The sequence below is a fragment of the Physcomitrium patens genome, chromosome 1 (assembly GCF_059467195.1).
Source record: "Physcomitrium patens ecotype Gransden chromosome 1, ASM5946719v1, whole genome shotgun sequence".
Classification (NCBI taxonomy): Eukaryota; Viridiplantae; Streptophyta; class Bryopsida; order Funariales; family Funariaceae; genus Physcomitrium; species Physcomitrium patens.
In genome coordinates this window covers 24,100,745-24,244,923 of record NC_143410.1, presented here as the reverse complement: position 1 = coordinate 24,244,923, position 144,179 = coordinate 24,100,745, and the positions used below count along the sequence as shown (strand labels likewise).

General features: G+C 32.7%; 8 protein-coding genes and 1 long non-coding RNA gene across 26 annotated transcripts; 4 read left to right on the top strand and 5 right to left on the bottom strand.

The window, feature by feature from the left end:
• The first annotated feature begins 36,182 nt into the window (after positions 1-36,182).
• On the top strand, positions 36,183-44,939 carry LOC112289691 (E3 ubiquitin-protein ligase RKP). 8 transcript variants are annotated; one of them, XR_016505508.1, is made up of 15 exons: positions 36,219-36,356; positions 36,975-37,069; positions 37,313-39,232; positions 39,718-40,019; positions 40,188-40,734; positions 40,857-41,020; positions 41,136-41,274; positions 41,459-41,542; positions 41,686-41,970; positions 42,154-42,294; positions 42,632-42,831; positions 43,008-43,212; positions 43,377-43,515; positions 43,646-44,072; positions 44,589-44,939. XR_016505508.1 is itself a non-coding variant. In XM_090254277.1 (13 exons), the coding sequence occupies exons 2-13, from the start codon at positions 37,619-37,621 to the stop codon at positions 43,858-43,860; spliced, it is 4,035 nt and encodes a 1,344-aa protein (XP_090110403.1). In that variant the 5' UTR covers positions 36,183-36,324; positions 37,313-37,618; the 3' UTR covers positions 43,861-44,939. The 8 variants fall into 8 exon arrangements, 4 of the variants coding, with proteins under 4 accessions (XP_090110403.1, XP_090110396.1, XP_024390937.2 ...); XR_002971965.3 differs by lacking the exon at positions 36,975-37,069 and having other exon boundaries at positions 36,214-36,356; XR_002971955.3 differs by lacking the exon at positions 36,975-37,069 and having other exon boundaries at positions 36,214-36,356; positions 43,646-44,227.
• Positions 44,940-53,441: 8,502 nt separating this feature from the next.
• LOC112291019 (guard cell S-type anion channel SLAC1) lies at positions 53,442-57,411 on the bottom strand. Of its 3 annotated transcripts, XM_090254262.1 has the most exons (4): positions 57,121-57,411; positions 56,453-56,535; positions 54,659-56,233; positions 53,442-54,533 (listed from the first exon to the last, which is right to left on the bottom strand). In XM_090254262.1, exons 3-4 carry the CDS (start codon positions 56,155-56,157, stop codon positions 54,053-54,055), a joined length of 1,980 nt encoding a protein of 659 aa, XP_090110388.1. In that variant the 5' UTR covers positions 56,158-56,233; positions 56,453-56,535; positions 57,121-57,411; the 3' UTR covers positions 53,442-54,052. The 3 variants fall into 3 exon arrangements, with proteins under 3 accessions (XP_090110388.1, XP_024393713.1, XP_073393488.1); XM_024537945.3 differs by lacking the exon at positions 56,453-56,535; XM_073537387.2 differs by lacking the exon at positions 57,121-57,411 and having other exon boundaries at positions 56,453-56,540.
• A 16,387-nt stretch (positions 57,412-73,798) lies between these two features.
• Positions 73,799-77,296, bottom strand: LOC112292433 (putative lysophospholipase BODYGUARD 4). 3 transcript variants are annotated; one of them, XM_024540920.3, is made up of 7 exons: positions 76,685-77,213; positions 76,293-76,537; positions 75,659-76,169; positions 75,137-75,377; positions 74,824-74,950; positions 74,432-74,643; positions 73,799-74,175 (listed from the first exon to the last, which is right to left on the bottom strand). In XM_024540920.3, the coding sequence occupies exons 2-7, from the start codon at positions 76,335-76,337 to the stop codon at positions 73,860-73,862; spliced, it is 1,452 nt and encodes a 483-aa protein (XP_024396688.1). In that variant the 5' UTR covers positions 76,338-76,537; positions 76,685-77,213; the 3' UTR covers positions 73,799-73,859. The 3 variants fall into 3 exon arrangements, with proteins under 3 accessions (XP_024396688.1, XP_090110377.1, XP_024396678.1); XM_090254251.1 differs by having other exon boundaries at positions 75,659-76,537; positions 76,685-77,220; XM_024540910.3 differs by having other exon boundaries at positions 75,659-77,296.
• A 7,410-nt stretch (positions 77,297-84,706) lies between these two features.
• On the top strand, positions 84,707-88,587 carry LOC112282058 (ABC transporter F family member 1). Its single transcript, XM_024519220.3, has 6 exons — positions 84,707-84,787; positions 85,386-85,668; positions 85,992-86,065; positions 86,211-86,421; positions 86,555-86,789; positions 86,912-88,587. Exons 2-6 carry the CDS (start codon positions 85,447-85,449, stop codon positions 87,961-87,963), a joined length of 1,794 nt encoding a protein of 597 aa, XP_024374988.1. The 5' UTR covers positions 84,707-84,787; positions 85,386-85,446; the 3' UTR covers positions 87,964-88,587.
• Positions 88,588-88,984: 397 nt separating this feature from the next.
• On the bottom strand, positions 88,985-90,670 carry LOC112282075 (uncharacterized). Of its 2 annotated transcripts, XM_090254247.1 has the most exons (3): positions 90,531-90,670; positions 90,021-90,098; positions 88,985-89,136 (listed from the first exon to the last, which is right to left on the bottom strand). In XM_090254247.1, exons 1-3 carry the CDS (start codon positions 90,553-90,555, stop codon positions 88,985-88,987), a joined length of 255 nt encoding a protein of 84 aa, XP_090110373.1. In that variant the 5' UTR covers positions 90,556-90,670. The 2 variants fall into 2 exon arrangements, with proteins under 2 accessions (XP_090110373.1, XP_024375034.1); XM_024519266.3 differs by lacking the exon at positions 88,985-89,136 and having other exon boundaries at positions 89,670-90,098.
• LOC112282055 (uncharacterized) lies at positions 90,503-101,749 on the bottom strand. Of its 3 annotated transcripts, none has more exons than XM_090254239.1 (23): positions 101,464-101,749; positions 99,363-100,734; positions 98,840-99,169; positions 98,376-98,495; positions 98,010-98,229; positions 97,261-97,436; positions 97,034-97,113; positions 96,788-96,919; positions 96,494-96,610; positions 96,104-96,196; positions 95,724-95,801; positions 95,319-95,375; positions 94,646-95,108; positions 94,234-94,289; positions 94,003-94,082; positions 93,780-93,862; positions 93,479-93,558; positions 93,107-93,183; positions 92,890-92,935; positions 91,317-92,750; positions 91,167-91,208; positions 90,942-91,034; positions 90,503-90,856 (listed from the first exon to the last, which is right to left on the bottom strand). In XM_090254239.1, exons 2-23 carry the CDS (start codon positions 100,513-100,515, stop codon positions 90,758-90,760), a joined length of 5,109 nt encoding a protein of 1,702 aa, XP_090110365.1. In that variant the 5' UTR covers positions 100,516-100,734; positions 101,464-101,749; the 3' UTR covers positions 90,503-90,757. The 3 variants fall into 3 exon arrangements, with proteins under 3 accessions (XP_090110365.1, XP_090110363.1, XP_090110364.1); XM_090254237.1 differs by having other exon boundaries at positions 90,503-90,837; XM_090254238.1 differs by lacking the exon at positions 101,464-101,749 and having other exon boundaries at positions 90,503-90,837; positions 99,366-100,662.
• Positions 101,750-109,923: 8,174 nt separating this feature from the next.
• LOC149989953 (uncharacterized) lies at positions 109,924-112,816 on the top strand. 4 transcript variants are annotated; one of them, XR_016505480.1, is made up of 5 exons: positions 109,924-110,265; positions 110,433-111,736; positions 111,846-111,876; positions 112,001-112,138; positions 112,470-112,816. It is a non-coding gene; the product is annotated as an uncharacterized LOC149989953 (long non-coding RNA). The 4 variants fall into 4 exon arrangements; XR_016505477.1 differs by having other exon boundaries at positions 109,924-110,606; positions 110,796-111,736; XR_016505482.1 differs by having other exon boundaries at positions 109,924-110,884; positions 111,102-111,736.
• LOC112282067 (uncharacterized) lies at positions 112,217-114,026 on the top strand. The gene is made up of 2 exons (XM_024519254.3): positions 112,217-113,184; positions 113,273-114,026. The coding sequence occupies exons 1-2, from the start codon at positions 112,774-112,776 to the stop codon at positions 113,468-113,470; spliced, it is 609 nt and encodes a 202-aa protein (XP_024375022.1). The 5' UTR covers positions 112,217-112,773; the 3' UTR covers positions 113,471-114,026.
• Positions 114,027-115,895: 1,869 nt separating this feature from the next.
• Positions 115,896-118,810, bottom strand: LOC112280250 (uncharacterized). The gene is made up of 8 exons (XM_024515541.3): positions 118,230-118,810; positions 117,976-118,062; positions 117,652-117,872; positions 117,359-117,544; positions 117,199-117,265; positions 116,819-116,950; positions 116,652-116,693; positions 115,896-116,474 (listed from the first exon to the last, which is right to left on the bottom strand). The coding sequence occupies exons 1-8, from the start codon at positions 118,647-118,649 to the stop codon at positions 116,394-116,396; spliced, it is 1,236 nt and encodes a 411-aa protein (XP_024371309.1). The 5' UTR covers positions 118,650-118,810; the 3' UTR covers positions 115,896-116,393.
• Positions 118,811-144,179: the final 25,369 nt, after the last annotated feature.

The following is a 144,179-nucleotide window of genomic DNA, read 5'->3' as shown; positions in this document are numbered from 1 at the left end:
AATTTTATTAAAACCTGATCTCCATTTCTTCCTATACATGTTTATATTATTTAATTTTCCAATCTACTTTATTTGTCTTATTTATGGTCCTACAAAGTAAGTAGAAGTCTATTTTATAAAAAGACAATATTAGGACTTTTTAGTTTTATTATCTTCTTGACTGTTATTTATATTTTTTAGATAATTTTTTATAATATTTTAAAATAGAATATTCTATAATATAATATTCTCTTTTCTCTTTCATTCATTAATCATGTTACATCATAATAGTGGTTACCAACTAAGATCAAAATCAGATTCTAAAACACAAAATTGAAAACCTATACCATTTTCAGGGTTCATTTATCAATTGAAGAGTGGGTCTTAAGAGCAAATTAGAAAAGAGATTCTTAAGAGTTGGTTTCATATTATTTGGATTAATATTAAAGTTTTGATGGAGTTTAAAAATTATTGATGTACTTAGTAGGTTTAGATTTTGAAAAATAAAGATACATTTACACATTTGAAGGATTTTCTAAGTATTGTAGCATATGTATTAGTAAAAATTTGGCAATTTTTTGTTGTGCTTGTTAAAAATATTTGTGAGAAATTTGGCAATACTTATTAATTTGATTGAAACAAAAATTGGTAAGAAAAATTTAGACTTAAATATCTATACACAACTCAAATTTTAGAAAAATTTAATGATTTTTCATAGAGAAATCTTTGATAAAATATCAACATTCAAATCAGAGAAGGAAGATAGCCAACAATTGACAGATTTTAGAAGCTTTTCTTGCCATTAGTATGTAGGATCTTATTTAAATATTTTGCGCTTGTTGTTAACTTAGTTTTTGTATAATTTGTGAATTTTGAGTCAAAATCAACTATTTAAGCTTTAGTTATAAAACTTTTAATTTATTGTTGGATTTATTAATTTTTTTTAAAATTTTAATAATTGATTAAAAATTAATTAGAATTGATTTAGGATTTAGAATTTGATTATGTTTTTTTTTTTAAGATTTGATTTAGGATTTGATTAGGATTTAGAATTAACTAGGATTTAATCAAGTTTTATCTAGGATTTAATTAGGATTTTTTTAGGATTTGATTTAGGATTTGGTTAGAATTTAGGATTTTTTAAAGATTTTATCAAGATTTAGATAAGATTTTATTAGAATTTCATTTGGATTTGATTTAAGGTTTGATTATGATTGATTCAAAATTTTATTAGGATTTATTGAAGAATATATTAGAGTTTGATAAGGATTCAAATAGAATATCTATTTTTTATATTTTTTAATTATTTTTATATTATATATATATATATATATCATTAAAATAAATTTATTATTTTTTTATGTTTTTTTAATAAATTCTTAATATTTATTTAAAATTCAATTAAAGATTGATTAATATTGTTATAATTTAATTGGAATTTGGTTAGGATTCTATTCGATTTGTTAGGATCATCTTCTTGAAAGTTCTATTTTTCCTTTCACAACTAAGTGTCTAGTGCATTCTCAAGCAGACTTCACAAAATACAATATTGTGTTAAATGATAACAATGCCAAGAAATTATGTAATTGAAAAAACAAGTATAAGTAGATCAATCTTATAGATGAATTCAAAAATTATTTCTACTATAAGCCTAAAGATACCAAAGTTTAGTATGTCAAAGATGTTTGATTGAATAAAATTAATATTTTAACTATTTTTATAAACATTTAATCTCTTTTAAAATTTCTAATTCTTTATAAAGTCCTCATGCAATCACTTAAGAAAGAATATATATATATATATATATATATATATATATATATATATATATATATATATATATATATATATATCGACTTCTATTTAGATTTGTTTTTAATTTGTATCTTTAATGGAAAAAGATTCACAACTTTGATAAAATTTAAACTTATTCTATTAAAGAATTTATAGCTATAAATAAAATATTTAATAAATTAAAAAAAACTTAATTCTAGATTTTGCAACAAATATTAAATTTAGCTACTATTTACATTGCAAAATTTCATAACTTGCTTGCAACGTGGATTAAAAAAATAAAGTTATCATTAATAATTTTTATATAATTTAAAAGATAATTTCAAAGATTACATGTTGATAATTTTGTAAAAAAAAGAAAAGTTATTAAAAAGAACTATCACTAAAGAAATTAAGTATAACAAATGACTCTTTAAAAAACTCCTACAATAAAGATTTAATTGGAGAGGAATAAAACAATGATTAACAATATTTTCTAAGTTCTTTGAAATTTATTTTTTAAAGCCAAAAATTCTGCAAAATAATATAATATAATTAAAAATATATATATCCAAATTTTTTTTAAATATTTATCTTTATATTGTAAAAAAAATAATTATGAAGAATAAATTTGTTGCAATAAATTAATTAGATTCACAGCAAAGAATTGAGCTTAAATATAAATAATATTAAAATATAAAAATATCTAATTGCATTAAGGACTTTGCAATCAAAAAAACTTTAAACTTCAACCATCAAATATGATTCTCATACTACTATAAGATTTTCAATCTTATTTTAAACTTCATATATATTTTACAACTTCAAATCTTTATTTTTCAACTCAACTATTTTTATATACCAAAGATTTAATATTTTTAGAGATAAAGTTTTAAAATCACAACAAAAATTGATATTATTGAAGAACATTTGACCAAATTTAATAGAAGTTGTAAATAGGTAAGTACATAGATATATAAATGCTATCAAATAAAGCAATGACTTGAAAGTAGTCTTAAGAGATCAACTATCTAATATAATTTTCAAAATCATTTAATATATTTTAAATCCAATAGTACTTAACATCATTTAGTTTAAGTTACATGATTCTAATATTGATAGAAAATTACAAAAGTTTATTTTAATTTGTAGTCCAAATGACGATAAAACATCTTGGTCTTTATTTTTTGGAATTAAAATGATTATCTAAGATATATATATATATATATATATAATTATTTAATAATTTATTATATTTATATTTATATATTATTTTAAAATTATTTATTTATTTAAATAAAAATTAGAAAAGAATATAAAAATAATACAAGAATTATTAAGACAACTATAAGAAGAATAAGATTGATTTATTTTAAAAATATTAATCTAATGATTGAAAAAATGATCTTTAAGAAAGATTTCAACCACCATTTAGGCAATTTATAATTTATTGTCAAAAAATTTAATTTTTAAAAAAGAATATAAGAATAAAAATCTTATAAATAATTTTGTTTAATATTTGAAATTTCTTACAAGTACACCAATTTTGTTTTATAAAGATGATAGAAAGATCCTTTATAATATATATACAGATTATTGTAAAATTTTAAAAATGACTATCAAAAATTGATATTCTTTGTTTTTAATATTAAAGCTCTTTAAATAAGTAAGTGAAGTTAAGATCATATAAAGATAGATTAAAGAAGAGCCTAAAATTTAGTATACATAAAAGAATGAGATGAATAAAAGACTACATTTTGGACCAGATATGACCATTTTGAATATAATGTCAGTCATTTTTTATAAATAAATATTTTAGATAGTTGATAATAATTAATAAATAATATTATTCATTAATATATATATATATATATATATATATATTCTTATTTAGATAATATTCTTATTTTTTCTAAGTATATAAAAAAATAAAATAAACATGTTTATCTTGTACTATGTAAATTTAGAGATGTAAGATTTTTTTGCTAAGATTGAAATATGTATATTTTAAAAAATCATCTAGAAATTTTAAAATATATTTCTTTAATTTATAGTTTATAAATGAATTCTAAAATATTGAAATTATTATATATTTTAAAAAATTGTAAAAAAATTGTACAATATTTAAATATTTTTGGAATTTAAAAATAAATATTATATATTTATTAAGAACTTTTCTCAAGTTTTTTCTTTACTTACACAATTAACTTCTAAATATAAGTTAGATTTGAATAAAATACAAAAAATATTTGAAGGTTTAAAGATATTTTTTAGATTAATTCCTATTTTAAGTTATAATTTTTTTTTATTAAAACTAATGCATTAGACTTTGCAATAATTAAATTTCATTATAAATATATATATAGATAAAAATTATATTCTATTATTTTTTATTCCAGAATTTTTTTGGAAATTTAGATTAATTATAAAATTTACAACATAGAACTTCTTTCTAACATGGATTCATTTTATAAGTAGCTTTATTATCAAAAGAAATTTTAGATAATTATAGTTTATACCAATCACAAGAATCTTAAGTATTTTATGTAAACATGTACCTTAAATTGTTGTTAAGCTTATTGGAGTATATCTTTGTTGTAATTTGTAATCTGTGTCATATATTGTTTTCTTTTTTAAAAAAAATCTTGTCAAAGGTCTTATTTAAATGTCTTTACTTGTATCCAAACTAAGAAGATGTAGTATAAGATAAACAAAAAAATATTCTTTTAAAACCAAAGCAACTATACCTTTGAACCATCAAGTCAACAACTCTAATCAACATATATTTTTTATCATGAATTTTATTCACAAACTCTCTTAATTTTTGTATAAAAAGTAACATTTATCACCATTCTAATATATATATATATATATATATATATATATATATATATATATGAAAGATAATTTTAGATTTTAAATGATCAAACATGAATATGTGGACTACAAGCATAAAATAACTTTAAAAAAAATATATTTTGGATATGAAAAAACTTCAAAACTTATTTTTAAATATTTATTACAACTTAAAATGTGAAAAGATCTAAAATTTTTTGTTGAATCTAATAACACTTATTTTCAACCAAAGATTCTATATTATTGATTATATAAGCTTATACAATCCCTAAATATTATAAAGAAATCTTTATCATTTATTTTAATAGAATTTATTATAGATCTTTCAATTTTAAAGTCTTATAATTCTATTTTTGTGATAGTAAATTTTCTAATTAAAAGACTTATCTTATATTATGATAAAAAATTAATATTTATGACAACTAAATTCTTTTAAGATAATATTTTATTACTACCATAGACTTTTAAGTAAAATTATGTAAGCTAAAATATTCTAGTTCACAACAAGTGAATTACTATGTATTTTTTTAAAATTATAGCTATTATTCAAATCATAATCAATTCACTCTTATTCCTCTTAATTCATCCAAATAATCAAGCAAATCCTCTACTACTAATTCATACTTATAATGATAAATTACTATAAAAAATTTATATCTTATGACTTTTTTTATTTAATTATTAATTATTTTTTTATTTAATTATAATTCTTTTTTTAACATATAAATTTTTATCCATGCTTAAAATATTCATCCAATCATTTTTTTTCTAATAGATATTTTATCCAATTTATTCTAATTTCAATCCTAACCTAATTCATCAAAATCTATTCTAAATCATCTTATTGTAACATCATCTATCTTCAACATCTCATCAAGTATAGAAGTCTTGATCCCCAAATTACCTTGAGGCAATTAGGCAATGAAGTGATTCTTCTCTTCTCATAGTTCTTATTGTCAATTGATTAGTTCTACAAGCCATATAAGGAAGTGAAATCAATAGAAAAACCAATTCGAAAAACCTAGTCTCTTCCTCACTATCATGTCCAATTTCACAAGCCACTCTTAATAGAAGCTTTTTTCTTTGAAGTTGAAATTTGAGCATAATATTGACAAAGCATTGGAAGTGTAATCTTAAATCCTATTTTTTGAATTATAGAAGGAATATCTTGCTTATGGTTTTTTCAATAATTATTCTTAGAACTATGATTTAAAAATACATCTATTTTTATGTTAAGGTCAAAAGACTTGATATGCAATGCAATATGTTTTTGTAATATTAATTCTTTACACAAAAAATTTAGAAAGGAATATCTAGAAAAATAAACCAAAATGAATTAAAACTTGAAACAACATCATGACATAGCTGTTAATAATAGAAGAATGTCGCTCCAATGCAATGTAAGAGAGAATACAAAATCACCATGCCACAAGAATCAAAAAGCCAAAAAGAACCAACTAGACAATAGAAGCAACATCAGAACAGTGTGACAAGCTTGGCTCAATTGGAACAACTTCTACTTAAATGTCACGGACAAAGAAATACAGGCTCGAGATCTAACAAGAAATTCAAGAAGAATTGGCAAGAACTAGATTAATCAGATGAATATAAGAATAATACCAGAGAAGTGAGCTAGAGCTCCAAGAGATGTGTTGTCGAGACTGAAGAACTCTTCAACCTCGATTCCAATATATACTCCTATTTAGGAAGCTTCTCAAGTAACTTCCATCAACTAAGAAGCTTTTAGAAGGTTCCAAAGATTTACTTCTAGAAGGTTCTAGAAACTTGTTTCTAGAAGGTTCTAAGGACTATGTCCCTAACACTTCTACAAGGTTCCAGAGACTTACTTCTAGAAGGTTTTAGAAACTTGTCTCTAGAAGGTTCTAAAGACTATGTCCCTAACATCATTCCCTCCTTTAGCTTCGAGGTCTCTGAGAAGTAATGTTGTTGTTAATCAGTACCAATGCAAGAAAATGAAGATTTATCACATAACATCTGCTATGAACTCCAACTGTTGTTCACGAGGTAAGTGGTTCATTGGCCCTTGAAGCCAATGGTAGTGGCTCACGCCTTCGACTTCTGACCAAGCATGAACTATCGTGTCCTCATTGTAAAATTCTCTTGTAAACAAGCCTTTTGACTGACCATCGTAAGCAGTCTCAAATTCAAATACAATCACCAATGATCAGTTACTCGGTATTCTCCGTCGTCATCGTGGTGTAGGCGGTTCTTCATCTCGGGGTTGCCTTCGTGAGCTAGTTGATTTAGATAATCTGACTGGCATAGTATCTATCTCTTGGCTATCCATATCAGAAGACCAAACTATGGCTACTGAAAAAATTCTATTTTATCTCGAAGAAAATAACTACATCAACTACGAATTTTGGTGGTGCTCTCCCCCTTTCTTATATTCTTAGGTGAGCAAGCTTCAGAAAGAAGCTATCGTCGAACCAGCTTAGATTTATGAGGATGTTGTTGATGAAACTCCTGTACCTTTTGTGACACAATGGTGAGATTTTTAGCTGGCTCCCACGTTCGTTCATTAATGTCGTAGCCGCACCAATAAACAAGATACTCCAACTTACTCCACCTTCGCCGTGAATTCAGTACCTTTTCAACCTCGTATTCCTCGTGGTTCTCGATCTCAATACTAGGTGATGGACATTGCACTCTTCTAGAAAAAGACGACTCTTGATAAGGCTCCAATAGAGAAACATGAAAGACTAGATGTACTTTCATAGAAGCCGATAATTCCAAACGGTATGCCATTGGATTGATTTGCTTCTAGATGATAAATGGTCCCAATCTTTGATAGTCCAACTTATCACATGGTCGCTAGGTCTTGATATTCCATCCAAGAAGCCATGCTTTATCTCCAATTTTGAAAGTAGGTGCTTGATTCCAAAATGTATCTGCAGATGCCTTGTAGGATTCTTAAGTGGATTGTAATTGAAGCTTCAATGTAGTTTGAAGCTCTGATAGTTGCTTCGCAAATCCTTCAGCTGCTAGATTGTTATTTGTTGATGGACTTAATAAATCAAGCTTCGGATGATATCCATAGTTGAAAAAGAATGGTGTGTATTGAGTCGATGCATGGATGGTGTTGTTATATGCAAACTCGGCTAGCGGCAAATATGTGGTCCAATCGTCTTGCTGATAGTTGATGTTGCATCGTAAGTATTGTTACAAGACTTAGTTCACCGGTTCCATTTGGCCGTCAGTTTGAGGATGAAAAGCGGAAGAAAGCTTGATATCCATCCTCAGTATCTCAAAAAGAGAACTCCAAAACTTTGATACGAACTGGGTTCCTCGATCTGATACGATATCATCTGATAGTCCATGATATCGATACACATTATCGAGAAAGAGCCTTGTTGTGACTTCACTGGACGATGTCTTTTTGTAAGGGACAAAGTGCACCATCTTTGTAAGCTGATCTACCACGACAAAGATGCTGTCAAATGAGTTCGATGATGGCAGGTCCGTGATGAAGTCCATGGAAACTGAAGACCATGGTCGACGTGGAATCGACAATGGCTGTAGGAGTCCATAAGAGCGAAGCCGAGGATTCTTGGATATTGAATAGATGTCGCAAGAGAGGACAAAATCTTTCACATTCTTTCACATTTGGGGCCACCAAAAATCTCGAGAAATAAGCTCCAAGGTCTTGTTGAATCCAAAATGTCCCGTAGTTGGAAAATTGTGGCGAGATTGAAGAACTCAGAGTCGTGCTGGTCCTTTTGGAATATACAATTGCTCTTCAAAGTATAAAAGATCTCCCTCCACCTTGAACTTGTCGTCATTGGCACGCTGCTTGATATCAATGGCTATTGAATCTTCAATGGTCATGGTACGTATCTGATTCAGGAAGTCAACATCAATTGACACAATAGTAGCGCAAAGCCAAAATTACTCTAGCTTCAACGACGTCGTACATTGTTGATCAAACGCTGCTTCTCTAGGCTTTGGTATAAAATACGATCTCCTTGATAATGCATCAGATAGTCCATGCTACTTTCCAGCTCAATAAGTGATAACAAAATCGAACCTAAATAGCGACATACTCTACCCAGCTTGACGTCGATTTAGAACTCGAGCTGACATGAAATACTCCAAATTCTTGTGATCTGTGTATACGGTCACTGGGTCTGCAGCTTCTTCAAGAAAGTAATGCCATTCTTGGAAAGAATCCACTATAGCAAGAAGTTCCTTATTGTGGATCTCATACATGATTTCAGCACTAGAGAACTTTCGAAAATAGAATGCAACCGGATGGAGCTTCTTGTCTTCTCCCATTTGTGAAAGTACAGCTTCCAAAGCAAAATCCAAAGCATCAGTTTCTAAATAAAAGGCCTTTATAAAGTTTGGATGTATCAACATTGGAGCCGTAGTAAATGCCGTCTTCAAGTCTTGAAACGCCTTCTTCGCTAGAGGTCCTCATTTCAGCTTATCCTTGCATGTCAACCGGGTGAAAGGAGCAATAACTTGAGAGTAATTCTTGATGAAGATCCGATAGAAGTTGGCAAAACCAAGAAAGCATTGTACGTCTCTAACCGTCTTTGGAACCTCTCAGGACACGATTGCTTCCACCTTCTTGGGGACCATCTTAAGGCCTTCCGTAGTCGCAACGAACCCCCAAAATTCCATCTCTATTTGGTGAAATAAATACTTCTCTAACTTGACATATAGTCCTCGCTCGCGTAGTTTCTCCTAGACAAAACGAACGTGCTTTTTATGCTCTTCCTCGTTTTTGGAGAACATCAGAATATCATCCAAATAGATGACAACAAAATCATCAAGGTGCTCTTGGAAAATGTCATTCATCATATATTGAAAGACCGCTGGAGTACTGGTAAGACCAAAGGGCATGACATTATATTCAAAATGGCCATACCTTGTACGAAACGCTGTCTTTTACTCATCTCCTCCCTTGATTCGTACGAGGTTGTAAGCTCCCATTAGATCAATTTTTGTAAAGATCCTTGCACGTCCAAGTTGTTCTAAGAGACCAGAAATCAGGGGAACGGGTAACGATTCTTCTTTGTTACCTTGTTGAGGCCTCGATAGTCCACGCACATCCGCAACGAGCCATCTTTCTTCTTCATAAATAAGATGGGTGCTCCAGCTAACAATTTTGAATGACGGATGAATTTCTTGGCTAGATTCTCATTGATGTACTTCCGCAACTCCACCAACTTCGTCTGCGATAGATTGTAGATTGGGCCAAAAGGCGGTTGTGCTCCTTCCTGCAAGTCTATGGCGCAATCATATGGTCAGTGTTCCAGTAGCATGTCGGCATTCTTCTTTTGAAACACGTCTTTAAAATCCTTATATTACTTAGGTATACTTACTGTCAAGATCTTCTCCCCAATAGTTGGAGCCGCATAAATGACAAACGGTGTACCTTCATTAGACGATCTTATAAACGCTCTTGCTCCAATGAATAAGGATTTTTCTATTTCGGGTTTTTTACTAGGCTTGCTTTGGGGTAGTTTTGTAAGAAAGGTCATCTTCCGCAACCTCCAATCTATGAATGGGTTATGCTTTTCCAACTAGGAAAGACCAAGAATAATAGGATTTGATAGGATTCTAATAATATTGAAAATAATATGACTATTATGGCCCTTAAACGTCACTTCTATAGGTTCTGATTCTTGGATGACACTACCAGACAATAAAGGTCGCCCATCTATGACCTCAACGTGAACAGGTTTGGATTTTTGTACCAAAGGGATCTTATGACGCTTCGCAAATTCTTCGTCTAAGAAACAAGCAGATGCTCCTGAATCTAATAATGCTAAGGTTCTCAGTTTCTGAGGGCCAATAAATAAAGGGATTGTAAAGCAAAGGGCAGGTTGAGCAGAAAGAAAGGAACCTCGTTGTTGTTGCAATATTTCACTGTCCAACCGCACGGTTCTTATTGTGGCTGGGCATCCTCGTTTTCCTAAACAAATGCATCCTTGGTCCTGACAATGCGTCGATTTTACTTCTTGGGGCAATTTCCAACTTTGTGGCCTTCTTCACCGCAATAGAAGCATAGACCTTCCTCAATACATCGCTTTTTTTCTTCTAGAGTTAGGGATTTGATACGTACCGCATCAATTTGCATGTCTTCTACCTCTGAATGTGAATTCATGCTGCTTGTCGACATAATTGGAGTGTGGTGAACTGTATGTTGTCTTGAACGTTAGTCTTGATGGTGTTGGAATAGGCGGTTATCGCACTTCACAGCTTGGCTAATAGCTTTGTTGAGCGTTTGTAGATCAGAAAGAGTTAACAATAAATCCTTCACATCGTCTCTTAAATCCCAATAGAATTGACTCATCAACGCTTCTTCGTCCCAATTGATGTTGCATGTTAATTGCCTGAAGTCCGATGCATAGACTGATGTAGAGCGCATTTCTTATCGTAGTGATTGGATCTTTGTTTTAGTCCATCGAACCTTGTCGTGTTCACCAAATGCTTCCGCAAACGCCTCCAAAAAGGTTTCAAATTTGTTTAAAATGGACGATCATTTCTCAAACAAAGGAGCAAACCATAATAGAGCTTGCCTTATAAGTAAGGTTCCAACAAGCCCAATACGTGACTCCTCCGTTGGATAGCGTTTGGGCTGTAAAACTATTATCAACCTGATTTGGTTGACAAATCATTGAAACTTAGAACACTTACCATCAAACTTGTCTAGAAGGCTAACTCGGGCTCCTTATGTTGTAGAACCAGCAGTACATGTCGAACGTGAGGCAAAGTTGCTTCTCCAAGTACAGAAGTTTGAGGCTGGTGCAACCTAGATTGTGCCATCCTAGATGCTCCATCATTATGAAGCCTTGTGACCACTCTTTCAATCTCTGCAGTTCTTTGTGATAACGTAGCGAGGACATTCATGATAGATTCCAACTTGGACTCCGAACTTTTCGTCATACTAATGTCTTGGCCTCCGACCATTCTAAGAGAAGGACAAAAATGACTCTATAAGAAGACAATATTGGTTTAGAGGAGGATACTCCACAACCTCTAAAATGCCTTAAGAGCTTCAAGAAAAGGGGTAATCCACTCTCTCCAAGAAGAATAAGACTCCAATATTGTAACAAAAGAAGTATCAGTTTAGAGGAGGGTAATCCACAACCTCTAAAATGCTAGTACACTTCCAAGTAGAGGGATAATCCACACTCTAATGATCCACACAGAAATACATAATCCACACAGAAATACAGGCTTGAGATCTAACAAGAAGTTCAAGAAGAACTAGGAAGAACTAGATTAATCAGATGAATACAAGAACAACACTAGAGAGGTGAGCTAGAGCTCCAAGAGATGTGTTGTCAAGACTGAAGAACTCTTCAGCCTCGATTTCAATATATACTCTTATTTAGGAAGCTTCTCAAGCAACTTCTACCAACTAGGAAGCTTCTAGAAGGTTCTAACTAATGTTCAATAAATTTTATAACTTCTCCAATTAGGAACTAAATAAATCCCATCTAGTAGGTGATTTATTTATAATCTTGTGAATTGATTATAAAACATTTCTTCTTCCTTCTTACCAAAAGGAACTTATATTGTCTAACTAGTTAAATTCACATCCATACTACCCACCACAACAATACAAGCCACTTAAACAATTCAAAAAACCACACTTGAAAGAGAATTTTTTTATATGATTTTATTTTATTATTATGTATTTTTTATTTTTTATTTTATTTAGTAATAAAAATCATCCAAGGTTAAAATTCATCCAAGAAAAGCTCTCATTTACAAATAAATTTTCATCCAAGAATGATTTTTCATCTACAAATGAGAATTCATCCACACTTAACCAACCTTCATCTATAATTTTTCATCCAATTTAACCTAACTTCCTTCACATATTTAATTGTTTTGTCAATCACAAATTTTTAGAACTCCATCTCAAAGTCAAAAATTCACTTTGCTAGAAAAGGCTAGATTCAATCTAAATTTATAATTCAAAACCTGTGAGGTGCAACTCCTTTCGGAATGCTTCGAGCTCCTCTCATAATTTCCCACTGAGCTCCCATACTGTCGAACCCTGGTGACAGAAGATGCTCCTAAGCACCACCGTGGAACTTTTGTGATGATGCGACGATAAGCAACAGCTGAATTGGTGGCTCAATAACTTGATTCTGCCTGCCTAATTCTAATTCCAATCTTCCTTCTAAATCCTAGTTCTAATTGAAGGACAATCATCTCGACAAGTCAGCCATCGTCAACCACACTACACCTCTAACCCTTAAGGTCGTTACTAGAGAGAGCCTCCGCAGCCTAATTCACATGCTGAAATTATACCGAAATGATGAATAGCTGCAACAAGCAATTGATACAGGTTGGAAAATTTGTATCGAATTTACTGCCACCTTCATCATATATTATTCGGATTCCAAGTACTGCAGCTAGTAACACTCCAACCCAGATCGAACACCACCCGATGATGTCTAGATTATTGCCTGGCCGACCTTGACAGAGAACGCCTACTTTAAGGCTTGCTCGGATCCGAAGACGAACAACCAGCACGAGATTTTAAACGAGATGGACAGCACCCACGTCGAGAGCCTCCACAGGGATCAACACCTCGCAAGCTTCAGTTCAAGTAGATTCGTTTACAACTTCAGCCGCTCCAATAACCCGCTGCATCCTTTTGCAAACCGCCAGCAAGAGAAATAAAGGTCTTGCCAACTGTAACTGCATTGCCCATGGACAAGAGTTTTTGGGCTCTAGCAATAGAATGTCGTAAGAACAAAGCACAGAAACTCCAATTGCCGCGCCCAATTACGCGAAAGAGAGAAGTGAACAGAGCCGATGATGTCGAGGCTCTTGACGTTAATTCACCAAGCTTGATGTCGACGTGTTGCCATTTTGTAACAACACTAGACCACCGCCTTTAAGCCAGTTGGGAGATCTATATCTTTTGCATGCCACTACAAGACTCACAATCTTGCAACTTCCAATAAGACCGGCAGCCGCCTTGCCAATGATGCTGCTTACGACAAACAAATTTGCCAGACCTCGCCGAAGATCTACCTCTGCACCACAGAAGGTAAGTGGCAACTTGTAGCAAGAACTACCACGGCTTCGACTCCAACCTGCCCGCCTAGATTTGACGATCGGATGGAACTACAACCCCCACCGCAGTAGCCGAAATAATGACGATCGAAGCCCTTGCTCCTAACCGCAACATGAACACAATTTGAGTCGCACCCCGCTGCTCAACGAGCTGCCAGCAACACCAGTTTCTACACCGCAGTGATAAGAAAACACAACAACAAGGTTTCTGCACCGCAGTGAAGAGGGGAAAAACACCGCAGATAGTGGAACTTGGCACTTTGCAACACCAACAAACAGAAACGCTAAGAGTTTGATCGAGCGAGGGACCCTAACGCCAGCTGCTCCGACAGTGGCGGGATCCCCAATTCCCCGATCAGTATTCTGGTTGAAAACCCCGATTGATATCTCGTTTCCAAAACTGGTGCTGCACCAAGTTCGTAGTACCCAGATCGTATCCAAGCTATATTGGTATTAGATCGCATTCAGTATTCAATATTATATTTTGTACATATTTGTTTCCCATCTAATACATCGTAGCTCTACTATATTATACTATTTTGTATCATATTGGTTCTATATCAACACCATATCTCATACATATTTAGACTATATTCATCTGTATTTTGACTATATTCGGACCATATCTAGACCTTCTCTAGACCATATACATATCCTACAATACTAGAATCTCAAATATTCTAAATTCTGTCAAGATGCTCTTGAGATGCTAAAAGATACTAATTTGATGCTTTTGTTTTATCATCTTTATTTAATACTTGACAATTGACACTCTTATTGTATTCTTTTGTTCTAGAACACAAATCTAGTGAATGCTTTATCCTTGGATCAAGGGAAAAATAATAGCACCTCGAGCAAGTGCCTTCCTTCTCGAATTGCATCGTAGTAAGGAAACTCAAATACGAGCTACCACTGCTAATGCAAAATACAAAAATTACAAAAACTCAAGAACTAAGAGGTAATGTAGTCAATAAAGTACACATCAATTAACAAGGGAGGCCTTTCAATATTGCTGCAACAACCGCCAGAGAGTACTAGTGTTGCAAAAGAGCACCAACTCCTACCACAAGATACCAAAAAATAAGGCTACACCTCCATTGCACCTAATCAAAAAAGAACACGCTCTCTAGACACAACAAAACAACACATAGAACTCCATGACACTTGAACCGCAACAATCCTAATACACGCTTGCTGAAACACTACACGCCAAGAAAATTGAAGTCTCTCATAACAAAAAAGACACAAAGAAGGAGGAATGCCGCTGGTCTGAGCACTCTATCAGACTCCAATAGCTCTTCTCCGAAATTTTTGAAAAGGTAAGTTTTTTCTTTTTCTTTTTCTTTTTCTATTCAATAATTCCATTCTATTGTATCTGTAAAAAACTATTATTTTATTTTTTTTCTTTTTTTCTTTTTGGATTGTTTTGGATTTAAGATTTTTTCTTGATTTCTATCTAATAAAAAATTAATGAAAATAAATTACACTTATTAGGTTATAATTTAATATTAGCTAAATTTTTTTAAAAAATCATCTTTGAAATTGGTATCAAGAACTTCTACCATAGATTGTAATTTGCACTAGTATTTCTAACTTTTCTAATTGTCTAAGAATTCTTCTACTTACTCACAAAACGTGAAATATAAAGCACAATAAGTATATTTTTTGTACTAAATATTCAAGTGAGTCAATTCCATGACTCACAGATTATATCTAATTGTTGGTCTTAGTTTATATCAATTTTGTTAGACAACGCTTTTCAACATATCAAAGATTATTATTAAATTTATTTAGTATTTTATCTTCAAATTGATGGTCAAACAAAATATGTGAATGAAATATTAGAGTAACATTTACAATTCACAATCACTACAACCAAGATAATTAGATATATTTTATTATTAATTTTAAAGATATATAAAACAATACAATATATTTTGTTAATAATTTTTTTTCTTTATAATTATTATTATTTATAATTTATAATTTTAGGTTTTTTTTCAAATTAATATTTTAATTATAAAATATTTTAAATTAGAAGTAAATAATTTTATATAAAAATAAAGATAAATTATAATTACTTTATTATAATATTAAAACCTATTGAACTTGTAATAGATTAAATTATCAAAGGCTTAGTCTATTTATTGTTTAAAATCAGATTAATTTACTTGCATATCAATCAAAATTACTATAGTCAATGAAAACTTATATTGTATACTATGTCTTTCTTATGGAGCCTCATAGGAGAAATAAGTTTATAACTAACTTGTAAAACTTCTTTATAAATATCAAGAACTGACAATCAACCAATTTATCTAAAGAGTTATCATTTGTATAATTAACAAACCAAATATTTTAGTTTTATCAATTAAAAAAATGTTGCAATTATAATGTAGATCCTTAAAAGAGACATTTTTTTTCTTAAATAGATAATGAGATTCAAAATGTTTCGTACCATAAGCTTCAAAGAATCTCTTGATGCTAAGTATTATTATTAGAGATAGATATAACACTTGATAGAATACAAAACATGTAGATGGAAGATAGGTATGAAGACCTCAACAATGATTAATTAAATAGGTAGTCTTCTTATCTTTATATAGAATGCTATTAATATTTGAAGAAACCTACCAACTATGTTTGTGCAAATCTATTTGCCAAAACTTAGACTTCATCAACTCATAAAGTAATTTGATACCTCCTTATAGAACTTATTGCATGAAAGAAAAAATAATATAACGAATGAAAATATTACTATAGTAAATACAAGTAAAATAAAAATAGATATAAATAAATAAAAAATAAATATTGGCTATATATTGGCTTTGCTAATTGACCACTTGTTTTGGTAACCACATTTTTTTTAGTAGCTATTATATATAAAGACAAAGGTGAAGCCATCTTCACTCTTATCAACATATTTTTAAAATTTTAATCTTAGTTTAAGACTTCCTAGTATCTTTGTATGTGACAATAGCCTTTTTAGTTTCTTTCTAAAATATATCTATATTAAATTTTTCTTTAAATAGTATAAGAATATATTATATCATCAAGGTTTTTTTTTAATTTATGTCATTGGTATTTATTACTATGATACGTATATTACTATATTTAAAATATAATATTTTATTTTTATAATTTTTAAAGTTTAAACCAAATCTTAAGCTTTATTTGAATCTTTTTATGTAGTTCTTATATTAAGTAAATTAGATAAAAGATAAACACAATAAGCTCTAATTATAATTAAATTCTTGAAATTAAAGAAATTATTGACTATATAATGTGGCTGATTATAAACCAAAGTTGATTTTACGAAGGTTGATTAAAAAAAGGATTATTTGTATATTAAATAGAAAAAATAAAAAGATATATTTAAAAAAATCTATTATATTTTTAAATACATATGTAATAAAAATACTTCTTCTTTGAAATCAAATATATATATATATATATATATATATATATATATATATATATATATATATTTATTTATTTATTTATTGATGAATATGTACCAAAATTTTAATAAAAAAGATAAATCTTTATAGTATTATCATCAATACAAGTTCTTTGATAATTTATAATTTATTTTATAAGTTACTAAAAATAAAATTTTATTGTTCCAAATAAATAAATAAAATTATTTTTTTTAAATATAAAATAATAAATACATTTTTAAAAATATTTTTAATAACATTACATCAAAAAAATTATAATTGAATAAGCAAAAAATAATTTTCAATTTTATTCATTTGTATATAATTTTTTTTCTAATAAGTAGATATAATGGCCTTTGAAAATTCATAAATTATTTTTTTTTTTCTATTTTCTTCTTAACTTGCTTAAGAAAAAATGTGGGATTTTATTTATAATAATAATAAAGTTTTTTGATATATAGTTATAAGTATTTTGTAATTTAGTAAATTTTTATATATGATATTAAAAAATATGTTAATATATGTTTCTAAAGAATCACTAAATTAATTTTGTGTAATAATTTTTTGAAATTGTACAACCTTAATCTACATATGTTTAACCCTAGTTGCTTATCTTTAAGAATAAAGGTATATGCAACAAAAACACTTGGATATAAAATCATAAATTTGATAGAAAAGTAAATAGTTTGTTACAATATGCTTCAATTGTTCTTTAAATATCATGGATTGCACCAATATTTTTTTAAAAAAAATTAAGAAAATAAACTTTTAAAAGCTTTTTTAAAAAATATAAATGTATAATATATTAAATCTATCAACATACATTGTTCTAAAATACTGCAAAAAATTATACAAGCAAAAAATTCAGCCATAAATAGTATTTAAAAGGTAAAGTTGGTAAAAATATTTTTAAAAATGATATATATTTTCAACTATGCAATTAATTTATAATATTTGAAAATAAGCTTATATAGATTAAAATAAAGATGTTTCATCAAAAAATTAAAAGTTGAGTAATGAAATTAAAAAAAAACAAATAAATAAGTATCTAATTGAATTATTATAATAAAATAAATTATTTGAATAAAATTGGAATAACATTTTATCAATAATAAATTTTTTCTTTTGATTTTTTAATTAATTTATGTAAAAAAGTCTAAAACAATTACATTGATTTTAAATCCATCAATCACTTCATAAAAGCAAAGAAAAAACATAAAAATAAAAAAGACAAAGTTTAAATAAATTTTAGATAAATCAAATTTATATATCAATAAGTTAAATTTTTTAAAAAATAAAATAATATAAAATAAAAACTATTCAAATGGTGTAACTTGTGAAATATCATGGCCTTAATAGAACCAATCTTAAAGCTCAAATTTGAGAGAATCTAACCAATATTAATATTTGTTATTATGTTAAATATGTGTTGTTGTAACATATGTAGATATTTATCAATACAAGCAAAAACAAACCATAAGCAAAAAAGAGATAGAACCAAAGTTGATGATTATTTTTGTGAGATGTAGTGGTTGTAGAAGTATGAAATATAATTATACATTTCTTTGTTATGAGATTTGTGTAGTAAATTTGATGGTAAGTATGTGTTTTATTATTGTTACTCACACAACATTGCTCTAAAAGACAAGTGCACTACATTTATTTTAGTAGTAGTAGAGATAGATAATCCTATATCAAAGGCATGATCTTAGAGAATTAAAAGTTCAATACACTCTTGTATTACTTAAAAAGACTGAAAATCACTCAAAGATGGTATAATATGAAATTATAATGATTATTATCAAATACAAGAAGATTAAAAAAATCTTCAAATAAGACTAAAGACTAAAAAGGCATTCATAAGAATGAAGAAGGCTTCATTTTTGCCTCTATATATACTATCTAATTAATAGCTATATAGTGATGTTTTACACGACCCCAAAACATGTCCAATTTATAAGACATATGATTTAACTTGCAAAAAATGTTTTCTATATATATGCCACATCATTAATTTGTACCACAAGCTATCTACATATTCAACACATGGCTAACTTGTTGGCCAAGTTTTTAACCTATCAATCAATTATAAACACGTATAAGATCAAATACACTTCTATGAAGCATCTAAGAAGCTTCATCAGAAGATAATATTAAATCTATCTATATTTATTTTCTATATAGTACTTCTTATCTAAATAAATATTTATGTACATGATATTATAATTTCTTCTAGAGACAAGTTTTATAAGGAGTATTCATTATATATTGAAGAAATCTAAGATACAAAAAATTATGTTTGCCACATACTTTGAACTTTGTTCCCTTTAAAAGTAGTTGATAGTTTTTTTCAGCCACTAATAATGTTCCATACTATGAAAGAAAGACCATCCTCTTATTTGATCATTGTTAAAGTTTTCATAACTTCTTTCAAATAAAACATTTAAAACACCATCAAAAATTGTTCTTACTTCCAATAAAACCACCAATGATTGAGAGTCTCTTTCAAAATCATAATATTGAATGTGTTATTTTTGCCATCTATCCATGAAAAAACATGTTGTTTTTGAGGATCTTCATTGACTCTAATAGATGTAATTGATAAACAACAATATTGATTTATTTTTTTATAAAAAATGGTCAAAGCCTAAAACAATCAAACTTGTCACAAGGGTAAAAAGTATTAATATTATAACAAAGTAACCATAGCTAATTGTTAATATAGAATTGAAGTTGCTCCTTGCAATAGGCATCCACATTAGTCTTTTGTCATTTTGAACTTCTTTTAATTGTGCCTTTATTGTTACATGTAGCTCAAATGAATAATTTGTCAAAAAATTTGTTACAATATAATTAATTTTTGAAAAATAAAAAGCATCAAGTTGTGGATGATAAATATAATTAGAAAAAAAGATATTTGTTGCATAGAAGATTGTATCTTATTATTATAATCAAACCCTATTATGGTAAAAGAATTGTCTAATCACCTTATTGATAGTTGATGATATATTTTAAATATTGCTCTAAAATTTAATTTAAGTATTCTATTTATCCATTAATTTAAAGATAAAAATCTAAAATAGCTTTATATCTATATTTAGAATCTTAAAAAGTATTTTCTAAAATCTTGAAATAAATTGAGTCTTTTTATTCAATATAGAATCTTTGAATAATCCATAATAGCAATAGATGAGCAATAGATAGATTATAGCAATATCTTACTACTAGAAAGTCGTGATGAGTTTGAAAAACATGTAATTGTATTTTATCTTTTGAAATATATAATAATCTCTTAGAATAGAATAGATTATTTTAAAAATAAACTTAGACATATCATAATATTTAGTAGGTTTTTTTTTCATAAATAAAAAGGTCAAAAGACACTCAATTGAACTTATTTGGAAAAAATTGAATCAATAATAAATATTATTTTTATATAGGTTTTTTTTATTGAATTAATCAAGAAGTTTTAAAATCAAAGGTAGAAGATATATATTCTTGATGGTGATCTTATTGAATCCTTTGTAGTTGCATACATCTACAAAGACTCGTCTCTTTTTTTTTTTTTTTTTTTTTTTTTTTTTTCACAAATAAAATAGAACCTCCTACTAGAGATATAAAATGGAATATGAAGTTCTTAGCTAAGTTTTTGTTAATGTATTCTTTGAGTGCATCCAATTTTTTTTGTAATAAGCTATAAATTGGTCAAAAAGGTAATTAAGCTTCTACTTGAAGATTGATGGAATAGTCACAAGAATGATATTATAGAAGAATAATAACATTTTTTTTTTCAAAAATAACTTCATAATCTTGATAGTAATTTGGAATACTACTTCGAGTCTTTTTTTTAATAAAAATAGGTGTGGTATATATATGAAAAGCTTAACATTTTTTTTACAATATGCATGAAAGTTTTTGCACCTACGAATAAAAATTTGATTATATTGAATTCATGGATTTTTACTTGATGTCACGAACATATGCACGTAAGCTAGTAATTACATGTATGAATAGGTAGAAGTAAATAAAAGTAGAAAAAATTAAATTAATTCTATAATATTTGGTATAAAAGCTTCTTAAAAGCTTTATAGATGCTGCTTTGATTTTATAGGTGTCTTTAATTGATTTTTTGGATTAAAAACGTGGTCAACGAGTTGGCCATGTGCCACACATGTTGTTAACTTGAAGACCAAGCTAATTATATGGCCCACACATAGAAAAGCTTGCCTTGTAAGTCAAGGCATGTATCCTACAAAGTCAATACATATTAGAGGTCATATATAACATCGTCATATAGACCGTGGATAGATAGTATATATAGAAACAAGAGTGAAGCCTTCTTACTTTTGTCATCTCCTTTCTTGCTTCTAGTCTAGTTTCAAGGCTCTCTATTTTTCTTATCTTTTGGCAATAGCCATTCCAATTTCTTTCTAAATATACATATTGAGTTATTTCTATTTTTTCATCTTTCTTTGAGAGAAGTCTCACTTGTTTATTTATCTTTGTTAAGTTCTTATCCTTGACAAATTGACAAGAATACACTTACAATATCAGAGCTTTGTCTAATCTTGATTAAGAGTAGATTACCCCTTTCTCTTCATAAGATATAAGTGTATTAGAAGTTGCGGATTACCTTCTTCTAAACTGATATTGTCCTTAGTAATTTCTTTGTTTTCAAGTCCTCTCTTTTATTTGTCTTCAGCAATATTAGACATCTTCTCTTTTTTAAGTGTTATCATGGCATAACTTGCTGAAATGAAGAGAGTAATGGCACAAATGCAAGAGCAATTGAGGGAGTTAATGCTTGTGATGCATCAATTCAATTTACCACTACTAGAAGCAACAAGATTGGTAAGAAGTGAAGATATAGAAATGATTGGAGCTGCTTCAACATTGGCACCAAATCATGTCCCTTCTCCTAGGGTAGAATGCCCTTTCACTATTAGAGAACCTAGAATTGTCCTATCCAAGAAGTTTGATGGTACCAGATCAAAGTTTAGAGGATTTATCAATCAAGTACAACTTGTGATTGAACTTCAACCCCAAAGCTATCCAACTCTAGGATTGCAAGTTAGATTCATTGGTACTCTTCTTTCAGGTTCAACATTATCATGATTTTCATCTTTTCTTAAATGACAAGATTCAATATTGGATAATCTGGAGGTTTTTTTAGCAGAGTTTCAATCAATGTATGGAGAACATGATGCAATTCGTGTTGCAACCAATAAGATCTATATTTTGTGACAAGGCAATGGATTAGTAATATTGTATGCTTCACAATTTTGACAACTTGCAACTAATATCAAGTAGAATGATGCTGCACTTATTAGCCAATTTCTCTTAGGATTACAATATGAGGTAAAAAAATTAATGTTCAACTTACCTGATTCTTAAATATTGAATCAAGCAATTGACTTTGCTGTGAAGTGCGACAATTGTCTTTTTGAATTTCGATCTAAGAACCATACAAGTCGACCTTAACATTACTATAATTCAATGGTAACACCATCATCTCTTCAATACATACATTTGGAAGTAGAAGATATGCAAATTGATGAGGTATGTTTCAATTCTCTTACTGAGCAAGAAAAGACTTATTATTGTCAGGAAGGATTATGCTTATATTATGGAAAACCTAAGCATACTATTCAATATTGTTCAAAGAAGTGACGCAACCATAAAATGAAGAGTACAGCTATCAAAGAAGAAAGTATGTCAGAAAACGAGTTTGTCCAACTACAATAGGGACCATGTGGCCGGAACCTTATACAACACGTAGTGAAGGTCTTATTCTCTCTTGAGAATCTTCTCTTTGTTTTACGATAAATATTATTCTAGGACCTAAACATCACAAAGCCTCTACCTTGTTAGATTCAGGAGCCTCAGCATATTTTTTAGATGAAGGATTTGCTAATAGATATAACATATTTTTAGTGAAGAAAACTAAACCTATTCATGTAGAAGTCATAGATAATCGTTCATTGTCTTCAGGAGATGTTACTCATGAAACCCTTCTTATAGAAGTAGCAACTAATGGTCATAGTAGCTTTGTAATATTTAATATCATTAGATCTCTCTCTAATCCATTTATTTCACGTTTATCATGGCTAAAAAAATATAACCCTAAAATAGATTGGACTTCTCATAGACTTGACTTTTTTGAAAGTATAACTAAAAGCATAGTTAATCAAGTAGAAAGTCATAAGTCTAGTACAATTAAACATGTATTTGTAGATGCAAGAGCTTTCTTGCATGCTACAAAAGAAGGATCACCTTGTGTCATTTATGCCACACATGTTTCTATTGGTGGAAAGACTTCAAGTCACATTCCAAGCCAATATCAAGATTTTTAAGATATAATTGAGAAGAAAAATGCGGATACTCTTCCAAAACATCATTGCTATGATTGCTCAATTGACCTTCAAGAAGATACACAACTGCCATTTGGACTAATCTACAATTTATCACAAAATGAGTTGGCTAAAATCAAAGAATATATTGAAGAAAATCTAGCCAAGAACTTCATATGCCATTTCAAATCTTCAGCAGGAGCTCCAATTTTATTAATGAAGAAAAAAAGATCGATCATTACAGATATATGTCTCTTATCAAGGACTCAATAAAATCACCATCAAAAATAGGTACCCGCTACTTTTGATTTTTGGACTCCTTGATCAATTAAATCAAGCTAAGATCTATATAAAAATAAATCTACAAAAAGCATACAATCTAGTATGCATTAAAGAAGGAGATGAATGGAAGATTGCGTTTCAAACAAGGTATGGACATTTTGAATACAATGTCATGCCTTGTAGACTTACAAGTGCACCAGTAGCATTTCAACATTTATTGAATAATGTCTTTCGAGAGTTTTTAGATGATTTTGTTGTTTGTTATCTAGATGACATTTTAATATGTTCTAAAAATACAAAAGAACATGAACTTCATGTTTGTTGTGTGTTACAAAAACTAAGAGATGCGGGACTCTATGCCAAGATAAAAAAGTGTGTATTTCATACTACTCAAGTCAACTTCTTAGGATACATCATTTCAAATGATGGACTTATGATGGATCTTAAGAAAATTCAAAATATTATGGATTGGAAGATCTCAAAAATGATAAGAGATGTCTAATGCTTTTTGAAATTTACCAACTACTACCGGATCTTCATCAAAGACTTCTCTCAAGTTGTAGCTCTACTTACACATTTGACTTGCAAAGATAAACTTCAATGGAATCAAGAAGCGGAAGTAGCATTTGAAGCTTTAAAGACAACCTTTATTTTTATACCAATCTTATATCATGTAAATTATTTTAAGCCATTTTTTATGGAAACAAATGCATTGGACTTTGCTTTGGATGCTGTATTGTCACAAATGGGAATAGATGATAAACTTCATCTAATAGCTTTTCATTCCAAAAAAATTTCAGCAGTTGAGAGCAACTTTGAGATCCATGACAAAGAACTTCTTGCAATCGTGGATTTGTTTCAAGAATAGTGCCATTATCTAGAAGGTGCTTCTAGCCCAGTCACTGTATATACGGATCACAAGAATCTTAAATATTTTATGTCAGTAAGTGTTTTGAATGGTCACTAAGTCCATTAGAGTATGTCTTTCTCAAGATTCAAATTCAAGATTATTTATCGACCAAAAAAAAAATAAGGTTTGTCAGATACACTCTCTAGATGACTTTATCTTATATCAAAGGAAGGAGATGGTGCTTTTGATCAGCAATGGATAATTCTCTTGAAGCTTGAGCATCTTCATCTTTGAGCAATGAAATCAACACTAACTTTTGATTCAACTTTCATTAAGTAAGTTCAATCAAGTATGTCTTGTGATCCTTTTATTCGTAATATTAAGGAAAATCCTTCAAAGTCTCATGATACTTCCAAGTTTGAATTCAAGAATAATCTACTATATTTTGAAAAACCCCTATATATTCGAAAAGGTGAAGCTTGATTATGTGTTCTTCAAGCTTGTCATATCTTTCTAAAAGTAGGACATTTTGGGTACAATAAAACTTTGAAACTAATATCCAGGGACTTTTGGTGGTCTCAAATATAGAAAGCAGTCAAAAATTTTATACAATCTTGTGATGTTTGCTTAAGATCAAAAACTCCTCATCATCGACCTTACGGACTTTTTTACTCATTATCCATTCTAGAACAACCATGGTCTTTTTTTTTCTATGGATTTTACTACGGATCTCCCAATCTCAGGTTCTTATGACTCTATATTTATGATAGTAGATCATTTTACTAAGATGGCACATTTTGTACTATGTAAAAAATCCATCATAAGTGAAGAAACAGCTAAGCTCTTTCTTGATAATATCTATCGCTATCATGGATTATTTCAAGATATTATATCAGATAGGGGAACTCATTTTGTATCAAGATTTTGGCGGACTCTTTTCAAGATTCTAAAAGTAGATATAAAATTATCTTCGACATTCCATTTTCAAATTGATGGACAAACGGAGCGTATTAATTAAGTTTTGGAGGAGTATTTAAGATGTACTATCAACTACCAATAAGAAGATTGGATAACTCTTTTGCCATTGGCAGACTTTGCTTATAATAACACAATACATTCTTCTACAAAACAAATACTTTTCTTTGCCAATTATGATTATCATCCATGACTTGATACTTTTGACTTTTGGATGATAAGATATGGTTACTTTGTCGCAATATCAAGACCACTTATCCTTGTGACAAGTTGGACTATCAAAGGCTTCGACCATTTTCTATTTCTACATAAATCAATCCAGTTGCATATCGTTTACATCTACTGGAGTCAATGAAAATCTATCCAGTATTCTCTTCTTGAACCATACAAGACAGTGGACATATCAAGAAGAAGACAAGCTCCACCTCCTCCTATAGAAGTGGACAATAATAAAGAGTTCAAAGTGGAAGAAGTCTTGGATTCAAGGCAGCACTGAAATAAATTGGAATATCTTGTCCATTGACGCAAATATGATATTGGTGAACGTACATGAGAGCCAATAAAGAATCTTATAAATATAGCAAAGGCAGTGGAGGCTTTTCATTGATAACATCCTTCAAAATCAAGATGAAAACCTTCCTTATAAAAAAAATAAGATCTAGGCAAGATAACATTTTACTTTCAATCCTTGCTTATAATTTCTTTGTAGTTGTGACACTGAGGAGATGAAGAACCAACAACCAGCGGATTTGACTCTGGAGCCTTTGTTTGCTGACTTATTGGACAAGACATTACGATTGTCACAACCTTCAACATGATATAATCAAGATGGAGATCTTCAAGAACCACATGTTCTTCTTCAAATTGATAGCGAGATACAATGCGTTTGGTATCACGACCTTAGAAGGGACTTTCAATGTTTCGTGATTTTACTAGAGGTAGGAACAACTCTTGATGGTGTTCCAAATGTTTCATTTGAAAGAAGTTATGAAGGCCTCAACAACGATCAAATAATTGGGTGGTCTATCTGCCTGATATGGGACACTACTAATGGTTGAAGGGCCCTATCAATCATCTTTGAAGAGAACAAAGATCAGAGTATGTGGCAAATATAATTTGTCATATCATAGATTTCCTCAACATATGATTACCGCTCATCATGGAACTCATCCCTAGAAGGGGAGGTAATGTCAAGGACATATGCATGTAAGCCAATAATTACATCTATAAATAACTAGAAGTAAGTAAAAGTAAATAAAATTAAATTAATTCTATAATATTTACTATAGAAGCTTCCTAGAAGCTTCATAGATGCTACCTTGACTTTATAGGTGTCTTTAATTGACTTTTTGGATTAGAAACATGGTCAACAAGTTAGCCATGTGCCACATATGTTATTAGCTTAAAAACTAAGCTAATTATGTGGCCCTCACGTAACAAAGCTTGCCTTATAAGTCAAGGCATGTGTCCTATAAAGTCAACACATATTGGAGGTCCTATAGAACATCGCCATATAGGCCTTAGTTAGATAGTATATATAGAGACAAGAGTGAAGCCCTCTTCAATCTTCCCAACTCCTTTCTTGCTTCTAGTCTAGTTTCAAGGGCCGCTAGTTTTCTTGACTTTTGGCAATAGCCATTCCAGTTTCTTTTTTAATATACATATTGAGTTATTTCTATTTTGTCATCTTTCTTTGAGAGAAGTCTCACTTACTTATTTGTCTTTATCAAGTTCTTGTCCTTGATATTTGATTAGAAGAATTATAGATTAAACTATAAAAAAATCAAGATTATAATAAATCAAGTCTTTTTGAGAATTATACTTTTTTAACCATAATAATCCTAAGATAACTAAATTAGATAGAAATCTAATAATATTATATATTATAAAACTACTATAATCTTTAGTTGCTACATCTAAAAGAATAAATTCATAAATAATGCTTTTATAGAACAACAAACAACCATCTATGACTTCTATATGTATGAGTTTGATTTTCTTGATTAAAAATAATACTTATATTTTTAACAAAATCCTTTTCTATAAAATAGGTTGAGGCTTGAAAATCTAATAAATCAAAGATTGTATGATTTTTGGGTCAAAAAAAAACTTCTATGTAAAATCAATTAAGAAATTTTAAGAAAGAACATAAATTTTATTAGATGTTGTACAAGATTTTAACCACATAATTCTTATTGTAGCTAGAAAAACTTATTTTTTAAGACATTGTCTTCTTTGTCAACCATGCTTATTATTTTATAACTATGTTGATTTTTTTGATAATTTTGAGAAATGAGCTTAGATTTTCTATAATATAAATATAAAACTTTTTGTCAACTCAAAAATTTTCTTGCTCGATTAGAAATTTAAAATGTATTATATCAATTTTCAGAGGCTCTAGCTTAAAAAGTGTAACCGTCATTTGACTTATACCTCTTTAATCAAATCCTTGTTCTTGGCATCTTTCAAAGAGTTGACTATCACATACAATGGTTTGAACAATGAATTGCTTTAATGAGTCTACTCTTGAAATTATAAATAATAAATCCATAATATTATCTTTTAATCTATATCAAAATTAATTAATAAGAGCTTTATCATTCCAATCTACATTGTAGTTAAGGTTTTTGAATTCAACAACATGAATGGGGGCTAAATGTGATTCTTATTGTAAAGATATGAGTTTTTTTTTTATTATCCTTTCTCAATCATATTCTTTAAATATGGCTATAACTATTTTTAAAAATGAATTCAAATGATAAAATAGTTTTAAATCTTTTTTTTATCAAAGGTTTAAATTAAGAAAAAATACTCCTAGATAAAAATACATCTATGAATCTGACTTGAGTAAATCCATCATGATATTGGAAAAGATGCAACCTTAGATAGAACTTTATTTATAGTAGAAATCCTTAAAACTTCGATCTTCTTCCATCAAACTTCTCCAATACACTTATATTTGTCTCCTTCATACTTGTAGTAGTAAGGCTTCTCAAATTTGATTGTAAACTTGATTTACTTGCTTATCTCAATTGCACAATTTTTTGGAATAGTCTTTGAAATTCATTATTGACTTTTTTCATAGATATAGAAATAATACATCAAAGATTTCTATTATAAATATATGAGATTTCTAACCTATGAATGTTAGTAAGCTTAGGAAGATCTACAATAGTTATAAATCTATTCTTACTTCTAAGAATAATATCCATAATTTTTCCTTCCATAGACAATTCAAAACAAATCCATAAGTTAAATTAGAGGAAGGTAATATGTATTCTCTAATACCAAATAAAAAATTCTACAAAGAGGAATAATCTTCTCTTTTTAAGAAAAAAATTTAGTATCAAAAAACTAAATGTTAGTTTAAAGATGGATAATCCACAACTTTCAAAATACAACAATAGAAGTAGGATGATTCAATCATTTTTGAAAGAAAAATAAGAATAATAAGTTAGGACTCTTATCAAACTATCAAGGATATGAATCTCAAAGAATTAATACATCAATACATTCTTATGTCAATTAAAAATATTAAAAAATCTTTTAAAGATAGTATAATATTAAATTAGAATGGCTATTACTAAAGATAAGAAGATTAGAAAGTCTTGAAAGAAGATTATGGACTAAAAAGGCATTAAGAATAGTAGAAAAGGCTCGATTCTTACTTCCATATATACTACCTAACTAAGAGCTATATAACAACATCAAATAGAACTTTTAATATGTGTCTAATTGCTCAAGACATGTATCTTAACTTGTAAGGCAAGTTTCTTATATGTACATCATATCATTAACTTAAACTACAAGCTATCCATATGTTGTTGTATAATAATACAACTATTAGATGAAAGAAGAAATAAAATATTTTATAATAGAATAATCTAATTAAAAAGATATAGTAGAAAAATATAAATAAAAAATAAGCATGTAATAAAATCTTGTAGTATTAGAACTACCTTTTAAAAAAATATATTCTATTTATTTTGTACATCCATAAATAAAGCAAAACAAGGTAGATTAGAAAAATAAATCATATAAGCATATGTAAAAAAAAGTTAAGAATTGAGTTTGGCAAAAATTGCCTCAAAAAAATAACTAATAACCAAAGAGGATTTGTTATCAATTAAGGTTGAAATCAAACTTTGAGGTATAAAATCAAGCACCTATGCCATTTTCGAGATTCTTTTGCAAATTAGAGAATAGACTCTAAGGGCAAAGTTGGTTAAGCTTATTTGAATATTAAATTTAAGGAGTTTGAATTTCTAATGATTTTGTAAAAACTTTGTAAAGTCAAGGTTGTTTTGGATGAATCTAGATTTCCTAAAATAAAATAAGATTGATATTTTAGATAATTTCATGAATTTTATAATAGATCTATAGGTAGAAATTTGTGAATTTGTGAATATAATTGTGTTTAATGTATGTTATGAATTTGAGCTTAATTAAATGGTTAGATTGAAGATTATTGAAGTTCAAGTAGGTTGAGGTCTCAAAAATTGGAGCTTGAAAGTTAATGAGAGTTTCTAAAATCTTCAACAATCTACTTATTGGATTGAAATAAAAATCATTTTATATGTAATAGACTTGATTTTTAACATTTGAAAGAATTTTGAGAGCAATTTAATGGTTTAAAAAAGATATGTTGATGCTAAGAGCTATACATCAAGTTTGAAGATGGAGGCCCTTCAATATCCAAATTGATTATCTTATATTTCTCTCCATTGGTTAATGTGATTGATCTCAATTCTCTTATGCTTGTTTCCAACTAAATTATAGAAAAGTGTGCAAATTTTGAATTGATATCATGGTTTGATCATTGGTTGTTGAAGTTTTAATCTATCGTAGGATTTGTTAAGAATTTGTTTAAGATTTAGGATTTGATTAGGATTTGGTCAAGATTTGGTTAAGATTTAATTAAGATTTAGTCTAAGATTTGGTCTAAGGTTTGATTAGGATTTAAGATTTATTTAGGACTTGATTAGAATTGATTTAGAATTTTATTAGGATTTAAATTAATATTTTATTAAGATTGGTTTACAACTTCTTTAGAATTTGTTAAAAATTATATTGCAATTTAGTTAGGATTCAATTAAAAAAAAATTTAATGAATTTTTTTTAAATTATTTTTATTATATATACTTCTTTAAGATTAATTTATGATTTCTTTATATTTCTTTTGTAAGTTCTTGAGACTTCTTTTGGAATTTAATTAAAGATTGATTAAAATTGTTATAATTTAATTTTTTTTTAAGATTCTATTAAAGTTGTTACAATAATCTTGTTGTAAGTTCTATTTTACCTTCTACATTCAAGTACTTAGTGCATTTTCAAGCAAGCTTCACAAAATACAACAACATATGATACATGGCTAATTTTTTGGCTAAATTTATAATCTAGCAATCAATAATAAAAATATTTAAAGTCAAATATGCCTATATGAGGCTTCTAAGAAACTTATTTACAAGATAACATCAAATCTACCTATATTTATTTTTGATCTAATACTTCTTATCTATGTAAATATGTATGTCAATGAAATCTTAAAACTAAGCTTCAATAAGGCTTTTATTGTTTAAGTAAATTAATATATACAACATAAATTAATTATTAATTAATTTATTGATAGATAATTCTTTCATTTTAAATATAATAATTTAGAATTACTCATTAAAAATTTGTATATATATATATATATGAACATTCATATTTAAGGTTGTCATATGTGCGTGTGGAAGAATTGAATCAATTGTTAACCAATGTTGTTTTGAGAATGTGAAAGATAATTTGCAAAAATTAGTTGAACGGCTTGATGAGAGGTGTTTTTTGTATTGATGTAGAATTTTTATATTGAATTTTTTAGATAAGATTCAAAGTTGTAAAGTTGTTACATACATCAAAGCAATTATTACAACTTTCTCTGCTACATCTTGTAGAAATTGCATTAAAAAAAAAGCTTTCTTACTACTACCTCGATTTTTGGCTCTATTTTAGAATACATGAATTATTTTTAAAATTGTCCAATTAAGACACAATTATCCAATGAGAAAACATATGCCAAAAGAATACAAGTTATTACATTGCAAATCATTGCATAAAGTTGAATTTAAGTTTTTGGATATCTACAAGGATGGATTGTCATCTGACTAATTTATTTTATTCACATTGCAAGTCTAAAAAAAAGTTTGATTCTCAATTGTCAATGATATGGCATAGAATTATAGTAGGCATTGTTAATAATTAAAAATTATATATTACTTATAACTTATAAATATGAGCTGAAGCTTGCAAAGCTACAATATAGCAAAGGCTTATTTTATTAGGTTGTAAGAGTATTGATTACAAACATTTGCAAAGCTAATGAAAATATCATTCTTAAAATTTTCTTTAGATCAAAGTGGATAAAATAGCAATTATATAAACTTTACTATTGTTTTATAGGAAATTTATTAACTTGTGTAAGGAAGCTCAAAGTGATTGTTCTTACTACCACAAACATTTTAAATAAGAAAAAAATTGTTGAATAGTAGAAATTTGAAAGATTATGGAGTTAGTATAAGTTTTTTTTTTCAATAAAGGAACTACATTCTATTATAGAGTAGCATATCAAAGACATGAATTTTGAAAAAAGAAATCTTCAATATACCCTTGTGTCACTTAAAAAGACTAAGAAATTACTCAAAGATGATAATATATTGAATTAGAATGGCTATTGTCAAAGATAATAAGACCAAAATATCTTAAAACAAGACTAAGGACTAGAAAGGCATTGACAAGAGTAAAAAAAGCTTCATTCTTGCTTCTACATATACTATCTAATTAGGAGTTATATGGCAATGTTCAATAAGAACTCCAACACATATTGACTTTGCTAAATACATGTTTTAACTTGCAAGGCAAGTTTCCTATAAGTAAATCACATAATTAGCTTGTGGAACAAGCTACTAATATGTATCATATATTAATAATTTGTTAACTAATTTTCTAACCTATCAATTAATTACAAATATGTGTAAAGTCAAAAAAGCATCTATAAAGCTTTTAAGAAGCTTATCTAGAAGATATTATGAAATTAATCTTCTTTTACCTACTTCTACCTAATCAAATAAGTAATTATTAGAATATATATATATATATATATATATATATATATATATATATGACATAATCCCCTTTGTAGCTAAAAGTTTCATTCTATATTTTAATTCTTTGCTTTTTAAAAAAAAATGAAAAATATTTTTTGGCTCACAAACATGTTTTTGAAAAAATATTTCTTTAAAGTTGGGTTATTTTTGACAATTATAGGGATTCAACTAATAATATGTATATATATATATATATATATATATATATAAAGAGAGAATGTTATACAATTTGATTTTTTCCTCATAAATATATTTTTTTTAAAACTCATTATATTTGATATCATTTTATAGAATGTAAAAGTATTTTTTTAATTAGACATTGATTATGAAGTAGATATCAAACATACACACACATATATATATATATATATATATATATATATGTAATTTTTTCAATAATAAATTATACCAGCTTTTGTATGTCTCATTGTTTTTTGATATCACTAAGTTCTCTTCTATAAAAATCTTCACATTTGGCAACATGTTGTTCTATCTAGAATTCAGTTAACATTTTAAATCTTAAGTATTAAAAGAAACCTAATCAAAACTTATAATGCATAATCTATTTTGAATTAGCAAAAGCTAAAACATAACAAAAAATACATCAAATTCAAGATATTTTTTTAATAAAGTTCCATTCAGAGAAAAACCATCCTTGTTTAAAAAAAAAAAAAATCTTTTGTACCAAACACAACATGACATTTACTATACTACAAATTCAAAATAATAATGGGCACAATATTTTCTACTTGAGGGATTTAGAATTATTGACATGAAATTTTCCAAATTTATCACAGAACTAAAATGTGCATGTGCATTAGTCATGTTCGAAGAGTGAGGGAGTTGGGGGGGTCCACCCCTAAATGAATTGAAAGTTTCTAACAAATGGGTGTCAAATAGGTGTCACACGGGTGTCAAATGGCTCTGTGTTTCGAGGAGTCCAGGCCAGTTACATGGCCCCAGATTTGCTTTATTCTGGAACCCCCGTCACACGCAGTGGGTAAGTGGGTGTGTGGGAGAAGAGAATGGGAACCGTAGGGAACGGAAGGTTTCAAAGAGAACTAGAACATCGACGATGCTGAGTCAGGAGTGCCAGGTGGAAGTTTAGGTGCCAACGAGGCAAGGAAGCCGTGCGAAGACACAACATGGAGCAACAACACTTCGCTTTCTCAACAACCATTGCCAACTTCGAGTCGACCTGGCCCTGCCCACTCACGGGGTCGGCTGCAGGTGGACTAACCCGGTTCCATGCCCACGCTCTAGGGGTTGAGCCACCGCACGGAAGTAGGGGGTGGGCGCTGGGGAAGAATGAGTTGCTCAACATGGGTTGAGAGAGAAACTTGAGTTCCGATCACGGACTTTGACCTAAAAGTAAGTGCATGTAAAATCCACTTTTATTCTTCTTTCTTTCTGGCTTGCTTTTTCTTTCTTTTTCTTTTTTTAATTTGTTAAATTAATGTGCAACATAGGATTGTATTTACTGCACGAGAAAAGTGTGAGGTACTGAGGAAGGTGACGAAATAAAGCGTCACTCTCTCTCTCTTGTGGTGGAATCTCCAGATATTGCATTTATTATAGATTCAAGATTATTTTTTTCTTCTTTCAAATGAAGATATTATTTCGTGAAGAGGAATGGATGAAAAATTAGATGAAGGTTTTTCTTTACCAGATTTGATTGATTAAACTTATCCACTTGAGAGCCGCAAAAATGGAATAGTCCATTCTGCCACTAACTTGAAATGCCCGAGCGTTTATTCATGGGGATGAGGTGGACCTTGTGAGATTTTGTGGCAGTACAATCACACACACACAAGTTCGTCTACATGTAAAATAAAATAAAGAAAAAAGAAAAAAGAAAAACTAGAGTTAAGTTCATTTGTGGATTTTGATTGGGGCTCACCTGGAGCCGATGGGGAAACCTACAACTCTCCTTACTTTTAGCCAACAGGGAGTGAGCTGGAGACAACCACTAATTTTTCACACACTCCAGCAAAGTTTTTATAGTGACACAGACGATTTAGAGATCATTGCCTTTCAAAAAAAAAGTAATAAAATGGTGTAACCGTACAGAAAGGAATGAGAGAGAATAGTTTAATAGTTTAATAGTTTAATTTTTTAAAAAAGAAAGTATCATGGCATTCGGATAACTCCGAGGAAGACAATTCATAAAAAAAAATGTAGTATAGGTGATTCCACCCGCTCCAGATACACAAACTTCATGTACAAGGAGATGAAAAGTATGAAAAGAGAAAAGGAAAAAACAGTGATTGATAGCAAGAGTTGTAGCAGTTTATCGAGTGATTAAGGATTTTATCATGTATGTGGTCACAAGAGTGTTGCAAAAGGACTTGACCAGAGAGAGGGACTTTTGAAGTAAGAACCAATCGCATTGGATACTTTGAAGTGCATATACATCAGAAACGAAAGGAAGAAGACAAAATAATAAACAGGGTATGGCAGAAAGACACATAGAGAATTGCTTTTACGGAAAGAACACTTGGAAAGAAAGGAAGATCGCAATGCAAGAGAGCTTCCATTCCATTCCATTCACAGCCGGGTAGAGCCCACTCAGCTGAAGGTCAATACACAGCAGCAGCTATGGCGTTTTTCCATTCCCGCAAAGTCTGTGCCGATTCGAAGAACGATCAAGTTTCTTACTCTCGCTCGCAGCTTTCAAGCTCCTTTCCACACAACCACACAACCACACACATACACACATACACACATACAAACGCAAAACAAAGAGTCTCCAAGAAAGAGAAAGATCGACGTGTCTGCATCCAAATGAAATGGCAGCCACACACACACAAGGCGTGAGAAGCCACTTACATGAAAGCAATCCAGGAGGGAAGGGTTCTTCTACCCGCTCGATTCAACTGGAGCGTAATGCAGCGTGATGCACGTTTCCTTCGTCGGGACGAAATGGACAGAGCGATAGTTCGTTGAAATATCCATTAATAAGGAGGAAGAAGGAGAACAGAATAGATATTCCTCGCTGCCCGCTCAACCCTCCGAGCGGGTGGAAGCAACGACGACACTTGAGGTTATCAGCAGCCAACTCAATTTTTTTTAAAAGAAAAGCGTAAACTACGTCGAGCACAGACTTCCGAGGATTAGAATTCGACTGCTAAAGTTAGATGGAGTGGAGCGCCGTTAGTGCGATGGGGAAACAACGTTAATCGGGTTGGTCGTGTGAACGATGCTTTGATAGCTCCTGACGAGACGGAATGGGAAAACAAGACCTGGGGCCGCCGCGTTCCATAAGGGAAGGGGACAGTAAGTGTGAATCGGGTTATTGAGGGAGACGTAGCAGTAGGTGAGCTGGACCCGCCATGTCAGATCTGGGGGGTGGGAGCGAATGAGGGGCAGCGCTGGGGGCAAGCCAAAGGAGGGTGTGTGGTGCGGAGACGGACTGAGAGCGAGAGAGAGCGTTGTGTGCTTGTGTGCCTCTGTGTGTGGAGCTTCGCGGTATCTGGAGCCTCATTTCACTTGTGGATGCTACTGGGGGTTCGTTGCCGGACAGGGGATGTTGCAGAGACGGCTCTGCTTGCCGTGCACTTTACACTGCTCGTGGCGTAGCATCTGCGCCGGAAATCGTCATGGTGATGATCGTTGCTGGTTTTGATGTCGCATGGTAGGTTGAACTCGGGAATTGTGGAGGGAAATTTGAACTTTGGCGTGTGCCTGGGTGGAGGTGGTGCTGATGGTGGTAGTTCCGGTGGCCTTGATTGTAGATTTCGTGAACAGGGGATTTTGATGGTTGAATTTGTCTTGTAGAGGTACTAGAATTTGGGATGGAGTAGTATGGAGAGAGAAAGAGAGATATGTAGCGATGGTTGCGTGAGCGAAGGGTTGGATTCTGTGAGCATGTGTGATTATTTTATGTTGCTGCTTTGCGGCGCCTGGAAAAAGTGGATTTGCGGAGCGACATGAGGATAAGAGAGAGAGGATTGTGGTGTGACGGTATGAAGGGGTTAGAGAGTGGTAGCGGAGTATGAGACGTTTTGTGCACTGGAGCATCTTGAGAGCCGGATGGGCACATATGATGTCCTTCTGGTGTAACGATCGTGACTGTGGTTTTGGGTGTTGGTTACGGCACGTACTTTTAAAGATTTAGTGAGTGCTCTCTTGTGGTGGATACTTTGAAGCACGTTTCTCAATTAATCTTGACTTTTGGGCAATTTTGAGCGCTGGGGTTATGGAGTAGACTTTCTGCTCAGACTTATCTTGAGGCGTTTGTTGAATTGTGGAGATTTTGAGCGCATGCTGCTCCAATTTAATTTGAACAGAGTGCGTTATCCTCGCAGCGATGGCGATCACCGTGACTGTTGTTAGGTTTTATGCACCGTAAGTGATGTCGAAAGTTGCGTGATAGCAAGCTGATGGAAATCAATCATCCGTGAGATTCTGGTTTTGAAAGTGATGCATCGAGGAATTCTGTCTTGTGTTTTGAAATACGCTCCTGCTAGAGACGTTCTATTGTGAGGATTTTTGATTTGCTGTTCGTATTTCTATACCTCCGAAATTTAGTCTTAAGCTTTGCATTTCAGAAATCTTTGAGTCGAGATATTGAAGGACATGTCTGGCCAGCCTGCAGGTACTGGAATTGTTGACAATTCTGTGTTCGTAGGCAACGAAGCTTTGGGTTTCTCTCCACGCACTTGAGAGGTAACTGTAGCCGTCTGGCACCTGGGCCGTTTCACCGATGGAATTAATTGTCTCCGGAAAGAGGTCAGCTGCAGGAAGGCCTCAATAAAGTGGCAAGGTGGCTGGACGAATGAATTTTTGTGCAGTCGTAGGTAGCGGAAGCTCCAGGTGTGGAATGTTTTCACCGAAAGGGGATTCGACATATTCTCAGCCGAGGTAACAAAAGGGCAAAGCAGGTGGGTTTGAAAGATGTGGGCGGATGGAGGTCCGCGGAAAGGGCTCCAGCTTCAGAGAGCAAGGTCAAACGGCTTGGCTGCCCTTTTAGATGAGCAAGAAAGTGATAGTGCCGTGGTTGTTGCTGCTTGTATGCATGATGAATGTGGCAAGTGGGGACTGGACCGCACTCTGGCACATGTCCTCGACGTTTCTCAATTGGGTTCGGAACTCTCCTTTACAAAAGATGGCAAAATTGATATTAGTAGCGTGCGATCGTATCTCGAAGCGCAGCTCAGCGTCATTCGAGACCCAGAGGAGTGTTATATATCTGGTTCCAGCCACAGGGATGGCGTTTTCATCAATGCCGCACCTTTCGGGAAAGAAACTGTTGCGATGGACAGTGGAAGTGCCTGCGGCGACATCAAGTTCGATATGAACTTCTTGCACCTGGAGAGCCAGACAATTTTCAGCAGTGTGCGTGCCAATGCGTGTGTGTGGAAAGGACGGTGGATGTACGAGGCAACCTTGGGAACAGCCGGCATTCAGCAACTTGGCTGGGCTACAATCTCATGCCCCTTTACGAATGAGGAAGGGGTAGGTGATGCGGCGGATTCGTATGCGTATGATGGGAGGAGGGTTCGCAAGTGGAGTAAATGTCATGCTTCGTACGGCCAGCCTTGGGTAGTGGGGGATGTTATAGGTTGCTGTTTGGACTTGAATAAGAAACAGATTATATTTTACAGAAATGGTATTTGTTTAGGTGTGGCTTACGACAACATCAGAGGGCTTGAACCTAGAGAAGGCTACTATCCGGCAATTTCTCTTTCGCTTGGCGAACGCTGCGAATTGAATTTTGGTGGCAGACCATTTAAGTACCCTGTTGAGGGGTTTGCTTCCATTCAGCTGCCTCCAATAGTCCAGATTAGCGACAACAAGCATGGAATGATTTTATCATCTACAAGAGCAAAGTTCCTGCTCGGTTGTTTGCAGAGGCTCGTTCAATTGGGAAGTCGCGAGGTTGCTGCTGCCATGGCTCCTGAAGACAGATTAAGGAGATACTCTCGCTTGACTGGCTATGATGTTTTGTCACTAGGTTCGGAAATATGCGATTTTCTTCTACCGCTACTCTTGGTTAGTCCTAGGTCTGATGATTTAGTTTTATTGGAAAATAATTTGAAGGTTCCAGGAGAGTACACAATTTGGTGTTCATTGGTTCCGTTCCTTCTGGAAACTTACAGAAAGGAAGCTCCCCATGATGCCTCTAGTGTTGATCAGGCATTGGATATTTTGCTCCCACGATTAGAAAGGCATGTGCCTGTTGGCGATTTTGTTACTACTATTATGGAAGCTCTCGCGTATGGCTGCCGCACATCCCCATTCACGCTAGTTGACCATCCTTATACGGGTCCTTATCCTTACCTGGCGCTAGCTTGTCATCTACTGGAGCGATATGACTTCATGGTCTCATGGTGGATGTCAGTAGGGTTCGATTCATGTTTGGAAGGGCTTCTTACTCGAAAGGGTCCAAACAAAAATGATCTTGAAGGGTTGCTGCCAATTGTATGGTGGCCTGGATCTCGGGAGGATCTCTGCTCTGAGGGTAAAATGAAGCATGCTGCGACGTCATTGTCCAAGGCAATTGTGAAGGTATGTATCATTTATATATCACCTGTATATCCTTTATCCCCTGGAGAACTGTTCGGTCTTGCATACTAGTGCTTAAAATTTGGTTTGCAAAACTCACGATCACTCTTTACAATTTTTGACTAAGCCGCATGAGCTGCTGTATGAAAGGTTGTCTGAAGAAATGGTTAAGACCTTGGATTCACTTTGGTCTAAATCTCTGTCTCCGTCCTCCGTTTGAGGAATTTGTGTTGTGTGACTGTGTTGTGCGAACGGAGATGCTGAATGGGTTATTTTCATATGGTTTTTAGGTTTACTAGTGCCTTTGCAACATGGATATAATCGCTTTCAGTTATAACGTACTATTTGTAATTTGGGTACTTAGGTGAGTATTTGAATTTGTAACAAAAGTAGGGCGTAATTTGGAGCGGTCCAACTTTGTGCATAGTTTGGTAGATTTAAAACACGATCTGTGGTGTTCCATTCAACCAACGGACTTTTGAACGCAGGTGGAAGATTTGCAATGGGAGCTCTGCACTCGATTGCTCCACTTTGTACCGCCCCCAGCAGCTGATTTATCCCAGCCCGTTCCTGGCGTGGTTTTTCGGAGATTTTTGCGGAATCTTGTATGCAAAAATCGTGGGGCCAACAGGAGTATAGCGCCAGCGGGGCTGTCTGATAATTCTGTTCTCGTTTCGACATATTGTGTTCTGCTGCGACTTCTATCTGAGGGCTTTGGACCAGGCAAGATGAATGGTGATTTCGCTGAAGGAATGAAGGAACAAGATTATTCTACAAGTTTACTTCACAGGTTGAACTGTACTCATTTCTATTACAATATTTCATTTAAAAGACTCGTGTATCTTCGCTGTGTTCTTAGTGTTGTACATATTTGGTTCTTAGTCGACGGTGACCCTGACTAGCAGCAGTTGTTATTGTGGAACGTTTAAGAGATATTGAGGGTGGTTTGCACCTGCAGGGTCGGCAAGCGTAGTTTTCCTGTCAGCATCTTCTTGAAAGACTCCGGCGCCACAGATTTCGCTCGCTTGGGTGGAACTTTCAGCCATTTGGTGAAAACCTTTCCTGTCGGGTTGGATGTTTCAGAAGTGGAATGGGAGGAAAGCTGTATGGATGAAGGAGATAATGTTGTGCGACATGATGGTAAACTGAAGCCAGCTTGTTGTTCCGACCTTACCTTGAGTGGGCTGCTGAGCGACAGCAAGACTCCTGTGAGGGCCCCAAGTAAGTTAGTCGCTGTCAGTGCTGCAGCTGGAGTGAGTGAGAGGGCGGGTAGCCCCATCAGTAGTAATTATACTAGTGGTCGCAGTTGTGACGGGTGTGTCGAAGACAAACCAAGTTCAAGCGGAAGGGTGGATATTGGGTTGGGCGGCGCTCCTGTTTCCCGCAGCTATAAGAGGCAAGGGTTTAAGCCTATGAAGGAGCTATCTGAATCTATTAGAGAAGAGGAGTTGCTGGATATCATGCTCTTGCTGTACCACCTCGGACTAGCTCAAAATTTCAAACAGGTATGATATTTGCCGCTTTCCGTCATCTTAAATATTACCATGTCGTGATCAGATGATTTAGTTATGCAATGCTTATGGAGACCTATTGTCTTATTTTATTTACATTGTGTGCTTCTGTGTAGGCCTCGTTCTTCATGCAGCATCAGATGCAATCAATTGCTCAACTTGATGAAACAGATCGTCAGATACGGGAAGAGAAGATGTCGAGTGAATATGTGAAGCGTTTGAAAGAAGCCAGAACACTATACCGAGAAGATTTGATTGATTGTGTTCGGCAGTGTACATGGTATGTTCTTTCACCATCACGCAATTCTCCCTTTGTATTTGTAGTGATCGATGATACCTTGTTAGGTTTGCACGTTATTAATTTTAGTGCCTCTAATCACGCCTTTGCACTGCAGGTACCGTGTGACAATGTTTGCAAGGTGGAAGCTTAGGGGAATGTATGCCACCTGTATGTGGCTTGTGCAGCTTTTACTAGTTCTGAGTAAAAGAGACCCTCTCTTCAGCTACGTTCCAGAATTCTATGTTGAGACTCTGGTGTGTGGTTACTTCCCAGACTACTTCGTATCTTTCTTCATGCATGCTGTCCGTTTTGTAGCATTTGATGGTTTTTCTTGTTTTTGATCTTGGAACCGCTTACCCCCTGATTGCTGCCGAAACATGTTAAATCCTGTGAGAGTTTGGATCATTGTGCGATTTTGATTAGTGGATGTCTTACCAGATGGACTCTTTTCATGCTTTGCGAAGAAGCGACCCTCCGTTTGTATCGCCGTCCTCTCTTCTGCAGCAGGGGCTTTCTCCTCTGGTATTCTCTTCGCTTCTATGCTGTGTCCTTGGATGTATTCTTAGGCGAATGGGGATGCTGTCATGTTGCTGCTTTACTAGGTTCATTACGTTTACCTCCTTTGCTGTGTTTCCTTCTTAATTTTACCTGATTTACCCATACAGGTGACTTTCCTGGTTACCCACTTTAATGATGTCCGAATAGCGAATCCAGATGTTCGAGATATTTTGCTGCAGTCAATATCAGTTTTGGTACAATATAAGGAACATGTCATCGCATTTGAACGGAGCCAAGCAGCTCGAGAATGCATGGCTGGCTCTCTTCTATCTTCTTTTGACAACCGCTTTTGGATCCCTGTATCCAACATCTTGTTGCGGCTTTGTAAGGGTTCTGGCTTTGGAGCCTCAAAATGTTTGTCACATGGAGAGTCTTTCTCCCCGCATTTTCAGGTTAGTATGACTTTCAAGTTTCGAGATCTGACGTGATCGGGGGATTTGTAGCTGTGTAGGCACAACTAGCCTTGTGGACGTGTTGTACAGGGCTTATTATTTTTCTTTTAATGTGTTTGCGATTGCTAAACTTTGTTATAGAACATTGAGCTTTGTAATTGATCACCAAGCATTTGGATGCAGCGTTTACTGAAGGAAAAATGTATGACCGACGAAAGGCTCTTTGCGTCCTTCCTCAATCGTCTCTTCAATACGCTGAACTGGACTATCACAGAGTTTTCAGTTGCAATTAAAGAGATGCAAGAACAATCCGACTTGCGTCAGGTATTGTTACTTTTAATTGCTTGAATTGTTCATCCGATCTAGAAAATGCATTTCCAAAATTCGCTTGGGTTATATTCGTGGACCTTTCTTATCTGTAGAGCTTTCTAAATGTAGACATAATGCTCTTCATACGCAAGTCAATTGATACAGTAAGTAGTGACATGATATTGCACGATTGTCCGGTCTTGACTTTTCAAAGCACTTTACGCACTTCAAAAGTATGTATTTTCCCATTCAGTTTTAGAAAAGAGCAGAAGAATGAGTTCGGAATTTGAACTTTTGTATCCAACCGCTTTACTGGTTCTGAATCTCAGTTTCTTTTTGCTGAACTGATCAGGTGCCAGATTTGCTTCAAAGGAAATGCACAATTATGTTCGAACTTTCTTGCAATTTAGAAAGGATACTCGAGTTCCTCACGCAAGAGTTGCCATATGCTTTCTTGCGAGGGCCTGAAATCAATCTTCTTCGGCTTTGTGAGATTATCGTATTCGTTCTCAATCACACTACAATAAGCGCAGACGCTCATTTCTTTGATAGGTTGGTAAACTGAGGCCTCAAGAATGTTCTGCCCTTGTCATTTATTTATTTATTCACCGTTATTTTCCGTCATCCTGCTCTGGTTTTGGTTGGAGGAAGCAGATTTTTTCTTCTGTACTTTTTTGTCAGGATCGTTAATCAACACAATTCAAACGTTTTTTTCCTCGTTCTTTCAGCACTGTAAGGCAGCAGGGACAATCTCCGGAAAAGATTAATCGAGCAATGATCTTGGCTCCTCTTGTTGGAATTATACTCAATTTGAGAAACGCTACCTCAACACCTAATCATGTTATGGCCTACGACGTGGCAACAGTTCTTGCTGGTTTAGACGTTTCGGCAGCTGTTATTGCCAAATTTCAATATCTGATAGACTACAGTTGGGTAAGGATTAATATTCTCTCAGCTCTTATACCTGTTTTGAATAGTTCTATATGTTGGTGTAGACCAGATGTGGAAACTCAATCATGCGTAAGAACGGAAAGTATGCAATTTGAAGGATGTCTTTTAAGCGGACAATTGTTTATATTTAAAATTGCGTATTGTAGGAGATGGCATTCAAAGGAGATATTTCTATCAGCAGAATTTCAGATTTGAAACAGTTTGTTTCAAAACTGAAGCTTGAATCAAAAGCTGCAAGGAAACAGACCTCTTCTCATGATTTGCTTGCAATGAGTTCAACCTCAGGTATCGGACCTTTTCAACTTGCCCAATCTGCCTTCATGTTTGGCTTTACAGCACTTAGTTGAATTCATTGCAATGTCGAGTAAAAGTTTACAATGTCTTCATATGAGTGGCGAACTTGGGATTGGAGCAGATCTTCTTGGGAGCCTTGCAATGATGGACAGGGAAGAGGCATGCACTATATGCTATGCTTGTGAAGTGGACACCATTTTCTTTCCCTGCAAGCACAAGTCTTGTCAACGTTGTATATCTCGACATCTTCTCAACAATCAGCGGTGCTTTTTCTGTAATTCCACCATCATCAAGTTTTCGCCCATCCAAGCAACCCCTGCTGTTGAAGATGACTAGTGTCGAACAAATTCAAACAGGACATCAACTGAAGCTTAAATAGACGCAAAAAGCGTCAATCTAACATAGGCCTATCACTGCGCATATTCAACAGCAGACGGGTGCCCAGTGGTTGAGCTACTATGGCATCAGGGTGAACTAACCTGTTTGAAAGTTTCTATGGCTTCCGGGTGTCGTGTATCTCTACGAGCTATCTGAAATACCTGCTGTAGGTAAGTCTATGGAAACCTGACCCATTTACGACATCTGGTCCCATTTCTTGATCCACTATTCGTCACACTTCTGGAGGATTGCTTGGAAGGGTGCCAAAGGTGATGTACATACAACATTGCCAGCACGTTGAAGTCCATTTGGATCATTCAAGCAGGTGATGCTATTTGCAGGTCGTTGTAAGTGTTGTTGCTTTGTTCTTCTAAATACCAATAGGTTTTTTGTCATAGAGCATATTTATCTGAACTCGTTATCGATTGATAGAAATTCGTGCGGAACTAGCAAATAGGACTTCCTGTAGTCGGTGCATTGAGATCGGAGTGCAATTTAGTTTTGAATCATGTCCTTTAGTTTCTACATGTCGTTAATGATTTTGATGTTCTGGAGGAAGGGCGGTAGAGTTGATTTTAGTATCCAGTGTAGATCTAAACTTAACTAGGTATCAAAGGTCTTTAAAAATGTCATTCATCTTGCAAAGTGATGTTCTTACTGAGACCACGGAATGGAATTTGGTACAGGCCTCAGTTGTTTCTGCATTTTTATGAGGTGAAGATGAGGCTGATAAGGTGGAAGGTGTTCTGGATATCCTCCTACCTTAGGAAGTCATCTTTCCTCTGTTGCAGCCACATTTATTTCTCACACATCGAAATGGAACTTTGCGTTAGGACGAATTTTCTTTCCGTCACCATGTCAATACAAGTACTGCAGGTGTCATGACGCCGGCATGCTGTTTTGTTTCGGTTTCTCTGTGATGGAAGTGCAATTTTTGTGCGAGATGGATTATTCCCTCGATCTGCCAACGTTACCGAGGTTAAAAAATCTCCAATGTACACACCCAATCTACATATAGTTTCTCATTCAGTTTCGTCTGACGCTTGTAGGTTAGACTAGTGTTGATTTGGGTCGCATGAATAATTATCTACCACCATACTATGAACAAACACAATTGCTTGCTAAAGGCCCTTTGCCAACCTCATAGTCATAGTCATCTATATTAAGTGGCGAAAGCATACAACGATAAGCAATCAAGCAAACACATGAAATGAAACAATGAAGTGTTTAACAAAATTATTCAGTGATTGAGTAAGCAAATCAACGTTGGGAATTATGCAGCTCAAACCGTGGCTAGCCAGCTAACATTTTTGGTGAGCTTGCCAGTTATTAAGGTCTGCTAATAGACCAAGTGCACAGGTGTTATTGTTATCTTTTTCAACATTCAAATATTCTCCTATACACAATGCTTTGTACTATTTGGAATTTCTATTGTTAACTTATTTTTTGTTTATTTTTAAGGACTTGTATAAATATGCAATCTTATTCTGAATGAACAGAAGTAACCATGTGATATCTTACATTTAGAAACATGACATCTTTATAATATATAGTATTTGAACATGTAACTACTAGTTTTGATAATAATCTTACCACTTTAATTTTGATACATTCTTACATTTTGATAATTTATATTATATTTAATGCATTTATATTGTTGTTTCTAAAGTATATTGTACTTTTATCTAAAGGATACTACATGGATATTAGATCTCCATGTTATATAGAAATATATTTGTATCATTAGTAGAAATAAAATTATTATTCATAATTAAAACTATTTTAGAATACATACATATATGTATATAAAATACATCACAATAATGTTAATTACAATACAAATAAAAAATAAATACATTTTTGTTGTTATAATAAAATCAAGTGATATGCATGCACAAACATGACTAAAGGTCAAATCCACATCTTTGAAGCTTCTACAAATCTTCTCCACAAGATATTGTCAAATCTATCTTTATTACCTTCTACTTAATATTTCTTATTTAGGTAATTATGTATGTTGTTGACATATAATAAGGTTAAAAGAATCAAAAGAACTTGTGAAAAAATGTTATTTTAAAGCTTATGATGTATTTAGGAAATACACAATATAAGTTCATAAATTAACATCCAAAATTTATTAATAAAGACAATAAAAATAAATGTATCTTTATTCTTGGGTATCATTCTCAATGAAAAAATTAATATTCATATAAAAGTTATTATAATGAAATTAAGAAAATAATCTCTATAATTGATTTAATACAAAAAATTATTTATTTAGATACTTCTAGATGAAGGCTAATTAAAATTCTAGAAATATATATATATATATATATATATATATATAAAACTATAAAAAAATAATAATAAAAAAAAAATACAATCTACATTATCTTTTACTATTAGGGCCATTAAACTAATTTTTCTTAGTAAAAAGTAATTTAGATGAGGCTTTTCAATTTCAACCATTTAAAAGAATTAAATTTCTATTAACTAATCTTGTCTCCTAAGTATGCATGCATTCATTAATAATTGTATCAAAAGTTTAATTTATTTGAGTTTAAGAAATATTTTGTTTTTATAGTTGTTCTTGCAAAAGAAATACAAATTGTTTATGTTTTCTTAATCATTTTTTGAATTTAATAAATTCTATATTTTATAAAATTATTTATATTTTTTAATAATAAATCTTCTTTACAAAAGTGTAAAATTTATATATATATATATATATATATATATATATTTATGAAATCAATTAAAATATTATAGTCACTATAGATTATTATAATTAATAATTACAAAGATAATTATTATTAATTATATATTATTGAAGAAATATCTTGAATAATTATTCCTGTAAAAATAAATTTTGAATGTGTTCAATTTTGAAATATAATTTAAGATGAATTTAAATATATGGAGAGAAGGAAAGAAGAACAAACTTTTAGTAATGATGCATATTATTTTATGGATTGATAGTGACTTTTAAGCATATTGTTTATAATCAATTTAAATTGCATAACTTTTACATTTTTAATTAATATTCCATTAGAATATAGGTGCTTAACACAAAGTATTATCTTAAGTTTTTAAAATTTGATAAACATGTTGAACAAATCTTTATGAGTTTTTTTGATATTTGCTTTATAATTTTACGTATATACTTTAAAAAAATATTTATGATGAATTCCAAAATATATATATTTTAAATAAATTAATTGACTTGTCATATTTATTTACTGTTGATAAAATTCTCTTTATTATTTTTAAATCTTAAAATTTTAAAAATATATAAAATGATAAGTTATGAAAAAAAGTAAGCATTTAGTCAAGAAAAAAAATGGAAAATACACTATAAGATTTGTACAATAATCAAAAAAGATATTATTAGTTTTAAATTTAGACTAGCACACAAGATTCTTAGTAAATCCATAATATCTAATTTATTTATTATTTGACAACTCATACCATTTTTGCAATGGAAGTTAAAATATGTGGGGCTTCTTTCACCTAATTTTAATCCACATACTACTATTATATTTTTTAAAAATTAAAAAATTATTTTTACAAATTATAATTTTTTAAAAAATTTAGCATATTTTCATAAATAGTTTTGAACATGGCCAATAATACCTTAAAAACATGTTGGACATACTTTAATGCTATTTATATTCTAAACAAATATGTCATGTCTTTCTTTAAGAAATATTTTTAAATATATTATAATATTTTATTTATTTATTTATTTATTATTTTAATTAATAAAGTATACAAAGCTATTATTAATATATATATAATTATAATAATAATTTTCTAAAAAGCCAAATAAAACACACAAGTTGTATTTTTTGGAGTTCTATTATTTTTTGTATACTTTTTGTAGTTGAATAATTTTTGCTAAAATATCAATAAAAGCACTCAATAAACTATAATTAATGTGTATTGAGATGCTTCAAATTTGGTCATTGACTTACAACAACCTCCGTTGATACAATATCAACTTAGAGAAATCTTTAAAGATCTAAAAGCTTTTTATTTTATTTGTTTAGAAGTAATAGTATTGTATTAATAAAGGAATAAAATACATTTCAATGTGGTTTCCTATGAAGGATTGAAAGGTTGAGTAGAATGGGTGCAAGCTTCCATTTGAGAGAAGTAAGACCACTTGAACAGAAAATATTATTCTTGCATCAATGATCTCAAAATTCCTATCTAATAATTATTTTTCATTCATCTCTTTACTTGTGGAAGTAGGTGGAAATGTGATTGTGCTTGGCCATGCCTTCATCTTAATTTTGATGGGTTTCATTGATGAAAAGCTTTGATCTTCTCTACTATATTTTTAAGATTTTTTGTTGACTCCCATGTGTGTTTGCTAATATTATATCCGCATCAATGAATAAGATATTCTAACCTATGTTGGCGATGCCTTGAATCTAAGACTTCTTCCGCCTTAAATTATTAAATATTATCTACTTCTATAGGAGGCGGTGGTATTTCTCTTCTTTTCAAGATATTCATTGTCTTACATAGCTCTAAATGAGACACATGAAATACAGGATGGATTTTCATAGACTTTGGTAAATGTAATTGATAAGCAACTAGATTGACTTGTTCACAAATATGAAATGGTCTAAGTCTATAATAATCTAACTTATTACAATGGAAAATAGTTTTAATATTATGGCAAAGTAACCATATTTTATTACCAACATAGAAATGAAGTTTTTCCTTGCAATAAGCATCTGCATTACTCTTTTGTTGTTCTTGAGCCTCTTTTAGTTGCGCCTCTATTATTGTATATAGCTTAGATAAATGATTTGCCAAATCTTTTGTTGTAAGATTATTAACTTTTAAAAAGTCAAAAGCATCAAGTTGTGGATGATAACCATACTTAGTAAAGAAAGGTGTTTGTTACGTAGAAGAATGTATTGTGTTATAATAAAAAAATTCTACCAATGGCAAAAGAATTATCCAATCATCTTGTTGATAGTTGATGGTACACCTCAAATACTGTTCCAAAACTTGATTTGCACTTTCTATTTGTCTATTAGTTTGAGGATGGAAAACCAAAGATAGTTGTATATTCACTTTTAGAGTCTTGAAAAGTATTATCCAAAATCTTGATACAAACTGAGTTCTCTTATCTAATATAATATCTTTAAGCAATCCATGATAGTGATAGATGTTGTCAAGGAAAAGCTTGTATATTTCTTCACGTGTGATAGATTTTGTACATGATACAAAATGTGCCATCTTGGAGAAACAATCTACTATCACAAATATAGAATAATAAGAACTTAAGACTGAAAGATCTATAATAAAATCTATAGAAAGAGAAGATCATAGTTGTTCTTAAATGGATAATGGTTGGAAAAGTCCATAGGGTCGATGATGAGGAGATTTTAACCTTAAACAAATGTCATTGACTAGACAAAGTTTTTTATTGTTTTTCACATTTGTGGTGATTAAAGATTTTTAAATATAATTTTTAATGTCTTGTATCCAAAATGTCTGGCCATTGAAAAGTCATGATGTACTTGAAGAATATGTAAACATGTTTTTTTTTCTAGAATTTATAAGCATCTTTCAAAATAAAGTAGATTACTTTTTAACTCAAACTTGGAAGCATCTTGAGACATGGAAGAAGGATTCTTGATATCATAAATAAGAGGATTAAAGGACATACTTGATTGAATTTGCTTCATAAGGATTGAATCAAGAGTCAATTTAGTATTATTGAGTAGCTTGTTGACTAAATTTAAAAACTACTTAATATATAACTAGATTAAAAACTTAGTCAACAAGCTAATTACGTGCCATATGCATTTGTAGCTTCTGAAAAAAGCTAACTATATAGCTCTATATAGAAAACTTGTCTCTATTTATAATTATTTTTTATATAGGACCACATAGTAAACAAGCTAACTAAATGTAACTAAATATAAGTTAAGATACATGTCATGCAAAATCAACACATTTTTGGAGGTCATATGGAATGTCGCCACATAGATCCTATATAGATAATATATATAAAAACAAGAGTGAAGCCTTCTTCACTCTTGTCAATTCCTTTCTTGCTTTTAGTCTAGTTTCAAGAGTCTTTAGATTCTTTGTCTTTTGGCAATAGCCATTCTAGTTTCTTTTTTAATATACATACTTCTTTATTTCTATTTTGTCATATTTTTTTGAGAGAATCTCACTTCTTTATTTGCTTTCATTGAGTTCTTTTTGTGAACAATGGCACCACATAGAAGCCAATCCTCCTACGTAATTTAAAGGAGCCTATTTGATCACCTTTTATTTATATTAGTTTGTGCTCTTACATGAATACTAGATCAAGTTGGAAGTCCATTGAGTATAAGTGAGCTCTAAATTTGCCATGTTTGATCTTGCTAGTTTGAAGGTTAGAAAGGCCATGAATATTCTATAAATTTATGTTGTATAATGTGTTGGTCATAAGCGGGTGAAGAAAGAAGTTTTTTTGTTATTCATAGTAGAAATAGTAGCTAGTTGTGTTATATTAACTAAGACTAGAAGGAAGTAAATAACCATGATGTATTTGTCTCTATTTATAATTATTTTGTTGATGGAGAAGCAGTAAATTTTGAATAGCAGGTCTTTATTAAAGGCATCCTTGAGAAAAAGCTAAGGAGAAATATGGCCAATAATTACAATTTTAAATGCTTTATGGTTATTCAAATATGCTAGGAGAATTCCATATCTTGGCCAACATAATTGAGCACCACATGTAATAACTAACATGTTTTTAATTATTTATTAGATAGCTGCTATGATAATCAAAGTTATATCTAACTTAGCATTTTCTTGGTCAATTCAAGAGGGGGTGGAAGGGATGTGAGTGCAACAGGAATAGATTATTGCAAAGGAGTGAACTAGGTTAGGAATTTGTTTATAGATGGATTAGAGTGGATTTTGAATTTTGATCTAGGGTACCTACAAGTTAATTGAGTATTTTGGTCATGAGTACTAATGTGGAATCACATATAATCAAGTTGTCACTCATAGCTAGTTACTTTGATACCTTAGAGTTTGGCAAATTTAAACTAGAGGTAGATTGGATTAGTGAGGTGATTGAATGCACTTCATGTAATGTTCTTGGTGGTTGTAGTGTATTGATGCAAGTTGAAACAAGACCCCATATTTGTGCTAACATTTTGAAGAGGTAATGATCTTCTTTTGTCATTTCTCAATTAAAATAAATCCAAATTTTTAAATCATTCACTTATATCAACTAACACATAGCTTCATCAAAATATAAAAAATATATATTTGCAGGAGATATTTCCATAAGTGCTAAGATATGAAAAATTATCATGCCTTCTAGGAGTGTTTGCTATTATTTGACCTAGTACATTAATTTTTAACTTCAAGAGATTAAGTCTTTGCTTTTGGGACCTAAATTGATGACCAATGTGATTTGTAGTTGTTCCTAGTACGTCTCACAGATGTTGTTTATTTGTAATATATTAGTTGGTAGTATGATCCTAATACCTTGGATTTTTCCATAAATTAAATTCAAGTATCATTTCTAAGTCTTCTTGGTAATATAGATGATTGACTATATCTACATGGTTTTATCCTCTCTCTAATAATATTGGGAAAGTTTAGGATGGTTTAGACCAAGTCTTCTATAGCACTCAAGTTTCAAGGGCATTTTCTACTTAGAGATAGTTCACAATTTGAGAGTGTTGTCTACTTTAGAAGTCTTCTATCCCTACCAAGCATGAACCAAGGTACAAGGTCCTCAAAAAGAGAAGTAGAAACTATATCTTTGCATGGAAGGAAGAAGTTGTCCACATATAAGGCTAGTGTGTCTATTATACTAACTTCTATCTACAATTCAAAGGTAGATTGAAGGTCCATGTATGAGATTGATATGTATTCTATTTTGGCAGTCAATATTGTTGCCTTTTGATCATAGGTGTTATTAATGTTGTGAGTGTATTTTTGTGTAAGTCATTTCTTCCTTGTATTTTTGTGTAGACATCAAGCTTCATTGTGCTTTAGTTCGAGGTAGTTCCTACATTGCTTGAAGATCCTTTTATACTCCAAAGTAATTTCTATTTCTCTCTTTGTCATCAATATCAATAGTATGATTGAGGAAGAGATTGCTTTCACGTCCTTAATTAATACACAAATTTAAAGAGTTGATGACTTCCGCAAGTAATCTTCTTTCTTCTCTATTTAGACTACTTTACTAAAAGCTACACACATATTAAATAATGCTTAGTAGAAAATATTATCTAGTCTTAAAAATCTAATCCAGAAGAAAATTTATATTCTTTTTAATGCTTGGAGATTGAATTGGGAGTGCTATGTGTGTAGGTATAAAAGATGAGAGCCAAAATATAGGTGGATGCTTTGGAAGGCCTCTCTTTGTATCCATTTTAGATTCAAAAGTAAGCACAAAGTAGCTCCTTTAGAACATCTGGATGCCTAATATGTATATGATTGGTTCTATAAGGTTGACATTTGCCCATTTCTATAACTCTATATGGAATAGGAGTTTAGTTGAGGCAAAGCCAATGAAGGCTAGTTTGGACATGGTTTGGATGTCTTGATTGATGATAGCTAGGATTTATGTTGAAAGGGTGGATTACATCTTTGGATCACTAGGATAAGACATGGAACGGACAACCTAAGTCATGTTTGTTAAGAATGGTGGCCTCTCAAGTGTCACAATGATGTTAACTCCAATCCCTTATTACGCTCTTAATCTAACTATGTTTTATTACAAGAAATGAAGCAAAAAAATAAAACAAATTCACAAAACAAGAATTAAGATTTTGGAGAACTTCATGGTTGAATCTTATTTCCAAGGTATTGTTGGAAATGTTGGCACAATCCTTGTATCCTTGAATTGTCCCATCCACATCCGACAAACAACATCAAATAATTTCCTTGTTTTTCCCATTGCAGAGTTGCCATGCTGTAGCTCTGCCATTGCCCCAATGAACCAACCTCACAACTGCCCTTCTTCATAAGATCACAGAATTTTTAAAAAAAAAATCTATAAGCTCATTTTGCAAAACCATGGTTCAAATGTATTATCAAGGTTATTCCCTTCCCTTTGTGCTTGGAAAAAGCAAAACAGAAACCATAAGTAGAAAAGATGAATTAGTACACACTTTTCTTACTTGACAGAAATAATCTTCTCCCTTCCAAAAAAAGTTAAATCTATGTTCAAATTTCTTATAAATGTGTATATATATATATATATATATATAAAAAGTGGTAAACATTAAAAACTGTTACTAGTCACTAGTTAAAAAGGTTATTTTATCGTCTTGTCTACCTATAAAACCAAAGATTATTAGACCATCAAATGCTTAAACATTCCACATGGACCTATTCATATATATTTAGTTATTAAATCAATTCAACCATGGTTAGATATAGTATATTAAACAGTAGAACATTATCAATAGTACAGTGGAACCACAACCAGACATTCATTCTGTGTTTACCACCATTAAAAGTCTAACGTAGAGTCTACATTATTCTGAGCCAAAATATTCTACAATTAGCAGCTCTTTAAATATTAGTAAAAACAAAGGCGTTTTCTTCAATAAGAAGTGCAGTCTTATCGAATCACCAACACTGACACGGCACCAGGCAGTTGGCCTAATTAGAGAACGAAGCATCTTACTAAACAGCAACAATGGAAACTCATAATGCCAACACTTGCTAGAAGATGAATACAAACCAGAGCCTCACTTCGTTAAAATATGTTGACCCCTTGTGGCCAACACAGCAAAGATCCTAATATACAAAATATGTTGATCAAAATTAGCAAGAGAAATGCCGAAAGCGGAGAAAAAAATGTTCTCATGGCGATGCCAGAATTCAACTTGCGATGGACCCAGTGTCTCACCGCATTGACGCGGTGGGCTCTCAGCTTCCTCGATCAAAAGCACTAATGTAGACAATGGCAATGAAGCATGGCGGTTTTCGACGTCACAGTGTTGCGTGATAATCTCCTTGTAGGCGAGCGTTGCCGAAGTATACTGTACACTTGGTGGAATCCGCTTCTTCTCGCGGTAGAATCAGAAGTTGGTTCTGATCCAGTCGGTATGACAGTCCTAGAGAGCACAGATAGAATGGTTTTGATGATCGTAGAAAGAGACTACGGCGAGGGAGAACGACGGATGAGGTTGCCGTTTATGGAGCCATTCGATGATGTGCTTGAGTCTTGATGCGTTGGTGAAGTCTGCCCTTGATCCAACACCATCGCCTCGTTGCGCTCCCGAGTTGCCAAAAACGAGTGGTACGCATCCAGCATGCTCTTATACAATGGCTCCGAGTGATGAAGCGAGTACAAGCCACATCCGTCATCTTTATCGTCACCGGTAGTCTTGACGCGCACGAACGTCTTGGGTTTGTGGGCAGTGATTGCGATTGCTAAGTCGTTCGGGAAGAGGCATCGCCAGTAGAACATATGGAGGAGGGTTGAAATGAAGAGGGTGCAAACCATGGCGGAAGATATCAACGAGAGCACCAATGCTAAAATGCGAGTTATCCACGAAGGTGCCACTTGTGCATACTGGATCGAAGCGATGGCTGCCGCTGTCATTGGAAACGTGTACGCCCACCATGCGATAGAAAACCTGAACACATTCACTCAAGCATTAGGCTCACAACAATTTCGCAACAATTCTTCAAAAATTGTTAAGGCCATAATACTTTGCTACGAAAAGGGGTTACGAATACAAGCAGGTGATAAAAGACTCACTTGAAGCCGCGGAAGAAGTTGATGCGCACAATGAGGGATGTATAGAGAAACAACGCGATGAAGAAAACAATGCGGGACACGTAGTCGAATTCACCCGAGATCCGCATCCACGCCAAACTCGACGCACTGGGAGCAGCCACGAACAGGAAGAAAACAGGATGGAGATCGGTGGGCAAAGTCTCATTTGTAGGCAGTCGCTGATACAAGGTGACGAAGAGCACAATATAATGCGCCAACCCCACGGCCCAAAAGAATATCGCTGGTTCCTTCCATCCCACAATCGCTGCAAGATTGGAACCCACAAAATTTCCGACGACAGAAAGATGGGTCGAAGGGTTCGCGACTTTGGAGAGGCGCCGCTGGCCACCGGAGAGCCACTGCCCGTAGATTTTGAGCTCTAGGCAGAAAACGGGGAACATGAAAACGCACCACACCGCCGGATGGATGGTTGTCGCAATTTGAGGGGGCACACCGGTGGCCAGAAACATGCACGCGATCCAAGGGGCGAAGAAGAAATTCACTCTGACGGGATGATGGTATTCCCGTCGAACGGCTTCAAAATAGAACTGTATCTTCAGGAAGTAGCAAATGAGAATAACAACCAAGGCGAGGACCGCCACACACCACAAAACCAAATTGATCCACGTGGGGATCTGAAGAAACGTCATCTGAGGCACCAATGCTAGGTTCTTCCATAGCATGGTTTGGCTCCCGAGACCTAACGCCACTCCGAAGGTTCCGATGGGGAATCGCAGCAGAAATGGCCACAACTCGTGTTCGGGAAGAAGAAGGCTTTCTTTGTCCTTCACTTCCTCCAACTCTGGCCCTGTGAGAGCGTCGAAGTAACGACCCGCACTCAACGCTGTCTCCATTCCACCGCCATTCTCTTCCTGCGCTCGATTTTGAAGTTCTTCTCGCTGCGCCGCTTTCGCAGCAGCTTCTTGCGCTTCTACATCCACGAAATCGCATCTTCCTGCGCCTGGTCCAGCCTCCTCCGCAGGGTGTCGTCGTGTTCTCAGCCGAGTGAGTTGTCTGTCGAGGGGCGTCGCAATTCTCTCCAGGGGACCAGAAAATTTCCTGGATCGCGTCTTGAAGAGATCATAAGTGCCTTTAGACGCTGCGGAATTAGGGGTTCTGGGAGAGTCTGATTGGTTGCCGACTTCGGATTGACGTAAACGAGCGAAGGCCTTCGGTTCACTCGGAGGTGCACAGTCGCTTGAATCCGGCGGGTTCGTCTTGAACCTGCTAGCCTTAAACGACACGGTCTCGCGAGGTGCATGCTCTAAGTTCAGTGGGCTGTTGAAATCTCGCGTCGTCGTGTTGGATTCTGATCCTGGGGCCTCATTCTGATTTTGTGTACTATTGTCAGGAATCCGAGAATCAGCGCCGGGCCCAAGATTGGAGGTCCGAGGCACATTAATTGGTCTCAAGGAACTTCTAAGAGGAGCCGCCGCCAGGCTCCGCTGAACATCCTCACGAGCATCGTTGCTCTCAGACATACTTGATGGTCCTGAAGTCAGAGGACCGATAACAAACACTCAGGCATCAAGCGCTCCTTCCGATAAGGATCTGCAGCTGAAAGAGAAAAGGCGTCCAATTAGCAACAATGTTTCACTAGTCTCTTTATGTGTAAGTGGATCTATTTCCAATGTAACGTAAGCCCTATGATCCTCTCCACGTAAATAAAGTTCTTGGCGACCGTGACCAGACAGTAGTCAATTCTCCTAACAGACAGTCTCATACGGAAAAATATTGCAGTGTGTAAACTAGCTCAGCTACATACGAGAGACTCACAGTTGAGACATTGCCAGTTATCCCGTCGCAGCCATGCCAAGTCGGAGGACTTGCAATAGGTCAACCTGATGTCTGAGTTACATCTGTACTGCTAAGCCTCCCTGATGTTAGAAGCCACTTCAGGGACACCGTAGCTCCAATAAAGGACCCAACAAACTACAGCTGCTACACTTCTACCCGAAGAAACGAACGTTGCGATATTTCAGAGCGGAAGGCTCATCCAAAACCGCAAATCATTAACGAAGAAGAGATGCGAGGAAGACCAACTGCATCAACAAATTAGCTCTAACAATGGCGCCGATATAAGTACAACGTAACAAAACAAGCAACAAAAAGCAAGAGTTTCCTGCAACTGCGTTATCACCAGCTAATAACTACCGTTCCTTGCGACCCTGACGAACCCATTGCACATTTCCCAAATGTAGGCAGCATCGACGAACAAACTCACTTAATACACGCAATTCAAGGCACATTGCTTGCTTCTCGACCGACCTCAATCGCCCGAGACGCAAGCAAAGTGCTTCCCACTCCTATCCTTCCTAAAGCACCAGGACCTGCATGTCGCGTCGTCGCAAACCTTTCACTATCCGTTTGTGTGAGCACAACCTGCATTTCAGACCCTAACGCCAAAGCTTTCGGCAGCATCCACGCCGCGGGAACACACATACCTTCCGAAGAGCCGCCGCACGAGCGTTTCTATGACTGCAGGAGTTTCCTGTTGAAGGTGCTGAGAAACCCGTGGGTGACAAAGAACTGCGTGATGTTTACGAGCTCCGAGTCCAGGAATGCAACCTTCACAAGCACAAATCCCACAGAAGCCGCAGCGATAGCAACATCCCTGGCGTGAAAGCTGGCCGACCAACGCTGAGCTAAATAAGCCCACCCAAGTGCCGCACTACGTGCATCGTCACATGTGTCATTGCAGTAGCGTAAGGCTCCTCCATCAAGATTTTTCACTTTCCGTGATGGGAGCATTTGTCCTCATGAATACTGGAATTGTTTGTTTATTTTGGGGCCATCTAGGTCAATCAATCATGGAATTTTGTGTACCAACAGTTTGATTCCCAACCCAATGCATAAAGATATTACATGGCTTTTGTGCACTACTATGTGAATGTAACGATTTAATCTCTCTTGTGTTGCTTCTTTCATGAAAACTATAATTCTAAAAAATTGTGATGCTTTTTGTTTGAGGAATGGAATGACAATGTTTTGGTGATTGTGCAATTCCTGACAAAAGCACTGTTTGTTGGAGGCATGTTGCGAGGTTTTTAGCACTTCTCAGTTGTGTGTGTGTGTGTGTTTTTTTTTTTTTTTTTTTTTTTTTAATTCTTTTGATGTCTTTTATTTGTTCACAAATTAGATAATATGTATATGTATACTCTACCAGATCCTTAAAGATTTTTTTGAAAACTTGCACTCGATTTCACTGAATACTAAAAAAATATGAATACACAAAATTTGAATGTACGTAAAAATACAAAATAAAAATAGCACAAACTGAAACTTATAAGTAATATTCCAAACCAGAAACAAAGAAGAAATGCGTGAAAATAACATGACTCATTGCCGGATGTGAAGAATGTCACGAGCACTATTTAGGGACAATTTCTTTATATAGAAAAATGTCGGAAAAAAAAACATTAGAAATAATTGAGGCTCTAGAAGAGCAAGGTCAATCAACAGACTCAAGATCTACAGGTTCAACCAAATCTATTTGCAGTTCATTATTCCACAGAACAAAACTATCAAACTGTGGATCATTACAAACAGTTCGGGGACTCATACGCAGCAGCAATTACAAAGTAAGAGAAAAGGTACAACACTGGTACAAAATGCTCATATTGTAAGCAAACTAAATATAAATAAGAATGAATTTTCTAGAATGGGTGCCAATAACACAAGCTGTGGTCCTGCGGAGCTGATGACGCTGCGGCAGCGCCATCAACGCCGCGCCAGCCCCTCGTCATCCCCCCGGCGCTTGCACTCTCCCAGCGGACGCGCTTCATTAATGACCTGCAGCACAATCCAGCTCTAGACCATGGTCCCCAAGCTTCGAAGCAGCCCTTGTCGTGAGACGGCACCGTGGGCTGGCGGGCCTTGATTACAGCGCTTCGCTTCGGATCCAAACTCACTGCGGACCTGCCAATCTAGAGTTATATTATTACAGTTCCGAATCGCATCACCAGGAAAACGTCTTTGCATGCCTGGGACCTAGCGCTGGACGTGGCGGACTTCGAGGAGCGTGTTAACACAGTCATTGTGTTGGTTATGTATTCTGGGGTTGAACAGTGTCTCTCCGAATGTTCTCTCCTGTAACTCACCTGCATGGGCCTGCATCGAACTGGGGTGATTCCTGGAAACCAGGGCTAGAGGGGGGCTGGCATCAATCTCCTGTGCAAATTATCTCACTTTCAAGCGAGAAAAGCTCAGCATCATATTTGCTTTTCATCTTCGTGTTCAAATGGTACAGCGTGATAGATTAGTCCTGGTAAGTAATAACAAAAATATGGAAAATTCTTAGATACTCCAATGCATGGGGTCCAAATATCTAAGACATCGTTCTGTAGCAGTTACTAGCAACCACCCACTAATGTCAAAACGCAAAAGGACAGTAATAAGAGAGACTTGTTCTAAGTACTGGTGTCCGTTTTTACCTTTTCGTCACCATATGCCTATTTATAGTGTTTATCCAAGTTCATCTACTTCGGGAGCAGAAGGGGTTTAAATACAGTGAAGGTGCTGCAAATGCATTTCGAATGCAAACGAGAGTGTGAGTGCGGGTGAAATTAATGCCAATGAGGTGGCAATGGTCCATTACATCCCGTGGTAAGGGAGTTGAAACCAGCCCTGACCCACCTCATGGCTAACCCATTTTTAGAATATACTCATTGAATGGCACTTTTTTACGAAAAGTATTACGCATCAATGCGTAGGTAGAGAGACGGACAAACGCTTTTCAGGACGGGGCTGATCTTTGGGCTAGAGGACAAGGTTGACGCATCGGCCAAGGTGAGGGCATGGCTCCGGTTGAGGCTAGGAGAGGCTCGACGACTCCGCACCTGGCTAAAAGGCACGACAATCGATGAAGACGGGGGAGGGGTGGTGATATTTTGACTAAAAGCCTGGGGACAGACTGATGCGCGGAACAGTGCGCAATCAGATTCTGAGTTCGTCAGCAATCCAGCATCAGCACCAACTCCCTCTGCTCACGCGCAGTTGTCACATATCTCTCCCTCTTGTTCAGATCTTCTTCTCTCCCGCCCACCCTCCTCGATTGCTTGCTACCTTCCTTACCTCATCATACACACTGGCATCCGCGGAGACAGATAGATAGACAGACAGACAGACAGATGGACGGACAGAGCGAGAGCAAGCGATGAAGTGAGCGAGAGGAAGCCCTGAAAGCACAAATGCCCTAAAACCCAGGAGCACAGGGCGTGTCACTAGTTGCCTGGAAATGGAAGGATCCATGCTTCCAGGTTGGCGATTGTCTTAGCTGCTGTGGATTCTTTTCATGGCGTGGGGCCCTGTCCAGTGCAGCCAACTAGCAGCAGCATCGCCACAAAACAAACACATGCTTGGCATTGAATAAGTAAGCGAGTCAGTGAGTCAGTGCTTTGCTGCAGCCACAGATATGCTGAAAGAGCCAGATGGGTTGAGTTCGGTGATGGGGAAGCATCAAGGTCCACAGCTTTGAAGCATCACCCTCAACAACACCACCATGACCACCACCAACTACTATTACTACTGTAGGAGGAGGAGAACGATGAGATGAAGATGAGTGGAAAGTGCGTTGATTTTTCTGTTTCCTGCAAAGTGTGCATGTCTGAAATCCTGTGAAGAATGACAAAAATGAGTAAACAAATATACAGTCTTTCATGTTTTATAAAATTTTGCGAGTTCGATGGTCATGGTTTACATTGTTTTGTCATCAGTTCATACTGTTGGTGGTTTGGTAACTCTAGATGAGAATGATTCTTAACGTTGTTCTCTAACACAAAAGTTTTGCTGCAAGTGTCTGAAAGGGATCTTTAGGTCACAAATTTTCCAAACTTTCCATTGGGTTAAATTGAAATTTCCCTCTTGGTTGGCTTTGCACTAAAGAAAATCAGACAAAAAGTTATAAGAAGAAAAAAAAAGTGAAGTATGATTCACTTTTTTCCAAGTTGGCATGAATGATAATGTCCCTTTGAATTTGTGTTAGGTCCATCCTTTAAAAGTGGTTTTTTACAAAAATTTGGACAAGATTTTCAAATTTTGTTAAAAGTATCCATAATGTTATAGAGATCTCAAAACATCATATGTATAGTTGTCATAATTGAAAATTTGATTTGATTCATTTAATGCTATCTCCAAAGGCCAAGACTTCCAAATTACAAGTTTGATTTCATCAAAAAAGATATCTTTGTTAGGCTTTTAAGCCATGATCTTTTAAAGTAGGCTTCATTGTCTAAAAATCTTTTAGGTTATGATTTTTATTATATATACAAAAGAGAATATGCAAAGTTTTAACTTATTTGTAGAAATAAAAATTAAAATTATATTATATTGCATATTTTACAAGTTAATTGTAAAGCTTTTTTTTTAAAGATCATTCATGATTAGTTTATAGCATTGTATAAGCATGTAGAAATGGTGCTAATAAAAAAAAATCCACAAAAAAATTTACAGTCTAAATGAATTTTCTCTTAAATTTTATGTTTATGCATTGAAAGTAGTATGATTATTCTTCAGATAGTCTTCTTTAACAAAAACTACTTTAAAAAAAAATAACTATTGTAATATGAAGAATCATAGCATTTGTATGTTATTAAGATTTTATTTCACTTCATTAGTAATATTGAAAATATAAAAATTGAATAGATCAAACATGGATTGAGGTAAAATATTCCATAAATATGATTTTTGAATCTATATAATTTTATAATTATTTTTTTAGTTACTTAAAATAAATTATTTATCTTTAATTTCTTTTATTATAAATATTTTGATATTTAATTCTAAAATTGAAATAAAGATATCAAAAAATATGATAGTATATTTTAAAATAATATATACAAGTATTTATGTTAAACCAATAAATTAATAGCTTTTTGAATTTATATATAATATCTGTATGTCTTATTACTTTTAATGTTATCATTAAAAAAAATAAAGTGTTTGTAATAATTTTAGATAGGCCTATCCAAAATACATATAAAAATAGTTAATAGATTTTTATTAAGCATTCTTTAATAGTGGTTTGAATGGACAATGGCTTTGTATGAGCTTTATAAGGTTTAGGTTGTATTGAATGACTGTCATGGCCATAATCATGTAAGCTAATAATTACATATAGAAATAGGTAGAAGTAAGTAAAAGTAGATAAAAGTAAGTTAATTCTATAATATTTAATATAGAAGCTTCCTAGAAACTTCCTAGACGCTGCTTTGACTTCATAGGTGTCTTTAATTGACTTTTTGGATTAGAAACGTGGTCAACAAGTTGGCCATGTGCCACACATGTTGTTAGCTTGAAGATCAAGCTAACTATGTGGCCCACACGTAGAAAAACTTGCCTTGTAAGTCAAGGCATGTGTCCTACAAAGTCAACACATATTGGAGGTCCTATAGAACGTCGCCACGTAGCCCCTAGTTAGATAGTATATATAGAGACAAGAGTGAAGGCTTCTTCACTCTTGTCAACTCCTTTCTTGCTTCTAGTCCAGATTCAAGAGTCTTTAGTTTCTTGTCTTGTGGCAATAGCCATTCAAGTTTCTTTTTAATATATCTACTTGTTTATATTTTGACTTATTATATCGAGATAGCCTTTTTGTGTATATTTTCCCTCATCGAGTCTTTGTCCTTGACAGATTGACAAGAGCACACTTACAATATCAGAGCTTTGTTTTTCTTGAGTAAGAGTGGATTACCCCTTTCTCTTGATAAGACATAAGCGTATTAGAAGTTTACGGATTACCCACTTCTAAACTGATATTGTTCTTAGTATCTTCTTTGTTATCAAGTCTTTCTTTTCTTTTGTCTTGAGCAGTATCAAACAAATTTTTCTTAGTGTCATTATGGCATAGCTTGTTGAAATGAAGAGTGCAATGGCACAAATGCAAGAGCAAATGAGGGAGTTAATGCTTGCGATGCATCAACTCAATTCACCAACACATGAAAGAACAAGAATAGCAGAAAGTGGGGATATAGAGATGATCGGAGCTGCTTCAACATCTACAACAAATCACGTTCCTTCTCCAATTGTACAACACCTTGTAAGCACTAGAGAACCAAGAATTGCCTTACCCAAGAAATTTGATGGTACGAGATCTAAGTTTCGAGGATTCATCAATCAAGTACAATTGGCAATTGAACTTCAACCGCAAAGCTATCCAACTCCAGGATCATAAGTCAGGTTTATTAGCATTCTACTTTCTGGTTCTGCATTATCATGGTTTTCGTCTTTTCTTGAACAACAAAATCCAATATTGGACAATTTGGAAGCTTTTTTGGCGGAGTTTCGATCTATGTATGGTGAACACGATGCAACTCGTGTTGCAACAAATAAGATCCGAATTCTGCGACAAGAAAATCGCTCAGTAACAGTGTATGCTTCACAATTTTGACAACTTGCAATTGACATCAAGTGGGATGATGCTGCACTCATTAGTCAATTTCTTTATGGATTACAATACGAAGTAAAGAAATTGATGCTCAACTTACATGATCCTCAAACTTTGAGTCAAGCAATCGATTTTGCGGTAAAATATGATAATCGACTTTTCGAATTTCGATCTGAGAATCATTCATGGGAACCTCAACGTTATTACTCAATGGCAACATCAACATCTTTGCCAAACGTACATTTGGAAGTAGAAGACATGCAAATTGACGCGGTACGTTTTAAACCCCTAACTGAGCAAGAAAAGATTCGTCGTCGTCAAGAAGGATTATGTTTATATTGCGGAGAACCTAAGCACACTGCTCAACATTGTCCAAAGAAACGACGCAACTATAAAATGAGGGGTACGACGGTCAAAGAAGACAACATGTCGAAAAACGGATTCGTCCAGCTACAATAGGGATCGTGCAGCTGGAACCTTGTACAATTCCTAATGAAGGTCCTATCCTCTCCTCAGAACCCTCTCTTTGTTTTATAATAGAATTATATTTAGGACCTAAGAATTACAAAGCCTCTGCTTTATTAGATTCGGGAGCCTCAACATGTTTTTTAGATGAACAATTTGTTAAAAGCCGTAAAATACCCTTTGTACAGAAACCTAAACCAGTACATGTAGAAGTCATAGATGGTCGTCCCTTGTCTTCTGGAGATGTCACTCATGAAACTCATCCTATAAAAGTAACAATAGACGGTCATGATAGCTACATAGCTTTTAACATAATTAAATCCCCGTCCAATCCAGTTATTTTAGGTTTATCCTGGCTAGAAAAATATAACCCTCGAATAGATTGGAATTCGCGTAAACTTGACTTTTTCAAAAGCGTTATTAATAGTTCTACGAACCAAGTAAAAAATTATAAGTCTAGTACAGTAAAACCCGTACTGATAGGTGCAAAAGCATTTATACACGCAGCAAAAGAAGGATCAACTTTTGCTATTTATGCTGCACCTATTTCTGAAAACGTAAAGACTTCAAGTGGCATTCCAAGTCAATATCAGGAGTATCAAGACGTTTTTTGAGAAAAAGAATGCAGATATTCTTCCTGAGCATCGTCCATATGATTGTTCAATCGACCTCAAGGAAGGAACTCAGCCACCATTTGGACCAATTTACAGTTTATCGCAAGATGAGATGGCTGAACTCAAGACATATATTGACGAGAATTTAGCAAAGAATTTCATACGCCATTCAAAATCTCCAGCATTAGCTCCAATTCTATTCGTAAAGAAAAAAGATGGATCTTTACGAATGTGTGTTGATTATCGAGGACTCAACAAGATCACAATCAAGAACAGGTATCCATTACCTTTGATATCAGGACTCCTTGACCAGTTGAATCAAGCTAAGATCTATACAAAAATAGATCTAAGAAGAGCATATAATCTAGTACGGATCAAAGAAGGAGATGAATGGAAGACTGCATTTCGAACCAGGTATGGACATTTCGAATATAATGTCATGCCCTTTGGACTCACGAATGCACCAGCTGCTTTTCAACATCTCATGAATGATGTATTTCATGAATTTTTAGACAATTTTGTCATCTGCTACCTAGACGATATCCTGATCTATTCTAACAATGTCGAAGAACATGAAATACATGTTCGTTAAGTATTACAAAAACTTAGAGATGCAAGATTGTACGCTAAGATGGAAAATTGTGTATTTCACACTACTCAAGTTGACTTTTTAGGATACATCATTTCAAATGATGGTCTCATGATGGATTCTAAGAAAGTCCAAACAATCATGGATTGGAAGATTCCAAGACAGTAAGAGATGTCCAATGTTTCTTGGGATTTGTCAATTACTATCGGATCTTCATCAAAGATTTCTCACGAGTTGTAGCTCCACTTACACGCTTGACTAGTAAAGATAAATTTCAATGGAATCAAGAAGCGGAAGCAGCATTTGAAGCCTTGAAGACATCGTTTGTCTCTGCACCAGTCTTATATCGTGTTGACTTTTCCAAGACATTTTTTATGGAAACAGATACATCAGATTTTGCCTTGGGTGCAGTTTTATCACAAATGGGAACAGATGACAAACTTCATCTGATAGCTTTTCATTCAAGAAAATTCTCAGCAGCCGAGATCAATTATGAGATCCACGATAAAGAACTCCTTGCAATCGTGGATTCCTTTCAAGAATGGCGTCATTATCTAGAAGGTGCTTCTAGTCCAGTCACTATGTATACAGATCACAAGAACCTCGAGTATTTCATGTCAGCACGCATGTTGAATCGTCGTCAAGCTCGTTGGAGTATGTCTTTGTCAAGATTCGAGTTCATTATCACTTATCGACCAGGAAAACAACAAGGTTTGTTGGATGCATTGTCTAGACGTTCTTATTTTGTACCAAAAGAAAGAGATGCAGCTTTTGAGCAACAAAGAACGGTCCTCTTGAAACCGGAGCAATTTCATCTCCGAGCAATGAAATCAACATTGACTATTGATTCAACTTTTCTCAAGCAAATCCAGTCCAGTATGTCCTCAAACCCTCTTGTTCATGATATCGAGAATAATTCTTCCAAGTCTCATGATCCTTCTAAGTTCGAGTTCAAGAATAATCTATTATATTTTGAAGGACGCCTATATGTTCCAGAAGGAGAAGCATGTTTACGTGTTCTTCAAGCACGTCATGACTTTCCAACAGTAGGGCACTTTGGATATAATAAGACTTTGGAACTCATATCAATAGATTTTTGGTGGCCACAAATGTGGAAGTCAGTCAAAGACTTTGTACAATCATGTGATATTTGTTTAAGATCAAAAATTCCTCATCATCGACCTTATGGACTTCTTCAGCCATTACCTATACCAAAACAACCATAGTCTTCTATTTCTATGGATTTCATCACAGATCTTCCAAGCTCAAGATCTTATGATTCTATATTTGTGATAGTAGATTATTTCACCAAGATGGCACACTTTGTGCCATGTACAAAATCTATCACAGGTGAAGAAACAGCTAAGCTTTTCATTGATAATATCTATCGCTATCATGGATTACCTAAAGATATCATATCGGATAGGGGAACTCAATTTGTGTCAAGATTCTGGAGGACCCTTTTCAAGATTTTAAAAGTGGACATAAAGCTATCTTCGGCTCTCCATCCTGAAACTGATGGACAAACAGAGCGTGTAAACCAAGTCTTGGAGCAGTATTTAAGGTGTACTATCAACTACCAATAAGATGATTGGATAATCCTTCTGCCATTGGCAGAGTTTGCTTATAATAATACGGTACATTCTTCTACGCAACAAACACCTTTCTTTGCCAATTATGGCTATCATCCACAACTTGATACTTTTGATTTTTCAAAAGTTGATAATCCTGCAGCAAAAGATATGGCAAATCGGTTGTCAGAGTTACATGCAATAATGAAGACACAATTGAAGGAAGCTCAAGAACGACAAAAGATAAACGCAGATCTATATCGTAAGGAGCAACTACAACTCAACGTAGGTGATAAGGTATGGCTACTTCGTCGCAATATCAAGACTACTCGACCTTGTGACAAGTTGGACTATCGTAGGCTTGGCCCCTTTTCTGTTTCTGAACAGATCAACCCAGTTGCATATCGGTTACATCTACCGGAGTCAATGAAGATCCATCTTATATTCCACGTGTCTCTTTTTGAACCATATAAGACAATGGATATACAAGGAAGAAGACAAATGCCACCGCCTCCTATAGAAGTAGATAATAATGAAGAATTTGAGGTGGAAGAGATATTAGACTCAAGGCGGTGCCGAAATAAGCTGGAATATCTTATTCATTGGCGCGGATATCATATTAGTTAACGCACATGGAAGCCATCCAGGAATCTAGCAAATGCATCAGCTAAAGTCAAAGTTTTTCATCAACGACATCCATCGAAACCAAGATGAAAATCTCTCTTATAAAAGAGACAAGATTGAGGCAAGATAACATTCAATTTTCTATCCTTGTTTGTAACTTCTTTGCATTTGTGACGCTAATTAGATGGAGAGCCAACAACCTGCGGATTCAACTCAAGAACCTTTGTTTGCTGACCTGCCGGACGAGACATTACGATTGTCACAATCTTCAAGACGACGCAATCGAGATGAACATCTTCAAGAACGACATGTTCTTCCTCGAATAGATGGTGAGATACAACGCGTTTGGTATCATGATTTGGGAAGGGATTCCCGATGTTTGGTGATTTTGCTAGAGGTAGGAACAACTCTTGATGGTGTTCCAAATATTCTATTCGAAGGAAGTTACGAAGGCCTCAACAATGATCAAATAACTGGGTGGTCTTCCCGCCCTGGTATGGGACACTACCGATGGTTGAGAGGCCCTATCAATCATCTTCGAAGAGAACAAAGATCAGAGTATGTGGCGAATACAATTCGTCGCATCATAGATTTCCTCAACATATGATGACCGCTCCTCGTGAAACTCGTCTCTAGAAGAGGGGGTAATGTCACGGCCATAATCATGTAAGCTAATAATTACATATAGAAATAGGTAGAAGTAAGTAAAAGTAGATAAAAGTAAGTTAATTCTATAATATTTAATATAGAAGCTTCCTAGAAACTTCCTAGACGCTGCTTTGACTTCATAGGTGTCTTTAATTGACTTTTTGGATTAGAAACGTGGTCAACAAGTTGGCCATGTGCCACACATGTTGTTAGCTTGAAGATCAAGCTAACTATGTGGCCCACACGTAGAAAAACTTGCCTTGTAAGTCAAGGCATGTGTCCTACAAAGTCAACACATATTGGAGGTCCTATAGAACGTCGCCACGTAGCCCCTAGTTAGATAGTATATATAGAGACAAGAGTGAAGGCTTCTTCACTCTTGTCAACTCCTTTCTTGCTTCTAGTCCAGATTCAAGAGTCTTTAGTTTCTTGTCTTGTGGCAATAGCCATTCAAGTTTCTTTTTAATATACCTACTTGTTTATATTTTGACTTATTATATCGAGATAGCCTTTTTGTGTATATTTTCCCTCATCGAGTCTTTGTCCTTGACAATAACCATGCTTATGGTGGAATAAAAAAAGACTATATTTTAAAAAAATTATGGATTTTTTATCAAATTTTTAAGCACATATATTCTAGATAATTATTATAAACTTAAGTCTAATTAGATGGTTAGAATAAAGATTATTGAAATTCAAGTGGATTTGAGTCTCAAATATTAGAATTTAAAGGTTATTGAGGATTTTTATGATTTTGAATAATGTTTTAGTTGGATTTAAATGGTTCTTTGTGAGCTGATATATAACTTATTTTTGAACATGTGTGCAAAGTTTTAAAGCAAGTGAATGGTAAAGAAAGGAGCTATTGACACCAAAAGATTGACATCAAAGTTGGTAAAGGAGGACAACCAAAATCTAAATTGATTGAGAGTTTTTTTTTTTTTTTTTTTTTTTTTTTTTTTTTCCAATTTGTAAACTTGGTTCTCTTCAAATTTTGTTAATTTTTTAAATCTTCAAATTTTAGTAATTTTTTAAGGTATGAGGTCACAATCAATTCATATTGCTGATTTTTATTATGCATCAAGTACCACTTCTCTGGTGCTACATTTCAAATAGCAATCTGTTTGATTCAAACTACATAAGATCATTCTAGCCTTGGTTATTTATGAGGTTTCAATGACACAATTGTCTCAAATTATATCCAAATCATTTTATTTAGTTTTTTTGCAAATTTTATCAGATACTATTTAAAGGATTGAAATTCTCAATTGTGTTGGAAAAGTGAGCACATCAAGGTATGTCTTGTCTAAATGTTTATTATTTTTTCAATTATAGTAAAGCCATGTAATACTTTCATCTATTTGTAATTTCTTTATTTAATAAAGATATTTAAAAAATTATATTTGGTATTAAGGGTATATTTATGGATGCACTTTTCATCACGTAAAAAAAAAGAAATTATTAGTGTATAAAGTAATAATGATAGCAACATAATTATTTGGATTAATGGTGTTGCTATCCAAATCGTACATAATACTTTGCTTAGAATTATTTGAATTTAATACAATTTGCATCAACTAGATCTAGTCATACAATACATTTTTATAAGTACTATAGACAAGTATTTTTTAGGCACCTAAATTGCTTTGATTGGATAAATAATGGTAGCAAATTTTCATCTTGTAAATGATAATTTTATTTCTAAAGGTGGTCAATACTAATTGATTATCCATGGATGTAGTTGCCAAATAGTTTAAGGTTTATTGAGTAATAATGCAAGAATATGTAGAAGTAAAGAAGTGTCCTTATGTATCATCATTGATGTAGAGGATTTTTTTTTATTTGCAATTGAAATAATCTACAAAAAAGATAGTATAGTTCTTAATTCTTTTTAGATGTTGAACGAATTGTTAATACAATAATATAAGCAATTAAAGCTTTTGATTGCAATATATTCTCAAATGGAAAATATAAAAGGGCTCTTGGAATTACATGAGCTTGTCTTGCTATCACCAAACAACTTCATTGTCTAAAATATGTATACATTATTCACATCATAAAGAATTGATGCATTAGATGAATTTAGTGTTTGAATTTATCAATCCTTTGACTGCAGACAAAATGAAATATACTTGGACACAACTTACCTTGTATTATTCTAATATAACTTTTAAAGCTAAAGATGCACCAATTTATCAAAATTTATAGGTTACATTTACCTCAATTTTGGAATTTGTTCACCAATGTCTACCTTGAATTACTCAACCAAACATTTGTTGATTTCTTTTATTTATTATTCTAATGAATCAATACTTTCCATTGTTTTTGATAATTCAAATATTGCAACATTGGACTATATATAAACCTAGATAATAATTAGCAGTTACTGTATTAATACAATTTTTGGTGAACTTACTTCTGCCTTTTTAAATACCATAAAAATCATAAGTATATTTTTTTTTTATTTTGAGATATAAAAAGGATGCATTCCAAATTTTTCCAATGAATTTATTACCCTAAATGCTTAGGCATTATACATGAAAAAAAATTGATACATTGCAAAAAAAATTTACAATCCAAATACAATGAAATTACTCTCATTACAAAAATTCTAATTTAAAAAAAAAAAAAAAAAAAAAAAAAAAAAAAACTTTGATTTTTAAAAATATAATTGAATTTAGGAATCTTTGGAAATTTCTCAAAATAAGATGGCTTAGTCATTTTACTTCAAAAGATTTATATAATAGAATATTGAGACCTTGATCCTTTTTACTCAATTGTAAAAAACTTTGATCAATGAATTATATAAATCTTAGCTAGTTTTATACTAGATAAATAAATAAAGTATTTTTATTTCTTATTTTATTTTTAATTTCGATTTTAAAAAAATAATTTTTATTTTATAATTTCAAAAACATAATTTTTTAAAATTTTAGTTTAAAAATCCTAATAAATTAAATAATAATAACCATAATAAGATAATTTTTTTATTGATTAATTTAAAATTTTAAAATAGCTAATTAATTCTAAATATCATATAAAAAATCATATTTTTATTTTTTCTATAATATTTTAGTATATATAAAATAATTCTTATTTTTTCAACTATGTTAATTAAAAAAAGCCAAGAAATTTTAAATTTAATTTTTTATCAATAATTTATTTAAATATTTTTAGTCACTTTAATGACTATTTTGTATTTATTGACTATTTTTGTCAATTTTTTGAACGATTCTTATTTCTATAGTGTGTTAAAATATATTTTAAAATATATCCGTTAAATATTGCAGTATATTTTAAAATATATCCATTGAATGTTAAAACATATCTCAATTATGTTAAAAATATATTTATCTTTTGAATGGTTGGATTAATTTTTTAAACAATATGTTTGACAAAAAAAATACATATTTTTCAATTAACTAGTTATTCCTAACTAGAATAATAATTTTAAAAATCATATTTATTTGATTTATTATATAGCTTAAGAAAAGAAAAATATAATATTTTTTGTTTGTAATGCTATCTTTACAAGTACAAAACTCAAAAACTTTTATATTTGATAAGAAAGTTTACTGAATTATTTTTAAAATTTTCTTAGGATTGAGTTATGTATCACAATTCTTATATTTACTTTGATTGGTCTTTGAGTTTATATCTTATTCTATTAAAATAATAGAATATAAAATATTCAAATATTTTTAGTAAATTTAATATATGTAATGACCATCTAACCAATATTTTTGACACTCTAAGCTTAAAAATCCAACTTCTATCTTTGTGACAATTTCTCCTTAAACACAAGCCATTGATGGCTTCTAACATTTGATCACTATAATTTAGTAAAGTTTGAATATTTGTGTAAATCATCCAATGCAATTAGAATATAGCAAGGTCTTTTTTTTATTGACTCAAGACCAAATAATATATGTTCTATAATCAAAGAAACATGGCTTGGGAATTAAGTCTTGATTTCTTGATTTAAACTGTATGGATTCAATGGATAAATATATTTTAACATAAATAAAAATTAAAAACTTTTGTAATTCCAAATATTGATATAAAAATTTAATTTTAACTTCAAGCATTCGAATTTTGTAAATCACTCTAATAATATTCTTATTTTAAATTAAACATCAAAATAGTTTAACTTATCAATATACTTCTTGAATTCATTCTTAATTCAATCTTAAAGAAATTTCTTTATTGAACATATACTTCTACTATTTTTTGTACATTGGCATTTTAATAAGCTTGTTGTTCTATTATTGATGTTGACATCATATTCACAAAGTTATCTTTAAATTAATATTGTGAAATATTCATATTATGTTTGACATCAACTTCACATCTCTATTTCTCCAAAATTCATGAACTTCAAAATGTACTTAAAATAGACATGTCACATCAAATGTGAATATAATCAAATTAGCATATGAATTTGAACTCTTAGGGATCTATAGGTACATAGGAGAGGACAAGAGGCCACAACTTTCGCAACTTATGATTGGTTAAAATTAAGAAATTTTATTTTATTTTATTTTATTTTAGTGGGCTTCATATTTAGAAAAATCATTCAAGCTATTGTGAAAGAAAAAGCTGAGGCGAAATATTTTTTTTCCTATGTAGTATAAATTGGGTTGTTCTCCTAAAGTTGCATTAGACTCACCTTCAAGAAGTAGTTTAAAATAAATAAATAAATAAATAAATAAAAAGGAAAAGAAACAGTTTTTGGAGATCACTAATAATATATTAAAACTAAAAATATAAAATTTCATGCTTGCCATAATTGCAACAAGCAAAATATAAGACGTTGCACTTAGAATTATAATAAATAAGATAAAAATAATTTAGTTCATGTCTTGACCTCCTCCTACTTCATACTATCTCCAAAGGTTGAAACTTCCAAAAAACCAACCTTTCTTCACCAAAACGGAGACTATTTTAAAACCTTCAACTATGGTTCTGAGCAAGCTTCTAAGTGTAAAGACCCCTCCAATTTTTAAAATTTGTGGCTTTGTGAAGGTATATGTGCTTTTGCTTGTAAAGCTTGTAACACAATACATAATATATTCCACACTTTTATTGTTCACATTCACTTCTGCTCGCCAATTGCATACCTCCTTTGGTGGTTGCTCTGTCCCCATCCTGTCATTATAATAGGCCACACTCACTGTTAAGAATTGAAACATTCAGATTGTTTGTCTTTGTGTAAATATGTCCAATCTGTTAGAGCTGTAGAAATTGTTCATGATGTGTATGGTCCACAATTCTAACCATTTAACAAGATTGTTTATGGTTGCTAATTCAAGGTTCCTGATATTTCTGAGTCCAAGGATTCCATGACATTAAAGTGCACTTGAGGTCAGCTCACCCATTTAACCATTTCCTTGACACATCTTATCTTACTTTTACATATCTGCCTTAGTCACCATTGTCTTTTGAAATGTTATGGAATCACACAATTCATTGTTTACAAGATATTTATTCAAGTTGTGGATTGATAATGAAATGCATCGAGATGGTTGTTTTCTTGAAACTTTTATTTTCTACTGAAATTAATAGTATACTAAAACATCACTTTATTTATTTATTTATTTAGTTAGTTAGTTAGTTATTGTATTCCTGTATATTAAGAATGATGATTCACATTATTTGTGCATCTGTAGTTAATTTTTAATATTTGATTAATGTGAATCTCACTGAACCTTCATTTTTATAAGATTGTAACTCAGGCAAAGATGTAACTCAGGTTTGGAGGAATTTTAAGTATAATTTGCATTTGAATGGCAAAATTGTATATAATCTTCTAAGATCATTTATTTGTTGTATGAGATTATAAACTTCAGATCATTAATTTGCCTATGTGTAGGTAAATACACCATGTAACATTTCATACAGTAAATTCAGTGATGTGGACAAGTTTAGTGTTGATGTGTATTCAGTAGATTAACAAAACTAGGCCTTGTTTTTTAACATTTATGTGTTTTTAGTGGATGGTCTTACTAATATAAACAGAACTTTGAACTCTGAACAAAGCCCATTGCCAATATCTTGGAATAAAAAATATAACAAAAAATATGCATCTAACAGACTGGTTTTACTTATTTTAGATTACCACATTATACCAATCATTGATATACATGGAAAAAAGTATAAATTCACTCACATTTATGACAGTGGGGGGCATTGGCAAAAAAAATACATCATGCTCAGAGACAGAGGAACTGATGGCAAATAGCAACCTCTTGAACCCTCACAATTAAATCATAATCTTCAATATGTTTAATTATACTTTCAGTATCTCTTCCTCAAGCTCCTGTGCCAAGGTTTCCTCCCTACCCAATAAGATATTGACATGGTTAGCTCCCTGAATGACAGACAGATATACATTTGAGTATGAGTTCTTCATGTCCAGACTGCACTGAAGAGGGCAGATGTTGTCATTGTCACCATGGATTATCCTGATTGGTTTCCTTGTCTTCTGTAGAACATCCATGCTCCACTTGGTGGTGTAGGCACCAGAGCATAGAGTGTTGTGAAAGATATGCCAAGCTGAGTTATGTGTATGTTGCATAAAGTCATGGATGAGGAATTGGGGAACTCTGTTTCAACCAAAGCCATACACCACTGGTCACCTTCTGAAGCAGACATTCTGAGAGAAAGAGAGTGAGAACCTAATTTTCCTCACCACTATGATGTATGCTGGCATGACATTGGCAAATTTACCTCATGTGTGCAGGTTCCACCTTATCAAGAGGATATTCCCCATTTCAAACAATTAAAGAATGGTTAATCTGCTGCAAAAGCAGAGAGTTAAGAGAAGGAATAGGGGACTGGTGAAAAAGTGGGGTAGATCACCTCCATCTTAAAATCTTGTTGAAGGCGAAAGCCGAGGCGAGTTCCCAGAACGCATGATTTTTGCAAACGACAAGACAAACAACTCGGCCCAAGTGCTCATACCACGACATAACTGAGGGACCTAATGCAAATAATGGCCATATCTTCCGCGGCGCTACGCTTTTCAGTAAGTGTACTGATGGTTGGCTGTCGGATGTAGCTGGATAATAGGGCTGAAACACAGAAAAAAAACAACCCTCTGTTCAACGACACGCATGGCAATCAGGCAGACCCCTCTAATAACAAATTTACAAAATATCATTGCAATATTTCACTAGTCAAAACTTCTTCACGCTCAGTGGCTGTGAACCAGTGTTAGGGCAATTGAAAAAGACAAAGAAACCAGATCATACCGGTGAGACAAGTGTGATTGACCTAACAGCCGAGGGATCCTGGCCTGCTAGAGACAACGCGAGGGTGCAGCCCATAGAATGTGCAACAAGGTGATATTTCTTGAGCTTGTAACGGTCAATTACGGATCTGCACCCATCCAGTCAATCCAAACAAAAACATGATCGATTTGGATCCTCGTAACACACGCCAGTAACAAAAGATAATACAGACTAGAACTAGCAATTGTCAATATACGAGACGCAGAAAATAGTGTAATGCAATTACATTCATGGTACTTCTACTTTATAGCACGAAGTTTGATAAGGGTATTACTTTCGAATCATTTCTAAATGATCAGCATTGGAATAATGGCAGTTCGTAGGCTTCGGGCTCTTGCCAAAACCCAGGACGTCAACAGCAAACAAACGGTGCGTGGATTTTAGGTTTTCCGAAAACAGAGGGAACACCGTTTCTGTCCAGAACGACGAAGACGACAAGAAACCATGAATAAAGATTACATCGTTAGTGGAATCCTCCTCGCCTTCGCCATTTGATGCTGCATCTATTGTGCAATCTGCAAGACAGTGCAGAAGCTGAGTACTGTAACTCGGCCTATGCTAGAATAGTAAGCACATTTGACAGCATTGCAGTAATGCTTCATATGCAAATCTTCAAATGAAATAATGTATTCTTGAACTATTACTTGAGGCCGAAAAACTATTACAATTACATCCATCCGAAACATACAAGCTCGTTCTAACATAATGAAATTGCGAAAGGCAATCGATGTAGAATCCTGAGGGTTAAGACAGCCAACGCTAGGCTATCAATTTCAGTGAAGAATGAGAAGCTAACCTTTGCCGCCCACTCGCACATACAGGAAGTCTTTATTTGCTTGCCATGCAGTGCATGTGGCACAACCACAGTCAGACCACCGGGTCCTGGGTGAAGAGCTACCAAGAGATCCATGTTGGGATCCAGCCTGACGATTACTCTCTTTAAGTATACATATTTCTGGAGCCACTGAATCATTCGTCGCCACATTCAAAACTGACTCCTTCTTGGGCAGCAACTCAGAATCTGAGCTCTTTTCCCGCGAACCTTTACCACAAATTAGGCCTGCCACCCTTTTATCCAAGAGATTCAACGGTTCTACAGCCTCAGCACTGAGGCTGCGATGAAGGGTGAGAAAATGCACATGATTGTTTCCGTGTTTGTGCCTCCTACCATACAGAGTATTCGAATGTCCTTCCCAAAATTCGCAATCGGTGGCAGAACCTGCCCTCGAGGGTGGGAGCGCTGCTAATTTCTTGTTGTCCAATTCAGGGGTCGGGAAGTCTTTGTGGCAATAACAAGAATCATCACGCTGATCCAATAACCAATCCAGATAAGAGAACACAGGACACAACACCTGGTCCGCAAGGTCGAAAAAACCGAAGACGACCAAACTTAAAACATTGATCAAAGCATTTGTCACTGTAGTTCTCACCAGAGCTCCAAAACTTCTCAGAGTGTTTTGCACCTCCAAGCCCATCGTTCGACGTAATAGACCGAAGATGGATAATTTCGCTACAACGTTGATTCTAATGATTGACTAGCTCAGCGTGAGAGCAAGGTGAGCGACACACGATAAGCACCGGGCTTATAAAATTCCGCACTTGCATAAATGACAACTAAGGATCGGTGTTTGATTACCACGGTAATAGAATGTTTGATGCATGCAATTATAAATGCCTGAATTCACAATCCACAATGGAGGTTACACAGAATATTGAAACTATCAATAAAGCCAACTAATACTCTCTGCGACCAGCACAGAACTCACTAATCTCCCGTGAAACATCTAAAAGTCCATCACGAAACAATGAGTTGAAGACCAACCTCCTCATTAAAACCTTGCAAATAATCTCCTTCTCCTCTTTCATCTAAATCAATCAACCAACCGACTCATTGAATCGTTTTCAACAGAAGCTCAAGCAAAGCATAAGAAACTGCTCGAACAAAACATTCAAGGCTCTACTAGAGAAAGAAACCAACGAATCACACTACTCTCAATTCTGTCGCTAGCACAATACCCCGCACTCGAAAACTAAACGCTGCCCATCACAGTCGTCTACACTCACATTACTCTTTTACAAAATCATGGAAATTAAAAACAATAAAGGAGAACGAAAGCCACTGCTGGTCCCCACTTGATACAAACCAGCATTACTACAACGCACAGTACAATCAAATAGCGATAACTTAACAACAACAAACAGAACCACGACGAATATCAAGCCTACAGAAAGCACAACCGCGTGATTGAACCGAATTCCGGAGAAATTGGTGGAAATTAGCAAGCTGCACGGATAAGTCGGCACTCAGGGGCGACGTAACAAAGCTCAGCACCATGAACATCAAGCATGCGAAACCAAGTGGGACGTCGTAACCTCCGGGGAAACTAACTCCGGTTTACTTTACCAGCCGAGTTGGGAGGGAGCTTTACGACCAACGACAACAGCAACAGCATGCGCTGTAGAAGCCCTTCGCTCTTTATGCAATTTCTGTGTCCGAGAGGGTGCGAGTGAAATCCCCTTGCAAGCCGCTCTTCGATCACCGCCTCGCTCCGTGTGAACGCTGCCCCTGTGGATTGGGATTTTATTCACTTCGCCCCCGCCAACTCTCCGAACTGAGCTTTCATGGGCCACCCGGCCCGTCGGTTAGTGTTTCGGGACGCCCCGTCCTGTTATTCATCCATATATACATCCATTTTCTGATTCGTTCTTTCCGTCGCCTTACGAACGAATTAGTTCGTTAATTCCCTCGTTCGTTTGTCCGTCCGTCCATTGCTAGAGCGTTGTTTCTTCCAGGAACAGTCCTGGCAGGAGAGAGGGACAAGGTGAGGCGAGCGTGGTTCCCAGAAGAGAACGCGTTGCAGTACGTTTGGTGGTGTTCCATCGTTCCACATCTCATGAACTTTTCTTGCATGTTTGTGGAAGATTCTCACTTAATAGGGTTTAGGGTTTAGGGTTTAGACATTATATATCTGAAAAGGGCTTGGGGTTTGGAATGTGTGAGTAAGGATTTAGAATTAGAAACGAGGGCTTACAAATTAGAAATTTAGGGTTTAGTAGGGTAATGAGGTGCCATGGCTTTTCATCCTCTAAAGCCCAGGTTTTGCCATGCACACATGTCTGTGGACATCAATTTTGGAAGGACATTTTTTACAAAGTAAAGTGTCTTGTCTTTGTTTTTAAGTGGGATTTAGTGCATTGGAAATATTTGAGGTAAGTTTTTCTGCCTTTAAGCAATATTTTTTCACTAAAATAAAATCATGATAAATGTAGTTGGTTTTCATTTGGTTCTGGATCCTGTAGTGTAGAAATGAATCTAGAAGTCATTCATTTTTTTTCATGATAATAAGGATGGATGAATAAATTTAGTAAAAGCCTAGGTTTATTGATTATTATGAGATGAAAATTTTGCTTTTTCTAAAAAAATAATTTCTAAAGGCAAATATTTTATATAATTTTGAATTTTTTTACAAAATATTTGTGTATTATTATATCTTGAATTATTTAATATAGTTATGTGTTATATAATAATAAGAATTTTTTTATATTTTTATTGTAGAATAATTTAATTCAATACGTTTTTAAAAAATTATATTGATACTTTTTATAATATTTTAAATTTCCAAGTTATAAAATTATTTTATACTTTGTATTTAAGTAAGAAATATATGTTTTTCAACTCCTTACTGTAGTATTAACACTCATCATTTTTGAAATGTAAAAAATTTCATATTTATGTGTTTCTATTTTAATTTAAATATAATTATTTTTAGTAATATATTGAATATGTAAAAAAACAAAAAACAAAAAATAAAAAAATAAATCTAGATGTTCAAGATAACCAAGGTAATATATTAAAAACAAAACCATGTGTAAAAATAAAACTTAACAGCACTTGGATCACATTTAAACTTGTATTAAAAAAATTAAGGCATGTATTGCTTTAATCTTATGCATATACTCTATAAAGTAGATATTGTATAAGTTTCTAAAAGTAGTTCTAAGGAAAAATAAACTATCTTATCAGTCTGCAAAAAAATACATAAAATATTCAACAATATTCTAGAAGATTGTAGTTGAATGGAAAATTATTGAGATGTCTTTTAAATATATGCAAAAGATTTTAAAAGACTTTAGAGACTTTTATATGTTAACAAAATGTGATAAAACCATTTAAGAAAATTTTAGGAATTCTTTAAGATTTTATAAAGTTTTAATATGTATGTAATATTGTGATTTATTGTATATTTAAGCTATTACATCCTGTTATAGTAAAATAAAATAAAATTACAACCATAAAAAACATTTTATTTAATTTTTATAAATATAGAAATTTAATAGATAATTTTAATGATTTTTTCATCTTTTGATATCTACTCAATTGATAGACAATAATTTCAATTGAGTAGTCAAGTTATTGGTTGATTTGAAAAAATATTGTTTATTGTTCATATATTATTGCTTATATTTCTATATTTATAAAAATGATTTTTAATTGCAAAATTTAATATTATAAATGGATATAAATATAAAAAATATTTTTTAAAAAATTAACGACCTCAATTTTTAAGCCAATTTTAATTGTAGCATAGTTATACTTATATTCACAAGGTTTCACTTTATTTTAAGTATTACTATATAAAAATGAATATTTCAATATTTTCCTAAATTATTCAAATAATAATAATAAAGAAAAATAAATTATAATTTCTTAAATTCTATGAATATTATTTGATATGTTTTTGAAGCTTTTAAAACAATTATTAAAGTCCTTGACTTAAAAAAAAAACTAATATCTTTACATGTGTATTGGACCTTATATATATACATATATATATATATATATATATATAGGGAGTTGTTAAAGCCACATCCCATTTTTCCATCTCATGATCAATTCCATCCATCTCTATATTTGTTTCTTGTTCTATGTCTCTGATCCCTTATTTTCTATCCCTCATTCTATATATATATATATATATATATGTATATAACAAAATGATAAAGCAACCAAAAAATTTACTAAAACAACCCACTCTATCTTAACCATCATTGCATTCTTACAACCCCCACTCCTATTTCCTTCCGTTTTTTGTTCCAAACCATTGCTAAAGACAAGGGCGGGAGATTGGGAATATTAGGAATAGGGATAATGGTTGGAAATAAGGAAACGGTTGAGAACAGGGACAAGTTTGAAAGGGTATAATGATGGTTTGAACATGTGGGTTAATTTATTAAAAAATTGGATTTCTTTATCATTTCTTTAAATATATATATATATATATATATATATATATAGTGAAATAATAATAATTTAAATCAAATTAATATGTTTTTTCTTAAAATATAATTTCTTGATTATGATTTGCAAAAATAATATACAAAATATTTTAAAAAATAATGCATTAATTATATTAAATGATAACTTAATTTTTTAAATTATTTATAGATATTTTAAAATGTTGAATGTTTTGAATATATAACATATAGATTCTAATATAAGGAATTATTTACTTCAAGGTTTATTTTATCAACAAAGTTTAAATTAAGATTAGCTGTGATATATATATATATATATATATATATATATTAAAACATGACTCTAAGAATAAAATATACTATTATTTATTAGATATTACTTGTTAAAAACGGAAAATAATTGTACAAACCATCAAGATTAGAATTATAATTAGTTTCAATAAATCCATTCTTTAATAGTTCAATACTTATATTTTTTGTTTAATATTTTTAATCAATGATGTTTATTTTATTACTATATATATATTTAAAATAATTATTAAATTTATGAAATTCATAAAAAAAAATGAAAATTTTTAAACATATAAATTTAAAGATTCTTTTAGCAAATACAAAAAATGTAAGTAAGTATTTTAGAATTGATCTTTGAACATCTTAATTTTTGAAATTATTATTTTAATTAATTTTTAAATTTTTTTAAAAAATAATAAAATTACAATAATATAATAAATTATATATGCAAATATAAATGTATATATATATATATATATATATATGATAACAATGATTTAATAATAACCATAATAATAGGATTATCTCATTTAATTAATCTTTTATAAATTTATGTAATAATTATCAAATGTAACAAAAATTTATGTAATAATTATCAAATTTAACAAAAATTATAGTTTATTAATTTATAAAATTTCATCAATAAAAAAACTATTTTAATTTCTTTAGTTCTTTGAATTTATTTATTTATTTATTTATTTATTTTTATTTCATACATCAAAAGTTTCAATAAAATATTGATACAAAAATTATGTATATATTTATGTATTAAAATTTGGGATTCAATACTCAATTTTGTTGCTTTCCAATTTCATAAATATATGGTGCTTGTAATGTATATTGTTTGTAGAGCATATCAAAATGACACTTAAAAAAATAATCATGATTGCTTTCAAATATTATTCATTATGTATTAAAACACTGTCTAAAGCATCTCTAAAAGTAATTATACTTTTTTAATTTAATTTTTATCATAACCTTGCAAGTTGTTTCTCCTATTACTGGATTTTATTGATGTAATAATTTGATATGCACTATTCAAATTGAATTGGTTCTTTTGTTATCATTTCAATTGACTAATAATCACATGTAATAGCTTCCATAATAATCTGAGCTAAAGTATCAAATTATTGTATTATAAAATTAAATCTTTAATTTATGTTCTAAAGAATGTTAAAATTAATTTATGAAATTTTGTTTATTATAACCAATATTTTACCTAAGTTTTTAATATTAATAGAATATACTTCAAAAATTATTAGTTTCTTCAAGATTTAAGATTTCATTGATTCCTTAGTTATAATTGCAAAATGTTTTAGAATTAGTTTGCAACAATAACAAAAATAAAGCTAATGCTATGTTAACAAGAAAAATTGCTTATAAATCTAATACAAATAAATCTAGTAGTAGCTTAAAGAAAGTATACAAATAATATATTTTTAAAAAATAAAACCTTAATGTTATAGTAGATTAGTTGACCCCATTCCCATCTCACATCTCATGTTCCCCGTTCTCATATCCCGTTCCCAATCACCATCCCCACCTTGATCCCACCATCCCCACCTTGATCCCACCACCCCGTCTCCACCTCTCTTGTCCTGATTCCACCCTTGTCACAATCCCACACCTGTCTCCACCAAAATGCAAGGTTTGTTTAATTTAAGGCTTTGTTACTAATTATACTCCCTCTATGAAAGAAGATGGATTTTTTATAACAAAATAAGTACAAATATTATTATTTTTAATACATTTTGCTTTTACATATAGAAAAAATCAATTTTTATTATTTTAAGATATGTGATATTAATATGTAAATTTAAATTTTATTTACATATAAATAAATATATGTATTTTTGTAAGTTATGAATTTATTATTTTGAAAAATAATTTCTATCTTTTATTTAATATTTATTACATCTATGGAAATCTATATTGGCTAAGTAGGTAGAATTATGTGAAAATAGATAATATAAATAGTATATACTTATTTATTTGTAAAATTTTAACCTATTATTTACAGCTTGAATTTAAGTATTTACAATTTAAGCACGATATGATTTACACTGAATTTAAAATAAAGTACTGATTACAATTACTAATTAATTTTTAAAAAAAAACTGTAGATAAAAGATTTTGTTAATTAAATGATGATGTGTTATTTTACATAATAATTACATTAAATGACAGTTTTCTTAATATTTTCAAGAAATTTTTAAAGAAAAAAATTATATATTTAATATTTTTATTTATTATAATTTAGAAAATAATATTAATTTGTATGAATTTTCATATGTTATTTGTATAAAAGAGATTTTTTAATAGAATGATAAAATTTAGATATTTTTGAGTAACCATAATAAAGAAATCTCTAAAATTTTACTATGCCACAATAAAACATTAGTAAAGTTTCAAAATTTTAAAATTTATATACCTATCTATTCGCATGTATTTTATATAAAGCTTAATGCCAAAATACTTAAGTTTGTAACAGATGTGAGGGTAGAATTACGAAATAAATATAAGAAAAAACAAAGATTTGAGCTCTTAAAGCTTCTTATTTACAAAAATAATAATAAATATTTATGAGAGTTATTCATTTTTAAGTGATTTACAAATACATTAAATTATTTGGAGAATGCACTATCAATTGTTGAGTTTTAAGAAGAAATAGAGATGGGTGGGCTTAAGAAAGGACATGGATATGTGATGGAAACAATATCACAAACATGGGACTAGTTCAATTTGAATCATTTAGTGAGATGGAGGGGTGTGGTTTTAACAGAGTTAGGGTGTGGCTTTAACAAGTCCACACATACATACATACATACATACATACATAATTCACGATTTATTTTTATTTTTGTTCAATTACTATTTTTCTAATTATTGTTGTAACATGTATAAAAAGTCCTTTAGGTTTTGTTGTTGAGCAATAGAAAATGAGTCATTGTGTAATTTTTGCAAAAGATTTTGAGCAGTTTGTAGATGAATTTAAAAGGTGTGAATATTTTTGAAAAGGTCTTAAAGATGCTTGAAGTTTCAATTTGTCGTATATCTATTTTGCATAATTTAACTCTAAAAAAATATTAAGTACTATTTATTGTTTTGATATTTAAATGAGTACTACACTAAAATTATATTTTTAAGTTGACATGCTACAAAAGATGTAATTGGATTAATCGGTATTTTAATTTAAGATTCAATAACCTTCACATATATACATAAATATTTTTTTTGTAAAATTATGTAAGTTATTTTGTATAATAATAATTGACAACAAGAATAATAAAAATTACTAAGACATTTCAGTTCTTTCTACACAAAATATTTTATTATATATTTTATCCCATTTACAACATTGATAAGTTATTTTGTATGTTTTTATTTGTGCATGGATAGTATTGTAATTAAATAAACAGTTATATTCATAAGTAACTTGGTAAAGCCAATGTGAAGAAATGTGAAGACGAGGCTCTTTTTTCTTTTTATATGTAAGGAGGGGGTCCTCATTTGTGGGACCCGCACGGCCCCACAATGACTATACTCACGTGGCAGCTATCGGTTTGCCCCTTTTCGAACCAACTAGGATCTGTCATGTGGCGTGCTACCCGAAATTTTTGGATAAAGTTTTTTAGTGGTCCACGTCACCTTTTATTATGGAAGGTGCCCTAAATAATCACGGCTGGTCCCAATGTCTACCCACCCAAAGTTCAGAAGGATGAATGTGGATGGAAAGAGAATATTCGAAGTGGGTAGGGGATGAATGAATGACGCAGCGATAGAATTCTCTGTATTTCTATTGATAAAATCCACTACTTATTCTTCGTTTATTGATTGGACAAAAATAATTAAATTACATTAATTGGAATTGTATTATTTGAATGAAAGAGGGAATTACTGGAATTTTCACACACGAAATTTAAAATAAGTAAAATACTCTTGAAATAAGTAAAACAGATATAATATTATGAAAAAAATGTAATTGTATATATTGTGACGAGTCAATAGAAAGAATGAGACTTGGTTAAAGAGCAGGTATGGATGATTCACTGAAGTCGGTTTGGGCCAACCGAAGCAAAACCCAAGGGCACGGTCAAGGGGCGAAGACCACGGTGGGGGGGGGGACTGACGGAGTTGACAACGTGTGGTCTCTTTCAAACCGGAAAACCCTAAAAGTGCAGTTCGTTCGCGTTTCGTCCAACGAAGGTCCCGACCTCCGTCCAGTGGGGACGAGAACATGGGTCGACTTCCCTTTCAAGAGGTGCGACGAGCGCATACGCCTCTGCTCATTTGCAAGGCTGCGACTCCGCCGCAGCGAAATCTTGCACGGCCGCTCTGCTCCTCGGATTTGTCAAGGCACTGCAACAACTGCGAACAGGTTCGATGCTTCGCTCCCGTCGTCGTGGTGGTCGAGATTCGTTTTTCTCTCATGTTAGGTTTTGCGGTAGGTTTTTTTCGAGGCGGGGTTTGTGGTTGCGGGGCTGTTTAGGGTAAGGTGCTGCAGTGCATTTCCGGTTGGAGTTTCCGGATACGTAGCGTGAATTGTTGGGTCGGTGAACTTCAATCACATGATGTGAGTTTCTAAGTGAAGGCGGTAATCGATGTTTAGTCTATCACTTGGGAATTTGCTTTTAAGATATGTGTTTTGTGTGAATTACGAAATAGACCTGTCTTTTCGTGCGGTTCTCCGATTTCGCATTGGACTGGGCAGTTCTTCGTCCTTGATATATAGTATACGCATATGTGGTTAAGGTAGTGGTACGAGGTCGTGGCTGCTTTTTTGTACTTGTATAGCTGTGTTGTATTTTTGTTTTGTTTTGTTAGTTTTAGTTTTAGTTTTTTTTGTTTTTATCTTATCTACCAGATCTAACCATCTCTAAACTCCCGCTCTGATTTGCTTGTTATCATTTTTCTGTTTTACACTGGAGGTGGTGCCCTGTGTATTGATCGGTTGATGAATTACTTCTCAATCGCAGATCCATCTTTGGAGTGAGGAGAACATAGTTTGTGCTCGTTTGAATTCTAGCACACGAGACAATGGTGTCAGACGCCAGCAAGAAGAAGGCCGCGGCCAAAAAGCTCGCTGCTGCCGAGAAGCGTGGATCCAAATCAGCGGCCGTTGTTGCACAGACGAAGCTGAAAGATGTCACTAACGGTACCTCTGCGGACACCCTGGCGGAAGAGTTGGCTGCTGCTAACATAACTGACCGGACTTGTACGGGTGTTCTAGCATCTCATGCCCAGTCAAGAGATATCCACGTAAGTTTCTACAAACTCCAGGTCAAGGGAATTCTTTGATTCCACGGCGTAGGGCCTTCTTAGGGGTTGTGACACATTATGGATGTTGAAAATGTGCCATTTAATACTATTTATTCAGTTCGAACGTAGTTTGTTGTTTTGTTACCTATTTATTCTTGCAGGTGTACGTCAACCCATAACAGTGGCAGAAGTGTCATTATTCGATTTTTGTGACAGGGAGATGTCTTTCACTATCTTTTGTCATGTTGCGATATCAGATGACGATTGGTTTTTACTGTTGAGGGTTCCCCACAAGATTCATTGGTTTTTCCGTTTTTTCGCAGATCGAGTCCTTATCTGTAACATTCCATGGTCACGAGCTGGTGGCAGACTCAACTTTGGAACTGAATTACGGAAGGTTAGAGACTTCTCTCATTTACTCGTCCTCTTGGAAACGCAATCACAGAATGGAAGAAGTGAGTGTTAGATTAGTATCAAAGCTGATACTAGTTCCAGAATCACCTAGTGTAAGCAGTAGCTGACATTCCTCTCATCGCTTTCAGACGATACGGTTTGCTTGGACTGAACGGTTGTGGAAAATCTACGCTTTTGACCGCTATCGGTCTTCGAGAAGTCCCAATCCCGGAGCATATGGATATATACCATTTGACCAGAGAGATCGACGCTACAGACATGACGGCGCTTCAGGCTGTCATGAATGTGGATTCAGAGAGGCTTCTCCTGGAGAAAGAGGCTGAGAAGCTCTCCCAACAAGTGAGTATCAGCTTCATTTTTTTAAATTGGGCATCCAATAAGGTGTAATTTCATCATTCATGATCAGCATTCTACATGTGTACAAATTGTTGTTACGATTGGTCTTTGACATTACAGTGTCTAATGTAAATAGGATGACGGTGGAGGCGAGCCCTTGGAGCGTATTTATGAGAGGTTGGAGGCCATGGACTCTGCCACAGCAGAAATGCGGGCAGCCCAGATCTTGCATGGTCTTGGATTCACTAAGAAAATGCAAAACAAAAAGACGCGAGACTTTTCGGGAGGGTGGAGAATGAGGATTGCTTTGGCTCGTGCTTTGTTCATGAACCCAACAATCCTCCTACTGGATGAACCCACCAATCACTTAGGTGCGTTTACCACCTCTTATTTGATCTCCATTTTCAGGTTATCTGCACGTACAGCTTTCCGGAGACTGCGAGTTGTGTTTCTGGAATTTGCGCTAATTTCCAATTATTGATCTCTTGTCCAGATTTGGAGGCTTGTGTGTGGTTGGAGGAGACCCTGAAGAAATTTGAGCGGATCCTGGTTGTTGTCTCTCACTCCCAAGATTTTTTGAATGGTGTGTGCACAAACATCATTCACATGCAAAACAAACAGCTCAAGTTTTACACAGGAAATTATGATCAGTACTGTCAAACAAGGGCTGAATTGGAAGAGAATCAGATGAAGCAGTATCGTTGGGAGCAAGAGCAGATATCAGCTATGAAGGAATATATCGCTCGATTTGGGCACGGTTCTGCAAAGCTCGCTCGTCAAGCTCAAAGTAAAGAGAAAACGCTAGCCAAGATGGAAAGAGGTGGACTCGCAGAAAAGGTTGTTAGGGATAAGGTTTTGACTTTCAGGTTTACGGATGTTGGAAAACTGCCACCACCCGTTCTTCAGTTTGTTGATCTGAAGTTTGGCTACACACCCGATCAGCTTATATATGAGAAGGTTGACTTTGGCGTTGATCTTGACTCTCGCATAGCCCTCGTGGGACCCAATGGAGCTGGAAAGAGTACTCTCTTAAAACTCATGACTGGTGAGTTGGAGCCATTGGATGGTATGGTCCGTCGGCACAATCATCTTCGAATTGCTCAATATCATCAGCACCTTGCAGAGACCTTATCCCTTGAAATGTCAGCACTTCAGTATATGATGTCGGAGTACCCTGGCCTCGAGGAAGAGAAGATGCGGTCTGCCATTGGGCGCTTTGGACTCACTGGTAAAGCTCAAGTTATGCCTATGGGCAATCTCTCTGATGGGCAGAAAAGTCGTGTTATTTTTGCGTGGTTGGCGTGGAGACTACCCCATCTGCTCCTTCTGGATGAGCCAACTAATCATTTGGATATTGAAACTATTGATTCTCTTGCTGAGGCTCTTAACGAGTGGGACGGAGGTCTTGTTCTTGTCAGTCACGACTTCAGGCTCATCAATCAGGTTGCCAAAGAGATCTGGGTGTGCGAGAAAAAGACGATCACTAGGTGGAATGGTGATATTATGGATTTCAAGAGACATCTCAAGAGATCTGCGGGACTGTAGGTTATAGATGGTGAGTTTTGTGCCGGTGGCTACCTTGCTTGCAAGTTCAGAGAGCTCGCGCTGCTACCGAAGAAGACTTTTAGAGATAATGACGCAAATGTTGGGGGTGGATGTAATATTTGAAGTTTGAACTCGTCTCACCCTAGATACCAGCAACATTTTTCCTCCGTGAAACGTTCCAAGCGTCAGCTTCTGAAATGAGCTCCTACAAACGCTGTGGTGCTCCTTGATTGCCACAAAATGGCTTAGCTGCGGCGAATGTTGGAATTAGATTAAGATCGTGGAAGCATGATTTTTATTTGAGATTTTTTGGATAGAGAAACCTGCAGTACATGCTATTTTTTGTACATGTGCGTGAGTTGGTTTCTGGACACGTTCCAAGTGGGTTGCAATATTGCACAGCCACGCCGCGGAAATGTGGAGGCTGTCGATTCTCCTGGTATTTCATTCATGACATAGTAGTTTTCTGGAGGATGTGACCGACGGGCACCCTTTCTACTCAGTTGGGTCAGCATTCCCACTTCATAAGGTATGCATTCTGCAGAGACCATTTTAAAGAGTCCTTAGTAAGGCTCATTTTTGTAACTTTTCAATACGAATTAGTTGACCTTCATATTTCTTTCATTCTCTACTACCTGGCGTTTCAGGTCATCTTCGACAGTTTATTAAAATAGTGTAAATGCTTAATATTCATGGAGTCCTGTAGTTGACATTTGGAGAGGGTCGATTCTGGAAATTCAAGAATCTTTTCCATATGCAATTTTGCGTCGACTAATCTGTCTGCTCGCCAGGGTCCTGACGTTGGTAACGTGTGATTTGGCTCGAGCATGTAGTCGTCGTTGCTTGTAGATAAAACTATGCTCTTTGAAACCACGCTTTGTGAAGTAACACAAGCTCTATCAAAGCTGGGCTGGTTCATATCTCATTCTTTTACATTTCATTTACATCCGTATTTATACTTTTGTAACTTCAAATTTTTTCTCGTCATTTCAGTTTAAGCCAATGACCATGACAAATATTGTTAGTCTTTTTTGATGAATGGAATGAACAAACTCCAAACAATATAATCTTCTACATCGAATTCATGAAACGCATGCTTCCAAATATACAATTGAGGTATAGTCCCCCAAACGTGCAAATTGCAAGATGAAGTAGCATTGTGGCGCCAATATTCTGCATATCATAAAATAGAACACTTTTCCTCTCAATACCACCCATGGCAACCACTCCGACTGTGCGAAGAGTCTATACTTCACAATAAAAAATAGATCAGATTTGAAAAGGCCATATTTGCTTAAAATCTGATAGAGAGATGCAAAAGAGCATAGCAACACCAAAGAGCCGCCAATAAACAGTCAACACTTTAATTCTTTGATTATTGAGTTTTTGCAGTGTACTGTATAATATCATTCACTGGTGGGATAATTTACAATCTGCTTGGTTATAGAAGTAACACAAGACTACACTGGAGTTGTCATATAACATGGATTGAAAGATTTTAGCCGTAAAAAAAAAATTATTTCTTATTCTACAGCCTAGGCAAATATGAATCAACGTTCTTCACTAGCCCGACTTGCGAAGGAATTTCTCTTGGATGAAGATGAACTCGGACAATAAAAGCCCAAGTCTGAATCTACTCAGCTGCTTACAAGGGAACAAGTTGAATTGGAAAAGGATATTGCACCTCCTCCGTCGTTAAACCAATATGATTAGCTACTGAACATATCAGTATCATTATTATTCAAAAGTTGAACCTAGTGTACAAACAACAGAAGCTCACAAACTCTAGGGTCTGAATTTCTGCCTGTGGAAATATCTGTTGTAGGTTAGAAACGTCAGAACAAAACATCCCAGGATAAAAAGCCTAAATCCTGAAAGCCAGGTGTGCAGCAAGACTATATCAAAATGGGAATCTCTCGACGTCGACGAAGGCAAAACCATACTGCTTGTGATAGAGAACATTAGAAGTATACTGTAGACACTGAACACTTCAACCAAGATAATCAAAAACAGCAAACTTGAGGAAATCTTTTTATCTGGTTCACAAGATTTCGCACCTCTTACTCCCGTTTCTCGAGTTGATGGATGCAACTGGCAAGCTGATAGGGTGATGCCTTTGAAATTAGTGTGGTGACCTGGTACCAGTTCACAATACAATGGATTACTTTTAGCTGCTTGAAAAGACAGTTGCATGGCGGACACATGCCAGTATCTATGCTGAATTACAAAGTTCCCCCTGAATGTGATTGTCTTGTTAACCTTGGCGTTACCTAGACAACTAGTTCTTTTTTAATCACGACGAGAAGCATGTAACTCACAGATTAGAATAAAAAAGTGTGCAGTAGACATCAAAAGAATTTTTGACTGGTCCTGCATAGGTCAGGAACATCAGGAGCAGTGTGAATAACCGCACAGAAAACACGGTGATATACATTATAACACCTGCGACCTAATCGTGTCGACGATTAAGGGAAAAATAACAATTCAAGCAGCTCCACCCCAGAAACAACCTCCTATCATCCATATAATTTCTAGGGACTGGAAGAAAAGAAAATTGTTTCATTAACCTGGGGTAAATGGTTGCCACAACATTGTAAATTTTTGTAAGATGGGACACAAGCATCAAGCGGTGCCCCGTGTTTGTTGCCATTATTTCGAAGAATAAGTCTACACTAGAACGCAAAAGTTGGGTGGGGCTTCTTTGGGACTACTGTACAAAAGCCGCTGAACTGGACCAGATGCTGGTGGCTTCCTTCAGGACTGCCCTTCGCCACTCTTCAATTTGCTCGATTTACTATAAAGCCCAATTTGCAAGTCTACGTAAGCATCCACCTTCTCCAGTAGTTTGCTTCTGAGGATTACTTTCGTCATTCCCTGCATACAACCAGACATACTTTTTATATTAACTACCAAATTTATTTTCCGCAACAATGGAATATGAACGTCATGCTAACCATTACTGCAGAGCATATCTTCACCTGTGTTTTGTTTTCTCTATGCTTTTTGATCTCCTTACGAGTGACGACTTCAGTTAGCTTGCTGCAAAACTTCTCCAAGTCCTTATAATGTACCTTAAGAATCAGAACAGTATCCATTAGTGAGATAACTTTGAACACGGACAGGATGAAAAGCAATCAGATTACTGTGCCATAAAACGATTTAATCATTAACAAGTTGTTAAAATTTGAAAAGCCTTCACTTACCAATTGTTTCATCTCAACTCGGGCACGTACCATACCTGACACCTGCATAACTCATAGGAAATCAGAGATGAACTCACACGACTTCGATGAATAATCAATTAACTTCACACATCCAAGTTGGAAAAGGTGCTGCAAAATGCAAGAGCTTACATGGTGGTGGAAGCTTGAACATTCAGGGGTATCCCAACTCATCTCTCTTTGGCCTTTGTCTTGCACACCTTCCCTATATTCTGGGTGAGTGTAGACCTGTTGTATAGACACTACATCGCTTGGTATGCTACGAGAACGACTCATCGTATTTGAATCATAACCCCTTGTCTTTGCCTCGTGTTCTCTTTGAGTATGTGGAGGAGCTTCTAACCTTGTAACTCTACTTTCGTTGTAAGACCTAGCAGAACGTTGTGCTGGCTCAGGTAACCCGGCAATGGTTCTTTCTAACGTACGATTGCCTCGGAGGCTTGTAGGGGACATTCCTGGTATGGGAGGTTCTCCTGCCGTCTCTGGTTCTCTCGGCTCATTACTCGTACTTTTCATACTCGAGCTTTGTGAGACGGGATAGCTATGCTTCGCTTGACCTCTACTGTCTTCAGAACCTTCTCTGCCTAACCCAAAAGCATGGCCAGCAAAACCATCCATCGGCCTCGGGCCACTATGTCGCCAAGGTTGAGGTTGAGGTGGCGGTGGAAAGGAAGCCCCGCCAAACACAGGGTACATCATCGGCCATTGCACGGAGGGCATAGCGGGCACGAGTGGAACAGCCTGGTTAGGGTGACCTCGATGGTATGCATAAGGTAAAGGATGCATACCGACTGCTGGTATTTGCAAGGGGCCGCCTTGCATGGGGTGTGGTCCAGATACCATATCTGGTCTCAGCAGCTTCCCTCCAATACATGGTCTTTGTGACATTGGAGGCGTATCATTACCCATGGGATTCCTAGGCATGCCCAAGTGTACGGGCCCAGGAGAAATGGCTGGTCTTTGACCAGGCATCGGAACGGGAATATGACCAGGTGGAAAACCTTGATGTTGCAATCCCCCAGCCTGAACTACATGATGACCAGCATGATGTTGAGCAGGTGGAGGGGGTCCTGAAGCTCGTCCTGGTATTCCTGCTGGCGTTGAAGATACTGAAGGCTTTTGTGAGTGATCTGAGGAAATAGTCGTAGATGTTTGTTGCGAACCTGAAGCTGCTGAAAGATGACTTCTGGGTGTGAAGCCGGAAGCACCCTGCTCTGATGAACCGACTTGCTGATGATGGACAGCGCCATACAGCGCTGGGTTTGGCGTCCCTAATGGCGCGCTTGCTTCATAGGGTGCATCAGAATCTGTAACAGTGTCCCACCTACTTGGCCTTTTCCGCCCACTACCTGTAGGAGGGTTTGCTGAGTTACCTTCTACTGGCTGTTCCACTGAATTATTAGCCGATGAGCCTACTTGAGGAGACTCCATCACTAAGGGTGAGGGGAGGGTAACAGTCGTTTGTGGCAAATGTGGTTTAACTAGGGGCCGTTCAGTATTTACGACAGGCTTATGAGGCCGCGGTGGAACATATAGTTTCCGAAAATTACGAGCCATATTCTGAACCTGCATCATTAATTCGAGGGTCAACATATGAGCATCTTCACAGACAAAGAAATTTTCTGACGCACACATGACCTGACAAGCTCCACTACCATCACAACATTCATGCCGAAGAAAAGAATAAAATCAGGCTGAAAAATACCTCCATATCATCATGCCTAGAAAGGTCAAAGAGTGTGTCGGAAAAGCTGTACATACACACATGGTTACGGTCAGAACCATGGTCAGCAGGCGGTGAACATATTATTGCTAGTCACTTAGATGATTGCGCGATGGCGAGAAAAGTCAGTGATAGTAAAAAAAAAATAAAAGATAGGTATAATACAATTAACACCACCAACAAGTGTTAACAGGATTACCATTCATTGCCTGATCGCGGAGGGCTAAAAATGTGCTCGACTGTTAAAACCCTCCTTTTTGCTAAATGATCCAAAACCTTAAACATAGAAACTATAATACATTAGTAATAAAAACATCTCATAGTGAACATAAAGAAATTACATGTTCTCTGCACATTGTTCATCTTAGCAATGAGAGTAAAAGGGTTGCAATCAAATCTGCACTACCATCAACTTATCCTTCATGAATTGCAAGGAAAATGCGAACTATCAGCGTTAGACATTCAAGCACTGATCATTATAGCAACTTGACGTGACTGCCGGTACACGCTCATGAAGAAGCATTTATAGTAAGCCAGATCATGAGAGGAAGTTCGGAGTGAAACTTAGAACCTTAAGCAGCTTCCGAAGGATTGGTCTCTTCTCGAAGGACTTCCGAAACTGCTTAAGCAAGTTGTGAAACATCTGTAAACCTGCACTCCACGCCACAATATAGACAGAAATTGAGACATTCACAATGTTTGATCTAAAGTCGTTCATCGTGCTTCAATTCATAGCTATGGTACGGCACTAAGATCATAACGACTTCTATGAAGTGTATGAAATTACAAACGTAACTTGTGTATGTATCTATTAACGTTGCGTCATAAAATAAGACTGCAAGAACTAATAAAACAGCAATCTAAATCCATACCATTCTTGTCCATGATGTCCTTCAGCAAACTCGACTTTTGAGTCTTGAGAAGTGCCTCCAAAAGCATCGATAGGTCACGAGCACTGCTGCCATGAAGAAACTATTGAGGATTTTTCCCATTCAAATTTTGTTATAAAATTCAAATTGAAGCATCGACAAACTAGATTATTACTACACAACAACTAAAAAGAGAGCTAAAAAATATAATAAATGAATCACAAACCTGCAGGCAGCAGCCCCGTTCACATTGCCACCAGAAGCTGCTGTAAGCACCAACAGCTTTAGATACTGTTTTGCAGCGTCCTGCGATCACAAGTGATCATCATATCAGGGGTCTCTATATATTTCGGAATGAACAGAACAGAACAGAACAGGCATAATATCTCGAGCGCTTCAAAGATCTGGACCACTAACGTAAGCATCAAGAATTAATGTAGGGGCATCAATGACTAACCTTTTGTTTTCGAAGCCCTCCAAACTCATTCGTCAATTCTCCCAATTTCTCTTCAACTGCAAAAACAAGAGCAGAGCATAACTAACAGAATTGCTACACCATTGGATAACAACCAATCATTTCTAAGCACGAGGTTTGCACGAGTGTGAAGTTACTTATTCCATATGCTGAAGAATTACACAGACAACATGTGTTGCCATGCTTGTACACAAGGAACTCAGATTTTTACAACCATTCAAAGTGTGAGAAGGTTACTAAGTGTTATGCTACACAACAGGTAGTAACAAGTATTCCCAGAGATTTAAAAACTACAAAACTTCGCCCTAGTATGCACAAATTGAACCAAGAAAAAGGTAAGACGTGATAAAACAAAGCAAATAATGAGAAATGTGTGAAGTGGTCAGTCTCATACCATCACTGTGGTAAGTATTGCGAGTGCCAAAGCGAGAGGCAGCAAAAAGTCTTGATGGTGCTGATCTGTGGCTTCCTACTTTAGAAACTGCTGCTGTCTTTACTCGTCTTGATCTCTTCGGGCTTACCAGGTCTTTCGCTCTTCCTGAGTAAAACTTACGTTTCACTCCTCCAAATTTCCAATTGTTATCGTACATGCTCTCACTGCCTGCTGTTATTCTTGCTTTCTTTGCCGCCCCTTCTTTTGATTTCCCGGCTGCAATATCACGTTCCTCGTCGCTTTCTGCGTATAACATGATAGGTTCTGGATCCTCTCCATCATCACTATCAACATCCACAACGTTCTGTGGAGTGTCTGGGTCAACCCCAATGAAACCTCGACATTTACTTGCACCACACTCACACTTCTTGGCATCAGCGCCACCAACACGTACAAAGTTGTAATCAAAGGTGACCTCTTCTCTCTGGCGACAGCGATACGACAATGTTTAGCTACTTGCTACTTGTACAAAGATTAATCAATGTTGTTAAAACAAAGTGTTGCCTTCGATACCTCATACTTCAAGTAATTTAGAGCTTCAACAAAAACAAGCGATGTTCAAAACGACGTCTTACTTCATCATTATCAACCTAAAAATTAAAAAGATTTCCACAAGGGACACTAAAAGAGGTACCTCTTTTATATCACGGATAGCGAAAAGCCCAATACAGACTTCACCGTCCACCATCCACTACAACCAAACGCACCCCAAGTGAGAAAAAGACAGATCATTATAAAAACTCCTTCCGATAATTCACCTGCACCTACTTGCTGCAAACCTCTGTCACTCTGCGACTATTTGATCCATAATCGTGAAATATAATTAGTTCAATTGACAAAAAACTAAGTGAAGCTTCCAGTTCCAGCTCGAGTAGAAAAAGCGAGTATACCAAAAAAATATACGATAATCAAGTCTAAAAATCACACTAAGAAAATATTATAATATTTCCAGGATTTAACAATTCAAATGTCTTTAAAACAAGGGAGAGCACAGAAACAAGATGACATCCTCCGAGTGGCAGAATTTCAACTCGAGTACCTTCTCCGTTTGACAGTTGGGCTCACAACTATGATTAATAAAACGCCCCAAGTTGCCTTTATTGCAAGCATCAATAATCTGCAAAACCGGAGCCCCTTTTATAGCTGATGAATCTCATTTCAAAATCTGATGCGTTCATCCACATCGCTAGTCTTCAAAACTCTCATGTATGATAGAAAGCACAAATTTTAGGACTGAACTTTAACTAAGAATTGTACGTCGAGGCAATTCAAAAGAACTAGACATCTCAGAGGATAACAATAATTATTTGAAAAGTGGCGAGGACGACATAGACTTGCTTCGAAAGGTCCACAGTTGTACTGCTAAACCTCAAGTTCATCTTTCTACAAAGTGATCACAATGTCAAAGCAAGAGATTACCTCATTGGCACTCAATGTCATAAAATAGAAATGCTTTTGAGAATTCATCGAATATTCCTTTTGACGCGCTTCAAAAGATGGCATGTCCAACACCTGGAAAAAGAAGCAGCAAATCAGCAAATGTCATTGCACAAATCAAAGACGATCTAACTGAAGCGGACAACGAAAGAAAGGTAAGCCACATGATAAGACAGAAAAAGAATGCAAAGGCACAGATGAGAAGAAAACAAATCTTGAACAAAACACAACTCATCTGCATAAAGATTAGCTTACACATTATATAACACTTCTACTACCAGGAACCTTGACATCACTCCAACAAGCATCATGCATGACCTAACACAGAGAAAATAAAGAAACCAAGCTTGCTCGAGGGAAAAAATGACGTACCTCCCCAACATACTCTATGATAAATGTGCCCCTTGGTATGTTCTCCAGGGCTCGAAGTCCATGGCCTTTTTTCCCGCATCGAAATAGTTCCACATTTGCGTAAGTCCGCTTTTGGAACTGCAATATAAGACATCATGAGACCTCAAAGCAAACAAACTTTGTTTTCACGCAAAAGGAAAAAAATCAAACAAAAGAAACCCGATACAAATTCTTATCCATAAGACGAAAAGAAAATACTGGAATGTAGGAACCATCAAGCGCTAAACTACAGGAAAGCCAACATTCTAAACACACCTGCTGATTTGTGCACAATGGTCCACATGGACATTGTTGCGGCAAGCACTCGACATTGAGTATTCGATTTAAGCAGTCCTCGCCGCAGCCAACTTCCCCCGGTTTAGGAGGCGCACACTGACATACCATTGCCTGAGGGAAAAATACAAAAGAAAACTTTAAACACCAAAAAACATACACTGTTAATTGCACTCGCTTTATTCACATCCAAACAGGTTTCAAGTATGCGAACTCATTCAAAACTACCTCATCAGCATCTTGGTGTTTTTGGTTGCGGTGTTTGAAAATATTTCGCTTTATAAGCGTCCACACAGCTTGTCCATTCTCTGCCACAGCTTAAAACTCCATCTCAAAAATCCCAAATAAAAACCCATACAATGTCATGTCAAAACTAAGGATATGAATTGCACGATATTAAATGAAATCCTGTACAAATAGAAAAAATGGCAATAGAACATTAATCACTCCCGCACCTTGTATACCGTTATACATGGGCCTAGAATCACAGGTTTCATCTTCTTTTCCATCTTCATCTTCATCACAAAAGGAGCTTTCAGAAATTCCTAGATCTCTATTTATTTCTTCGTTGCTTTTCACTTGAGGGATAGAGCAATCTGCGAACTGCTTATTCGGATTCTCCTTACATGACCTGCAGAAAGAAGTTTCGCTTAGTCTTCGATAAAAACTACAAAAAAACTTGTCCCTATCCAATATTAGTAACCCTATGCTCAACAAGGGTTCTTCAGCTGGCAGTGTCCAGCATAGTTGCTCTCAAGTCCAGAGTAATCAACAGTCAATATCTTTCCAGTATTAATATCTAATAAAGCGACAGTTGCCACACATTAGATACTAGACATTGAACTTCTATTCTGGCGACTGAAAAGTTCAAATAGCATCCTACATCTACTTCATGATGTCATCCTTGCAAGTGGAAAACTAATAAGTCAGAATAACATAAAATGATTCCTTGCACTAAAACTAAATCAGATCCAATAGTGGGCATCCAGCCTATTTCGTAGATGATCGCTATTAAAATTTTGCCTTTAAGATAATCCCTATGGGTTATCAAACCTATTTGAAAGTATTCTGGAAGGTAACAATCTCAACAAAATTATCAAATAGTTACAGTAAATTAATGAAACAATCATCAGCCAAAACAAATCAGATAAATCTATCGAAGATACTTGCGTGTCAACCCAAAGGTCAAAAATAGAAAATTTACCAATAGACATTTGTGTCCCCTATCTTCTCAGCAAGCTCCACTGGAATGCTACGCCACTTCTTACAATCGTCACACTTAACCCATCCAGCTTTAGAGTCGATGCTAATGCTCTCATCCACCTTCTCACTAGTAGTGTTTTCATCACCCTCAGTTACACCACTCGAATCGTCTTCTCCAACAGCAGTATTTTTAGTCTGCCTTGAGAGACTTTCTGTAACCACTGACAGAACACAATTAAGGCATTAGTAAAGGACCTCTAAAAAATAGACAACGGAAAGGAGAAAAAAATCTCAAAAAAGAAAAAGAAAAAAGAAGCAGGCTTCACCCTGAAGATTCAAACTGGTCAAAGAGTATGAAGCAACTCACCAACACTGCTGTCAGCCTTCACGGCACCCGGAACATCACCAGTGGATACGTCTATCTCTTGATTGACTGATTTGAGTGAGTCGGACTTTTTGTCAAGCAGCAAAGCACCTTCTACTCCACCTGATGAAAAGAAGAAGAGACAGCAATAATTTACACCTAGGACACCACACAGTACCTCATGCCAGAAGAATTCACTTACACCTAGGACAGAAAAAGTTCTGATTCATGTCACTTCCCAACTTTTTTCTCTACGTCAATCATCCTCACTACAACAAACTGACAATAGATTTCAAAAATTGAACTTGTATATTTTTTGAAAAACAAACCAAAAGAGACACATACAATTCGAAGGACTACACGGTGTGAATGACAGTGCTAACCCAAACTATATTGAAGGTCAGTCAAATTTTCCAGTTTAGTTCTATAGTTTTTAGCACATGTGACTTAGTTGTAAAATATGTTACCTGATTGAGGGCAGGCAGCTTCTAAAGCTGTCTGCAACGTCGGTCTCTCTTCCAAAGGACTTGAGGATGTCTTTTGATTACCATCATTCCCATTTTCTAAGGCCTGAGAACCGAGAGTTAATGTTCTGCTTTTGGAAGGACATACCCTTGAGATTTTAGCCTCTGAACTGCTCCTACTTCCCACATGGTCATCATAATCATGGATCTTCTCAAAATAAATAGAAATCTCTTTCCCAGATTGTAAGTGTTTGGTCTTTTCAGCTAGCAATTCAGAACTCCTGGCCATGTGTACATCGCTTGATGAGGCCTTAGATGCAAGTTTTGTAGCACCTGCAAACGATTCAAAACACCCAATTGTCTACACATCCCATTGAACATTTGGAGCAGTTTGCGAAGGACCAGTAGCAGTATCTGTAGGTTTACTTTCTTATCATTTGATGTCGCACAAATAAAAAGACGGGAATAGCAGATCGAGCACTAGAAAAGACGACAAAGGAAAGAGAAAGCCCGTTAGGGCGCTTACCACCTCTTGCGTTATCACCACATGTGACCTTACTGTCTTTATCTACGCTTGCAGCTGTGGTATGTGCGACGTCATCCCGAGAGGTCACAGAACTCGAATCCTCTCCGTCATTCCCGTTTAGTTTGAATGCGTCTTCGCCTGCTTTTGAGGCGCTATTACTCTCTCTCGACGCATCCTCCTCTTTAGAATCCGACACTTGAGGCTGTGCCTCAATTTCTGTCAGATCCTTGGGGAGTTGAAAAATGGTTTCACAACGTGATTGAACGTCTACTCTGGCTGTGACATCCTTATGATCGGATATCACAGGACTTGTACCTTCAGAATTAGCATTGATAAGTCCAGTGCATCCTTGCCTACATTTTTCATCCTTTAGGTTCGCCTCCGGCAAATCTGCAACTCGTATTTCAATCATTTCTCGGGCCTCACTTCTGGATGTACTGGGAACCTCGTTGTGGATTGCATTCTCTTCTGGATGTAATATCACAATACTTTGAAGATTTTCAAATATATTACTGTCACAAAAATCCCCTCTTGTATGTGTGGCGGGTCCAGTGGTTCCAGCACTCTCTTTAACCACACAAAGGGGATCATCGAGGATACCAAGGTCCTCTGATTTCTTGACTCTTGCCGTTTTCGCTTCACCAGTCTCATGTGGCAATGTCGGTTCCCCACAAATCGAAGCGTAACCTACTGGGGTTCTAACTTCCACTGGACTAGCACCTGCGTTCTCAGGTTTCATGGTCGAATCCTGATGGAAAGCTCCGACTTTAACATCGTTCTTCGATTCCTCAACCGAATCCCCAATGCATTGCACACTCTCTGCTGTAGGAGCTTTCTTCCGCCTACCTTTTCTTCCACTACCTGATGGCTGTTTAATAACAGGGGGACTTCCACCATCAGTACCCGCATGTATTGAAGAAGCCTTGCCTTTGAGACGAGAGCTCCGTCGCCTCCCGTCGTCCAAGGCAGGGATCTCTGATGTCATTCCTTGTTCAGAAATTTCACTGCTTAACTTCGATCCAGGTTGCTGCATTTCGCCTGTCTCGACGGTGGACGACACAGTACCTTCTCGTTCATTTGGAAAGCCTGTCACATGATTCCCCTCCAGAGCTCCCCTCCTATCAGAATCAGAATAATTTACAGTAGGAGCCATATCTGTCTGACAAATCTGTCAACGAGATTGTGGACCGACCCCTTACTGTATGATGTCTTCCACTCAACCTCTGCGTTCTAATCCCCAAACTGAGAGTGGAAAGTGAGTTCTCCATCAACCCTCAAGGATAAAACCAGAGGTGGTCCATGTTTAATAACAATTCAGAGCCAACGGTCAATTCACCATAATGATAGCAACCTTCACAACAATAGTGAACACCTGCATTGCACAACCTAGAGCTGTAAATCGATTGATCACAGGAGGGCTCAACTACTTTCTTCCTACAAAATCCGATAGCTCTAATCCAGCACCTCATTCTTTCTAATCTGACTCGAATACTTTCTTCTGTAACAGAAGGTTACAAACAAGCGTTAACCTAAAAGCCAATTGTCAGGGGATACGAGACATTCACGCAAGAGCTTACATTGCATTTAAAATTCTCTGCCATCTTCCACATTTCCATATGCCTGCAACTCTACCGCGTAAGAACACTTACTATTACCCTCGTCCAAAACTTCTGACCTACATAAGATGCCATTAATTAGGGTTTCAGAAATTGCATCATGTGCTTTCCATGCCCTACTACGCTATCTCAATCGACACTGCACAAAATTCAGACCACAGAGACAAAAAGAAACACCAGATGAACCTTCTGACACCTCTGCCCTCGCATCTACCTTCTCACACAACTGTCTATCTATTGGACGTCTCCAAACACTCCCAAATCTGCCGACACGAACATTCCCACTCTCTCGCACCGTACAACTGCCATGCTCACATACTCACACCCAAACGATCCCTTTCCTTCTCACTAGGACTCTCGAAAGGGAAACATCAACATCATCGTGTTCGTCATCTTCATCATCACCCTAACATGCTGTGCCCCCTTGAGCAAAAAAGAAAAGAAAAGAAAAGGGAAAAGAAAACACCGCCACATCACGCACGCACCTCGAATCTTCAACATGCTGCCACCATCCGACGCCCTACTGTGCTCAAGCGCTACCCTCTACTGAGCTCTCCGCGGTCCATCCTCCAAGCGCACCAGCCTAGTCTCCCTCCCAAACCTAGATACTAAACTTATCCCTTAAACTAGCACTCCAAACTAGTCGTCATCTCGCGGTACAGCGTTCCCCTAACCTACAGGCCCTGTCCCTGTCCCAACTCCGTTTCGATCCCATCACTACCACACTACTGTATGTCCAAATCCACAGCACCTGCACAGAAAGTCACTTACGCAATCGCGACCAAGAGTTTGCTGCTCCGATGCTGGTGCTGGTGCTGGTGCTGTCGATGATGATGCTGATGACGATGATGATGATCCCGAATCCAAAAATGGAAGTGGCACATCGCCATAGCCGGACGTAAAGAATGCGGCCAGAAGTTCCGTCCCAGCTAATGATTGGAGACGACTCCGCCCTCCCCGCGCCCTTCTACGCCAGAATCAGCCAATCGCCATCATATCCAAGCTCGTGATTCCGCTTCAACAATGTTGAACCGCCGAGATGGAGCAATTGGGGAGCACGCTGGCAGAACCAAGTCACGCGGCAGTCACCGCGATTCCTGTTCTTCGTCTCCGCCGCGGTTTCCGTCGTCCCTCTCGACGGTCTTCGTTCGTCTCCGAACGAAAATAGGGACGGGGTCTAGGAGCCTGGCCAAGGCTTCCACCCGCCCCATGCATGGCCTCCTTGTCTGTCTGTGATGCACCATCTCCAGATGATGGCCACAGCGATAGGGGTTCCCCGCTTGATACCCGGTATTCAAGGGTTCAGGACCACTTTCTCTTTCTCGAGATTTCATCTCACCCGGGTGACACCTGGGATTCGAGGGCTGGGGCCCTCTCTCGAGAGTGAGATTTCACCCCACCCCGCTTCATAGAAGCGTACATTATTGCACATTACTATACTTAATGTGTTATGTTACATATAAAAAATAAAATATTTTTTTAAAATAATTTACAGAATTAATAAGTTTAATTAAGTAATAATTAATGAATATAGCTTGAATCATATTAAACGTTTTAATAGTTTAATTATTTTTAAACCTTTTATTATTTTATTAAATATTCAAATTTAATGATATCAGTTGATTTTTATATTATATATTGAAGCAAGAATTTTATTTATGTTACTAAAATAAAAATTAATGTATCTGGCTTGAGATTTCATTTTTAAAATAAAGAGTGTTTTAAATGTTTTAAAACGTTAAGAACTGAAATGGTGTTTTAAAAAACAATCTTCAATATTCTGAAATAAAATAATATATGAGAAATTTATTGAATATTTTTAAAATTTTAAAATTGATTCAATCATATTTATGAAATTTAATTAAAAAAAAATATTAAGAAAACTTATTCTTTATTTCAAATGACCTCTATAGTCAACTAATGTATTGATGATATATTGTTTTCAAAAAAAAGAAGGATCTATTTGTGATTTTTTAAAAATTTATAATTATAATTATTTTATAGTTATATATATATATATATATATATATATTTATATAAATAAGTATATATATTTATATAAATAAGTATATGTATTTATATAAATATATATAAATATCAAGTATGAATTTGCATGCTATCAAAAAATATATGTTTTTTATTTTTTATTTATTTATTCTTTAACTTGCACTAGTTTTTAGAACAACTAATTGCAAACTACATTTTGCACATTAATCATTTCAATGATTGTTGTTTTGGTACTACAATCAATTGTGCCTATTTCAAAAATGTATACAATAATATTTAAAAAAAATTAAAGTAATTTATTATAAAAATGGTTGATAAATAGTTTTATAAACTTAATATAAAAATAAATATATCTATTATTGAAATAGCATGTAAGATGTGTGTATATATATATATATATATATATATATATATTAGTTTAGTATTATTTAATAATTATTGATATTTTAATTTAAATTCATGAAATTTAAAAATCATCTATTTTACTTCTTATTAAATCCAATATATACTATTCAAATATAATATCATATAAAAAATAAGTAAAATTATATGATTGTTTGATAAGATTCAATTACTTTGGATTTTTTCAACTATTACTCAATGTTATTTATTTAAGTTGGTTTTACATCTACAATTAGATTTTAGACAAGCTTCAAATATATATATATATATATATATATATATATATATATATATATATACATGTAGTTACTACATTTTTACAACTCTTCTATACTAATTTAGATAATTGATGCACTTTATTAAGGTAAATTATTTCTATTATAATTTATAATTTCTTTTTTTAGTTGTTTTTATTTACGATTATAATATAATGTAATATATATATTCTAAGTTATTCTTATTTATATTAAAAAATTATAATTAGATAGTAGTATAAAATGTATTAAATATGGCTAATAACAATTACTTTATTTTTTATTTTATTATAAAAACATAAATTATGTATTATAAGTACTATAAATATTATATAAGGGTTAATAATTATTTATAGATTTTATACACAATTTTATAAAGCTATTAAATATTAATATTATTAATTAGAAATATGATATTATATATTAAATATTAAATATTTAATATTTAAGATTCTAATATAATTTCTAAACTTAAATAACTTAATAACTAAGTATCTTACAAAATCCTAAGATACTTTTGTAGATACATAAAGTACCTTTTATCCTTTTATTAGCTACAACTTTATTTATCCATTAAACTATCTTATAATAAAAGGCTTACTATCTCTTATGCAAAGCTCTACATATTTAAAAGAAAAAAAAAAATATTAGAGACTTCTTTTAAGGTGGGGCAAAAATTTGTTCTCTGGTTCTTTTTCTATAAGACCTAAAATGTAAAGGTAATTGAAAATATAATTATTATAATGACCTAAAAAGGTAATTGAGCATGTTTCACATGTGATGTTATAAATCTACAAGTAATTACCATTCTTAATATAAATTTACTTATATAAAAAAATAAAAAAATAAGAAACTTGAATAGTATCATAATTTTTTTTCTTTTACTTCTAAGTAAAACAAAATTAAAATTTTAAAAAATTAATGCTTCATATATATATATATATATATATATATATATCTAAATGAGTCTTACTACAAAGACTATTTATAATCAAAAGAATTCAAAACTAATTTATTATATCCTACAAAAGCATTATAAGTATGCTAAATTTTAAAAACCTTAATTTTGATCTGTGACTACATTAAAGACATTGAGAGAAGAATTGTAGTGATTGTAAACAAGAGTCTTTTAGAGAAATAAAAATTCTATTTGCAAGTATTACAATTATAAAAAAATCCTTAAACAAAAAGAAAAAAGAGAAAAGAAAATAGAAATTTCTTTGCATCTTGATTGATTAGTTAATAAAAAAAATTCAGATGATCTTTAAGTTCAAATTTATTATAAATTATCACATTTAATAATTTATTTTTACTTTATTTAGTCCATCAAATAACTATTTCTTTGACAAATGAATTTAAAATAAAAAAATCAAGCATATTACATCCATAAGATAAAAAAATCCTCTATATTTTCTAAATATAGAAAATCATTACAAACAACAAAATTTAAACAATGCCATATTATTGTACCAAATTATTGTTAAAAAAGAAAAATAATTGATCATTGTACACTTTTCATATAATAAGATAATTGATAGAAATAATAAAATTTGTATAAAAAATTAATATCAAATCATATACACAATAAATTCATATATAAAAATAGTATCAAAAATATTTTATAAAATATTAGCATCATAAAATCCTAATCTTAAATATATCATAAATGTTTTAAAACTATATTTTAAAAACTTATTTTTTTTTATTTTATTTCTTCTATTTTATTCTATTTTTATAAATTAAATCTTTTTGTACTAAAGTTATATCAAATAATAATTTAAATATTATTTGGATTTAATAGCATCTTAAAATCTCTAAAATTTCTAAAATTTAAATTATTATAATATTTTATAATAATAAAAAAACATAAATTTACTCTTAAATTTGAAGAAATAAATTATCACACATGCAAATCATAATTGAGTGAAATAGAATCGAGTTAATAAATTTAAATCAAAAATAATATATAATATTATTGTCATGGAAATCAACATTGGATTAAGTAATCGTGATGATAATGTGAATTAGATAGAAGTAAAAATAAATAAATTTGATAATATCTTGTGGAAAAGCTTTTTAGAAGCTTTAAGAATGCAAATTTGATTTTATACTTGTTTGTAGGTGATTGATAGGTTAAAAATTAGGCTAATAAGTTGGCTTCATATTGTACATGTTGACTACTTATTTTTACAAGTGAACTAGATGTTGCATATGTTGACCACTTGTGGTACAAGTTGGCCATGTAGCATATGAGAAACTTGCCTTGCAAGTTAGACACATGTTTTGCAAATTGGATACATGTTGGATAATTTATAATATGTTGTTGCATAATTTTTTAGTTATATATTATACATGGAAGCAAAAATGAATCCTTCTTCATTCTTAACAACACCTTTTTTGTGTTCTTGTCTTTGCTTAAGAATCTCTACTTTGTTTGCATTTGGCAATAGCCATTTTAGTTTCTATCTTAAATCTACTTTGATTTATGTACTTTTTTTTTTTTAATACAAGAATATATATATATTTTTAAATTTTTTTTTATACTTTATATCCTTGATAGTTATACAAATAAAATTATATGCTTCTGTGTTGTTATTAAATCTATAATTATTATTAAAAATACTCTAAAATTTTAAACCATTTAAACTAATATAAAAGATAAAATAATAAATTTTACATCCTTTATGAGGAATAATTTAGAAATAATTTTGTAAAAAAAAAAAAAAAAAATTGACATAAAAATAATTTGAATATATATATATATATATATATATATATATATATTTTAAAAAAAAAACCTTGATTTAAAAATAAGTCAAAATGAGAAGAGAAAAGTAGTATGGAAAGAATTTAAAGGAAAGATAATGTAAATAGGACTTGAAAAAGAAAAGTTAGTATGAAACAACAAGGTGATGAAAACCACCTTAGGTAGAGAAGGTGGTTAGAAAAAAGTGATTTTACTAAATTCAAATATTACTATTCAAATAAAACCTACTATTCAAATTATTCAAATTTATTTTTTATATTTTTTATAAAATTATTTAAATTATAAAATTCTATTAAAATAATTATAGATAGCCATAAATTTATATTATAATTATAATAAAGATATATAATAAAGGATTTATCATTGACATTTTATTATATCATTTCAATACATCTTTTTGATATATTGAAAAGTCATGAGAATTGCAAGGAAGAATTCACAAAGACCTTTGGAATTTTTAACATAAGAAAAAAAAAAAAAGCTTAAGAGACAAGACCAATGGTGATAAGGCAAGGTTCATCGAGGAAAGCTATGTTCTACTTCAAAGTAAATATCATCAACTTTGACAAAGATGTGAAGGAACATAAATAAGAAATTGAAGAACAAAGATGATTAAGATATATATAGAATTTAATAGCTAAATGATGGGCCTCAACTTCAATGTTGACTTTAATTCCAAAGAAACATACATTCAAGCTACAACTTTTGGAAGACAATGAATAATATTTATAAAAATTTGATATAAATACATCAATAGCTCATATGTGAAAATATAGAAGGAATAACCTATGAGTTTAAAGGTGTGAATGTCAATGTATTCAATTGTATACTTTGCATATAACCTCTTGCAATAAGAATTGATAATAAAATAATCTCAAAAGATATCACACTATTATATATTAAATTCTTTATATAGATAAAGACTTCGTAATTTTTTTATCTTAAAAATACATCTATTATAGACTTAGGAATTAAAACAAACATCTATTATAACTTAGGAATTAAAACAAACATCTATTATAGACTTAAGAATTATTGTCATGACTTATCTTGTTCTTCTCTAACCAAATCTTTGTTTTTGACATCTTTTAAAAAGGTGATTGTTGCATGCAATGACTTAAGTAATAAATTCTTCTAATCAATTTGCTTTTGGCATTGTCAATAATAAATCTTTGGTATTATCTTTTAATTTATATTAAAATTGATTAATAAGAGTTTTATCATTTCAATGTACATTACAAACAATGTTTTGGAATTCGACAATATGTAATAGTTGATTGTAATCTTGTCATAAAAATAGGAGGTTATTTCTACTATATTTTCTTGATTGTTTTTTTCCAAATGCAGCCATAAATATTTTTAAGAATAAATTTAAATAAAATAAAATCTACAAAAAAAATTCATTCATAATTACAAATAAAAAGGAATTACTTCTAAATAATAATACACATATGAATCCAACTTGAATATTTTATTAAAATATTAAAAAAATATAATCTTAAATAAAACTTGACTTATTATAAAAATCCTTGAAATTTTGATCTTATTCTGTTAAACTTCTCTTGCATACTAATCCTTGTTTCCTTAATACTTGTAGTTGTAAGACTTCTCGGATTTAATTGTGAGATTGATTAACTTGCTTCTCTCAATTGTACAACTTCTTGGTGCAAATATTCAATCTCATTGCTATCTTCTTTTATAGGTGTAGGAATAGTATCTTGATGGTTGATATTGATTTTACATAAAATTTCTATCTTAAGAATGTTGCTAAACTTGTGAAGATATGCAATAGTTACAAATCTATTCTTACTTCTATTAAGTATAGCATCTATAATTTTTTCTTCTATCTCTTTAATAGATGACTTTAACAAATCTACTATTCAAATTAGAGAAAGGTAATTGGCAACCTCTTATATGAACTCAATTTTTTTACAAAGAAAGATAGTTTATTTTTTTTGAGGAAAGAATCAATGTAAGAAGAAAAAAACATCAGTTTAAACATAGGAATTGACAACCTTTAAATCACAACAAAAAAAAGTAGTATAATCCACTCACTTCTAAAACAAAACAAGAATAGTAAATTAGCACTCTTATCAAATTGTCAAGGACATGAATTAAAAGCAATTAAAAAATTAATACACTCTTATGGCATTAAAAAAGAGTAGATAATCACTTAAAATAGCATGATATTAATACTAGAATGACTATTGCCAAAAACAAGAAGATTAGAGATTCTTAAAACAAGATTAAAAACAAGAAAGATATTGACTAGAGTTAGGAATGACTCACTCTTGCTTCTATATATACTATTAAACTAGGAGCTACATGGCAACGTTTTATAGGACTTCCAATACATACCTAACTTCTAAGACAAGTTTTTTACATATGTGCTAAATGACCAACTTGTATCACAAGTCACTAATATGTGTGACACATAGTCAACTTATTGACTAAGTTTTCAACTTACCAACCATCTACAAATACATATAAAGTCAAATCCGCATCTATGAAACTTCTAACAAGCTTTTCTACAAGATATTATCAAATTATTTACTTCTACTTACTCATATTTAATTCTTTTAATTTAGATAAATATATATATATATATGTTTGTGACACTAAGCCACAACTTTAAAAATGATAAAATACAACAATAGTACTTCCACTTTATTTAAACTTAATAAAAACTACATAATTTACAACTACTAGAAACATCATCAAAAGACAAAAATCAATTTTTATACCAAGAGTTAAGTAATAAAATCTTCAAAAAATTTCATAGAAAAAATTAACTAATATATATCTTATTTTTTAAAAATTATTATATTAAAATTTATATTAAAAGACATGAAAAAAAATGAGATATTGTTTTAATAATAGACCATTATTTTATATTATTATAAGAATGAATAAATAAAAATAATGATAAATACAAAACAAAAGTTGCAATCATAGGTAATAGACACCTAATTACTATTCTTTATCATCTAAACTAATACAAGAACTAAAAAAAATCACATTCAAAATAAGACAATCATAATGAAAGTGACATCCAACAAAATAATCTCTAAGAAGATATACATTCTTAACAATTTTATATTTCTTCAAAAAAATAATAAAAAATTATAATATTTAAAAAATACATTACATGTACTTCTAAGTTGTATTTGTTATTTATCTTTAGGCAAGCATAATATTCACAAGATGCCAATGACAATTACACACACTTATCTAAGCAAAATCATTGTGTAGAAATTAACATCCTACAATTTCAATCATAAAAGCACATAATTCCACACTAATTTTCTTTTTTACACTACTAACAATAATTAAACATACAACATTCTTCAAAAAAAATAAAAATGAACAAACATGATATATTTAAAGATATGCTTTTAGTTACTAAATCCTGCCTCACCCTACAGTAATTTCAGCAATGAAAAAGGAAAAAAGCAAAAAGGTACACCAGAAGTACACAACAAAGAAACTGTTACACTAGATGCACAATTCACTTATGGCGCACTTCAAACGAATGCTCTTAAGTTTTAGTGGAATATCACAAACAATGTACACATCTGAAATAATCTTCAGTGGATGGCCACAAGAGCGGCCAGGGTTTAGGGTTCAATGGGAATAGCGGAGAGATCATCGTCTCTCTCGATCACAAAGCAGCTGAAAGACAAGCTGAAGGTCAAAGGAGACAGGCAGCTGCCAAAGTTCAGATTTCATTGCATTGCATGCTCCCGGCGTAGCTGTTGCCGCTCCTGCAACGATGTGTGCCTCCGAAACTACGCACTAAAAGCTTCCTTTACAATGTTTTGATTCAAACGGCCACCACCGCAACGTTTGGCTCAAGAGTTGGTTTCTTCACCTAGATTGTCCTGTTCGGTGTCATTCTCTTGCTTGAAGTGTGCTTCTATGAATTTTACCTGCCACTAGTATGTTTTGGTGCCATAGAATGTGCTCGATTCTTGCATCATATTCATGTTGGAACGTGAATTTATCGTCCTAATGGTCCTGTCAGGCTTTTGAACAAAGAAATGTACATATTGTTTTGGATATTTGTCGGCTGAGCGGCGGGGGCGCTCCTCTCATGCGTACTTCTCGAGCACCTTGTGAGTCCCTTCAGGAAGGTCTGAAGAATTTGCAGCTTGTTGGAATTGTCCAAGTTCAGTAGCAGCTTCGTAGATGTGCTTACGTAAGGCATTCTTCTGTCTTTTCTACACTCACTTCTCTGCTAATTTAATCGCTTCCAATACATCTGGTATGTATGAAACGTTTGAGAAGCCTTGGGACTCATGAGCAGTACATGTATCGTCCATCTATAATTCTTGACTTGTTTCGAGAACACTCCACTAAGTTCCTGTACTTCGAAACCGACTCTCAGGTCAATTCGCTTGTGGCACACTCCAAACGACCGGCCCAAGGAATGTTACTCGTTCACGCCATCGTCAAAAATGTCAATTAGGTGTCTCGGTCAGTGCTACTGTGGTTACCATCTGTGTTGGTTGCCATCTGTGTTGATGTATTGAAACTTAACAAAATATATCTTTCTTTCTTCGATGCGTTCATTAACGAAGTTAGAAAAGAGTATTTACTGTTAATTCAGACTTCATGGTTTGCGACAAGTAGGTTATTCTTCGCCTAATATACTGCATTATCATCTATTCAGAGTAACAATTGACATGTGTAGCTGTAACTGAACGGATACGTTGAGACATCTGGTCTCTGAGAACTTACATGGCCTAGAGGACGCTCAAGTGGAGCCATCGGACGCCAAGGATCGTGTTGAAAGGTATTGTTTACTGGTTGGGGCTTTGGCGTGTAACTCCTACTAGTATCCACCTTAAATTGAAACTCTTTATGAAGCTGAATAACACGGCGCCTGAGAAATCAAATAGCGACATCGGAAGATCATGGCAAGGACTAAACTATCTTCATTTTAGTGTCCCCTCACTATTTTCCATCTGCACCAATATTTTGAACGAATTTCGTCACAGTTTAAGTGTGGAGCTCTTGGGGCTAGTCTACGTTCTTACAGACCACCTAAATACAATATTTAAAATTATTTTCGGTTGCACATGAAGTGATCCACAGTTGCAGCCATTTGGAGGCTGAGGCTGCAGGTAAAGTGTCACAGAAGTAGAAGTGGGGGTGCATTGCCGATCGGTAAGCCACATCGATAACTTACCAGTTGCAAAGGAGTCGCCGTCGACTAAAGCCGAAATTCACATTCAAAAACACAGATGACCGCACAGATGTAGTCTTTCTTGGTCACCAGCTTTGGCAGCCAGCCCCAATTTCACAACAGCGTTTATGCCGCCGAAGGTAAGGCACCTCAACCGCAGGTGTGGGTCTATTTGACTACGCCGATAGCACTCTTCTCATGGTCGATCTTAATCGAGTCTTCGTCCTCACACAATTTGTGTTTTGGCAGGTGCATGGCATTTAACTGCCTGAATATACAGGTGTATCATATCTGCATCTTTGATTTCAAGCTCCAAATAATCTTTTGTAATAATCCAAGTCGGGCTGAAATTTTATGGTTAAAGTGACCGGTAGCTAATCTAGCTGGAGTATCAAATTTTGCAGATTGTGTATGAAGATGGGCAGGTTGGGTCCCACTATTTCTGTTCGAAATTAACAGCGGGAGGCTCCGAAATTACGTGTTTCCATGTTCATGTACGGCGTTATGAGCCACGCTTGATTTGTGAGGAGCGCGGTGAGCAGGTGAAGCTTATAATGTTGGGTTTAGATTGTGGAAGCATGAAATGGTTTCTCAGGGTGCAGTTCTTCTGTTTCTGTTCTTAAGGAATGTGTCGGACATTGTAGGCAGAATTCATTCGTGCTGCTGGCCATGAACTGTAACTGTCAGGTGACGTCCAAATTGTCCCCATCTGCCGTGGATAAAATATTTTTGTAGATCCGTAGTACGATTGTTGAGCTCATCTGAGCTCTTCGAAGACGTCGTTAGATGATCAAGAAGACCTTGTGTTGAAAATTGCAAACATTTTAAAAGTTTTTGCAGCGGTTTGGGTAGTTTGCTGATAGACATCTGCAGGAAGAACTTACATCAGCGGCTACAATTTCGTCCCAAGGAAGAAGATTTTCTCAAGTTTCTCTTTCTTCTATCAATCTGAAGTTTGTCAGCATTCCAAGTAGGATCTAGATTGACAAATGGACCGCAGTGACTGTAGGTAGAGTCATTTTTCTCTGGCGGTCATTTGGGATCAAGTGCTGTAGCTCATGTCCTTTACCGTCTGTAGTATTCAGAGTTCTACTTTGTGACATCACGAAGTATTTCCCAGGTATAGCTTTCCGCACGGTGACATGGCTGGCTCTTCCCACCTTCTCCTCGGAGATGAATGTGGGAGATGGGTAGAAATTTTGTAATTAGATACTTGTCAATCTTCCTTCTTGTCGGTTTAGAGGCATTGAGTGCAATGGAAGCTCAAATGATGTCGTTTCAGTGGGAATCTGTTTATCAAGAGGGAAGAGTTCTTCAGGGAACCCATGCCCGGCCTCCTCTTATAAGTCCAGCGCCTCCTAAGCATTCAAGAACGAATGTCACCCTGGTGACTGGCATAGTTGTTCTTATGGTAATGGCAGTTTGTGCCATTCTTTGCTGCTGCTATCAGTGGGAGGGACAAATGCGACTTCAATCCCAGGCCCATAGTACCGGACATTCTGAGCTCCTTGACGACACGCGATCATCATCACCACCGATTTCTTTTCATCATTCTGTGGATGCTATCAACACTCGTGATCCTCCAAGAGTAAGAATCACACTCTTTTCTAAAACTTTCGCTGTTTTCAGGAAAATTTAGAGGACAATATTTCAAGGAAATTTGAATTTTTCTGCAGGCTGCATCTATCTCGGTGATAATGCCCGGAGACGACATTCCTCGATTCGTCGCCTGGGTTGTCCCTCGAGGGAGTCCTATTGCTTCCACTATGCCCGAATCACGTAACCAGCAACAAGCACCGGATCCATATTCGGGAAAACTCGCTCACACTTCCGTTGTACCTGTACACGCGTCCGTCGGTGTTGATAGAGTGTAGCTCTATGTGGCTATTCTCGACAGCAGCTTTGGCTTGAATCGGTGCAGCAATCAATACAAACAAGGACTGTGGCCACTCTCAAGACGCTATAATACAATGTTTCCGCTAAGTGATGAAGCAGATACTGTGCACAAAACCAAAGTACATCGTAAAACTATCGTAGCTGTCCTGAGAGAGGATATTTACTACGATTCAAATCATTGGATGTTTCACACGTTGAGTGTAACCTAATCCCTGGTTACCGCCCCTTGAAATGGTTGAAGTCTGGAACCGTCAATCCTGAACCGATCTCAATATCCAGCTACTTAATATCCACCACAGGAAGGTGCAATCTTAGCAACAGTACAATACAAGGTGCAGAAATAGATTAAATTCTAAAGTCACTAAGCAGTGAGTGCATGGATACTCAATTTGTTTATTTTACAATTACCTAGTCTCGTACAGTGATTTATGGCAAATCATTGATAGTAGCACACAATGAGAGTATTCTAGAATGTCGACTTCTCAATATCCTTCTCGAGCAACCTGGTATAAAGTGACGAGAAATTGTAAAGCACACAGTACTTGTAGTCTAGTGTTGAAGCAGAGCTGTGCACTAGGATGTTCAACGCTTGCTTGCAAAATGGGATTGAACAGCGTAGAAGAAATATTCTATGATTTGTGTGAGAATAATCATAATAATTCACAATCATAATAATTCACAATCATAATAATTCTTATGAATATGGCCCGCGACATATTTAAGAATTAGGATGAATTTTCAATACTAGCAGGTGTTCTACTCGGGTCGACATGCTATAAAACTGGGTCCTGTTTAAACTAATCAGATATGAGGTATTGATTACCTTGCTCTAATGCAATCAGGGAAGGTATGTATATATATATATATATATATATTCATATTCGAGCTGTTGCATGGCCATAATCAGTGTCTGAAATCAATTGTACTAATTTGAATTAATACTTCTAATAGAATGTAATATATAGAATATAATTTTTTTTTTCTTTACTACAAAAAATGATACACTTGAGAATTGTTGTTACTTTAATTAGTTTACAAGCATTGATTAAAGAATTACATAATATCCAATTTGGTGTTGTTTGACTACGATAATATCCAAGAAATATACTAAGATTAACATGCTTTATACATTTATTGGATATAAGAAATATACTAAGATTAACATGCTTTATACATTTATTGGAATTAAAATAAAAATAAAGATTTTTTTTAACAATTGTAATTTTTTCTATACTTGCATCCTTCAATCCATTCCAATAGATTCAAAGTGTAATACATATAATTAGTAATTTTTACTAGCATTATTTAGTTTAGTTTGTATCATTGTTATACAAGGGCTTTACAACTTTTAGCAAATTTAAATGAATTATGATATAATCTTTAAAAATTAATTGACAAAGAGTGGTTGAATTAAATTACAGAAGCACTAACAAAGAATGTGTCTTTTTATTAATATGTATTGATATTGAAATATAAATTTAAATATTTTTATTATTTTTAGTTATTTTATTCATTAATGTATTATTGAATATTTTTATTTTTATTTTAAAATATTATTACATTTTATTATATTATACAAAGTACATTTTGTCAAGTCAAATTATTATATTAATAAGATCTTACACTTTTAGTAATTAAATATTAGATTAAAATGATTCAATTCAAATTTGTACAATATGGTTTGACTCACTACAATTTGTATACAAGTTTATCAATTATTTAATATTATTTTTACTTGGTATAATTAAATTAAACGCAGGTGCACAAATTTAAAGTGAATCATTTTAATCTTATATTTAATTACTTAAAGTGTAAGATCTTATTAATATAATAATTGCCTTATGCAGAAGTTACATATAAAGAAATTTAAGATTTAATGCGTAATTCTAATTGGAAATATAAAGATACATATAAAGAAAATTTCATATTGCCTTTAGCAGAAGAAGAAATTTAAGATTTAATGTGTGATTTTAATTGGAAATAATATTTTGTGAGAAATTTAGTAGTATCAAATAATATTAATAAATATGCAACCAAATACCATTGTCTTGATATTAAAAAGAATAACGTTTTTATTTATTTATTGTTGTTTTGCTTCTTAGTTATTTAACTTGTTTTTTAGTTCTTGTATGAATTGTATACATATATAATTTAATAAAAAATTATGTCTTTTGGACTTATAAATATGCCTAAATCTATTATTATCTAATTAATGATAACTTGACAAAGCTTAATGATATTCCTACAATAGTAATACTAAGATATAAGTACCACTTTAAGATAACTTATAGATCTAATTTGTTACATTTCTTCATCAATTTTCTTAAACCTTATTTTTTTTCTTCTAAAAAATTTAAAAACTTCTATGTCCATTTCTAAGATACTTCTTGGAGTTTGCAAAGATACATATAAAGAAAATTCATTGCAGGGGACCAGTACAAAGTGTTTTGGTCTAAGTAGGACTCAGAAATCCCAACCAAAGCACGACTCAATACAGGACCCTACAATATGTAATGTTACAACCCCGGCTTATTGGGGAGCTACTCTACCTTGGATACGGAACCTCTTAGGGTGCAATGGCTTGAGTATAGAGCATATTACGATATTGTTCCCCCAGCTGGTGTCGAAAGCTTTATACTATCCCTCCGGTTTTAGGGTTTAGGGTAACAGCGAGATAGGTAAACCTGAGTATTTTCCACGACCTTATTCCTTGCAATTCTAGCGTAATCTGTGAATCCTTGCCAGATCCGACTTGTGGGTCTTTTCCATGGGCCAGTCGGTATTGGTAAAAGCACGATCATTTCGTTCCAAACATATCTCCCAAAGTGAGACGCCTCGGAGGGGGAACCACATTGTGTTGAACTTTCGAAAACGTTCCAGTAGATGTTTGATGATTTGGGATCAGACTGCGTTTCTGGTGGCGTTTGTTGTCCCCCACCTTCTTCTAGTTTCTGAATACTCCCAGAAGCTCCTCTTCAAAAGCTGCTTAGACACACGGTGTGGTTATTAGGTACATGCAGTACGGTGAATTTGGTAAGGGGAATGGTTTGTGGTAGAGTCGAACTGGTTTCGGGTGGTAAACGAGGCCTACTTGGAACAAAGGAAGATGTCATGAGGGGTGTGTGAGACAAGGAGAGGTGATCAAGTCATGCTAGTTACCATATCTCGGTGTGAGCTGAACTGCGTCGTGGTCTGATTCTCCTGCACAAATTCGCAGAAACACCAGGTGGTGAGGATGGTAGCAAGCCAGGAGTCAAGACCATGGGATTGAAACATAGTTTTGCTAAAGCGTGCTGGTTTCGTGACGATGGACTGGTGTTACAGACCTTGGAGTAGAGAGATTGAGCGCTGTCGTGTAGGATCCACTGTGAATCTATGATGCCCATGTGCTTCTCTGCCGGTGCAGAGACACATTCGCGGAGGATGAAATCGATTCCCCATGCCATTATCAAATCGTTCTGCATTGCGGTTCAACACATGAATCCCTAGAACCTGTTAGATTGGTTAGCTGCTTGCTCCGTCGAAAGCGATGTAATGCCTTGCGTACAATGGATCAACTTCGTGCGAAACTTGAACGATATTACAGCTATCAGGTTCGGGGTTTAAGATTTGATGGTCACGCAACACTCCATGACGATTCACCGATCCTACTCTCTTCTAGCTGTTACCGTTCGGAGCACAAGATTTGAGGAAAGATGTTAAGCACCTGAAGGAGGTTCCAGACGCACCGCCAAGACTTGTGCTCGAACACAGGAGCCTGAATCTCCACAAACCTGTTCATACCATACAAGCATTCGTTTTCAGACTCCCAGTTCAAATTTGCGATCGCTCGACGATTACGACAAAATTCTGGTGATGACACTCACGCTTCACATGGGCCACCAGTTGTGGTTTCGTTAACGCAGGGCTTGTCTTTTAGGCCTCCCTCGGAGGTGCGAGTGTGCATCTCAATTCCGTTTTCCGTAACACGTTTCGTGATCGGCCAGTGGGTAGCTCCCTCAATCGCTGGTTGCGCAATCTGAAGCTGATTCCTCTTCATAATGTCTATAAATCTGGTCACAGATAGTGGCGTATCAGATACTGAGCCAGCAATGCCGGTAAGTTGAACTTGCAGTAACTGCTGGACCATAAGAGAAGTAGTGTAGAAGCAGGAACTGACTTGAGAGGGTCGCAATTGGTGAGGTTGAGGTCTTCGTCCCAGACGAAAATGTATTCGTAGGGAGCCACCACATCGGGATGCAAGAACCGTTTTGTGAACCACCACTTGGATTGACCTTCGCTCTGGATGTGGACAACGCGTTGGAACCAGTCGAAGTCTCTCCATTTGTCTACCGTGTTGTCGTAGTGAAATAGCACCACCTGGAAATGCTCCTCGTCAAACTGCAACACACGCAACGAGAAAGGACTCATCATTTATTCCTCTCACCTTTCTTATCATTAGCCTATCAGCATGCGCACATTCATGAATGAGTTTGTGATGTACCTTCTGAAGATAAGCATCAACGTGGTCTCTTTGTTTAAATCCGACGGCCATTGCAAGCAGACTCTTCGGCGTGGGCCCAGGCCTGTCCTGTGCCATTGCACAAGGCAGAAAATTTGAGGAAGACTGAAACTAAATTATGCACAATACGCTCCAGTCGTCTTTAAACTGAAACCTATAACTGAAGCTGGTCTGTGTAGCCTAAAACTGTGTGTCCGTAAGATCCTAAGGTCGGTGCTGGATTTCTGAACACTAACCTGGTAGGGCATCTTGGTCATGTTTTTACGATGATAATCTGTTGTTTTATGAATAAAGTTTTGAGGCAGATTCTTGACAAAAACCTCATCTTCAGCCATATCTTGTTGCGACCCGCTTCCATTTCCGCTAGCTTCACAAGTCTCACAAGTCGGCACTTCGGGACACCCTATCGTCTGGTTTGCAACAGTACCTACACAAGGCTCACAAGGAACTGAAGGCGGCACATCGGGACACTTTATCGACCCGTATACAACTTTACTTGTACTTAGTCTTGTGTCAGTTAACTCAGGAGATGGAACGTTTAGAGTAGCGGTAAGATACAAGCAATAGCCAAAGAGCAATCCTCCAATGAAGCCAAGACAAAGCGCAAGCAACACCGATGTGGGAAACACCGAGGGTTTTTTCCTCACGAAATCCATCAAAATAGCCTCGAGGCGATCACACGCAATTCAGTTGGGCCTCAGATCCTAACACGAGCACTGACTTCATTGATGGATCGTTCGAACCGAAATCTCTTACCCACCGTCCTATTTCTAGTTGTGACTCCCTGTTCCCTCGCCTCCTGTTTCTTGTCGTTGTAGAATGCAATAGGTTATTGTAGTAAATAATATCCTTCTCTCTTTTACCCACTTCTTTACCTTGATTAGAAGTGGCTTCCAACAAGAAATTAACAAAATTAGATATCTCATCAATCATTTTTCATGAGAAAACACTCTAGGCCCTCCATGCGCAAAGACAACATAACATTAGTGCCAACAATTGTTTTACTATGTTTAGATATTCCAGTTAAAGAAGCAATCAAGGCTCCTTACCATCGACAACAACCTTTTATGTATCTAAAACACAAGAAACAGCCAAACTTAGAGGGATGGAAAGGTTATGTAAAACTGTTAAAAGTGGTCATTAAAACAAAAGTTGCTGATCAATATGATGAAGGTATTCTCTTAATTATAACTTTGATTCGTGCAGTTCAGAGTGAGGTTTGCCAGAAATAGATGTACCGAGAAATTGAATTGTGCACTCGGCGAGACTCGGCGTCATGAACATCAACTGTTTTACATGTGAAATTGACAATTCTCTGGAATCGAAATTTGAGTTTTTGTCTTCTAATAGCCAAAACAGCCGCACAACGTGACCTCAATCGTGTAAAGTAGTTCATCCTAAGGTTGAATTGATGCCTCGGGCATAGGGATATTGATAGCTCACTAATTCGAGGCGCAGATGCTACCAAGGACCAAAAGGAGGCACTCTCGTCGCACTAAGGAAGTTGCTTCTCGCTAATTGTCGCATAAGGCGTGAAAAGTCTGAACAGTCAAATGGTAATTTAATAGTTTGTTGCGAGCTATATTTGATAAGCGGTAATGGTTCTAGTGCACTCAGAGATCGGCAGTTTTTTATATTGCTTGTGTTGCATAATTTTTTTATTGCATTGAGATGCTAGTTTCAACTGGATGAAATTGTGATGAAGTTCTTAGAATGATAGGAAAAGACATCACCTGAACTTGGTTCCCATGCACAGAAAGGTGGAGCTTTTCCCTCACTTTCGTCGCACTGAAGTATTACAGCATCGTCATTTATTTAGAGATGTCCTCACATTACTACTTAACCAGTATAAACCTGTTAGCAATGTTTAGGCATCATATACTTCAGCCTTGTCCTCAATTCGATTATGGGTTCGTCGTGTCTACCACCACAACCCGAGAATGTTAGAACACACGAAGTCATCATCACACAAGATCATGGCATTCTGACAGTGACGAAACTTTGCTTTTAGTCTGTAGTATTTGAAAGTAAAGAGCTTGTTCGTTAATGGTTGCCACTGGTTGCCTAAACCTCGCCACACCCAGCAAACATCATTCTATTATCACACAACACCCAGCTTCTGTCACTGTTGTGAAGGTTTGGAAATCGAATTTTATATGACAGTTCCTGCCGTGAACTCAGGGCGATACAGTGAACTTCTCCCATCGATGCCAAATTGATTTACTGGGAGAGGAGTTTTTCCATACCGTCAGACTGAGTTTTGCAGCAACTTTTAGGTCACATAGCACCCATCTGTCAGGGTCAAGTGGACCCCCCTAGTAAAGAGTACAACGAGGAACCACGTGCAAATTCTTAGTTGGGCAAGACTTCCAAGTCACACCATGCTTTGGTGCAGCCATGAGATTTGTTATGTTTCGGTTTGTAAGACAACTGTTTGCAGAAGAGCGGTTCTAAGCATGGCTGGTGAGAGTCTCCGGGCCAAAAGAGACTGCTCACAACTTGTTTGATATGGGGTACATTTAGAGGTCACTCATGCAACTTATAAAGATAGATGTTTTGCTAACAGACGCTTACCAGAGTATTCAACCTTAGATTGGATGGAGTTGGGTTTACTGGGACAGGCGCTTGTGAAGTGAAGGCTATGGATTTGCAGGGATTGTTATTTTACTTTGTGACGTTCTGTGACAGAGGATTTTCCGGAACGTAAGAATTCCATTATCGGGAGACCACAACGAGATGTATATTTCTGCAAGAACTGACGATAGCAACAATATAATATAAATCCAATTAACAAAGAAAGATATCATACTTCTTCAAAGCCTTATTTTAGTCTTCATCTCTAACTCCACTACTCCTTTGTGTGGCTGTTCTTTTTGATTAATATATTGATTAAATTACTTGTGTGTATTTGCAATCTTGTAGTTTTTGTTTTAATTAAGTTGTGAGATTTGATGTTGTGGTTCTGGTTGTGCTATTTTTTTATTTTTTATTTTTTATTTTATCTTTATTATCTTGTCTTTGAAGTTTCTTCTTTGTAGTATTTTTTTTTTTTTTTTTTTTTTTTTTTTTGTCTTCAATGGTTTGTTTTTACTTTTTACTTTTTATATATATAGTATTTGTGTTGTGATATGCTTGAATGTCTATGCCAACTTTTCATTATTTGTAGAATATATGGATAATGATGCATTCACTTATTTTTCCAAACTTCTTCTTATTTGTAAGATATATGTGTAATGTTGCATTTATTTATTGATGCTATATATATATATATATATATATAGTCATATTTATTATTTTTTCTTTGTCTTAGAATCCTTATTTTGATGATTATTATTATTATTATTATTATTTATTTTATTACTTTTTTCTTTAGTACCTCTTAATTTTAATGTTATTACTATATTATTATTATTATTATTATTCATTTTGAATAGCACCTTTTAATCCCTAAAGTTCCTTATGTTATCTTATCCTCCAAACTTCAAAAGTGCAAAAAAACACCCGTGTTAAGAAAATAACCTTTATTTTTATTTTTTTAATATTTTAATACTTTCAACCATAAGATCTTGTTTTTAACTTATATTAGAATCAATCAAACAAATCTTATATGTTGAGGTCATTGCAGGTGGAAGATTATAACATTCAAAGTTGATAAAAAAGATATTTTTTGGTGTTGTTTAAAAGGCATAGTGAAACTTGTGCTAAACACAATTGCTACTTATGATTCTAATTTTTTTTGAAATAATTTTATTTCAAAGATATTCTTAAGTTAAAGATATGCATGCAAAATTATAGAGCAAAGAGATGCATATAGTAGCTTCAACTAAATTGTTTTTAAGAAGCATATAATTAAAAAATTAATAACAAAAAAATGATTTAAAAAAATTATATTATTTAAAAATAAAATTTATTAAAATAATAAATGGTATATATATATATATATATATATATATATGTAGTTTAAAAACTAAATTGATATAGATTTTAAAAGGTTATATATGTCACAAATATAACCAATACTATTAATTATTTAAATAAGAAGAATTAGATAGAATTAATTAAAAATATATAATTTTAATAATTTCTTGTAAAAAAATCTTTTTAGAGGCTTTATAGATGAAGATTTGATTTTATATATGTTTGTAGATAATTGATAAGTTGGCCACTTGTAATACAAGTTGGACATGTGGCATATGTATAAGAAACTTGTCTTGCAAATTAGACACTTTTTATGTAAGTTGGATATGTGTTGGAGGTCCTATAGAATATTGCCATATAATTCATAATTTGATAGTACATATAGATGCAATAATAAAACCTTTTTCATTCTTGTCAACACATTTTTTGTTTTTAGTCTTATTTTAAGAATCTTCAATCTTTTTATCTTTAGCAATAGTCCTTATAGTTTTAAAATTATACAAACTTTAAGTGAATATCTACTCTTTTTTAGTGACATATGAGTATATTGATCATTTGATTTTTTGTGATTTATGTCCTTGATAATTTGATAAGAATCCTAATTTATTATTCTTTATTTTTTTAGAACTAAGTGGATTTTTTTACTTCTTTTATTATGCTTTAAAGGCTATTCATTATTAATTTTTAAATTTTAACATTAATTCTTTCTTCAAACACACTGAATTATATCTTTTTATGGATTTTTTAAATTTTATAGTAGAGGTTTTAGATTTTTTATTTTTATTTTTTGTTTATTTTTTAATTTAACTTCTAAATATGTTAAAGTTTTCTATTATAAAAATAAAAGGAAAAAATATAGATGTTATACTTATTAAAAGAGAGATTAAATTTGCAACTATTTCAAATCTTCACAAGCTTGTCAATACTCTTAGAGTAGAAATTTCACAAATTACCAACATTAACTATTGAAATACTATTTCTATACCTATGAAAGATATTAGTAATAAGATCTAATATCTTTGCCAAGAAGTTGTGTAATTAAAGAAAATAAGTAGATCAATCACATAATTGAATCATTTTTTTTTACTATTACAAATATCAAAGAAGTAAGGATTAGTATACTAAAGAAGATTAATGAAATAAGATCAAAATTTTAAAGATTCCTACAAGAGCTCAAATTCTATTTAAAATTATATTCTTTCCATTATCTTGATGGATTTACTTAAGTTAGATTTATATATATACTCCTATCTAGAAAAGATATTTTAAAATTTTTTCACATTTTATGGAAAAAAAAATCACTACTTTTATATGATCTAAATTCATGTAAATTTTATAAATGGATTTTAATAGGTAGAGTGGTCAAAAATATAATTTTAAGTCATTTAGGCATAGAATAATGAAGATTAGAGTCTTTTTGATTATTTAAATATTTTTTAGAGTTTTGAATTATGTATAAGTTACAAAATTCTTATTAGCGAAAAAAATATAAGAATAGAATTTTAGTAAGTCTTAGAGGCATTTATTTTGATTGGTTTATTAATTTTTTTACTATTAAATATTAATATTTAGTTGTTGATATTAATTTCCAAATTGAATTTTTATCTACACATATTATTTATAAAAAATTCCTATTAATATCAATTAATAATTACAAGGAATAAAAAACAATTCATATTTATTTTACTTATTTATGTAGAAAATAGAATTTTTAGTTGATATAAATTGATTTTATTATTAAAAAAATCACCAAGGTATTAAAATATAGTCTGAAGTTAATATTTTAATTATAAATATATTATATAATTTTTTATAATTTTATTAGAATTTATTTTTAAAAAATTAAAAAGTTTTAGAAAATTTTTCATGACTTTGGTAAAATTGAGTTCTACCATCTTGGAAGCTACTATAAAGAAATAGAATAATATTTGAATGCCCTACGAGGTTTTTAGGCTAATTGGATATTTTTGGATACCATGGTGAAGTTAAAAATGCAAAAAAGTAATTCTATTAGTAGAAAATAAGAAGACAAATAGTTAGTATAGGTTTTGTAGGAAGAGAGGTGCGCAAGTTCCATATGGGTTGTAGCTTTTTGAATGTAGGCATAAAGATAAGACTAAAGCCTTGAAGGTTCTTTAGAGCACCCTTTTATATTACATGTGAGCCTTGATGTTGCTAAAATCCTTAATCTATAAGCAAGTTATTCTTAAGATAAAATATTTTTATTTAACTTTTTAATTATTTGCTTCTTATCTTTAAACCTTCAAAACTTATTTTTAATCAATTGGATTTATATGTTTCTTATGTCATTGAAAAGATAATAATTTTTAATTTTTAATTTTTTTTATTAAATAAAATTCTAATAAATAAATTGTGATTAAATTTTAGAGTTTATAATTACTTGATTAAGTTTATTTTACTTCTTTTATATTTGTTCTTCTTTTATTCTTGTTATTTTTTTGTTTTACTTCACATCACCAAGTACAAGCAATTCTTCAATAAGGCCATCTTATAATATAAATAAATTGATAAATTTTACCTTTAAAATTTATTTATGGAAGTATTTATAATTAATTTTAGAAGAATAATTAAAAAAATAGCATAGATAAAAATCCTATCTTTATGTCAAAGATCACTATCAACTACCATGTATATTAATGAATTCTAAAACCTTGCTTGCTATGTGGATTAGAATGATAAAAATCCTTATTAATTCATTTTGATATGAATTAAAAGTTAATATAAAAGATTTATTGTTGACAATACTAAAAGTATATTGATTGTAAAAAATTATTTCTTAAGCTATTGCATACAAAAATTATTTTTTTAAAAGACACTAAGAATAAAGATTTGAGTAAAGAAGAATAAGTCAAGTCATCTCAATAATTTCTAAGTTTTCAATAATTAATTCATTAAGGCCAAAATCTATGAAAATTGATAAAATATATTTTAAACTTTCATTGAGTAAGAAAAGACTTAATATTGACAAAAAATATTGTGCTTATATTATAAAGAATCTAAGTTTATTGCACAACATTATTCAAACAAACAATGTAATGACAAAATGACGAGCATGGTTGTCAAAGAGGATGATGTATTAAAAATTAAGTTTATTCAATTATAATAAAAACAATGCAATTAGAATCTTATACAATATCTAATAAAAATCACACATACATATATATATATATATATTTTAAATTTTTCATCTTGCTTTATAATAGATATTTTTTTAGAATAAAAAAATAAAAAGTCTCTACCTTATTAGATTTAAGACTTTTAGCTTGTTTTATTTATAACAACTTTGTAAAAAAATATGAAATATCTTTATTCAAATAAACTAAGTATGTACATGAAGAGGTCATAGATGATTGTTTATTATCTTTTCAAGATATTATCTATAAAATTATTTTTATATATAAAAAATAATATTCATAATATTTCAATATTTTTTTATTTAATCTAATTATTTTAGATTTTTTGTAGCTAAAGAAATATAATCCTTAAATATATTGGATTTCTTATAAGCTTAATTATTTTCATAGCATAATTTAAATTTCTATTATTTTAATAAAAAATTTATTCCAATAAAATCAAATATTTATTGCTAGATATAAGAATTTTTATACATATTATAATTTATTTTTTCATCTTTTGTAATTTCTATCTCATCTAATTTTAAAATTAAAAAAAAATTGAAAGTGATATTTTAAGGAATATAATAGTTATCAAAATATTTTTGATAAAATAAAATATAAATATTCTTCCAAAGCATTGTCTTTATAGTTGCTCAATTGATCTTCTAGAAAGAACTTATTTATCATTTGAGCCAATTTATAGCTTATTACAAAAAAATTGGCTGTATTTAAGAAATATATTGTTGAGAATTTGGTCAAAATTTTTAATAGGAGTTCTAATGTTATTTGTAAAGAAAATAGATAGATTACTATAGATATGTATGGATTATTGAAGACTTAATGAAATTACTATAAAAATAGATATTATCTATCTTTGATATTAAGACTTATTAATTAATTAAATAAAATAAAGATATGTACAAAATTAAATCTATAAGAAATGTATAATATGATATGAATTAAAAAAAATAACAAAATATTATATTTTAAACTAAGTATAAGTATTTTGAATATAATGTCATATCTTGTTAAAAACATACATGTAACATGGTATAGATAAGATATTTGTATTGTTGACAGATAGAAATAGATAGTTGGAACCATATTTGAGAAGTTATGGAAGTTTTTAAAATTGAGACTAGATTAATTGACCATATAAGACCCATTGTAGAACATTTTAGAAAGAGCCTAGGACAGTTATCTAACCATAGAACCTCCTAAAAGGAGTTTAGGATAGTTATCTAATTGAGGTCTATCATTTAAGAATATTCTAGAAAGTCTAGGATAATAGAATATGTTTAAATAGAATTGACCAGGGCCTTTTAGGACATTTGATCAAGTATGGCTTCAAATCTTCTTTCTTAGTAAAGCTTGATTTTGCATCTTCTTATTTAATTATGTTTTATTTTATTTTTATTTATTCAATTTTGTCTTTTGTGTCCTATTCTATTTAGTTGTGTTTAGTTTTATTCTAGTCCATTTTGTCCTATTTTGTGATGGGATTTTATATTGTTGTGGATTAGAAGAGTCTTAGACTTTCAAAATATAGTGGTCTTATTTTATTGGTATTAGAGCAAGTCTTAGATTGTTATTTGATAGTGTATCAATAGCCATCATTTAGTTCGAGGTCAATTATTGTAGTTACACTAGATATTGTGTTGAGGTTACTATGAGTTATTTTTAAAAAATCAAATGAAAGACAAAAAGGCATTACAATAGAGAAGTCTTACAAAAAAATTACAACTTAGAAGATATGGTAGAGTAATCCCACATGGAAGTTCAAATATAACATCTCTTAGGCTAGATAGCTACTTTGCAGGGGCAAATAGAAGCCTCTAGAATAAAAGAGTCAATAATTCTAGGCTGAAATTGAATAAACCTAGTACATACTCTAAGACTTCAAGATAAGAAGATATATATCAATGGCTCTTCAACATATGATAATACTTCTAACTATCTAAGGCAAATACCACTAAAAGAATTATATATGAAACCAATTGCTTGAGAGATGCGGCAATCATTTAGTGGAAATATCAAGTTCAAAGTTATAAAATTCAACGTAGATTTTATAATTCAAAGGAGTTTGAGACCAAGTTTAGGAATCAATTTTGGTCTATTAATGCGGAGAAGATAGTATGTGATTAATTGATAAATCTTACACAATCTAGGTCAGTGTAAGATTATGTCTCTCGACTCAAGTCTCTATATTTTTAAATTGATAATATTTCAGAGGTGGAGATGATGGATGGATTTCTATAAGGTTTGAAACTTAGAGTCTAGCAAAAGGTAGAACTAAGGAATCTATAAACATGCAATTAGGGTTGCAGAGAAGATCAATACTATAGATTTTAGAAATTGTAGAGCATGACCTATAACACAAAGTCTTATGTCGCTATCTAATACTATGGCATAAAAATCAATACCAATGGAGATTGATTCCCTATAAAGATCATTGATACTACAAAGATAATAAATATTGGTATAAAAGGAATTGTATTTCTATTGTTGGAAGCTAAGCCATGACATTAAAGATTGTTCAAAATGTCAAAATTCAATCACCAAGAAAACAAGGTGGATTCACAGTCTCAAGACTCATCAAGTCGATAATGAAATAGAATAAGAAAATGAAGCTTTCTAGTTAAGACGCCAAGGGCTAGTACTAGAAATAGCTACAATCTCTCAAAGACAAATAACATGGTTTTAGATAACTATAAGAAGAGTTGACTGGTGTATCTAATAGGACTATTAAGAAAAGAGCCATGTTGAGTGCTTGTGGATTTTAGCTCTACAAAAAATTACATCTCAACTAAAATTATCAACCGATTTAGGATTAAAATTAAGATTATTAAGAGAGGAAGTATATACCTTTTAAATGACCAAAGGATTGTATTGAGTAAAACTTGTGAAAAAGAAACCTTGAGGTTGATTGATACTTATGTCTTAAGGAAATGGATCAATGTGATAAAGCTAAATTATGATGTTATCCTTGGTATGCCATGGCTAGGAGTGGAAAATAAGCAAGTTGATAAGATAGCAAGAACAATCTCCTTCAAAGATAGTGCATGCAAGGTGACTCTTCATACCTCCGCATCAAATGAGGAAGAAAAATAGTATGCAACTAAAGACTTATTTGTAGGGATGGCCTTTATGAAAAATCAAATACATCATAAGCAACTAGTCTATATAGTGGTTCCAAATCTAGCATTAGTAGTGAAAAAGACAACCAAAAGAGTAGAAAATATACAAGAACTTATACAAAAATATTAAAATATTTTTCCAATTGACCTATCTAATGACATGCCTATTGATTGATGTGACCCCTTTCAAATAGAATTATTATTTAAAACTAAACTATCAAGTTGGTTAATTTATTGCCTAGCATCAAATGAACTTGAGGAGCTACTCTAAATATTAGACAAATTTTTAGAGAAGGGCCTCATTTGACAAAGCACAATACTATGGAAAGCACCTATATTCTTTGCATCTAAAAAAGATGGTGGACTTCAACTTTGCATTGACTATTGAGGTCTCAATAAGCAGACTATTGAAAATACATATCTACTTCTATGCGTCAATAATCTTCTTGATCAACTTTGAACTACAATTATCTTTAGTAAATTAGAACTTCAAAGTAGATATTAATAGATATCTATTATAAGAGAAGATATTGAAAAGATAGCATTTGGTACATGCTATCAATATTTTGAATGGCTTATTTTACCTTTTGGCCTCACTAATGCTTCAGCCTCTTTTGTGGGTTAGATAAACAAATTATTTCAAGACCTTTTAAATAAGTATATAATAATCTTTATTGATGATATCTTCATATATAATAAAATTCCTAAAGAGCATGAGCAATACCTACGAGAAATATTGTACTAGCTACAAGATAGTTGCTTCTATTGCAAGTAATCAAAATATAAACTTTAGAAGTCAGAAGTCACTTTTTAGTAGAATATGGTGTCCTCCAAAGATGTGCACATGGAGTAAGATAAGATGAAAGCAATAGAGGATTGACCAACTTCTAAAGATGCTTTTGAAGTCTACTTATTTTTAGGCCTTGTTGGATATTATTGCCATTTTGTATAGCAATTTGTACACATTGCTGCTTCATTGATAAATCTATTAGAAAAGAGTGCCTTATTTGAATGGAAATTGGAGCAGTAAAGCACCTTTGATAAGTTGAAAGAGGCACTCATTATTGTTCGAATATTACAACCATATGATTCTAATCTTCCTTTGTACACTTAATATTGATGCTTTTGACTTTGCTATTAAAGCAGTCTTTCAACAAGACTTTAGTAAGGGCCTTCAACTTGTGGTATATAAATCATACAAGCTCACAAGAATAGAACACTGTCGTACTGTAAAAGCTTATAATATATAAAAATTATTTAAAACATATTATATGTTAATAAATCTAAATGTATGTTTGAATGATTAATAGATTAATTTAAAGAAAATATATTTAAGAAACTTTATTTTGAATTTTATCTTTTTTGATTATAGCATTTAAAAAAAAAACAATTATAGAACCTAAATGTTTAGTATGAAGCCTTGAGATGAGATTAGAGCCTAAAGAAGAAAATCTTAACTATTAGGAGGCTTATTGGAAGGGATGAAAACAAGGCATGGTTGGATGAAGGCAAAGAATGGAGATCTTCATTTCTATTTGTCAAAGGCCATGTCCAATGGGCTTCAAGGAGGCTGCCCGAGGCCTTATTAGGAATTAGGGTTTTTCTTTCGAATTCATTTGAGCTTTGGAGGCTAGGATCACTAAGTTTAGGATTTTGGGTATAAATCAGATGCAAATTTTGTATGATTTGGAATTTTTATGAAGGAGTTATTGGCGCTCAAAGTTAAGGTGTCAATTCCATATTTACTATCACTCTTTGGAACATAACATATATTTACGGATAAAAAAAAAAGATCGGCGATTTGAATTGAAGATAAAACTTCTTTGATCACACTTTTTATATATTTTTTGATAAATTTGGAATTTAGATGAAGAAGTTATAGAGAGTCAAAGTCAATGCATCTAAATCAAAGGTAGTAAGTAAGTGATTTTATTCATAGTAATGGTTTGAGCCATATCTTGAGTTTTAGGACAAATTTTTAGCTAAAGAATTTTGAAAAAAATAGATTATTATGTTTAAAAGCTATATATACAAATTTTGTGGCATTTGAGTGCTTAGTTTATGAGATATGAAGAAAGTTATACACAGATGTATAAAAAGTAAGGTTTGAAGCTACTATTAGGATTTTGGTGATATCTTAAGATCCGCAATGATTTTTTAGTTGAAATTTGTTGTGATAGTTGTTAGAAGTACATTAGTACATCATATAAAATTTGAGTATATTTGAATAATCTGATTAGAAGATGTAAGTTTTTAAAGTTCAAGAATAATATGCCATAAGGATATTTTAAGATTTAGAGGTTTTATCATATTTTGGGTGTTTTTGGGAACTTAAGACTTATATATTTAGTATAATAGCACTTAAAAGTGTTATATATATACACACAAACTTGGTCTTTCTTATCTCAAGACTTAATTGAGCAATTAGTGGCAGCTTGGAGCTCAATGCTTTCTTGAGGCAAACTCTCTCTACCCTATTAGTGCAATTACTCTGCATATGATCAAAAGTAATTAGCAATTGTATACAAAACAAATATGTGGTGACAGTGTCTGTTGAGGAAGCCAATGGTTGTTTGGACTGACTATCAATTCTTCCTACTTAATTTACATCTAGAAAATATGAAATCATGACATTATTATTAAAAAGAACAGTTGTAGCTTTTTGATATCTAACTCGAGTATAAGCAAGGGTGATAACACACTATGCAAAATAAATTATTATAAAAATTAGACTTGAAAGCTAAATCAGGAGAAAAAAGAAAAATCATTATTATTAATAGTGTCATTTCAAATCTAACCAAAGATGCAGAATGGAAGGAAGCTATGCATCAAGATGCTTATTTTCAAGATAGTTAGTAATCGATTGAAGCTCGGAAATACACAATATCAAGAGTATAATCTTAATGCTGGTTTATTCTATTTCAAGAAGCAGATTTATGTACTTGATAATACTGTACTTTAGACATGCATACTTCAAAAATGACATGAAATTCTAATATCTGGATATCTAGGATAAGAAAAGACTCTAAAATGGATCTCAAGGATATAATTTTGAGCAGATTTGAATTGTAATGTTCAAACTTTTGTGTATTCCTATAAATTATGTCAATATAATAAAGCATGCAATGTATTGTCTTCTAGACTATTGTAGCCAATTCTACTATCTATAACACGTTGAGAGCAAGTGACTATAGGTTTTATTATGTATATGTTGCAAACGCCTCATAATCACACCGTGATTACAATCTTTGTAGATCAACTTTCAAAACAACTTCACTTAGCCATGATATGCTTGGATATTGATATCGCAGTACTTGTATGAATCTTTTTCAATATTGTCTTTCATCATGATGGATTACTTTATGTCATTGTTTCAAATCAAGATCATTGTTCTAGGAGAAGCTTTTGGTAAGTCTTGTTCAAGTTATTAGGCATGCAACTTGCCATGTTTATAGCCTTCCATTTTCAAACAAATACACAAATAGAATATGCAAATCAGACTTTAAAAGATATGCTATGGATATTTGTGATAATTCATCATAATAACTAGGATGAATACTTGACATCTTTGGAGTTTGCTTACAATGATAGTATTCAAGCAAGTACCAATCATTTACCATTTTTTTAAAATACTAGTCAACATCCAATAATGCCAGCAACTCTCTATTATCCCATCCATACCAACAACCAAATAATGGAGGAGTTTACACAACGGCTTACAACAACCTTATAAGAGGCTTAACACTGCTCCTTTATCACACAAAATTGATAGAAGAAGTATACAGATAACCATTGGCAATACAAAATCTTTTGGGAAGGTAATTAGGTGTTACTTTCTAATGCTAAGTTACTAGTTGGTACATCTATTCAAATCCATAAACTGACACCTCGGTGGCTTGGACCTTTTTACATTTCTACATTATTTTTTGATGTCGTGTACTGCCTTGAGCTTCTGCTATATAATTGAATCTATCTAGTTTTTTATATTTCATAACTGAAGGAATTTCATACCAAGTCAAAGCGCTTTTCAAATTGACATCAATTACCACAACTACCAGTTGTAGTTGATGACCAATAAGAATATGAAGTAGATAGCATTTTGGAGCATTGCTACTTTTTTCGTAGTAGTGGATGTCTACAACTTCAATATAAAGTTCTTTGAAAAGGTTATTCCATCCATGATGTAATCTAGGAACTTGCACAGAACTTCATCCATTACCAAGAGATAATTTGGAGATACCATCAAGAATAAAATGAAGACGTTCTTCATTAGTAGAGAAAGATTAACTGTATCAAGATATATGTAAGATGTTTGTATAGTTGACACATTAGAATAGATAGTTGAAATCATATTTGAAAAGTTATGAAAGTTTTTAGAATTGGAGTTACATTAATGGATCATATGAAATTTACCATAGAATATATCAAAAAGAGCCTAAGGTGGTTATCTAGCTGGGATTCACCATAAAACCTCCTAAAAGGAGTTTAGCATAATTATGTAAATGAGATCCATCATTTAAGAATATTCTAGAAAGTCTAAGGTAGTAGAGTAGGTATAAATAGGATTAGCCATGGCTATTTAGGACATCTGGTCAAATATAGCTTTGGACCTTCTCTCTTAGTAAAGTTTGGTTTTACATCTTCTTATTCAATTCTATTTTGTTTTATTTCCATTTGCTCAATTTTGTCTTTTTTGTCATATCCTATTTAATTTAATTTATTTTTGTTCAAGTCCATTTTGTCCTACTTTGTGATGAGGTTTTATGTTGCTATGGATTAGAAGTATTTTAGATTCTCAAAATAGATTGATCCTATTTTATCACATATTTACTTAAATTAAATAAATTAGATGAAAAACATAAATAAATAAATTTAATATAATATTATAAAAAAATATCTTAAAAGTAATATAATTTTGGATTTGATTTAATACATATTTGTAATTAATGGATAGTTTAAAAATTTGGTGCCAAATACATGAATTTCAAAGAAAAAAAATCCTCAATATGCTCTTATATCACTGAAACAAACTAGAAAGTCACTTAAAGATGAAAAAATATTGAACTAGATTTGCTATTGTCAAAAATAAGAAGACTAAAAAGTCTTGAAATAAAACTAAGGACTAAAAAGGCATTGATAAGAGTAAAGCTCTATTCTTGCCTCCATATATACTCTCTAATTAGGAGTTACATGGTAATATTCTATACGACCTCTAACATGAATTGACTTTGCTAGCCACATGTCTTAACTTATAAGGCAAGTTATCTATGTATGTGCTACATAGTTAACTTGTTCTACAAGCTACCAAGACATGGTTAGCTTGTTGGCCAAGATTTTAACCTACAAACATATTTAAAGTCAAAACCACGTCTATGAAGCTTTTAATAAGCTTCTTTAGAAGACTTAATGAAATTAATTTATATTTATTTATTTCTATCTAATCATATATGTAATTATTGGGATAAATATATATATATGTGGCATTATCTCTTCTTTTAAGAACAAATTCCATAAGGAGTGGTCATCATCTTTTATAGATCTTGTAATTCTTCAAGTTGATTTTGATAGATGTCATTGATAAATTTTTTTAACTCTCTTTGCTATATTTGCAAGATTCTTTGTTGGCTCCTATATACATTCATTAATATCATATCTACGCTAATAAAAAAGATATTTCAATCTATTTTAGCACTGTCTTGAATCTAAGACTTCTTCTACTTCAAACTCTTGATTATTATTTACTTCTATAGGATGAGGTGGCATTTGTCTTCTTCTAGAGATATTTATTGTTTTATATGGTGTCATGATGTAATACGACTATAAAGTGAAATTATAATTAAAATTAAATTTCTAATTAATATTTAATTATTTTAGTTCAATTATAATTTGAGGTATCTAAACATGGCTTTTATAAAAGCCTCTTAGATTATTTTCTTATCTTAATAGTTAGTAAGTTGAAGGTTAGTTAGTAATTTTACCTTCTAGGTTATAGAGACTCTTCTACTACCTTAGAAAGACCATAAATTGATAAAATCAGGATAGAAGAGGTAAATTATTGGTATAGTTGATATTAGGATCAAGTTAAGGATAGAATTGGGCTATAAAATCCTTAGGATAAGTTAGATTGATATCCGGGGGTCGACCATTTGTGAGATAGGGTCGAAATCAGACCTTTGGTCACTAAAACGACCACCGAGGGCAAGTTAGGGGAGCATTCAAAGATCAAAGGTTAGGATTTGAGAGCTAGCTTGAAGTTCTTTCTAAAGACATAAGAATTATTTTAAGAAGGTTTTGGAGGACTTAGCAATTGTTATTCAAAGTCAAGGTTTGTATCATTGATTTAGATTTTATATAATATAATTAAAGCTAGTAATTTTGGCTAGTTCGTGCAATTGGTGTGACATCTATAGTTGAAAACTTGAAACTATTTGGATTATTGGGTGTACTAAGTGTATACAAAATTTTGTGATAATATAATGGCATGGTTTAGAGATATCTAGTTTTTAGTACAAGAGAGTTTTGGAAGGTGGCAGTTTAAGGTTGGATAGGAATTCTATGATATCTGAAGATCTATCAGTCGGATTAAGGTAAAAATTAGTATGGTTTTGAAGGAATTGAAGACCAAGCTACACTAGTTTTGAGACAAAGTTAACGGTTGGAAAGGGAGAAATCATTGCTAGGATTTTTGCTTCACTTTTCAAGTTGGTGGCCGAGTGACATCACTGCAATTTTTGGTGGTTTTTTCACAATTTGTAAGTTGGATTGGGCTAAAAATTCTTGAGCATATAGAAGACTTATATTAATAATTGCATGCAAAATTCTTTATCAAGTGAATGATCGGATTGGTTGTTAGAGCTTGTTAAAGCTCACTAATTAGGATTGGGACTTATAAGAAAAATCTAAATTGCTTAAATATAAAAGTGACAAAGTAATTGGGATTTATGTATGGTTAAGACTACTAAGAAGAGTGTTTTAAGAACTTTTGAATTGGAATTCAGATTATATTCTTCTCATATGGACAAAACCTATTAGGATTTCTTGGCTACTTATGAAACACAATCTCACCTTCCACAGCTAGGTGCCTGGTGCATTCTTGAGTAAAACATGTAATACGACAATGGCTTAAGAAGGGATACATGAAACATAGGATTAATCTTCATAGACTCTGATAGATATAATTGATAAGCAACAAGATTGACTTGTTCACTAATAAAAAAAGATCCATGCCTATTATAGTCAAACTTGTCATAAGCACGAGTAATCTTAACATTGTGACAAAGTAACCATATCTTGTCTTCTATGTTGAATTGTGGATGTTCATTGCAATAGGCATTTGTGTTGGTCTTTTGTCATTTTTGAGCTTTCTTTTATTGTATTTTTATTGTTGCATGTAGCTCTGATAAATGATTTATTAAATCTTCTACTATAAGTTTATCAACTTTTAAAAAGTCAAAAGTATCTAATCATGGATGATAACCATAATTGGCAAAAAAAAGATATTTATTGAGTAGAAGAATATACCAAATTATTGTATGTAAAATCAGTCAATAATAAAAGAGTTATCCAATCATCTTAATAATAATTGATGGTATATCTCAAATACTATTTCAAAACTTGATTCACTCATTTTGTTTGTCCATTAGTTTGAAGATGAAAAGCCAAAAAGAGCTTCATAACCACTTTTAGAATCTTGAATAGGATTTTCTAAAATCTTAATATAAATTGAGTCCCCTTATTTGATATAATATCCTTTGGCAATCCATGATAGCAATAGATATTATCAATGAAAAGCTTGGCTATTTTTTTATTTAAAATAGATTTTATATATAATATAAAATATACCATTTTAGTGAAATAATCTATAATTATAAATATAGAATTATATAAACTTAAATTTAGAATATTTCTAATAAAATCCATAAAAATACAAGACCGTAGTTGTTTGAATATAGGAAATGGTTGAAGAAGTCCATAGAATCAATGACAAGGAGTTTTTGATCTTGAATAAATGTCACATGACTGGACAAAGTCTTTTATTGCCTGTCATATTTGTGGCCACTAAAAATCTCTAGATATAAGTTCTAAAGTCTTATTGTATCTAAAATATTCCATTGCTAGAAAGTCATGACGTTCTTGAAGAACATGTAAACATACTTCTCTTTCCAAAACATATCAGCATCCTTTGAAATAGAATAGGTTGTTTTTAAACTCAAACTTTGAAACATCGTAAGACTTAGAAAAAAGATTTTTGATATCATGAGCAAAAAGATTAAAGAACATACTTGATTGAATTTGTTTGACAAAAGTGAAACCAATAGTCAATGTTGATTTCATTGCTTGAAGATGAAAATACTCTGGCTTCAAGAAGATCATTCTTTTGTTGATCAAATGTTATGTATCTTTCTTTTGATGAAAATTAAGAGCATCTAAAAAAAGTATCTAATAAACCTTGTTGTTTTTTAAGTTGATATGTGATCTTGAAATCAAATCTTGATAATGACATGCTCTAATAGGCTTGGCAATGATTCAAAATATGTGTTGCCATAAAATACTTGAGATTCCTGTAATCTATATATACTATGACTAGATTTGAAGTGCCTTCTAGATAATGATGCCATTCTTGAAATGAATCTATAATTGCAAGAAGTTCTTTGTCAAAGAACTCATAGTTAATCTTGATTGCTGAAAATTTCTTGGAATTAAAAGCTACTTGATGGAATTTGTCATCTATTTCTATTTGTGACAATTTTATACCTAAGGCAAAGTCTAATGCATCTGTTTTCATAAAAGATGCTTTAAAAAAGTCAATATAATACAAAGTTGGTGCAAAAGTAAATTCTTTCTTTAAAGCAACAAAAAATGCTTTGGTTTCTTTATTCCACTCAAGTTTGTCTTTATAAGTCAAACATGTAAGTAAAGCTGCAACTTAAAAAAAATTCTTGATAAAGATTTGGTAATAATTGGCAAAGCCCGAAAAATATTATATATCTCTTATTATTCTTCGGATCTTCCAATCTATGATAATTTGGATCTTCTTTGGATCCATCATAAGGCCTTGATTAGAAATGTTGTATCCCAAAAAATCAAGTTGAGTAGTATAGAATACACACTTTTTCATCTTTGCATATAATCTTGCATTTTTATTTTTTGTAATATATGATGAACATGAACTTCATGCTCTTCAATGTTTTTAGAATAGATTAAAATGTTGTGTAAATAATATTCTTTTTTGAAGATCGATAGAACAATCATAAGGAAGATGATTTGAAAGAATATCTGTATTTTTTTTTTCAAAAACATCTTGAAAATCTTGATATTGGCTAAGAATATCACTTGATATCTTTTCACCATCAATAATAAATGTGGCATATATAATAAGAGATGGTCCTTCATTTTTGACATACATGAAAGCTCTCGTATCTATCAATAAGGATTTGGATGTATTAGACTTATGAATTTTTACTTGCCTAGTAGGACCTTAGCCTAAACTATGGAAAAAATCAAGATTCCAAGAAATCTAGTCTATTTGAGGGTTATATCTTTCTAACCACAATAATCCTAAAATAATTAGATTAGAAAGAGATTTAATCATAATAAATATTACTAAACTATTGTGACTACTAGTCTCTACTTTTATAGGAATAGTTTCATATGTAATATCTTCAAAAGATAATAAATGTCCATCTATTATTTCTACATGCACAAGTTTGATTTTTTAAAGTAAGAAAATTATTATTTTTTGATAAAGTCTTCATTTATATAACAATCTAGGACTCCTGAATCCAATAAGACTAAGACTTTGTGATTTTTTTGTCTTAAATAAACTTCTATTATAAAACAAGGTGAAAGATTGGAGAAGAAAATAAGAACTTTATTAGATATTATATGTGATTCTAGCCACACGATCTCTATTATAGTAAGAGCAACTCATTTTTTGATACATTGTCTTCTTTGGCAATCATACTTCTCATTTTATAATTGGGTTGTTTCTTTGGACAACGTTGAGCAGTATGTTTAATTTCTTCACAATATAAGCAAAAGCCCTCTTGACATCATCAACTCTTTTCCTATTTTGTGAGGGGTTTAAAATATACCATATTAATTTTCATTGGTTTTGGCCTTGATAAATAATTTTATGAAAACTTAAGAATTGCCATAATTATTTGATTTGTTTGTATTTAGTCATATTTTTTTTCTTGACATCTTTCAAATAATTGATTTTTACATTCAATGGCTTCAGCAATAGATTATTTTAAAAATTTTGTATTTAGCATTGACAGTAATAAGTCTTTGACATTATCCTTCAATCCATATCAGAATTGATTAATAAAGGCTTTCTCATTCTAGTCCACATTGCAAGCAAGATTTTGGAATTCAACATTATATATGGTGGTTGACTATTGTTATACTCTAGTTTCTTATAATATATAAAAATTAATTAAAACATATATTATGTTTGTAAGTCTTGATGTGGATTAGAATGGTTAATAAGTAAATTTAAAGAGAGTTGATATAAAAAAATTTATTTAGAATTTTACCTATTTTGATTATAGTGTTTATATTATGTAAGATTTAGATATTTAGTATAAAGCTTAGGAGAAGATTGGAATCTAAAGATGAAAGTCTAAACTATTAGAAGGCTAATTGAAAAGGATGAAAGTAAGGTATGGTTGGATGAAGGCAAGAGATGAAGATCTTCATCCCTATTGGTTGAATGTCATGCCTAATGGGCTTTAAAGAGGCTATCTGAAGCCTTACTAGAAATTAGGATTTTTTTTCTAAGGTCATTCAAGCTTTGGAGGCTAGAATCAGTAGTTTTAAGTTTTTGGATATAGTTTGGGTACAAATTTTGTATAATTTAGAATTTTTATGAAGGAGTTATAGGCACTCAAAATTAAGGTGTTAATTTCATACCTACTGTCACTCTTAGGAGCATAATATATGCTTACAGAGAGCAACAAAGGATCAGCGATTGAGATTAGAGAGAATACTTTTCATATACTGTTTGATAAATTATAAGTCTAGATGAAGGAGTTATAAGGCATTGAAGACATTACATGTAATTCAAAGATAATATGTGAGTTGTTTTGTTGATAGTAATGATTAGAGCCATATCTTGAATTTTTAGACGAATTATTGGTTCAAATTTCCATAAGTGTGTATTATTAGATTAAAAAGCTTTAAATCAAAGTTTCATGATATTTGAGTACTTAATTTGTGAGATATGAAGAAAATTACATGTGGGTGTATGTAAACAAGGATTTGAAGCTACTATTAGAATTTTGGCAATATCTCAAAATCCGTAATGAATTTGTAGTTGAAATTTTTTTCGGTAGTTTTTGAAAGTATATTAGTACTTCATATAAAATTTAAGTTTTTTTGGGTAATTAGATCATGAAATATGAACTATTGAAATTTGAGATTTTTTTTTTATAAGGATATATAAGATTTAAAGATATTTTATCATATATTTGGATGTTTTTTTATACCTAGGCTTATATTTTGATATAATTTTCTTAAAAAAAATATTTATATATATATATATATATATATATATATATATATATATATATATATATATATTTAAACTTAGAAATTTAATATCTTAGACTTAATTGAGTATTTAATGGCAACCAGAAGCCCAATGCTTTCTTAAGGCAAATACTCTCTATTCCAAAATCGTGATCCTTGCCATAAAGATAAGAGCTTAGTCTTTGTTATTATTTCTCAATAATTTTCTCCAAAAGTGTTTAAGAATTAATTCAAATCATAAAAGAGTTGCAAATCTTTTTCTATTAAAGGTGTAAAGTAAGAAAGATCACTTTCTAAGAGAAGTGCGCCTGTGAATTCGACTTGAGTAAATCCATCAAGATATTGGAAAGGATGCAATCTTAGATAGAGCTTGACTTGTTGCAAATATCCTCAAAATTTTAATCTTGTTCTATCAAACTTCTGAGGCATACAAATCATTATCTCCGTAATACTTGTCAAAGTAAAATTCCTTGGATTTGGTTGTAAAGCTGATCTACTTGGTTCCTTCAACTGTACAACTTCTTGTCGCATACTTTGAACTTCTTCTATAGGCATAGGTATAGTACCTCCATGATTCAAGTTAGAAATATGTGAGATTTCTACTCTTACAATATTGATAAGCTCATGAAGATCTGCAATAATTACAAATCTATTCTCACTTCTGCTGAGAGTAGCATCCATAATCTTTTTTTTTTATAGACAACTCAAAAAAAATTCAAAATATTAAATTAAAAGAGGATAATTTACAACCTCTAATAAAAAAAATTTACAAAGAAGGATAAGCCACTCTCTTTAAGAAAAAGATCAGTATTGAAAAATAAGATTTTTTATTTAAAGGGAGGTAGTTTGTAACCTTTAAAAGATAATAATAGAAGTAAAATAATCCACTCACTTCTAAAATAAATCAAAAATAATATGTTTGCACTCTTGTCAAACTATCAAGGATATGAATCTCAAAGAAAGAAAATCCTTAATGAATTCTTGTATCATTGAAAGAAATTAGAAAGTCACTTAAAGATGATATAATATTGAATTAAAATCGCTATTGCCAAAATCAAGAAGACTAGAAAGTCTTGAAATAAGACTAAAAACTAGATAGACATTGGTAAGAGTGAAGAAGGCTCTACTCTTGCCTCCATGTATACTTTCTAACTAAGAGCTACATTGCAATATTCTATAGGACCTCCAATATGAGCTGACTTTGCTAGCTACATGTCTTAACTTGCAAGGCCAGTTATCTATGTATGTGCCATATAGTTAGCTTGTTTTACAAGCTACTACACAAAGTTAACTTGTTGGCCAAGTTTCTAACCTACAAACATATCTAAAGTCAAAATTACATCTATAAAGCTTCTAAGAAGCTTCTTTAAAAGACTTAATGAAATTAATCTATATTTATCTACTTCTACCTAATCATTTAAGTAACTATTGAAATAAATATACATGTCTGTGATATTTGGTCAATAAGTTGGCTACATATTATACATGTTAGTAACTTATGGTACAAGTTGGCCATGTGATATACATATAAAGAACTTGTCTTATAAGTTGAACATGTATCACAAGTTTTATAAAATATTGGCATATATCTTTTAGTTAAAAAATATATATGCAAGTAAGAGTGAACTCTTTTTTATTCTTACTAATGCCTTTTTTGTTTCAAAAATCTCTAATCTTCTTGGCTTTAGGAATAGCTATTCTATTTTTAATACTATACTAATTTTGAATAAATATCTATTCTTTTTGAGTGACAGAAGAATGTATTGATGTTTTAATTTTTTGTGATTTGTCTCTTTGACATGTCTTTTAAAGTCCCAAATGCACAAGTTGTTTTTTAATACCTAATAAATGATTTTTTTAAACATTTTTTTTAATAATTTTGTGATTTGTTATTTAGATAATATTTAAATTTATTTTAAAAATATAATTTATTTTAATTTAATATTTTTTTGAATAATAAATAAAATTAAAGATGTATAATTATATATTAGGATAAAAAAATATATATTATATACAATCTAAGTTAATTTTTTAGAATATATATTTACAAATGATGGTTTCGTAATAGATCTCAAGAAATTTCAAGCTATTATAGATCAAAAGGTTTTGAAAATAATAATTAAAAGAATATTTTATAATTATAGATTCATTTAAAAAATAATGCTATTTTTTTTAAAGTATTTTTAATATAATAAATATTTGTATAGATAACAGGAACCTTAAGTATTTTTTTATCAATACATATTTTAAATTATTGCTAAATTCATTGAGATACATATTTATTAAGATCTGAATATAAAATTATTTATCAAGCAAAAAAATAATTAGATTTATTAAATTTCCTTTTTAGATGTTCTTATCTAGCACTATAAGAAAAAGATGGAGCTTTTTATCAACAATAAATAATTCTTTTGATACTAGAATAATTTTATTTTAAAGTTATATAATCAATATTGATTATTGATTCAATATTTCTTAATCAAGTTCAATAAAGTGTCATGGATATATATATATATATATATATATATATGTGTAATTTAATAAATATTTATATGATTAAGTAGAAGTAGGTAAAAGTAGATAAAAATAGATCAATTTCATAATATCTTTTAAAGAAGCTTCCTAGGAGCTTAATAGATATTTTTTTGACTTTAAATGTGTTTTTAGTTTATCAATAGGTTAGAAACTTGGTCAATAAGTTAATCATGTATTAATAGTTTATAGAACAAGTTAATTATGTGGCACATATATAAAAAACTTGCCTTACAAATTAAGATAGGTGTCTTATAAAGTCAACATGTTTTAGAGGTCCTATAAGCTATTGTCACACATCTTATAATTAAGAGTATATATGGAAACAAGAGTGAAGCCTTCTTCACTCTTTTCAATGCCTTTTTAGTTTTTAGTCTTGTTTCAAGACTTTCTAGTCTTCTTGATTTTGTCAATAGCCATTTTAGTTCAATATTATATCATCTTTAAGTAATTTTTTAATTCTTTTCAGTGACACAAGAGTATATTGAGGATTTTTTTCTTTGAGATTCATGTCCTTGATAGTTTGACAAGAATATTAATTTACTATCTTTATCTTATTTTAAAAGTAATTGAATTATACTTCTATTGTTATATTTTGAAGGTTATAAAGTATCTTTTTTTATAAAAATAATTTTGTTTTTTAATATTAATTTCTTCTTAAAAAAAAATGGATTATCTTTTTTTGTAGAAAGTTTTATTTGATATTAGAGGTTACATATTACCCTCTTGTAATTTTTTGAATTTGTTTGATTTGTTTATAGAAGGAAAGACTATAGATACTATTTTTAGTAGAAGTATGAATAGATATGCAACTATTGTAGATCTTCATGAGCTTTTCAATACTCTAAGAGTAGAAATATTACATATTTCAAACATGAATCATGGAGGTACTATTTTAATACCTATGAAAGAAGTTTAGAGTCTGTATTGAGAAATTATGCAGTTGAAAGAAGCAAATAAATTGACCTTATAATCAAATCTAGGAAATTTTTGTTCTACTTAAACCTTAGATAGATTAATATTTCTTCTATAATGGATTTATTTATGTCAAATTCATTAGTGTACTTCTATTATGAAGTACTCTTTCTTGATTTGCACCTTTAATAGAAAAATATTTATAACTCTTGTATAATTTGAATTCATTCTTAGAAGTATTTACAGCCACATTTGGAAAAAGCGATCAAAAAAGAATAGCAGACACTAAGTTCTTATCTTTATGACAAAGATTACGATTAACCACCATATATGCTATTGAATTCCAAAATCTTACTTGCAATATAGTCTACAATGAGAAAGCTATTATTGATCAATTTTTATATGGATTGAAGGATAATATTAAAGATTTGTTATTCACAATGGCAAAGGCAAAATCTTTGAAACAAATTATTGCTTAAGCTATTACAATCAGTAATTATTTATTTAAAAGATGTTAAGAATAAAGACTAGGTTAGAGAAGAATAAGTCAAATAATGATGGTAGCTCTTAAGTTTTTAGAAACTTATTTATCAAGGTTAAAACCAATACAAATTAATATGGTATGTCTTAAATTCCTCATAGAGTATGAAAAGACTCAATGACATCAAGAAGACTTATGCTTTTATTGTGGAAAAGTTAAATACATTCCTTAATATTATCTAAAGAAGTAATACAACCACAAAATGAAAAGAATTGTTCCCAAAGAAGATGATGTGTCAGAAAATGAGTTTCTTCAACTATAATAGAGATTGTGCGGTTGAAATCTTCCATAGTTCCAAGTAAAGGTCCTATTTCCTCCTTATACACCTCACATTGTTTTACAATAGAAGTTTATTTAGGAATAAAAAATCACAAATTCTTAGCTTTATTAGATTCAAGAGCCTTCACTTCTTTTATACAAAAAGATTTTGTCAAAAAATAAGAAATATTATTAGTTAAGAAAATTAAATATGTA

Coding starts and splice junctions, on each gene's coding strand:
- LOC112292433 (XM_024540910.3), bottom strand. CDS start 76,337: ATGGGCTTGGAGGTGCAAAACACTCTGAGAAGTTTTGGAGCTCTGGTG. Junction 75,378..75,658: donor TGTGCGAGTGGGCGGCAAAG/GTTAGCTTCTCA, acceptor ACTGTCTTGCAG/ATTGCACAATAGATGCAGCA. Junction 74,951..75,136: donor CATTTAGAAATGATTCGAAA/GTAATACCCTTA, acceptor GGATGGGTGCAG/ATCCGTAATTGACCGTTACA.
- LOC112282067 (XM_024519254.3), top strand. CDS start 112,774: ATGTGGGAGATGGGTAGAAATTTTGTAATTAGATACTTGTCAATCTTC. Junction 113,185..113,272: donor ACACTCGTGATCCTCCAAGA/GTAAGAATCACA, acceptor ATTTTTCTGCAG/GCTGCATCTATCTCGGTGAT.
- LOC112280250 (XM_024515541.3), bottom strand. CDS start 118,649: ATGGATTTCGTGAGGAAAAAACCCTCGGTGTTTCCCACATCGGTGTTG. Junction 117,873..117,975: donor TTGATGCTTATCTTCAGAAG/GTACATCACAAA, acceptor CGTGTGTTGCAG/TTTGACGAGGAGCATTTCCA. Junction 117,266..117,358: donor ACTGGTGGCCCATGTGAAGC/GTGAGTGTCATC, acceptor TGGTATGAACAG/GTTTGTGGAGATTCAGGCTC.
- LOC112282075 (XM_024519266.3), bottom strand. CDS start 90,555: ATGTTGTGGCAACCATTTACCCCAG. Junction 90,099..90,530: donor GTGGCAACCATTTACCCCAG/GTTAATGAAACA, acceptor AACTGGTACCAG/GTCACCACACTAATTTCAAA.
- LOC112291019 (XM_090254262.1), bottom strand. CDS start 56,157: ATGTCTGAGAGCAACGATGCTCGTGAGGATGTTCAGCGGAGCCTGGCG. Junction 54,534..54,658: donor AACTTCTTCCGCGGCTTCAA/GTGAGTCTTTTA, acceptor GAATGTGTTCAG/GTTTTCTATCGCATGGTGGG.
- LOC112289691 (XM_090254277.1), top strand. CDS start 37,619: ATGTGGGCGGATGGAGGTCCGCGGAAAGGGCTCCAGCTTCAGAGAGCA. Junction 40,735..40,856: donor TAGCTCAAAATTTCAAACAG/GTATGATATTTG, acceptor GCTTCTGTGTAG/GCCTCGTTCTTCATGCAGCA. Junction 43,516..43,645: donor TGCAATGAGTTCAACCTCAG/GTATCGGACCTT, acceptor GGATTGGAGCAG/ATCTTCTTGGGAGCCTTGCA.
- LOC112282058 (XM_024519220.3), top strand. CDS start 85,447: ATGGTGTCAGACGCCAGCAAGAAGAAGGCCGCGGCCAAAAAGCTCGCT. Junction 85,669..85,991: donor CCCAGTCAAGAGATATCCAC/GTAAGTTTCTAC, acceptor GTTTTTTCGCAG/ATCGAGTCCTTATCTGTAAC. Junction 86,422..86,554: donor CTGAGAAGCTCTCCCAACAA/GTGAGTATCAGC, acceptor TAATGTAAATAG/GATGACGGTGGAGGCGAGCC.
- LOC112282055 (XM_090254237.1), bottom strand. CDS start 100,515: ATGGCTCCTACTGTAAATTATTCTGATTCTGATAGGAGGGGAGCTCTG. Junction 96,611..96,787: donor CATTGTGCACAAATCAGCAG/GTGTGTTTAGAA, acceptor CTTATATTGCAG/TTCCAAAAGCGGACTTACGC. Junction 93,863..94,002: donor AACGGGGCTGCTGCCTGCAG/GTTTGTGATTCA, acceptor TCATGGCAGCAG/TGCTCGTGACCTATCGATGC.